The sequence below is a fragment of the Sorex araneus genome, chromosome 2, assembly GCF_027595985.1.
Source record: "Sorex araneus isolate mSorAra2 chromosome 2, mSorAra2.pri, whole genome shotgun sequence".
Classification (NCBI taxonomy): domain Eukaryota; kingdom Metazoa; phylum Chordata; class Mammalia; order Eulipotyphla; family Soricidae; genus Sorex; species Sorex araneus.
In genome coordinates this window covers 249,331,184-249,471,807 of record NC_073303.1, presented here as the reverse complement: position 1 = coordinate 249,471,807, position 140,624 = coordinate 249,331,184, and the positions used below count along the sequence as shown (strand labels likewise).

The 140,624-nt window shown below is 57.3% G+C and overlaps 1 protein-coding gene across 3 annotated transcripts; it reads left to right on the top strand.

The window, feature by feature from the left end:
* The first annotated feature begins 29,457 nt into the window (after positions 1-29,457).
* On the top strand, positions 29,458-111,249 carry CPLX2 (complexin 2). 3 transcript variants are annotated; one of them, XM_055125701.1, is made up of 6 exons: positions 29,458-29,615; positions 38,894-38,961; positions 76,046-76,112; positions 104,941-105,061; positions 105,480-105,655; positions 106,936-111,249. In XM_055125701.1, exons 4-6 carry the CDS (start codon positions 105,031-105,033, stop codon positions 107,131-107,133), a joined length of 405 nt encoding a protein of 134 aa, XP_054981676.1. In that variant the 5' UTR covers positions 29,458-29,615; positions 38,894-38,961; positions 76,046-76,112; positions 104,941-105,030; the 3' UTR covers positions 107,134-111,249. The 3 variants fall into 3 exon arrangements, with proteins under 3 accessions (XP_054981676.1, XP_054981674.1, XP_054981675.1); XM_055125699.1 differs by lacking the exon at positions 76,046-76,112; XM_055125700.1 differs by lacking the exons at positions 29,458-29,615; positions 38,894-38,961; positions 76,046-76,112 and adding an exon at positions 95,699-95,944.
* The last annotated feature ends 29,375 nt before the right edge of the window (positions 111,250-140,624 follow it).

The following is a 140,624-nucleotide window of genomic DNA, read 5'->3' as shown; positions in this document are numbered from 1 at the left end:
CCAAGCACTGCCAGGAGTAATTCCTGATTGCAGAGCCAGAGGTTGGCCTTAAGCACTGCCAGGTGTAGCCCCCAAAACGGACCAAAACCAAAACAGAAAGAATCTGACCGGGGGCCCAGGTGACAATTCAAGGCACTGGCCCTGCACAGGCCAATCTGGGTTCTGTCTTGGGCACTGCGTAGGGTCCCCCGGGCACGACTAGGAGTGATCCAGAAGCACAGAACCAGGAGTCATCCTTGAGCACATAGCCGGGTGTGACCGACCATGAAATAAAATATACAAACAACAATAGCGACAAAAAGAATGAAAGAGACAGCACCGGGGTTAAGGCGTCTGCCTTGCACACAGTCAACCCGGATTGGATCCCTGACACCCCGCAGGGTCCCCCACCCCCCGCGACCGCCTCCAGGAAAGATCCCTGAGCACAGAGCCAAGAGTCAGCCCTGAGCACTGCCGGGTGTGGCCCTCCATCCTCTCTCTCCAAACAAACAAAACTACAATCTTTTTTGGAGTGTGGTAGGGGGCGGGCACACCCAATGATGCTCAGGGGTTACTCCTGGCTCTGCACTCTGGAATCACTCCTGGCCGTACTTTGGGGGGGCCCTATGGGATGCTGGGGATCAAACCCAGGTTGGCACACGCAAGGCAAGTACTTTACTCACTGTATTCTCGCTCCAGCCAAATTAAAAAGTCCTAATAGGGGCTGGAGTGATAGCACAGCGGGTAGGGCGTTTGCCTTGCAGGCGGCTGACCCAGGTTTGATTCCCAGCATCCCATATGGTCCCCTGAGCACCGCCAGGGTAATTCCTGAGTGCAGAGCCAGGAGTAACCCCTGTGCATTGCCAGGTGTGACCCCGCCCCCCAAAAAAAGCAAAAGAAAAAAGTCCTAATAAAGAGGCCAGAGCAGTAGTACAATGGGGAGGGTGCTTGTCTTGCATGCAGCCAGTCGGGTTCGATTCCCAGCATCCCTTAGGGCCTTCTGAGCACCATCAAGAGTGATTCCTGTCTGCAGAGCCCTGAGCATCACTGGGTGTTCTCCCCCGCAAAAAAAAAAAAAAAAAAAAAAAGAAATACCAATAACGCAGAGATCCCAACGCACCAGGGATGGGAGGCCCCTTTGGGAAACTGAGGCTGCATCTGTCAAAGCTGCAACTCCCTGAGTCCAGCTGCCCCTCTAGCCCACTGAGGAGAGTCCTGGCTGATTTTCTCCTCTGTCCCCAGAAGGTTTATGAGTGGAGAAACCCACTGTCGGAGACGACCAGCCCCCTGCTCCCTGCCTGCATGGTTGTCTATTTCTGACCCGAATCCCTTAGAAGGTTCCACTGGCTTCCGGGGGTTTCTATCTCCAGGCCCCATTCACCCAGGGGTCTATTCGCTCATCAAACGTATTACGGAGGGGAGCCATGAGTTTGGGGGTGGGGGCACTGAATCTACTAGCAGCTACTCTGGGCTTATTGCCCAGCTTCCTTACTCAGGGGTCGCTCCTGGTGGTGCTTTGGGGGACGCTGATGAGGTCCCAGCCCTTTGGGCTAAGAGCATTTAAGGTTCTGTCGGGGCTGGGGGCGGGGTGGGGGGGGCGCAGGGCTCATCATCCCCAACTGCAGAAGTCCCGAGAGAGGGGTCAGGGGCTGGAGCCTTCGTGTGCAGAGAGCAGGGTGCGTGCCTCCCATACGACCAGCCCAGGGTTCATCCCCAGCACCACGTAGGGTCCTCCAAACCCGCCTGGAGTGATTCCTGAGCACAGAGCCAGGAGTTAGCCCTGAGCACTGCTGGGTGTAGACCCCCACCAGAAGAAAGGAAAGGAAAAGAGAGAGAGAGAGAGGGGCTGGAGTGATAGCACAGTGGGCAGGGTGTTTGCTTTGCATGCAGCCAACCCGGGTTCGATTCCCAGCATCCCATATGGTACCCCAAGCACCGCCAGGAGTAATTCCTGAGTGCATGAGCCAGGAATAACCCTTGTGCATCGCTGGGTGCGACCCAAAAAGAAAAGAAGAGAGAGAGAGAGAGAGAAGAGAGAGAGAGAGAGAAGAGAGAGAGAGAGAGAGAGAGAGAGAGAGAGAGAGAGAGAGAGAGAGAGAGAGAGAGAGAGAGAGAGAGGAAGCAGTACAGGGACCCGGCTGGCTAGGGCAGAGGCTGGCTTCGAACCCGCAACCTCGCTGTCTACCCCACCAAGCCCCGCGTGCGGGGATTCAGCTCCAAGCCCTGGGCCACGTGCCTGCGTGCACGCGCGCGCCTGAAAGGGGCCGGATTTCCCACCTTCCTGGCACCTGTCACGGTTTCGCGGGTTTCCATGGCATCACTCCCCAGCACCCCGGGGGCAGCGGGGACCACCATCTGTTTACGCGGCTGTCAGAGGAATTGATGTCAGGTGGAACTGCCAGCTCAGCAGGCTGTGGGGGAGGGGGGCGGGCGAGTGGGCGGCTGGGACCAGGCTCCCCTGGGATGAGGTGGGGGAGCTGGAGGGAAGGAGGGGACGGTTTAAAAGCAGGAGGATTTTTTTTAAAGGGGGGGGAAAGAATCCAAAACATTTCCCAGGAGGAGAAATACGCCAGGCCCTTGAAGACCGAGTTAGCAGGATTCTCCGTCTTGGCAGTTCCAGGACCACTGACAAGGCTCAAGTACCCCTGGCCATTGGCTCCATTTTACAGATGCTCCCAAATGCACCACTGAGGCCCACAGGGGCAAAGAGTTCCATTCTGCATGTGTCACTAAGAGGCAGGTCCTGCCTGGGGTGGGGGTTTGCTTGGGAAGGGGGCTGGTATGGATCAAGCCCGGGGCGTGAAAGAGTTAGAGTGGGGAGCCCCCCCACCCGTTGCTAATTACAGCTCCCACCCCACCCAAGCTGCCACAGGGGATGGAGGATTGGCGGGTGGTTACTCAAGACACAACTAGGAGATGAGGAATACAAACAGAGAGAGTGGAAATCTGGTACCAGCCAGAAAAAGCCTCCTCACTGTCTTTCCGGGAGATTGGGATTTTCCGTGAACCCAACGCAAAGAAAATAAAATAGGTGCCAGAGACATAGCACCGGGGAAAGGGTTTTTGCCTTGCATCCCGGCAAGGGTGTTTTTGTTTGGTTTTGGCAGGGGCGGGGTGGGGGGGAGGCGAACACACCCCCGGCTGTGATCAGATCACTCCTGGCTGGGGTTAGGGGACCATATAGGGATGCTGGGGATTGAATTCCGGCCGGGCGCCTGCAAGACAAAGGCCTTACTGGCTGTACCAGGGCTGGCTCCACACTCTGCCTGGTTTGAATCCCAAGCACTACCTAAGAGCCTGAGCACCATCAGGGGGCACTCCTGAGCGTAGAGCCCTACCCTCTCAACTCCCCCCTATACAAAAAAAAAACAAAACAACAAACCAAAATACCCACAATTGTACGTGGGGGATAGGGAAAAAAAAAAGCTAGGCTAGGAATTCTGCTTTGGGGTCACACCCGGCGATACTCAGGGTTTACTCCTGGCTCTGCACTCAGGAATGATTCCTGGCGGTGCTCTGGGGACCCTATGGGATGCCGGGGATCGAACCCACATCGGCTATGTGCAAGGCAAGCTGCCTCCCGGCTGTGCTATCGCTCCGGTCCTGTACCTGCTCTTTAGAAGCAGCATCGGCCGTGGAATTTCCCCTTCCCCTTCCTTTCTTTGTAAAATGAGGGGAGACGCCCCCCCCCCACATCCTTATGGGCAGGAAGGAGCCAGAGGGGGGGTGCCCGGTTCCCAGGAACCAGCCACGATCTCTCTCTCCTCCCCCCCACCCCCCCACCCCGCCAGGGCAGAACTGTAATTGACATGCAGTCTGCAGAGGCTCATTAAGGATTTATTTTTGCTCTTTGATTAAACGACAGCTTCAAGTTGGCTGTCTCGTTTCTCTTGGTTGGCTACACAAGAGGCCCCTGGAGCAAAGGGGGGCAGGGGAGGCCCCAGTGGAACGGACAGATGGGAAAATAGATCATCTCTGGAACCCACAGGTCCTTCTCGGGCTCACCCTCCAGGCCCAGGCCTCCGGCAGGGAAGACAGAATCTCTCCTGGCTGCACCCAGAGGACCTTCTGCAGTGCCGGGGATCGAACCCGGGTTGGCACATTTGAGGCGAGCATCCCCACCCCCTCCGCAAGGAAGGAGGCAGAAGGGGTGTGTGTCGGGGGGACGGGGGGGGGGGAGGCACATCTGAATGCCAGGCTGCACCCACTGTCCCTTGCCACAGGCTCGCCTGCCCCAAGAGTGCGGGTTTGAGTCAAATCCTTAGTCTTGCCAACACGTGGAAAGCAGAAAAGACGCCGGTAGTGCCGGAGAGGTAGAACAGGGGCGATGGCACCTGCCCTGTGTCCCACTGACCCTGCTTTGAGCCCCCCACACTGCCAAGGGTCGCCTGAGCCCCTCCAGGAGTGACCCCTGAGCACAGAGCCAGGAGCCAGCACAAACAGGAAGCATTAAAACCATCCAACATGCATTCGAACTTGACCTTTCCAGAACACGGATTTCGCCCAGGCAAGCTCAGGCTTGCGCCAGCCAAAAAACAAAAAAAAAAGCAAGCAGCACATGGGGGTGGGTGTCGCAGCACAGCAGGGAGGGGGTTTGCCTTGCACACAGCCGCCTTGGGCTCCATCCCCCTGGGTCTCGTAGCCCCTCCCCCTTCCCCGGGTCCCACCAGGAGTAAATTCCTGAGTGCAGAACTAGAAGTAAGCCCTGAGCATGGCCAGGGGTGGCTCAAAAGCACATTTCAAAAGCAGCCAATGGAAATATTAGGACTGAAACACAGAAGTGAATTCCTATGGAACTTGCAAAAATAATAATAATAATAATAAGACCAAACAGAAGCACGTGGAGAAGGAGGAAGAAAGAAAACTCAGAGGACTTGAAAACAGAGCATCGTGGCTCAGAGGGCGGGAGCACTCGACTGGCACACAGCATGCCCGGTTCAAGCCCTGGCACCACGTGGTGAGAGAGACAGAGGTGACTGACAGCCCTTGGGCCCTGTGCTTGTATATTTCCTGGGTGAGGGAGAGGAGGAGGAGGAGGAGGAGGGAGGAAGCACAGTCATTAGAAATGGTCCAGGGGCTGGAGTGATAGCACAGCGGGTAGGGCGTTTGCCTTGCACGCGGCCGACCCGGGTTTGAATCCCAGCATCCCATATGGTCCCCTGAGCACCGCCAGGAGTAATTCCTGAGTGCAGAGCCAGGAGTGACCCCTGTGCATCGCCGGGTGTGACCCAAAAACCAAAAAAAAAAAAGAAAAGAAATGGTCCAATCTGAACATCAGAGGGGAAATCGATTGAAAAAAAAAATCATTGATGGAGCCCCAGGGACATCCGAAAATAGAACAAAGACCCGACATTCACGTCATTGGACTCCCCGGTGAAATAAAATGAAGAGGCATAGGCTAAAAGATACTAGAAGAAATTATGGCTGAAGAAAGTATCCAGAATCTGGTGAGAGAGTCGGGCCGCTGGGTGCAAGAAGTGGGTGGAGGGGCGGGAGCGAGAGTACAGCAGATAAGATGCTTGCCTTGCCCGCAGCCCACCCAGGGTCAGCCCCTGGCACCCCACAAGGCCCTTTAAACGCCGCCAGGAGCAATCCCTGAGGAAGGGAGTCAGGACTGAGCCCTGAGCGACACTGGGTGTGGCCCCACCATCCCCACCCCACCCCAAAATAGTGGATCAAGGGCTTGGAGACATCGGCCAGGGATGGGGGTGGGGGGGAGGTGTCCGCCTTGCTGGTATACACCCCCGGTTCCATCCTCAGCACTGCATGGTCTCCTGAGCACGGAAGCAGAAATAGTCCCCTGAGCACTGCCAGGATTGGTGCGTGCACACGTGCTCACGCACACGCGCACACGCACACGCGTACACGCGCACACGCACACACGCACACGCGCACACGCACGCCTGCAGAAAGAAGCTGATCGTCCCCAAAGAAGTCACAGAATGGGAGACGCTGGCTGTCCCAGGTAAGCTACCCCAGGTAAGCCCAGACTCTGGCGCCGGGACCTCCGGGACCTTCTTGGGATGGGGGCGGGACGAGTCCCGGCCAGTCCCAAAGGCCCGGAGCTCCCGCCGCACGTGACTTCCGGTGGCATCTCAACGGCCCAGTTCCCCGGTTCTGCTCCCGGAGACGCCAGCTCTCGTCCCAGCTCCGCAGAGGCACCCGTGCGACCAGATTCACGGCGCAGACACCAGCCAGCTCCGGACATCCTCGGACAGCGCCTGGAGTCACGCCATGGTTAGATGTCCGGGACTTTCTGTACGGTTGGCTTTTTGGGTCACACCCGGCGGGGTTACTCCTGGCTCTGCGCTCCGGAATTACGCCTGGCGGTGCTCGAGGGGACCGGATGGAGTGCCAGGGCTCGAATCTGGGGGGGCTGTGTGCAAGGCAAGTGCCCTACCTAGTGTACCGTCACTCTGGTCCCAGACTTGTTTTTGGAAAAGGAACATAATGTCACTAATTTTGTGCCTGCTAGGGCTCGGGGTGGGGGGATTAGTGTGAAATGGGGGACATTGGTGGAGGGAAGGTCACACTGGTGGTGGGACTGGTGTGGGGACATTGAATATCTGAGACAACGGTCGCATGAACAGCTTCGTAAACAAAATTTAAATAAAGTTTCGAACATTCAAAAAAAAACCCAACAAGGGAGACAGAATGAAAGCAAGCCATGCTTCTCTCACCATTGAAGTAACGGGCAGACTGGGGCCTGAGCAGGGAAGGCGTTAGCCTTGCACGCGGCTGACCCGGGCTCGATCCCCAGCATCCCATAGGGCCCCCCAAGCATCACCGGGAGTGAATCCTGAGTGCAGAGCCAGGAGTCAGCCCTGAGCATCGCTGGATGTGGCCCCCAAAATAAACAAACAAAAATAAATAACAGTAGAATTTTCCTGACTGGCAGCAAGAAGAGAGACAGGACCAGGGCTTGGAACGGATTCCAGGCATTGCACCAGGAGTAGCCCCTGGAGCTACTAGGGGCAACAGGGGGCCCCCAGATTGCTCGTGTGTGTGTGTGTGTGTGTGTATGCAAGAGAGAGAATACAATACAAAGCAACACAAAGTGTGGCCTCTAAACAAAAACAGAAGTGGGACACCACTGGCCTCGCTTGGAGACCCTCAACACTGCTAGGGAGGCCCCCCCCCGCCAAAACTCAAACTCAAAGAGATAGCAGATAAGGTGTTGGATATTAACCCTAAGTGTTATAGGCTTATCAGTGAGTCGCCCCTTTTCCTCCCCTCCAGAGAAGCCTATAGTGCTCTTATGAGCATCCTTAGTCCCCCGAGTTTATCTTTTAATCTTGCCTTTGTTTTTTTACTTCTCATGGTCACAATTCCCCAAGTCAGTCTGTTAACTCTGGACTTTGTATTTATATATTTATATCTTTTTTTTTCTTTTTTCTTTTTTGGGTCACACCCGGCGATGCACAGGGGTCACTCCTGGCTCTGCACTCAGGAATCACCCCTGGCGGTACTCAGGGGACCGTGCTGGGAATCGAACCTGGGTCAGCCGCATGCAAGGCAAACGCCCTCCCTGCTGTGCTATCACTCCAGCCCTATTTATATTTTTTTAATTCCCCCTATAGTCTTTTCACGCTTGATGACAGAGCAGTGTCAGAAGGACCATTGATGCCGTCCTGCTAACGTTTGGGAGTGGAGTGATTCAAGTATATCTACTCCAGGGCATCCGTCATAATTACTTAACTCAGGCTGCGGCTGCCGTCATTCCTAACCATCCAAAAGGGAGGTCCTGCCATGGGGCTAACTAAAGTGGACCCAGGGCGAGCAGCGAAGCTACCCCGGCATCAAAATGGGACCGTTTAGAAAGCATAACTGCATGGTCTTGATGCAAGCAGTGATGACTTAAGAGACAGACCCCCCTGGGGAAGGACAAGCTGAGCTGGCCTGAGCACTGAGTCCGGGATTCACAGTAGAAGCCTTTCCGCCAGAGCCCAGAGAGCTAAATTTTGTAATCTGTTATCCCTAACTGTGTTTATTCAAATAACTGCAAGTATTAATAAGAAGTAAACTTAATTATCTAATATGTGCAACTAAAGGGAAAGAGAAAAGCCAATATAGATGTCCCTGGGAGACAGAGCGTCTCCTTGAGTTAATCCCCTCAGAGAATGACCTTCATCAGGAGGTTTTAACTCTGGAAATGATCAGTCACACCTACGTGCGGTCCTACACCTCGAACCCCTTCAGATGTTCTATAAGCACTCACGCTAGCAGCTCTGCAGTAATTGGGCCATTTTCACCATCAGTCTGTGGTCCCCTGTCTCTTTGTCCCCTCCCTCTTGGGGAGGCCGGGGAGGCAGCTCTCGACCGCCAAACGCAAGCACGCACGCTTTAATATCTGAAGCATTGCACCCCCACACTTTTTTCTTTTTTGCTTTTTGGGTCACACCCGGCAATACACTGGGGTTTCTCCTGACTCTGCACTCAGGAATCACTCCTGGCGGTGCTCAGGGGACCATATGGGATGCTGGGAATCGAACCTGGATTATCCGAGTGCAAGGCAAACACCCTACCTGCTGTGCTATCGCTCCAGCCCCCACCCCCACACTTTCTGAACTCACAGTAGGGCATCTGCCTTGCAGGTAGCTCACTCGGGTTCGCTCCCCATGGGGTCTCCTGAGTCCCACCTGCAGTGAACACTGAGTAAATGAAATTAAAACTTAAGGCTCAAGCCCAGTGCTCATAGAAGAAATGCAGACACTTGGGGGCTGGAGCGATAGCACGGTGGGGAGGGCGTTTGCCTTGCACTCGGCCGACCCGGGTTCAATTCCCAGCATCCCATAGGGTCCCCTGAGCACCGCCAGGAGTAATTCCTGAGTGCATGAGCCAGGAGTCACCCCTGAGCATCGCCGGGTGTAACCCAAAAAGCAAAATCAAATAAAAAAAGAAATGGAGAGCCTTGGCGAGATTTGGGCCTGAGTGCTGGGACGGCGGGAGGACCTGTGCCTCGAGTGCCACCAACCCGGTTCAGTCACCTGCACGACTGCGCGTCTTCCAGCCCCGCCAGGAGAGCAGAGCTGGGAGGAAGGCCTGAGCAGCACTGGGTGTGGCCCCCAAGTTGATCGCATCATAAATGGAATTTACGGAATCACGCTGCTTTCACGCCATACCCACGGACCACACCGGGAAGTTCCCTCCAGCCACACACACAGCCCCGGGCAGCCCTCGGGCAAAGGCCCACGCCTGCATCCTTGAAGCCCAGGGTCTGAAAAATTGTTTCTTAGGGTCTGGGGGGCGGGGCTGGAGCGATAGCACAGCGGCTGGGCTTTCGCCTTTCACTGGGCCGACCTGAGTTCGATTCCTCCGCCCCTCTGGGAGAGCCCGATACTCCCGGCAAGCTACCGAGAGTATTGAGCCCACAAGGCAGAGCCTGGCAAGCTACCCGTGGCGTATTTGATATGCCAAAAACAGTAATAATAAGTCTCTCAATGAGAGACGTTACTGGTGCCCCCTCGAACAGATCAATGAGCAACGGGGATGACAGTGACAGTGACAGTGTCTGGGGAGTAATTTTGTTTGTTAGTTTGTGTTCACTTGGGGTGTGTGTGGGTGGGGGGCACACCCAGCCGTGCTTAGGGCTGACTTCTGGCTCTGTGCTCAGGGATCCTTCCTGGAGGTGCTGGAGGGTGGTCGGGCGGGTGGGGGGCGGGGATCCTATGGGATTCGGGGGGTTAAATCTGGGTCAGCACACGTTCTCCCCGCAGGACTATTATTTTGGGCCCGAGGGAGCAATCCTGCGTTCCACCCTTGCAGATGCAGCACGGGCAGGCGGAGAGTGTCCCAACACGACATACCCAGGAGGGAGACAGGTTTCGAGGGTGGAAGCTGGCCTGGCATGGAAGAGGCCTGGGATCAATCCCTGGAACCCCCTGACACACACACACACACACACACACACACACACACACACACACACGCGGAGACTCTCCTGGGCAAGAGAATTTCGGGGCTTTTGAAAGAGCAGCCTGGGACCCCCGTATGACCCCTAGGTTCACCCTTTCCATGAAGGCACCAACTTTTGTTCTCTATTTGTTCTTTTTTTTCTTTTTTTTTCTTTTTTTTTTTTTTTGCTTTTTGGGTCACACCTGGCAATGCACAGGGGTTACCCCTGGCTCTGCACTCAGGAATTACTCCTGGTGGTGCTCAGGGGACCATATGGGATGCTGGGAATCGAACTCGGGTCGGCCGCGTGCAAGGCAAACGCCCTACCCGCTGTGCTATTGCTCCAGCCCCTCTCTGTTTATTCTTGATTTTTTTTTTTTTTGGCATTTACAGTTCACACCCAGAGGTGCTCTGGGCTGACCCTCCTGGCAGGGACTGGGGAACTCTCTCTCTCTCTCTCTTTTTTTTTTGTTGCTTTTTGGGTCACACCCGGTGATGCACAGTGGTTACTCCTGGCTCATGCACTCAGGAATTACTCCTGGCGGTGCTCAGGGGACCCTATGGGATGCTGTGGATCGAACCCGGGTCGGCCGAGTGCAAGGCAAATGCCCTCCCCGCTGTGCTGTCGCTCCAGCCCCAGACTGGGGGACTCTTACGAGGTGCCCATGATCAAACCCGGAGCAGCGCCTGCAAAGCAAGTGCCCGGCCCGCTGTGTACTATCGCTCTGGCATCAACTCCTGAAGAGGGGGTGGGGAGCCCCAGTGCTGGGGAGTGTCCCCAAGTATCTCTTGCCTCTGAGTCTCACCCCCATGCCGCTTCCAGGCTGCATATTTGGGGGCCGAGTAGAAGGAAGGAAACCGGGAGGGACAACCACAGCGCCCCTCGCTCCCTGCCTTCCTGCTGACCCCCAAATATTTCCAGGGTGCCCTGGATCTCGGCATCGCTGGAGAAAGGCACCCTGGCTGGGGGCGTGGGATCCTGCTATGGCCAAGAAGGAAGGGGACTTGGAGGAGGGGGGTCCTGGGAGTGCCCACCCCACCCAGGACCACCCTGGGCAGTCTGGCAGCCCCCCCCCCACTCCTCCCTCCCCTGCCCCCACTGCAGCCTTCAGTGAAGGCTCTTTGCCTTCATTAACTCTGCCAGGCACGGTTTTTTTTTTGGAACCAGGCCCTGGGTGATTCAAGCCCCCGGGGACAGGAAAGCAAGAGACAAGAGTGAAAACATGAGAAGGAAAACAAAACAGGGCGGGCGGGCAGGCGGGAGGCAGGAGGGAGCAAGAACTGAAACAGGGACAGGACTTCCTCCTCGCCTCACCAGAGTTTGGGGGCCACAGCCCAGGATTAATAGATTAATAGATGGGGGGGCGGGGGCGGCAACGGAGTTCTCTGCAGTGTAGGAGCATGGGAGAGTTGGGGGGCAAGCACCTGGGGCGGGGGCTGGGGAGAATCCCCTACCTGGAGCCATCCTGCGTCCTGCTTCTGGCTGTGTGACTTGCAGAGGTAGGCAAACCTCTCTGGCTACACTGGAGGTGGGGGTGAGGGGGGACTCCCAGGGCAATCGGGGAGGCTGGACTGGTGTGGGTGAAGCCAGTGAAAGCCCCCCAACGAGCTACATGTTCTGTCAGTGGGGGGACAGGACAGCAGGGAGGGCACTTGCCTTGCATGCGGCTAAGCCAGGTTTGATCCCCGGTACCTCGTCACACCCCCCCGCCCAGCCTGCTAGGAGTAAGCCTTGAGCAGCACCAGGAGTGACCCCACTCCACCCTAAATTATAAATTAAAAAAAAAAAGATTTTAAAATCTGGGGCCAGAGAGAGAGTCCAGTGGGTAGGGTGGTTCGCACCCGCTGACCTGGGTTTGATCCCCGGCATCCCAATGAGCACTGCCAGGAGTCATTCCTGAGTACAGAGCCAGGAGTAACCCCTGAGCATCGCCGGGTGTGACCCAACGAGGAAAAAAAAAATGTAAGTGTATGAGGGAAGTATAAGCACAAAAGTGTATAAATCTGTAACTGTAAAAAAAAAAAAAATGTAAGTGCTCAGGACTTAAACCTGGCTCTGCACTCGGGCATCTTTCCTGGCAGCCTCAGGGGACCCTATGGGGTGCCGGGGATCAAACTCTAGTCGACATGGGCATGGACTGTCTTTCGGCCCCTAATCATCTTTTTTTTTTTTTTTTGCTTTTTAGGTCACACCTGGCAATGCACAGGGGTTCCTCCTGGTCTGCACTCAGGAATGACTCCTGGCGCTGCTCAGGGGACCCTATGGGATGCTGGGAATTGCACCCGGGTTGGCGGCGTGCAAGGCAAACGCCCTCCCCGCTGTGCTATCGCTCCAGCCCCTAATCATCTTATTTTAACTGAAAGCAAACCAACGTGCAAGTGTCGGAAATTTAGTGGGAGGCCACGGAGGCCTTTGAGACTAGGGCTGCGGAGGGAAGGTCGCGTTCTCCTTTTCCCGCAAACCACGGCCGGCCGCTTCCTCCAGGTCAGACTTCAGACCTTCCCACCATGGGGCAACCAAGAGGAGCTTCATTTCCAAACAGTCTCTTAAGAGTTTTCTCAGCTGGACAGGATGGGAGGGAACTTTCTCCCTTTCTTCCTTTTTTTAGCAGCTGACCTTTATGAAAGCATTCAACACAGTCCTCACAGAAAATAGAACTTGACCCTCTCCGCAAAAAACAGTCAGGAGGCTGCAGAGCCATAGGACAACGGGAGGGCATTGACTTTGCACGGGGGGGGGGTGGGGGGAGGCCCACCAGGGGGTTCCATATCTGGCGTCCCATAGGACCCCCCAGCCTCGCCATGAATGCCCTCCTGGAAAGTAAGAACAGAATTCTCAGGCTGCAGCGATAGCACAGCGGGGAGGGCGCTTGCCTTGCACGTGGCTGACCTGGGTTCAATCCCCAGCATCCTTTATGGTCCCCGGAGCACCGCCAGGAGTAATTCCTGAGTGCTGAGCCAAGAGTAACCCCTATGCATAGCCGGATGTGACCCCCCTGAAAAAGAACAGAATTCCCGTAAGCCCAACCGTCCCACTTCCCGGCATTTACCCGAAACAACACGGACACATGAGTTCGGAAAAGTGTTTGTGCAGCTGGGCGCGCTACAACATCAAGCATCAGAGCCACGATGTGGAGCTCAGAGCCACGATGTGGAGACAGCCCCGATGCCACAACGACAGAGAATCAGGAAAAGACCTTGTAACCTAGGAGAGCCGGAGTGATAGTACAGCGGAGAGGGTGTATGCCTTGCATGCGGCCGACCGGGGTTCGATCCCCGGCCTCCTATAGGGTCCCCAGAGCATCGCTACAAGTAATTCCTGAGTGCAGAGAGAGGAGTAACCCTTGAGCATCGCCAGGTGTGACCCCCCCAAAGCGAAACTTGACAACTCAAGAAGCCCCTGCATCAATCTGGGGACACCTGGCCTCGGGTGAATCATTGCTGCGTCTCGGTTCCTCCCGGGGTCTCCTGCATGTTCCCAGGTCGGTGACAGGAGCTGAGGGGGGTGGGGGGGGTTAGGATAGGAGCAACCTGGCGAGTTTGCCAGGCTTCTTCGCTTCTGCACGCGGGCACGGACGCGGGCACGCATAGGTCCAGGCGAGCGCACAGGCACGGACGCGCACACACAGTCACGCACAGAGACGGCACGAGTGCTTGCGCTCAAGTCCAGGTGCGCGCACGGGCACGGACACGCGCACACAGTCACGCACAGGGACGGCACGGGTGCGCGCGCTCAAGTCCAGGTGCGCGCACGGGCACGGACGCACGCGCCGGCCCCAGGATTCCAACTCAGCTGCCTCGATGGCCCTGAGCAAAACGGACTTCGCACACTGGGACAATGAGCGCAGATTCCTGCCAAAGCCGGCCGGAGATGAGGGGATGAGGGTGCTCAGAGTCCAGTGTGGGGCATCAAACAGTCTGTGGGGTTTTTTTTTTTTGGCTTTTTTGGGTCACACCCGGCGATGCTCAGGGCTGACTACTGGCTCTGCACTCAGGAATCACTCCTAGCGGTGCTCAGGGGACCCTATGGGATGCTGGGAATCGAACCTGGGTAGACCACGTGCAAGGCAAACGCCCTCCCCTCTGTGCTATCGCTCCAGCCCCAACCAGTCTGTGTTTTTGAGGTGGGGGGAATTATGTTCACACCCGGCAGTGCTCAGGGACTTACTCCTGGCTCTGCGCTCAGGGGTCACTCCTGGCAGGGCTCGGGGGACCCGATGGGATGCCGGCGATCGAACCCGGGCCCGCCGCGTGTAAGGCCTTGCTCGCTGTGCCCTCGCTCCGGGCCCCTTCCACTGAGTCCTGAATGAGCTTTGGCTCGGCCGTGCCAGCCGTCCGCCCCCGCCTCAGGCACCTTGCCCAGGCCCAAGGCTGCCCGCCCATCTGTGTCCTTGAGGCCCCGCTGCGCTCCTGACCCTCCCTGCCGCCCGCTGCCTGGCAACTGCCCAGCCTGGAGGCTCGGGGGAGGGGGAGGGGGGCAGCGGGAGGGCATCAGAGAGCTGGGGCGGCAGGTGGAAATAGTCCAGGGCCAAGGGCAGTGACGCTCACTGGAGCCAAAGTCGCTGAAGACTTGATAATGAGCGAATTTGGCCTTGACCCGACTATGGCAAGCCCCCCCCACCACAAAACTGAGCCCAGATGGTTTGTTTGCCAAGGGGAGATGGAGGCGGAGATCCATGTGGACCTCGAGGCGTGACTGTAAGGGAGAGTGGTGAGTCACTACTGGAGATTTTGGGGGTTACGATGCCTCCACGTTATTACTGAGGGGTATGTAAGAGGCAGCTCTATTACAGAGCCTTAAAACTTTGTTTATCACTTATTTTTTTGGGGGGGAGGTGTCACACCCAGACCTCATATGGGTTTTAGTTGGGGGGGTGACGCAGAGACAAGACTGGGCTGTGGGGGGGGGCTGGAGAGATAGTCCAAGGGATAAGGCACTTGCCTTGTTTGCAGCCAATCCCCAGTACCACAGGACTGCCCCCGCAAACAAGCCCCTGAGCACTGACCCAGGAGTATAACCTGAGTATCACATGGTGTGACTCTCCTCCCCTTGGGAAAAAAAAAAAGTGTTGGCAGTGCTGGGGGTGATGAGGAGGAGGGGCTGACCAGGGTGTGGGGTAGGAATGAACCCCCGGGGGGCTGGAGAGGGCGCACAGAGGAAAAGGAGCTTGCCGGGGCCGATAGCACAGCGGGGAGGGCGTTTAGCCTTGCACACGGCCAACCCGGGTTCGATTCCCAGCATCCCATAGGGTCCCCTGAGCACCACCTGGAGTAATTCCTGAGTGCAGAGCCAGGAGTAACCCCTGAGCATCGCCAGGTGTGACCCAAAAAGCAAAAAAAAAGAAAAGAAAAGGAGCTTGCCTCCCACGAGGCTGGCCAGGGTCCGATCATCTCCAGGCTCCCATCTGGTCTACAGAGCCCTGTCAGGAGTCATTCCTAAATGCACTGTCAAGAGTGAGCCCTGAGCACAGCAGGGTGTGACCCCCCCCAAAGACCAAGTCAAGACAAAAATCCAAGGAAACAAACAAATAAGCAAACAAAGGGACCTGAGCAATAATACAGCACTTAGGACATTTTGCCTACACTCGGCAGACTTGGGTTCAATCCCCGGCATCCCATATGGCCCCTCGAGCACCACCAGGAGTAACTCCTGAGTGCAGTGCCAGGAATAACCCCTGAGCATTGCTGGGTGTGACCCCCTCCAAAAAAAATTGAAAGGTTTTGTGTCAAAGTTATATAGTACAGCGAGTTGGGCTATATGCCTTGCACACAGCCGGCCCAGACTCAATCCCTGCCACCCCATATGGTCCCCCGAGCACTGCCACAAGAAATTCCTGAGTGCAGAGCCGGGAGTAACCACTGAGCATCTCTTGTAACCCAAGAAGACAAAAAAAGAAAGAAAGAAAAAGAAAAGGAACCCCCAGTGCCTCATTTAAGGCATGTGGGTGTGTATACTGCCTTTCTGCAAAACAGTACGAATGCCTTTCCAAAAACTAGGATTTAAGAACCTAGAGAGATAGAGATAGTGGGTAAGGCGTTTGCCTTGCACACCACCAACCCGGGTTCGATTCCCAGCATCCCATATGGTCCCCTGAACACCCCCAGGAGTCATTCCTGAGTGCAATGCCAGGAGCAATCCCTGAGCAACACCAGGTGTGACCCAAAAAGAAAAAAAAAAGAAGAACCTAGAGAGATAGAGATAGGGCTGGAGCGATAGCACAGCGGGTAGGGCGTTTGCCTTGCACACGGCCGACCCAGTTTCAATTCCTCCATCCCTCTTTGTTTTTTGTTTTGTTTTGTTTTTGTTTTTTGCTTTTTGGGTCACACCTGGCGATGCTCAGGGGTTACTCCTGGCTTTGCACTCAGGAATTATTCCTGGCAGTGCTCGGGGTACCATATGGGATGCTGGGATTCGAACCCAGGTCGCCCACGTGCAAGGCAAATGCCCTCCCCGCTGTACTATCACTCCAGCCCCCCTCCATCCCTCTTGGAGAGCCCGGCAAGCTACCAAGAATGTCTCGCCCACACGACAGAGCCTGGCAAGCTCCCTGTGGCATATCTGATATGCCAAACACAGTAACAACAAATCTCACAATGGAGACGTTACTGGTGCCCGCTCAAGCAAATAGATGAGCAACGGGATGACAGTGACAGTGACAGAGAGATAGAACAGTAAGTAGGGTACTTGCTTTGCATGCGGCCAGCCTGGGTTCCCTCCCTGGCACTCCACGGAACCTACCAAGGTGTGATCCCCAAACCAATCAGTCAAAAAACCCTAGTAATTGAGCTCCCCTATGATCCAGCAACCCCACATCTTGGCATCTGTCCCAAGGGCGCAAACATCCTTACTCAGAAAAGACCTCCCCACTCCTCTGATCACTGCAGGATAGTCCAAATCTGGGGGCTGGAGCAATAGCACAGTGGGGAGGGCATTTGCCTTGCGCGCGGCTGACCCTGGTTCGATTCCCAGCATCCCATATGGTCCCCCGGGCACCACCAGGTGCAATTGCTGAGTGCATGAGCCAGGAGGAACCCCCGTGCATCGCCAGATGTGACCCAAAAACTAAAAAAAAAAAAAAAAAAAAAAGAATAGTCCAAATCTGAAATGACACAAGTGTCTAAGCACAGATTAGATGAGTAGATAAACTCTAGGCAAGGGGCCCAAGTGACAGCACAGTGGGGAGGGTCCTTGCCTTGCACGAAGCCTACACAGGTTTGATCCCCGGCATCCCACAGAGTCCCCCAAGCTACTGCTAGAAACTTCCCCCCCACCGTCGCAAAGAAAGAAAGAAAGAAAGAAAGAAAGAAAGAAAGAAAGAAAGAAAGAAAGAAAGAAAGAAAGAAAGAGAAAAGAAAAGAAAACACTAGCTGTAGTAGAGGGGCTAAGGGCCTTGCCTTGCAGGCTGTTGCTCCCCATTCAGTTTGAAGTCTTTTTTTTTTTTTTTGGTAAGGTTTCTGGGTCACACCCTGTGATGTTCAGGGGTTACTCTTGGCTCCATGCTCCAGAATTACTCCTGATGAGCTCATAAGGGGTGCCAGGAATCAAACCTGGGTCAGCCATGTCACTAGCTACTATCTTAGCTACTGTCTGAACCATGACAATATTTTTCTTTTTTCTTTCTTTTTTTTTTTTTTTGGCTTTTTGGGTCGGTCACACCTGGTGATGCACAGGGGTTACTCCTGGCTCTGTGCTCAGCAATTACTCCTGGTGGTGCTCAGGGGACCCTATGGGAGACTGGAGTTTGAACCCGGGTCGGCTGCATGCAGGGCAAACACCTTCCCCTTCCCCGCTGGACTATCGCTCCGGCCCCTCGGGAATGCTTTTTTTCCTGAGGACATTGGTCGAACTCCTCCCTCTGGGCAGGTCTACTTAATTGGAAACGTCGAGGTTCCATTTAAACCCAATCGATAACCTCTCCTCCGTCTGTCTCCAAATGCAGGTCTGTCATTTCCCATCGAAAGATCCCCAAGGGGGCTGGAGCCAGAGTCCAACGGGCAAGGACGCTGGTCCTGCACACAGCTGACCCGGGTTCCATCCCTGGCACCCCACAGGGTCCCCTGGGCACCGCCAGGAGTGATCCCTGAGCGCAGACTCCAGAATAACCCCGGAGCATCCCCCCAAAAAAATCAAAAGAAAGGAAAAAAAATATATATATATATATAACAGTGAATAAGGGGGGCTGGAGCGATAGCACAGCGGGTAGGGCGTTTGCCTTGCACGCAGCTGACCCGGGTTCGAATCCCAGCATCCCATATGGTCCCCTGAGCACCGCCAGGAGTAATTCCTGAGTGCAGAGCCAGGAGTAACCCCTGTGCATCGCCGGGTGTGACCCAAAAAGCAAAAAAAAAAAACCAAAACAAAACAGTGAATAAACAAACGAGGGGACAGGGACAGATGGTGTGGAGAGAGAAAAGTCCAGAAGCCGCCCGCCCGGGCTGGCTGCAGCAGCTGCGGCCCTGCTGTGACGTCACCCCGGGGATCTGGTTTCTTGCATCTGCTGGTTCTCTGCTTGGCGGGGCTGGTGCCCGGCCTGGCTGCTTCCCCCTGACGTCCCAGGCCAACCCCGAGTGCTTCGAGGGGCTACCTCACGGCACTTGGAAAGAGGGGTCCCGGGTCCCCGAATCGCTCGCAGCAACCCTGATGTTTCTGCTGATGGGGGGTCCCATGACTTCCGGGTGGGTTGGGGAGATCTAGGCGTGGTCAGCGGCCAGGGATCCGCTGGGGCGAAGACACGGCTTCCCGTGGGGGAGTGGAGACCCTCTCCCCGATAATGGAAAGGGGGAAGTGTCCTGGCCACTGTCTAAAACTGTCCATGGTTCGGGGCTGGAGCGATAGCACAGCGGGGAGGGCGTTTGCCTTGCACGCGGCCGACCCAGGTTCGATTCCCAGCATTCCATAGGGTCCCTTGAGCACCGCCAGGAGTAATTCCTGAGTGAAGAGCCAGGAGCAACCCCTGAGCATCGCCGGGTGTGACCCAAAAAGCAAAAAAAAACAAAAAAAAAAAAACAAAAAAACCTGTCCCTGGTTCAGGTAGAGGGAGTCCAGGGGCTTGCCGGGCATGGGGCTGGCCCAATTTGCCCCTGCCGAGGGTCCCCAGAAGCCCACCCCTGAGCGCAGAGCCAGGAGTCAGCCCTGACCACTGCCGGGTGTGACACCCCCCAAAAAACAAAGACAAATTATCACTTCTCAGGCCAGGAAGATAACACAGCGGATAAAGCTCTTGGATGCAGTGGGTGGCTGACCCCCAATTTGACACTGCAGAGGGTCCCCTGAGCCACGCCAGGCCATTGAATGTAGAGTCAGGAGTCAGCCCTAAGGGGCTGGAGCGACAGCACAGCGGGGAGGGCGTTTGCCTTGCACGCAGCCAACCCAGGTTCGATTCCCAGCATCCCATTAGGGTCCCCCGAGCAGCACCAGGAGGAACTCCTGAGTGCAGAGCCAGGAGTCACCCCTGAGCCGTGCTGGGTGTGACCCAAAAAGCTTTAAAAATTTTTTTTTAAAAGGAATCAGCCCTGGGGGCTGGAGTGATAGCACAGCGGGTAGGGTGTTTGCCTTGCACTCGACTCACCTGGGTTCGAATCCCAGCATCCCATATGGTCCCCTGAGCACCGCCAGAGGTAATTCCTGAGTGTAGAGCCAGGAGTAACCCCTGTGCATCGCCGGGTGTGACCCAAAAAGCAAAAAAAAAAAAAAAAAAAAAAAAAAAGGAGTCCGCCCTGAGAACCCCCAGTGTAGTCCAAAACAAAATAAAGGAGAAAAAAAAAAAAGACCAAAAGACTGGGTGCTTGGTCTTGAACCCAATGAGTTCTCTGTGCCTGGATTTCTGGGACACCCCAGCAGCTGTGGGTATCCCGGAAATTCTGAAGGTTCTCGGCTGGCGGCCTTTGGAGTTCTCCGCTGCGCCCCGGCTAGCTGGCGGTCCTCTCTGGCCCCCGGGGTTCCCTGCAGCAGGGGACACTGGCTCACACCCTCCCCTCGCCCCGTCTAAAACTGAGAAGACTCTCCCAGGGAATCGCACCCGAGGCTCTCCTTTATCGGGGGAGCCTCTCCTTACAGTGCTCGGGGGAACACAGGGCGCGGGGGATGGAGCCCAGGCGCCCCACATGGGTGCCGGCTCTTTAGCTCTGTGACCCAAAGTGTCACTCTCATTTTGTGGGGTGGGGGAGTGGGCCACGCCTAGTGATGCTCAGGGCTTTCTCCTGGCTCTGCACTCAGGGATCACTCCTGGCAGGCTTGGCACCCTGTGAGATGCTGGGGATCGAATTCGGGCATCTGGGCCTTCTCTGCTGGACTGTTGCTCCAGACCTCCCCCTCCCTCCCTTCTTCCCTCCCCCCTCTCTCCCTCCCTCCCTCCCTCCCTCCCTTCCTCCCTCCCTTCCTCTCTCCCTCCCTCTCTCCCTTTCTCTCTCCCTCTCTTTCTCCCTCCCTTCCTCCCTCCCTCCCTCTCTGTCTCCCTTTCTTTCTCCCTCCTTCCCTCTCTCCCTCCATCTCTTTCTCTCTCTCTCTCTCTCTCTCTTTCGGTCACACCCGACAATGCACAGGGATTACTCCTGGCTCTGCACTCAGGAATTATTCCTGGCGGTGCTCGGGGGACCCTATGGGATGCTGGGAATCAAACCCGGGTCGGCCGAGTGGAAGGCAAACGCCCTACCCGCTGTGCTATCACTCCAGCCTCTCTCTCTCTCTCTCTCTCTCTCTCTCTCTCTCTCTCTCTCTCTCTCTCTCTCTCTCTCTCTCTCTCTCTCTCTCTCTCTCTCTCTCTCTCTCTCTCTCTCTCTCTCTCTCTCTCGGTGCTCCTCTCCCCTTATGATGGTAGTGCGATGGCATGAAGCCATAGTGACCCCAAAGGAACCGTCTCTCCTTCTGTCTTTACCTTCAACATTTCGTACCCTCCGCGCTGGCCAAACTTGCTTCGGAATTCATTAGTGCCTCCTCCCGAGTGCCTGGCTGTGCCTGCGGGCGCCCGGGTTTTATTTTTGGCCTCTCTGCCCTTGGCTGACCCAGAGCTAGAACCTTTTAGCTTGTTGAAGCCATTCAACAACTCAGTTGCCTGCATGCAGGATATCCCTGAATGTCCCCCGTCGTCCCCCCCACCCCCCGCCCAGGGGCCCAACCACACTCAGCTCTGCACCTCCATTTGCAGACAGAGAAACTGAGGCAACAGAGAGTCCTTCCTCGCTAGTCTTGGAGATGGGATAAAAACTACAGAGCATAAGGCTCTTGCCTCCTGGGTTCAACTCCCCCGCACCCCTCCCTTGAGCCCCCGCCAGGAGTGATCCCTGAGTGCAGAGCCAGGAGTCAGCCCTGAGCACACCACCAGGTGTGGTCCAAAGCCAGAACCAAAAACCTAACCAAACCAAACCCTCCACAAGTGGGCTGAAATGGGCACTTGCCTTGCACACGGCCGACCTGGATTCTCTTCCCGACATCCCACACCAGGGGTGATCCCTGAGTGCAGAGCCAGGAGTCAGCCCTAGAGCCAGGAGTCAGCCCTGAGCATCACCAGGCGTGACCCCTGAACAAAGCCAAAGCCAACTCACAAATGCTGGGGCTGGAGCAATGTGTGTGTGAGGGGGGGGGGGGGGAAATGGTGCTTGCTTGCAGGTGGCCATCCTTGCTTTGATCCCCGGCACCCCATTAAAGTCCCCCCGAACCCTGCCAGGAATGATCCCTGAGTGCAGAGCCAGGAGTCAGCCCTGAGCACCACCTGGTGTGACTCAAAAAACAAAAACAAAAACAAAAATCTAAAAAAAAATCTCACAAATGCTGTTCCTCCCTTCTCCCAGCTGTGACGATGACGGTGGCCCTGGACTCCAGGGGACCCGTTGGAGACAGGGAGTCGGGGGTCTTCTCTGTGGTCATCATCCTCCCCTCCCCGCCGCCAACCCGCCCCCCCACCCAAACATCTGATCCCTGTCTGGCTGTGTCCAGAAAAGCAGCTAACCCCAGATCGCAGGCCTCCAGCTGTGCTAAGCCACCACGGGGAGATAAATGGATGTGATGATTAGCCTCAAATGAGGTTCAGGGATTATCTGCAGCCGTCTCTGTCTCTGTTGGTGCTTTGTCCTTGTGGCCATGCAACAAGAGGGGAAGGGCTAGGGTTTTGTTTTTTTTTTTTTCCCAGAACCAGGTGTCTGGGGCGGTGGAGGCTGGGGGCTGTGTCTAATGGGTATTTGCACCCAGGCGAGACAGACCAATACTTTGCTTTGGCGCCAAGCTCTGTGACCTTGAACAAGTGGCTCAGTTCTCTCCCAATCTATTTCCTTCCTTCTTGTTGTTTAATTTTTTTTTTCTTTTTTGGAGGGGAGGCACAGGCAGCGGTGCTCAGGGATCACTCCTGACTCTGGGTTCAGGGATTACTTGTAGCGTGTGAAGGGAAGGGGGTGGAATATGACTCTTAGGATGTCGGGGGTCAAATCCAGGTTGGCTGTGTGCAAGGCAGATGCCCTACCCACTGTACTGTCCCTTCTGACACCCTCCCCCACCCACACACACACATCCACAAGCTGCTTAATTTGCAGGTGGACCCAGGTGAGTTCATGCTCCAAAAACTGGGCCCCCGACCAAAGGCGAAAGCTCTGTTTTCTAGCCACCTGGCAGGGCATGGAGCCCCTGCAGGCGACGGGCAGGGAGCACCGACACGGACATGCCCAAGCAAACGATTGTGCCAGGCAAGGTCTGGCCCTGCAGGACGCCAGCACATTGGGGGCTGGCCCCCAGGTGACCAAGCCCACCGGGGACAATCTCCGGGGCCCATCGCAGATGCACCCCTGGGTGAGGTGCAGTCGGCCCGGGCCCCGCTGCCCCTCGGAAGCTGCTATTCTCCGGGTCAGCCTGTTCGAAGTCAGCTTGTCTGGGAAGAAATGAAAGAGGAAGAGGGGGCCGGAGTTGACGGTACAGAGGGCTCCGAGTGGTTGACCCCGGCGGGTTCGATCCCCGGCGTCCTATAGAGTCGCCCGAGCAACGCCAGGATGATTCTGAGAGCTGAGTCAGGAGGGACCACTGAGCATCACCAGGTGTGGCCCCCAACACAAAAAGCGAACAGACAGGGGGCTGGAGCGATAACACAGCGGGTAGGGCGTTTGCCTTGCATGCGGCTGACCCGGGTTCGATTCCCAGCATCCCATATGGTCCCCTGAGCACCGCCAGGAGTCATTCCTGAGTGCAGAGCCAGGAGTAACTCCTGTGCATCACCGGGTGTGACGCAAAAAGAAAAAAAAAAGTGAACAGACAAACAAGGAGGTACTGAGTGAGCCGGGGTGACCTGGAGCCCCCACTAAGTGGCTGCCAATGCCTGGATCCCACCCAGCTGTCAGCAGGGGAGAGAACAGGACAGAGACCAGACTTGGCCACCCCCCCACACCCCGTCTATCTTTCATTTAATTGACAGGAAACCAACGGCAAATAGGCCCATAAATACGAGTTGTCCTTCCTCAGGGACAGTGAAGCGACAGGTTCGTTTTTGTTTTTGCTTTTTTTTTTTAGGGGGGTATCACACCCAGCAATTCTCGGGGGTGACTCCTGGCTCTGCACTCAGGAATTCCTCCTGGAGGTGCTCAGGGGACCCTATGGGATGCTGGGAATCGAACCCAGGTTGGCCGCGTGCAAGACTAAACGCCCTCCCCGCTGTGCTATTGCTCCAGGTTCACATCTGCCCTTGAGCTTTCTTCTTGGGTGGGGGGCGATCCAAGCCAGCTATTGTCAGGACCCCTGCACACTTCCCAGGAGGATGGAGAGAGACCAGTGGTAGATGTTCCACCCTGGGCCCGGGCCGAGCCTCGTTTGCAAGATGATGGCTCTTGAACCCACCAAGAGGAGCGACAGCAAAGGACATTACTGCCGCAGCATTGAGACCCGGGGGACCCCCGGTCCAGAAGCCAAAAGCCATAAAGAGCAAAGAGAACAACAGGGGGAAAGCCAGGCTTGGCTGGGGCATGGCCTCCTCTCGGTGCCAGGCGAGCTGCCGGGGAGGAGGTTTGGGTGCAATTATCTGGCTCTGAAGAGCTGAATTCCCGCCACCCCCTGTGGGGTTCAGAGGCAGTTCCTGGCCAGAGTCCTAGCTGAGAGGATTTTGGGGCAGGAGCAACGGTAAGTAACTGCAGCCAGAGCGTTTGCTTTGGAAGTACCAATCTGGGTTTGATCCGGGGCACCTCATACACAGGGTTCCCCTGAGATAACCAGGAGTGACTCCCAAAAGAAAAAAGAAAAAAAGGGGGGGCAAGGGAGCTGGAGTGATAGTCCAACAGGGAGGGCGCTTGCCTTGCATGCAGTTAATCTGGGTTTGATCCCCGGCACCCCATAGGGTCCCCCCTCCCCCCGAGAGCACCACCAGGAGTAATTCCCGAGTGCAGAGCCAGGAGTCACCCCTGAGCATCGCTGGGTGCAACCCAAAAAGCACCTCACCCTCAGAATAAAAAACACCATGATGAAGAAATGAGGGGCCAGGAGGTTCAGTAGGGAGAGCATGAGTGGGGCAGAGGGTCCGAAGGCTGACAGCACCTCAGAATATGGGAGAGAAGCAAGACAGAGACCGGACTTGGCCCCCCACCCCCACATCTATCTTCCACTTAAATTGATGGGAAACCAATGGCAAAATGGGCCCATAAATAAGATCATTTCCGAGAGTGGTTGGCTGCGAGGAAAAATGAATTAGGCCATGTTATAACGTTATAGAGTCACTGCTGGCGGGGAAGCAAATTAGATCCAGGGAGGAGAGAAAAACTCTTTAGGAAGTGACATTTGAAACACAGATGATCAAAGGGACGAGGAGGATGCAGCCAGATGGAAATCACCTCCAGCAGGATCCTTTCCTATTCTGAAAAGTCAGTTTGAAAGACAGAGAGGAGAGTGCTGGCCTGGCACGCAGCCAAGCCAGGTTCGATCCCCGGCACCCCAGAGGGTCCCCCGAGCCCACCTGAAGTGACCCCCGAGTGCAGAGCCAGGAGTCAGTCCTGAGTATCACTGGGTGTGACTCAAAACAAACAAACAAAAAAATCCTTTTTGGGGGGCTGGAGCGATAGCACAGCGGGGAGGGCGTTTGCCTTGCACGCGGCCAACCTGGGTTCGATTCCCAGCATCCCATAGGATTCCCCCAAGCACTGCCAGGAGTAATTCCTGAGTGCAGAGCCAGGAGTAACCCTTGTACATCACCGGGTGTGACCCAAAAATAAAAAAGACCATTTTTTTTTTTTGGGGGGGCATCTTGCCAGCAGAGAAACGGTGCAGCGTCACATCTCCAAAAGAACACAATACCGTCAGATCTTCCCCTGTCGGCTGGTCCGGGCTGAGAACGCTGGGGCCTCCCCGCCCAATGTCACAGCAGCCCCAGCCAAACCCTGTTGGGGACTGCTCAGGACCCTGAACAAAAGAGGACCCCAAAACCTTTACCCTGGACAAACCGGAAAATTCCATTACCAGCTTTGCTTGACCTGAGGCAAAGGTGCCCTTGTGACAAAGGAAATAGCCAAACTCAAGAGGTAAAAGTAGCCCAGGGCAGTTAACTAAGGCATTCCTCCTGCCAGATGCTCCTGCCAGATAAACCCTTGCCTTCCCCTCCCCACTATTTCTCAATCTACTCTTGAAGAATGTTGTAAGCCCACCTAATACACCCCGAACCTTTCTTTATTTGGTCTGAGAAGACACTTCCCTGATGATTGACAACTTATGTACCAACCCCCTGCTAAGAAAAGTATAAAACCAGCGTGGCAGTTAATAAAGTTGCCCTTGATCGGCATGTGTCGTCTTGGGCCCCCTGTTTACTAACCTCACTAGTCTTATTTCAGATCGGGACCCTCACAGAATCCACCTAATTAGGAGCGCTTTCCACTGTTGTCTCTCCGCGGGCCGGAGAGATCTCCAGGGGAACGCGCAAAACCCAACACCCTCTGCCATAGCTGGAGCGACAGTACGGCAGCGGCGGGAGAGGGCATTTGCCTTGCACGTGGTCGACACAGGCTTAACCCCCAGGATCCCAAAGGGTTCCCTGAGCACTGCTAGGAGTAACTCCTGAGTGCAGAGCCAGGAGGAACCCCTGAGCATTGCTGGAGTCACCAAAAAAAGAAAAAAAAAATGAAAGGGGCTGTAGTGATAGCACAGCGGGTAGGGCATTTGCCTTGCATGCACCCAACTGGGGTTCGATCCCCGGCATCCCATATGGTCTCCCAAGCACAGCCAGGACTAATTCCTGAGTGCAGAGCCAGGAGTAACCTCTGAGCATCACTGGGTGTGACCCAAAGAGCAAAAAAAAAAAAGAAAGAAAAGAAAAGAAAGAAAGAAAAAAGAAAAGAATCAACCTGTTTCCTCAACAGGACCTCAGCAAACTGCCAAGGCACCGAATTGCTCCATATCCAGTGCTTCTGGACTTGCCACCCACAGCCATGTGACACCGCCCAATCTCCCAGTCCCCTTAGCCCAGTAACGCCACGACACACAGGAGAGTTGCCTAGAAGTCCTCCTAAAAAGGGACACAGCAGGCTCATCGAGCACCAACCAGGCCGGCACAGACTCAGATGACCACAAGCTCACATCTGAGGGAGGTAGAATCACACGCCGACTCTTACTGACCCAACGTGTGAGCATTCCACTGGCCCGTGTGCCGTAAGGAACGATCTGAAGTCCACGTGTCTGTGCCTGTAGGGGCGCGGGCTGGGGTGCAGGGTGGGAAAGCGGAGACACTGGTGGAGGAGAGGGGAGGGGATACCGGTGGTGGGACAGGAGCTGGAATGTTGAATGCCTGAAACATCTGTGTTATGAACAACTTGAAATCGTGGTGTTAGAGTAAAAAAAGTTTTTTTTTTAAATAGTTTTTTTTGGGGGGGGTCTGAAGCGATAGTACAGCGGGAAGGGCATTTACCTTGCACTGGGGTGACCCGGGTTTGATCCTCGGCATCCCTAAAGTCCTCCCGAGCACTGCCAGGAATAATTCCTACATGCAAAGCCAGGAGTAAGCCTTGAGCACCGCCAGGTGTGGCCCCCCCTCGAAAAATCAGTTGGAGAGTGGTTACAGACACTATGCGGCAGCTCTGGCTCTTGCGTTGCACACATCTGACCCAGCTTTAATCCCCCGTCTGATCCCCAGCACCCCATAGGGACCCCTGAGCCCTCCGGGAGTGCTCCCCGAATGCAGGGGCAAGAGTAAGTCCTGATCATAGCTAGTGTGGCCCCAAGACCAAACGGAACCAATAACAACCAAAAAAGCAGTTGGGGGGGAGGGGGCAGGAAGACAGCAAGAGCAGAGGCTTGGTGAGCACAAGGCCCGAGTTTGACCCCTGGCACTCCAAGGTCTCCCAAGCACTGCTGGGTACAGCCCTGGTCCCCCACCCCCACTGCCCCAAATGCCACTGGTGCTGCATAATACAGCAGCGCTGGCCAGAGCACTGAAGCGGTGAGGACCCACTAGCTGGAGTATCCCAGAGAACAGTCCCCAGGTCTCTGGGCATGAATAGGAAGCCCCTTATCCCCCAACATCCCCCCCAAAAAAAGCAGCTTGAGGCCGGAGCTACAGTCTAGACGGGACGGTGCTTTCCCTGCATGTGATTAACCCCGGTTTGATCCCCAGCGGCCCTGAGCACAGAGCCAGGAGTCAGCCTGGAGCCCAGACAGGCAGGTGTGTGTAGTGTGTGTGTGTGTGTGTGTGTGTGTGTGTGTGTGTGTGTGTGTGTGTGTGGCCCGCACACAAAAACGAGGCCAAACAAAACCCAAACAAGCCTGGTACTACGTGGAGATGGCGTTGGATGAAATGACTAAGGAGAAAATTGATGAGAGACGGCAGGAGGGAGGGTTAGGCCGAAAAAACTGCCACCTGCGGTTCAGCAGGCCTGTGGTTTGAAAAAAAAGGGAAAAGAAAGCCATCAAATGAGCAGGCACTCGAACAAACGAAGTCACTCTGACCCCTGCTTCCCACGCGCCCATCCGTTCGGCAGATACAATTCGGCATCTATTGTGTGCCAGTCACCATGCTAAGAGAGGGAGAATGAGAGCGAGAGATGAAAGACAGACTCGATGGAGAGTCCTGAAGAGAAGGTGACCGTTGTCATCAGAAGGCAGAATGTGAGAAGGGGCCGGAGCAATCGTACGGCGGGGTGGGCATGAGCCTTGCATGCAGCCAGCCTGGTTCGATCCCCGGCACCCCACAGGGAACCCCGAGCACTGCCAGGGATCATCCCTGAGTGCAGAGCCAGGAGTCAGCCCTGAGCATCGCTGGGTGTGGCCCCAGAATCAAAATAAGTAAGGGGGCGGGGCTGGAGCAATAGCACAATGGGTAGGGTATTTGCCTTGCACGCAGCAGACCCGGGTTCGATTCCCAGCATCCATAGGGTCCCTGAGCACCGCCGGAAGTAATTCCTGAGTGCAGAGCCAGGAATAACCCCTGTGCATTGCCAGGTGTGACGCAAAAAGCAGAAAAAAAATAAGTAAGGGGGGATGGCTCAAAGCACTGCCTGCATTGTCGCCAGAGCCCAGCACTTTGAGCCTGAGGACTGCATTGTCCCATGAGCAACCCTGCCGCCCCGCAAACTACCAGGCATAGCCAAGGAGCTCACACTCCCCACCCCACCCCCCCAAAAAAAAATCCAGTGTGATTGATGAGAAGTGTAGCAGAAGGCTGGACTCACAGAGCCTGAGGCCAGAAATTTTCATTGAGAATAACCACACTTTTTGACTTGCAAATACGGGAAAGATTTGTTTCACACATTTCCTCCCCTTGTGTGTCCTGGACTACACCGGCAGTGCTCGGGGATGCTTTGCTCCTCTACTTTATTTACTTGTTTTCTTCTCGGGCTACACCCAGTGGTGCTCCTGGCTCTGTACTCAGGAATCCATCCTGCGGGACTTGGGAGACCATATGGGATGCCAGGGATCAAACATGATTGGCCGGGTGCAGGCAAGTGCCCTCCACTCTGTACTATCAATCAGGGCCCCTATTTATTTATTTATTTATTTATTGGCGTGGTGTCAGGGACTGAACTCCGGGCATTGCATTTGCAAGGCAAATACTTAAACTCCTGAGCCACTTCCTTGATACAGTATAAATAGAAAAGGAGAAGAGTGCATCCCTTCCGGGAGTCAAAGGCTTTGCATTTGAGCAGGAACTCGGGGTTTGATCCCCAGCACTGCATGGTCCCCCCCACCCCCCACGTCCGGCCATGTGGGTGAGGGGAAGGTAAGAACGAGTTTGTCTTTCGCTCTGGACGCACTGAAAGTTCTCTGCCCAGCGCGGTCTGTGATGGACGGGAAGAGGTACCAGAAGCAATGCATCAGTCGAAACACACCCAGAGTTTGCAACCATGGGGCACGGACGTGGCGAGGTCAGAGCGATATTTCCCAGGGCTGGAGCCCCCCCACCCCCCGCCGTGTGCCCTAAGCAACAGAACCCCAAGTCCCCGGTCCTCCGCAACCGAGCTGCCTGCGGGAGTGGATGGCGCTCCTAGCTCCCAGCAGCCCTGTCAGGCATCTCTGCTGGCGCCCTCTCCTGTCCCCGCCACCCCCGCCTCTTTTCTGGGTCTCCCAGAGCTGGTCTGCCCTGGGGGCGGGAGTGCGGGGTGGGGGTAGGGGGGGGAAGGCCGCTGGGCTCCGTGCCTGCAGCTCGACTGGCATTCGGGGCGGGCCGGAGAAGGGGGCTCGACGCCCCGCGTGCACATGTGCTAGCCCCGGCAGGCGGGAGCGCCTGGCGGCGGAGTCCGGGAGGAAGAGGGGGAGGGAGAGGCGCCCCGCTCGGCCGCCAAGGAGCTGCGGCTGCCAACAGGTACGTAGGGCGCGCGCTGGCTCGCTCGCTCGCCCGCCGGGGCTGAGCCGGTCCGCGGGGGCGGGGGGTCGGGGAAGAGACCCCAGCCCTGGGCCCCGCGCCTCGGAGGCCCCCCACCCACGCTGCCGACGGCTTCCCCCCTCCCGCTCTGCCTCCGGGGCAGCGCCGGGCGCGCGCGCGCTCGCTCGCTCGTTTCAGCACCGCGGCGGGGACAGCTCCAGCGTCGGGCGAGCTCGGTTGCCCCGGGCCAGCCCCGCCGGCGTGGACAGCCCTTAGTTGGGGGTCGGGGGTCGGTGGGGGGGGCGGTTCGGTGACCTCCAGGGGCTCCGCACCACGGTCACTCGCCCCCGCGCCAGCACCGCGGCGAGTGGACAGCTCCTGCCCAGCGCCCGCTTGCAGGCGGGCAGCGAACAAAGCAAGCCCCGGGGCTGGGGCCTCCGAGGCGGCGACGGCGGGAGAGGGGCGGGGGGAGGGGGTGTTGCACGGGGTCTGGGGTTCCCGCCTCCCGCCCGCGACGTGTGCGAGGGGGCGAGCGGGGGCGAGGGGGGTGCAGCCGGTGCCCATCGCGCGCGCGTTGGGAGTGCGAAGCTCGCCAGGCCTTGGCCGGGGCAATCAATGGCGGGTTGCGGAGGGAAGTGGCAGAGAGAGGCGGGCACGGGAGGGCTCCCGTTCTAGGAAAGGGAGGGGCTGCACCTAGGCTCCGAGGAAGGGGTGCAAGGTCCCCCGTTTCCTCCAGCCTCCCCACCTTCCCCCCCCAACCCCCACTGCCCCGCCTTGCGCCCTCACTCCGGACCACGCGCGCTCGCCCTTTGCAGAACGGGCGGCTGCGGGCGCCGGCGCCGGCGTTTCCCCCGGAACATCCCTCGAAAGTGTGAGGCTGAGTTTTCTAAGGGGTGTGTGTGTCGGGGGTGGGAGTGGGGGCGAACCTGGGGGGCGGGGAAGGGGCCGAGAAACGATGGGGAAGCCCGCACCAACGGGCGGCCACACGGCTCCGCGCCTCCCTTCCAGCGCCCGAGTCCCGCCTCCACCTCCCCGCCCCGTCCCCCGCGCGCGCGCGCGCACAGCTGCGGGGCCGAAGGACGCAAGGAAGAAAGGGGCTGGGGTGTGTGTGTGTGGGGGGGGCGGGTGCACGGGGAGGGGGCGTCTCGGTCTCTGCAAAGGTGGTGTGAAGTCAGCTAGGTTCGGGGGAGGTTTGCGACTCGCGGGGTAAGACGTGGCGGCGGGGCCTGAGGACGCGGCTGGAAATCCAAAGGGGGGCGGAGAAAGCGCTTCCCGACGCGGGGCGGGCCCGGGGGCCCCGTGATCCCGCGCGGTCGGCGGGGAGGGGGCGGGAAGCGGGAGAGGCGCCCAGAGGTGAATTGCCCAAGGTCACCCGGTAGCAGAAATTGAGGCCTCCAAGCCCAGACTCTCCGCCCAGTCCCGGACCTGTTGTGTAACGCTTCGAGTCCTTGAAAATTCCCAGCGGCAGGCGCCGGAGTTGGTGGCCATTCTCGGGCACCGCACACGGCGCTGTCCCCTGCTGGCAGGTGACCTTGAGGGGGTGACCTTGAGAGGACAAGTGGGCAGCAGTCTCTGGCGGGGAAGACTGGTGATACCTCAGTGCGTGCAAGCAAACAAACCGTCAGGGGTCCGCGGGGAGGGCGCTTGCCCTGCAGGCCGCAGACCCGGGTTCCATCCAGCGGCATCTCGTCCCCCAAGCTCACCAGGAGTGATTTCTGAGTGCAGAGCCAGGAAATAACCCCTGAGTATGGCCGGCTGTGACCCAAAACATTCAAAAGAGGAATAATCAAGAAATACACAAGAAGGAAAGAAAGAAAGAAAGAAAGAAAGAAAGAAAGAAAGAAAGAAAGAAAGAAAGAAAGAAAGAAAGAAAGAAAGAAAAGAAAGAAAGATAGAAAAGAGGGGCTGGGGAAATAGCACAGCGGGTAGGGTGTTTGCCTTACACGCGGCCGACCCGGGTTCGATTCCCTGAGCACCGCCAGGAGTCATTCCTGAGTGCAGAGCCAGGAGTAACCCCTGTTCATCGCCAGGTGTGACTTAAAAAGCAAAAAAAAAAAAAAAAAAAGAAAAGAAAAGCACCATCGTGCGCTGGTCTTGCACGTGGCCAAGCTGGGTTCAGTCCCCGCATCCCTGCCGGGTCGCCCCTGCTCCACTGCGGAGGCGGAGCCAGGAATAAGTCCTGAGCACCGCCAGGTATGGAGGCAAAACAACAATAAAGGCAAAAAATGCACCATCCAGTTTAGGGCTTGTGGGATCTCAGAGGCAGGAGTGATGATCGGGTGGGGGAGGTGCCCGGACGAGGGAAGTGGGGTGTATGTGTGTGTGGGGGGGGAAGAAACATACTTTGGCCAGATGGCAGCCTGTGCAAAGGCGGGAGGTGTGAAATCACACCTTCAGGGTGAGGTCACTGGGCTGGAAGGTCCTCAGGAGGGGGCGGGAGGGGGGGTAAGAAGGGGAGGACAGGGGGGTGTCCATCTGCAGGGAGCCCTCTGGTGGGGCTGGAGGGATAGGACAGCGAGGAGGGCGCTTTTCTTGCCAGCGGCAGACTCGGGTTCCGCCCTCCGCATCCCATCTGGTCCCTTGAGCACCATCCAGAGTGACTCCTGAGCACAGAGCCAGCAGGAAACCCTGAGCATCGCCAGGTGTGGCCCCCCGCCCCCAAACAACAGCAAACAAACATGAACTGGTTCAGCCCCTGATCTGAACACCCCAGTCTTTCAGAGAGTCTTGGGAGAGGTCCCAGGCTGGGTGGGGGCGGGGGGCGCGGGTACTGAGTTCCAGAAAGGGTTTGAGACCAGAACCGGGGTACAGGTGAACCCCGAAGAACTGAACCTTGCGGCCCATTCTGGGTGGTGCTGGAGGGACTCAGGTTGCCAGGCTGACCGAGAGACAGATGAAGGGGCCGGAATGACAGCACAGCGGGGAGGGGCGTTTGCCTTGCAAAGGGGTCAAGTGGGGGGGTTCGATCCCCAGCATCCCACAGGGTCCCCCGAGAGCCCCGCCAGGGGTAATTCCTGAGCACAGAGATGAGTCAGCCCGGAGCATCACCGGGTGTGGCCCCAAAATAACAACAACAAAGAGGAATGGGGCCCAGGGGGTGGGGGGGAGGGCTCCAAGGGCTTGGCCTGTGGGAGCCCCGGGCGAGGCCTGGCCTGGTCCCCGCCGAGCACTGCACTGAGGAGTTCCCCTCAGATCTTGGCAGGACACAAGCTTCCCCTGCTCCAAGATCGGGGAGGAGGGAGGAAGGCGAGGACAGAACGTCTCGTTCCCTCCCGGCATCCTCGGGGCTGGCAGCTTGCCTGGGATATTCTGGGGAACTGTTTGTGGAAAACGTCGTGGAAACCCGCAAGGGGGAACACGCAGGAAGTCTTGGAGGACAAGTTCCCCTGAGGAGGTGCAGAGGCTGGGGTGAGCTGGGGGGATGTCTCTGGGGCCCTTCCGAGCCCCAGTGTCTCCTGACCCAAGAACGCAGCCACCTCCACTCAGTTCCCCTCCCCCCCGCACCCTAGACAAGCCCAGACAAGCCTCGGTTTCTCTGCAGAAGGTGCAGAAGTGAATCTCGTGGCGGGAGGGAGGTGGGGGGGCAGAGCGATGATAGCACGGTGGGGAGGGCGCTGGCCCTGCACTCGACTGACCCGGGTTCGATCCCCGGCATCCCATAGGGTCCCTCACCACCACCCCCCTGCCGGGAGCGATCCCTGAGCACTTAGCCCTGAGCACTGCCAGGCGTGGCTCCAAAAACAAAACTAAAAGTGGAGCCTGGGGAAGGGGCCCAGGAAGGTGAAAGCACCCGTTCACCAGACATTTCCTGCCGATCCAAGAGTGGGCAGAGAGCGGGAGAGAGCTGCCTTCTGAGGGAGGCGCAAGAGCTTTGGAGTTCCCTGTTTCTGCCAGCCTGGCGAGGTGGCCAAGGCGGGGGCCAGCGGGCCAGGCGGCAGATGGGCCCGAGAGGGCTGGGCGCCAGCGCTCACATCACTGAACGCGGGCTGGGAGCAGAGATCCGGCCTCAAGCTTCTCCCACGGCAGTCCCGGCCCCTCCGGCTGGGGACGATCTTAGAACAGAGACCCTGGTCGGAGCCATAGTAACAGCAGGAGGGCATTTGCCTTCCATGGGACTGACCCGGGTTCAATCCTGCTTCCCATAGGGTCCCTTGAGCACCGCCAGAGTAATTCCTGAGTGCAGAGCCAGGAGTAAACGCTGAGCATCACCAGGTGTGACCCAAAAAGGAGAGAGAGAGAAAGAAAGGGAGAAAGAAAGGGAGAAAGAAAGAAAGAAGAGAAAGAAAGAAAGAAAGAAAGAAGAAAGGAAAGAAAGAAAGAAGAAAGAAAGAAAGAAAGAAAGAAAGGGAGAAAGAAAGAAAGAAAGAAAGAAGAAAGAAAGAAAGAAAGAAAGAAGAAAGAAAGAAAGAAAGAAAGAGAAAGAAAGGAAGAAAGAAAGAAGAAAGAAAGAAAGAGGAGAAAGAAAGAAAGAAAGAAAGAAAGAAAGAAAGAAAGAAAGAAAGAAAAGAAAGAAAGAAAAGAAAGAAAGAAGAAAGAAAGAGAAGAGAGAAAGAAAGAAAGAAAGAAAGAAAGAAAGAAAAGAAAGAAAGAAAGAAAGAAAGAAGAAAGAAAGAAAGAAAGGGAGAAAGAAAAAGAAAGAAAGGAAAGAGAGAAAGAAGAAAGAAAGAAAGAAAGAAAGAAAGAAAGAAAGAAAGAAAGAAAGAAAGAAAGAAAGAAGAAAGAAAGAGAGAAAGAAAGAAAGGAAGGAAGGAAGGAAGGAAGGAAGGAAGGAAGGAAGGAAGGAAGGAAGGAAGGAAGGAAGGAAGGAAGGAAGGAAGGAAGGAAGGAAGAACCCGAGCACCACCAGGGGTAATTCTTGAGTGCATAAGCCAGGAGTAATCCTGTGCATTGCCGGGTGTGACAAAGAAAGAAAGAAAGAAAGAAGAGAAAGAAAGAAAGAAAGAAAGAAAGAAAGAAAGAAAGAAAGAAAGAAAGAAAGAAAGAGAGAAAGAAGACCCAGTATTTAGCTGACTCCTGGCTCTGTGTCAGGGATCACTCCTGGCAGGACTTGAGGAGTGGGTGGGCGGGGGTGGGGGTGGGGGAACGACACCCCTGTGGGATGCCGGGGATTGGAACCCTGGTCTGCTGCCTGCAGGCTGTCTCACCGCTCTGCCCGGCTCTCATTGCTTTAGATTCAACAAGAACTTGGCAGGGGTTTGACTTCCCTCCGGAAATGGGGCGGCCTCAGGAGGGAGCCGAGAGCGGGGGCAGCTCTGCAGTGGCCGCCAGGGTGTGAAGACGCGGAGAGCGGAGAGCGGAGAGGGGCGGCAAATGAAGACAGACAGGACAGAGGGGAACCCACAGCCAGGGTGCCCACGCTCCAGCGGGAAGTCAATAAAGCAGGGCGGGAACAAATCAAATCACTCTGTCCCGGCAGGCCAGGGCCCGGCATGAGGAGGGGGAGAGAGAGGCGGGCAGGGAGTGGGGCAGAACACAACCGCACCGCGGGAAGGAGCTGGCCTTGCACCAGGGTTCAAGTCCCAGAATCCATAGGGTCCCCTGAGCCCTGCCAGGAGTGACTTCTGAGCACAGAGCCAGGAGTCAGTCAGTCTTGAACACTGGAGCACTGTCACACTAGGTGTGGCCAAAAACACTAAAAAAAAGGGGGGGTTGGGCAGAGCAGAAGCATAGCGGTAGGGTACTTGCTCTGCACACAGCTGACCCGGGTTCAATCCCTGGCATCCCATAGGGTTTCCTCTCCTGAGCCCCGCCATGAGTGATCCCTGAGCACAGAACCAGGAGTTGCCTCTGAGCACTGCTGGGTGTGACCAAAAAAAGAAAGGGGGAGTGATGGGGCTGGAGCCATAGCACAGCCGGGAAGGGCGTTTGCCTTGCATGCAGCCAACCTGGGTTTGATTCCCAGCATCCCATAGGGTCCCTGAGCACCGCCAGGGGTGATTCCTGAGTGCATGAGCCAGGAGTAACCCCTGTGCATCACCGGGTGTGACCCAAAAAGCAAAAAAAAAAAAGGGGGGTGAGTGGAAAGTTGGGGAGGAGGTTCAATGGCAGAACATTTGCTTGCATGTGTGAGACCCTGGGTTCAATCCCGCCACTATGGTGGAAAGGAAGGGTCACCAAGCGGGGCGCCTAGGTGCCTCATGGTAGGGATGGGGCGGCCAGGAGCAGGGGGAGGTGAATTCAGCATCGTTCAGTGGAGCCCCGCAGCCAGGCAGGGAGCGTCCGCCCAGTTCTCGGCCATTTACAATCCACACGCTTCGCCCCACTTGAATGGGCTTAGCGAGCCTCGGGGAATATATTCATTGTATTTATTCATTTATTCTGAGCGTGGGGAAATATATTCATTTTACAGAGTGGAAAAAAAAAGGAAGAAGCAATAAATAGAATAACTGGTACAAACAGGCAAAGATAAATCCCTGGAATGAGATAGTGAAACTCAAGCTATTCACGGGGCCGAGAGATACTACACAGCAGGGAGGGCGCTTGCCTGGCACACAGCTGACCCCAGCTTGATCCCTGGCACCCCACAGGGTCCCCCCAAAGCCCCTCTCTTCTCAGGAGTGACCCCTGAGGAAGAGCCAGGAGTAACCCTGAGAACCCGCTGGGTGTATCCCGCATAAAAAAATAACTCAAGCCACTCACCAACGTATCCAAATCGACAAATATTAGGTACACTTGGGGTGGTGGGTAGGAAACTGAGCCAGAGAGCTAGTGCAGGGGCTAAGTGGCTTGTCTTGTATGTGGCTGGTCCTGGCTCCAGACCCTGCACCACACACACGGTCCCCCAACCCCTGTGAGGTGTTGGTGATTTTTAGAACAGCAAAGCTAATTGCACTGGCCAATCACTGGCTTCCTGGAGACACCCATGACCTCTAAGTCAGGAGTAAATCTTCCTTTGGGTGTAGCACCCAAACAAATTGAAGATGAAAACACACACACACACACACACACACACACACACACACACACAGACAGTGAGCTGGTTCTTCCTCTGGCACGTCTAGGTGTGGCACCCCAAAACAAAATGAAGATGAAAACACACACACACACACACACACACACACACACACAACCAGGTAGTGAGCTGTTTGTTACCCAGCGCCTGAGGTCCCAGTCGGGGAGACAGTGGCCCGCGGGAGGAAGAAACTTGCGTAAGGTCACTCACAGGGTCAGAACCACGGGCTCCCAGCCCCAAAGGTGAGGTTCCAGCCCCGCACATGACTCCCGCCTGCTCCCCGCTCGGGTCTGGGTACCAGGTGCCGGCTTTTGACCTGGGCGGGGCTAGAGAGCCCCGCCCCCTTGACCGCCCAATCAGTGCACGAGGAGAACGCGAGGCCCGCGTTGCCACGGTGATGGCGGCGCGGTTGCTAGGACACCGCCTGCGTGTGCCGGGGACGCAAAGGGATGCTGCCTCTGGGAGACAGGCGTCACCTCTCCTCCCCTCTTGCCCACCCTGGCGCCCCAGCGTGGCTCTCCCATTCCTTGGCGGGTGGCAGTGCTCAGGGGCTGCTCCTGACGCAGGGCTTGCTCCTGGGGGGCTTCAGGGGACCATGCAGGGCTCAGGAGCGAACGGGGCCCTTCCGGGTCTCTCTCTTGCTCTGGGCCCGCGGAGGGCCAGCTCAGGGGCAACACCCAACGGAGTGGGGGTGGGGAGGGGCAGGGCCACGCCCCGAGGTTCTCAGTCCCAGCAACGGGGATCTGATTCTCAGGGTGCAGGCTCGCTGCTCCCCACCCCCACCCCGCGTGCTGGGAATTGAACTCCGGGTCGTGTGGCTGTGTGCTCGCTTTATCTCTTGAGCTCTTTCTCTGACTCTCATCCTTACGTTGGCTTCCTCCCCACCCCACTTTGCAGCTGAGGAGATACTCCCCCCCCCGCCCCCGGACACACTCACACCAGTATAGTGTTTTTCAACTGCTGGTCCATGGACCAGTGCCCATTCTCAGGCATAGAGAAGGCGGCACCCGCTGGTCAGAGAACTGAGCCCTGCTGGGACTTTTCAAACCCGAGGCTGACAGTGTGGGTGTGGCACCCATGAGTCCCAACTCTTCCTTCTCCCCAAGGAGCTCACCAAGCCCAATCTCTCCAAGGCCCTGCAGAGACACATGCCCCACCCACCTTACCCCACCAGGTCTCTGCAGGTGAGACTCCTCCGGTCCACAAAAAGCCCTCCTGGTTCCACTGGCTTTTGCTGCAATCACCTCCTCCAGGAAGCCCTCTGGGTGTCTCCTAGCAGCAATATGCCTCTGACCAGTCTAACCCCCACCGCCCCAGCCCTCACATACACGCCCCTCCCACACACACATACACAAGATGGGATGAAGACACATTTTGGTTTTTAAGTATCTGCTTTCCTATCAGAGTATACACAGCGGGGTGTTTGCCTTACACACGGCTGGCCCAGGTTTGATCTCCACGAGCCCCGCCAGGAATGCAGAACCAGGAGTAAGCCCTGAGTGCAGAACCAGGAGTAAGCCCTGAGCACCTCCGGGTGTGACCCAAACCCACATATCTCACTGTAGCACTGTAGCTCTGTAGCACTGTCATCCCGTTGCTCATCGATTTGCTCGAGTGGGCACCAGTAACGTCTCCATTGTGAAACTTGTTGTTACTGTTTTTGGCTTATCAAATACGCCACGGGGAGCTTGCCAGGCTCCGCCGTGTGGGTGAGATACTCTCGGTAGCTTGCCGGGCTCTCCCAGTGGGACAGAGGAATCGAACCCGGGTCAGCCCATATCCCAAATAATAAAAAATAAATGAATGAATGAATGAATGAAAAACGTAGTTCACTGCATCCCTGCTTTCTTGCTTTGTCTTCTGGAGAATCAAGCTCTGAGCCAGACCCAGGGGAGCTGGTCCCCCCAATGCCTGCTCCCTGGTCAGCTGTATGTGCTACCCACAGACCTGTGTGTCCCTATTCTCCACCAGGCTGCTGAAAAGACAGTTACTCTGGGGGCCGGACAGGCAGCACAGTGGGTAGGACACTTGGCCTCGCACATAGCCGACCCAGATTCTATCCCCGGCATCCCATAGGGTCCCCCTGAGCCCCACCAAAGTCAGATATGACATAGGGTCCCTGAAGTATATCCAGATGAGACCCCTCCCCCAAAAAAAACAATGACCCAGAAATCCGAAGCTGAGGACGCAGGTGAGTGGGGTCCGGAGTGGGGTGAGCCAAGAGGATCAGCAGAGGCCTCGGGAGGGATGGGGGTGCCACAGGGTCTGCTCGGGAGACCAGCTCCCTACACCACCCCTCACCACCTCTCTCTGCCCCACCCCCCAGGACGCCGAGTGCCCTGCGCAGCGACCCACCGGCTGACCCCCGCCTCCCCGCGCGGCCTGGAAGCAGAGGTAAGAGACCTCTGCGCCGGGGCCGCACGCCGAGCGCCCCCCCTCGGGCAGACGGGGGGCTCACCATGTCACTCTCCATCCATGAGCCATCCCAGAGAACAAACCCGAGGGGAGAGGGTGGGCTGGACCCACAGCCAAGGGGGTTCGAGGCCGAAAATCTCCGGGTTCGGGTTTGTGAGTGGCGGCGGGGGGGAGGGGGATGTGTCAATGAGTTTTATGGCCAGTTCAGAGAGGCGGGAAAGGAACTGACTCCCCCCCCCAAAGCCAGTTTGGGCTGTTTGGGGGCTACTCTGTTAGCTTTTATGGCTGGTTCTGTTTGTTGGTTTGGTTTCAGGGGCAGCCCCGGCAGTGCTCGGGCTCTGTGCTCTGTGCTCAGGGATCACCGGGCCACAGGGACTAAAAGGAAAATAATGTCTGCTACGGAGGCAGGCGGTGTGTGGGGGGGGAGCAGGAGGGAAACTGGGGGCGCTGGTGGAGGGGAGCGGACACTGGGAGAAGGGCCAGTGCTGGAACACAGTACGACTAAACAGACTAAGCATCATGAATAACTTTGTGACTGTGTCTCTAATGGTGACTCAAAACATTTATATATGTGTGTGTGTGTGTGTGTGTGTGTGTGTGTATTGCTTTTTGGGTCACACCCGGCGATGCTCAGGGGTTACTCCTGGCTACTTCTGGTGGTGCTCGGAGGACCATATGGGATGCTGGGAATCGAACCCTTGTCGGCCACTTGCAAGGCAAACGCCCTCCCCGCTGTGCTATCGCTCCAGCCCGTCAAAACATTTTTTAAAGGAGGGGGAATCATTCTTAGCAGGGCTGGGGGGCATATGTAGTGCCTGGGATTAAACCCAGGTGGGCCCGTGCAAGGCAAGACCCTCCCCGCTGTACCAGGGCACCGGCTCCCCATGTGGTGACTTAAGTCTGACCCCACCTGTTTTCTCTCTCCTGTCCCCCCAAACCCTGCCCTGTGGCCTCTGGATACCCAGTCACCACAGGGCGCACAGAATGAATGAATGAATGCATGAATGAGGGGGTGAGTCTGTTGCCCAAGACCAAGGGAAGGACAGGGCTGAAAGCCCATCTCTCCCTAGTCACCCTATTACTGGCCGCTGAACCCCAACATTCTGTGCCTAGCTGCACCCTCACGCCGTGCTCCCCTCCTCCCCAGGGTCTTCTGGGTGGCGTCTGTCCCCTTCTCTGGGAGAGGAGGGGTGTGGCCGACTGGGGGCAGCCGAGACCCCTCAGATCTGCCTTTTTCCCTCCCCGCGACCCTCAGACTCCAGCCGGCCCGAGGCGCCCCCCGTTGTAAACTTGCTTCTTTAAATACTACGATTCGGTCCGGAGTTGCAGGCAGCAAACCGTCTTTTTTTTTTTTTTAGGAGATGGGGGTGGGGGTGGGGGGTAATATCTCCAGGCCACCTCTGAGTTAGCACGTGGGGTGCTGCCTGTCTGCAAGGGACCGAGCAAGTGGGCGCAAATACAAGACGGACTGTTTCCGAGGCGCAGTCAGTGGCTCCCCGGAGCAGGCGAGCCGTCGAGGCCGGAGCCGGGCACCCCCACACCTCCAGGCTCTCGGCCCTCACTACTGACTGAAGAGAAGGGGCGGGAAATGGGGTCCCCAATGATCGCCGTGTCAGGGGACCCGGCGGGGCGAGGGGCAGAGGGAAGGTGTGTGCCTTGCACGCGGCCGACCCGTGTTCCATCCTCGGCATCCCACAGGGTCCCCTGAGCCCCGCCAGGAGTGACCCCGAATGCAGAGCCAGGAGGAGGCCCTCAGCACTGCCAGGTGTGGCCCTAAATTCAGGGACAGACAGACAGACAGACAGAACCAGGATGGAGACCAGAAATGGGCACTGGGGCCAGAGTGACAGACAGCACAGCGGGAAGGACACCTGCCTTGCACTCATTCAACCCTGGTTCCATCCCCGGCCCCCGAGGCCCCCGGGAGTGACCCCTGAGCCAGGAGTCAGCCCTGAGCACCGCCAGGTGCTGGCCTCCCTCTCCAAACAACCAACCGAACAAGACTGATTTCAAGTCACTGTCCAGCATGCAGAATAATACCACACACCTGCCAGGGTCGCCCGTCCGGTCCCTAATCTAGACAGCGGAGGCCCAGAGAGGGAAAGACACTTGCCTGGGGTCACCTAGCAAGTCAGCAGCAGAGCAAAGTTTGAAGTTGGAGCCCCTGGGGGGCGCTGGAGAGTCTGTACAGTGAGTAAGGAGGTGCCGGCTGGAGCAAGGCTGACTCTGGCTTGATTCCCTCCTTCCCATACTGATCCCCTGAGCCCTGCCAGGTGTGACCCTGGAGCCAGGCCAAACTCCGACATCAATTCATATGGGAGCTTTGTTCGGCGCCCCTAACCCCCCTGCCTATTTTTTTTTTTTTGCTTTTTTGTTTTTTTGAGTCACACCTGGCATTGCTCAGGGGTCATTCCTGGCAGGTGACCCTACAGCTGTACACCTTTTTGTCGGGGGGGGGGGTGGTGGTGGGTGTCACACCCAGCAATGCTCAGGGCTTACTCCTGGCTTTGCATTTTAGAAATCACTCCTGGCGTGGCTGGAGCAATAGCACAGCGGGTAGGGTGTTTGCCTTGCATGCGGGCCGACCCAGGTTCGATTCCCAGCATCCCATATGGTCCCCTGAGCACCGCCAGGGGTAATTCCTGAGTGCAGAGTCAGGAGCAACCCCTGTGCATCGCCGGGTGTGACCCAAAAAGCAAAAAAAAAAAAAAAAAAAAGAAAGAAATCACTCCTGGCATTGCTCGGGGGGTCCATATGGGATGCTGGGGATCAAACCTGGGTCGGCTGCATGCAAAGCAAATGCCTCCCCCAACCCTGTACTATTGCCTCTCCCCACCCCCACCCCCCACGTCTTTGGTTTCTGGTCTCTGGTTCTCTGCAAACTGCAGGGCACGAGTGGGTGCATCCCTCTGGCCAGTGACCTGGGCTGTATCAGACGAGGATCAGCGTCCCCATTATTGGGGGGGCAGCCCTGGGGGAGGGGGAGCCCACACACCCGGGCCACTGATTGAGTGTGTGCTGGGGTGTGTGCGCTGGGGTGGTTACGGGGTTTATAGGAGGTTTCCCGTTTCCCTAAGGAACTTCCCGTCTCCCTCCCTCTCCTTGCGTGCCTTGCAGCTAGTTCCCTATCCTGGCGAAAAATAGTCTTCCTCTTCCTCTGCCTCACCGCCCACCTCCACCCAATTCTATAATGAATCAATTTTATTAATAGGCCGCAGCACGGAAACCCGGGAAAGGCTGCCGGTGCTTGGCATCCGTCGTTTATCTCGGCTATGGTCCCCTGTTCTCAAAGAATTCTAATAGAAACTGGCCAGGTGGGGGGGTTCCTCTTTATCTTGGGGGGAGGGAGCCTCAGATTCAATATTCATGAGTCCATGCTTCCCCTCCATGGAAAATGCATTGGTTTCATCCCCGGGGATGCAGGGATGTTGGGCTTTTATTCATGTCCATTCATTTCGTTATTGTTATTATTTTTTTTCTAAGCCAAAGGGGGGTGAGACGTGAGAGAGAGAGATGGAGAGAGACAGGAGAGAGCAACAGAGAAGAGAGAGGGGAGAGAGAGGAGGGAGGAAGATGGAGATTAGAGAAAAAAAGATGCAGAGAGGAGAGAGAGGGAGATGGAGAGAGAAAGATGCAGAGGGGAGAGAGAGAAAGATGAGAGAGCAGAGAGGAGAGAGAGAAAGATGCAGAGAGGAGCGAGAAAGATGGAGAGGAGAGAGAGGAGAGAAAGATGCAGAGAGGAGACAGGAAGATGGAGAGAGATTAGAGAAAAAGATTCAGAGGAGAGGGAGGAAGATGAGAGAGAGGAGATGCAGAGAGGAGAGAGAGAGGAAGGTGGAGAGGAGAGAGAGAGGGGAGAGAAAGATGCAGAGAGGAGCGAGAGAGGAAGGTGGAGAGGAGAGAGAGAGAGGGGAGAGAAAGATGCAGAGAGCAGAGAGGAAGACGGGGAGAGAGAGGAGAGAAAGATGCAGAGAGGAGAGAAAGATGGAGAGGAGAGGGAGAGGGGAGAGAAGGATGCAGAGAGGAGCGAGGAAGATGCAGAGAGGAGGAAGATGGAGAGGAGAGAGAGGAGGGAGGGTGGAAGATGGAGAGAGGAGAGAGAGGGGAGAGAGGGAGCGAGTGGCGCTGCACTGAGAGATGGTGCTGAGCTCAGTCTTAGCCAGTCTCCTCCTGGTGCCAAGTGGCTCTGGATTGCTGGGGGATTAAAAGAGTTTGTCTGCAGGGCGCCTGGCCTGCAGTCAGCCCTCCTTTCCGGGCTGGTGAATGAATGAATGAATGAATGATGACTCAGCGCCCACAAGATCTGGATCCCCAAAGTATGACTCAGCAGTTCTGCTCTTAAAGCCACACGGCCCCAGGTGGGTAGATGGAGAAGGTCCAGCATCAGGGGCCCGAGAGGTAATAGGACAGGGAGGGCGCTTGCCCTGCACATGGCCGAACCCGGTTCGATCCCCCAGCACCCTATACGGGTCCCCAAGCACCGCCAGGAGTGATTCCTGAGTGCAGAGCCAGGAGTCAGCCCTGAGCATCACCGGGTGTGGTCCCCAAAACCAAAACAAACAAAAAACAAAAAACACACACGCGGAGATGGGCTTGCCAGACGGGCTGCTGTCTCCAGGATCACAGATGAAAAACTCTGCCTGAGCCCCTGGGCATGCAACTACCTCAGCTCTAAGGAAGAGCTGAGTCTAGGAAAAGCTTCTTCCGTCTGGAATCCAGGCTCCCAACCGAAAATTCCTGGAGAGTAACAATTGCATCTCGAAGGGGCCGGAGAGATAACACGGCGGGCAGGGAGGGCACGTGCCTTGCACGCAGCCAACCGGGGTCCAATCCCAGGTGGACCCCTAGCAGACAATGAGGGTCCAATCCCAGGTGTCCCTAGGGGTCCCCTGAAAACCAAGGAGAGATGCCGGAGTGCAGAGTCAGGAGGAAGCCCGAGCATCCCCTGGCTGATTCCCCAAACCCAAATCAAACCAGAGAGAGAGAGAGAGGGAGGGGGAGAGAGAGAGAGAGGGAGGGAGGAAAGGACGGAGAGAGAGGGAGAGAGAGAGAAAGAGAGAGAGAGGGAGGGAGAGAGAGAGAAAGAGAGAGAGGGAGGGAGGGAGAGAGAGAGAAAGAGAGAAAGAGAGAGGGAGAGAGGGAGGGGGAGAGAGAGAGGAGGGAGGGAGGGGAAGAGAGAGAGAGGGAGGGAGGAAAGGACGGACAGAGAGAGAGGAGGGAAGAGAGAGGGAGAGAGAGAGAGGGAGAGAGAGGGAGAGGGGGAGGGAGAGAGAGAGGGTGAGAGAGAGAAAGAGAGAGAGAGGGAGGGGGAGAGAGAGGAGGGAGGGAGGGGAAGAGAGAGAGAGGGAGGGAGGAAAGGATGGAGAGAGAGAGGAGGGGAGAGAGAGAGGGAGAGAGAGAGGGAGAGAGAGGGAGAGGGGGGAGAGAGAGAGGGAGAGAGAGGAGGGAGAGAGAGAGGGAGAGAGAGGGAGAGAGAGAGAGGGGGGAGAGAGAGAGAGAGGGTGAGAGAGAGAAAGAGAGAGAAAGAGAGAGAGGGAGAGAGAGGGAGAGCCTGAGTCTAGCCAGACTAGCTCAGCGGCCAGCAACAAGCCGAAGATCCTTCAGGAATCTTTGAAAACTTGGGGGAATTCAGCCCAGACCTTGTGATCACTTTAGAGTGATGTTTCTCTTCCCGGGCACGAAGCGGCTGGTGGGGGTTGAGTTCAGCTTTGCTGAGCCAGCTGTATTCCACAGGAGGGGCTCGGGAGACAGACAGGCCAGCGCCCAGTGGGGCCCAGGCAGCAGCTGCAGGCACTGCTGTCCGCTGGGATAAAGGCCCAGCGCTCTGGGGGAGCCCGATGCAAAGTGACACTCATATCCGGCATGGGTGGCCAGAGGCATCACGGGGACCCAGACCTCACGGGGGTCAGAGGCGGCGGGCGAGGCCGCTTGGCTGCCACGTCCCTCTCCCACGCCACCCCTCAGCCCTCCTCGCCTTGTGTACCCCAGGACCCTGGGACCTGCCGAGACGGCTGGCTGGCCGTGTTTGCCGAGTGACCCCAGGACCCTGGGACCTGCAGAGACGGCTGGCCGTGTTTGCCGAGTGCCTCGCTGGGGCGAAGGCAGGGGCACAATGCGAGTGTGTGTGTTGTTGGGGGGGGGGGATTTCCAAGAGGTGGTCGTGCCCACAGGAAGGAAGCCCGGGAGATGCCGGGAAGGAAGGATGCCAGGGAACCAGGAGCTGCCTCTCAGGAACAGGACTTGAAGGGAGAAATGGGGGTGCCCTAAAGGGGTTCGAGAGATGCCACCGGCTCCGGTGTGGGTTTTATGTCTTATTATTGTGTCATTTTATGTTTTAAATGCCATTTAAATGCTTTTGGGCCCCCTAGTACAGCAGGGAAGGTGTCTGCCTTGCACACGTGCGGCCCATCCAGGTTCCATCCCTGGCACCCCAGAGGGTCCCCCGAGCACTGCCAGGAGTAGTTCCTGAGCGCAGAGCCCAGAGTCAGCCCTGGGCATCACCGGGTGTGACCTAACATGACTCAAACGGAAATGCTGCTGGAATGTAGATGTTATTTCAACTTTTAAATACGATTTAAAATTATTATATTAACAATTATCTTTAATATTGTTCATAAAATAATATTAAAAGGCCCTCAGGAGCTTTGACAGAGTGGCTTAGGGCCAGGGAAGACTCCCGAAGAGAGGCTCTGTGTGCTGATATTCTGCTTAATTTTTTTCTTTTTTTTTTTTTGTTTGATGCAGAGGCCGTACCCATTGGCGCTCAGGGCTTACTCTTGGCTCTTGGGGGACCCTAATGGGATGCTGGACTTTTGCTCTTGCCCTAGTTTCTACTTGATTTTTTTCGTTTGTTTTTGTTTGGGGGCTATTTCCAGAGATATTCAGGGATTATTTCTGCCCTTAGGGACCACTTCTGGCGAGGCTTGGGGAACCCTCTGGGGTGCCGGGGATCAAGTCCTGGCCCGGGTCCACTGCATGCAAGGCCAAGGCCTTCCCGCTGTGCTATGTCTTTAGCCTCCTGTTTAAGTTGCTAAAGTTTGGCTTTTGTCTGGTTCAGCGGAGAGATCTGCATCCTATTCTTTCCTTCTCTTTGATTTTCTCTCCTTCCTTCCTTCCTTCCTTCCTTCCTTCCTTCCTTCCTTCCTTCCTTTCTCCCTTCCTTCCTCCATCCCTCCCTCCTTCCCTTTCCTTTTCTGATGTTTGGCCACACCCCACAGTGCTCAGGGATGACTCCTGACTCTGTGCTCAGAGATGGCTGATGGTGGGGTTCTGGGGACCCCATGCAGTGCCAGGAATCAAACCCAGGTCAACCTTGTGTAAGTCAAGCACCCCCTTCTCTCTGCTGGACTCACCCCCTGGCCCCAGACACGTGTTTCAATTTCTCTCTAATCCCCGCCCTTCTTCAATGCTGTCACTGCTGATGATGCAACTGGCATGACCCAGTTGTGGCACAGACCTTAGGCTAGGGTGCTCACACACTTCCTTCAGTGCTCATTTCCCTGCCTTTACTTGTGCTATGTATACTTGTGGTCACGGGGGTTGGGGGGACACCCTGCCTGACCGTGGGGCTCAGACCCCTGGCAATAAAGCAGGCAGAAATCGCTTGCTGTGGGGATCACAGGCAACAGAGCTGGCCGAAACATGTTGGGCGCATGTGAGACTCCAGGGGTTTGAACCCACTACCAGATGCTTTGCAAGGCAGATGCTCTGAGTCCCATGTGCTAACCCTCTGGGCCCTGTGATCTCCTTTATAAACAATTCTTGATATTTCCCCCAAAAAGGAGAGCGCTAGGAGAGGACTCATACTGAAAGGGTCTGGACACCGGAAGTTAGACTGAATGCACCCCAATGTCATTTCTGAGTCTTTTCCATGAGAGCCCGCCTGGCTGGAACTCCTGCCGCCTCTGCGTCGTTAGTCAGAGCCCCTCCTGGCAGGGAGGGGTGAGTAGTAACCGAAGGGCTCCGGCGTTTCCCACAGTCGGGCGGGCGTGTGATGGACGATGTGTCCCATGACTTTTGGAGGTGCCAGGACGGCGAATTATTAGCCCCACGGACCTCAAGCAATGAGAGCGAAAAATATCGAAACAAGCGTGCCCGGGTTGGTGGTTTCTGGGAATACTATAGTGTTTCCAGGTGCCTTTGTCAACCAGGGAGAATCGATCGGAAGGAAATGGGAAAGTCAGTGTGCACAGGGAGGCTGGCGGTGGCGGGTGACACAGCAAAGGGCTACTTGGTGGGCATTGCCTGTCCTCCAGAAGGTGGGGGACCACCTCTCCCCATGCCCCCATCTGAACTCAGTCAGGCGGCTGGACCAAGTACCAGGCTCTTACACTGGACAGTTGGTGCCCAGACCTGGTTGGCAGGAATCAGGCGCACTCACACACACAGAGACACACACAGACACACAGACACACACACACACACACACACGCACCACAGGAAGGCAGCTCTGGCCAAGTCCAGTGACCGAGTAGAAGTCCAGGGGTCAGGCTGGGCAGAAATACCATGGGAAAGGCAATGCCTGCTCCTTTATTTTGGTTTTTGTTTGGGGGCGGGCCACAACCCAGCGACGCTCAGGGCTGACTCCTGGCTGCTCTGATTCAGGGATCACTCCTGGTGGGGCTTGGAGGACCCTCTGGGATGCGGGGGATGGAACCCAGGTTGGCCCCGTGCAGGGCAAGCGCCCTCCCTGTTGTGCTGTGGCTCCGGCCCCCAGCCATGGGCACCCTTGAACAGAGGAAATGCGTGTGTCCCCAGGCCTGAACCATAACAAGCGAAGCCACACCGAGAGGGAGCGGGAAGAGCTTGCTAAAGGGGAGCTGGGAGGAGTTTGCTCCTCCATTGACCGCCCGCAGGCCAGGCTTGGGGGAAGGGGAAAACCAAACGTCATTTATGCACTAAAAGCAAAGTAAACAGTCTTTGAATTTCTTCCGAGAAAGCAGAGAGGATGCACGCCTACAGCAAAGTTTCAAAAAAGTGCGGTGTGCTTGTGTGTGTGTGTGTGTGTGTGTGTGTGTGTGTGTGGATGGGGGGCGGGGCAGCGAGATAGTCCAAAGGAGTGGGTGCTCGAATTGCACGCATCCACCATGGGTTCGATCCCAGGCATCCCATTGGGTCCCCTGAGCCTCGCCAGGAGTGATCCCCGATTGCAGATCCAGGAGCAACCCCCAAGCACCACAGGGTGTGGTCTCCAAATAAAAACTAATAATTAAAAAAAGAGACTTATTGTTACTTCGTTTGGCATATCCAATACGCACGGGGAGCTTGCCAGGCTCTGCCGTGCGGGCGCGATACTCTCGGTAGCTTGCCGGGCTCTCCGAGAGGGGCGGAGGAACGGAACTTGGGTCTGCCGCGTGAGAGGCAAACGCCCTACCGCTGTGCTATCGCTCCAGCCAATAAATCTCACAAATGAGATCAGACGTTACTGGTGCCTGCTCGAATTAAAAAAAGAAGAAGGGGGCGGGGAGTTGTGGCCAGGGGGCGTGGGGAGGGGCCAGAACTGACCTGGAGCCAGGGAGGGGGCGGGAGAAACGCAGCCAGGTTTGCTTGCACGCGCCCCCTGCAGGATGGGCCTGGCGCCGCGTCTCTTCCTGTCTGAGTCACGATTCACCTGCATCCACCTGCCCCCTGAGGGCCACCAGCTGGCCTGCCTTGAGTCCTGGGGCCTGCTGGCCAGCAGGGACCCTGAGAATCATCGCACTGGACTCCCTCCAGGGCGGTACACTCAGGGCGGGGGAGGTTCCCCCCAGTGAAAACCAAGGGATTGTTATTCCCAGGGGAGAAACGGATTTGGTACCCAGCAAGCTAGCCAATGAGCCCCATCTGGACTGCCCAGAAGGGGCGATGCTGGCCCCCCCCTGCCACCAAGGGGCGCCAGAACGACCCAGGGGGGCATAGTGTTCCAGGGTGCACACAGTAGGCGCTTTTGGGGGTTTTATTTGTTCCATTAAAGAAGGTAAATTTGGGGGCTGGAGCAATAGCACAGCGGGGAGAGCGTTTGCCTTGCACGTGGCCGACCCGGGTTTGATTCCCAGCATCCCATATGCTCAGGGGTAATTCCTGAGTGCAGAGCCAGGAGTGACCCCTGTGCATTGCCTGGTGTGATCCAAAAAGAAAAAAAAAAGGTATATTGTCCGGGCCAGAGCCATCGGGCATGGGAAGGGTGCTTGCCTTGCACACAGCTGACCGGGGTGTGATCCCTGGCATCCCATATGACCCCCAAGCACCTCTAGGACAGATCCCTGAGTACAGAGTCCGGAGTGAGCCCCTAAGCACCGCTGGGTGAGGCACAAAAAAAAAAAATCATAAAAGAAGGTAAGCTTTCCAGAGTGGGCATGGGGTGACTATTACTTCTCCCCAAACACGAGCTCAAGGAGGACAGAACGACAGGACAGCGGGGAGGGTATTTGCCTTGCACGCAATCAACCAGGTTCGATCCCCGCATCCCGTAGGGTTACTGAGCACAGAGTCAGGAGTCAGCCCTGAGCACAGAGTTAGGAGTCAGCCCTGAGCACTGCCGGGCGTGCCCCCTGCTAAAAGAAAAGAAAGAAAAAGGTGGGGCCGGAGCGATAGCACAGTGGGTAGGGCGTTTGCCTTGCACGCGGCCGACCCGGGTTCGATCCCCGGCATCCCATATGGTCCCCCAAGCACTGCCAGGAGTAATTCCTGAGTGCAAAGCCAGGAGTAACCCCTGAGCATCGCTGGGTGTGACCCAAAAAGCAAAAAAAAAAAAAAAGAAAAAAAAAAGAAAGAAAAAGGAATAGAACTGAAAGGAACAGAAGGCGGAACTCAAAGACAGGCACGATCCCTTTCCCTTTCTCTTTTCTCCTCCTTCCTCTGTCCTTCCTGCTCTGCAAATCAGAGGTGGGCAGAGGTGGGCAGGGGTGAGTCTCCTCCTGGGAGATCCCACCCTGGGATCCAGACTGGACCAAGCGGAACTGAACCAGCACCCCTCCCTCCGCCCCAGCCACTCTCCTGTCCGACCCTCTCAGTCCACCTCAGGAACCCGCCCCGGGGCTTCCGGGTTCCGGGTCACCAGCACTGCCTTTGCAAGGACCAATCATCAACTCCCAGCACTTCCGGGACCCCTGGGGTTGGCCCTGGTGGTCCCCGACACCAAGGGCTGCCCCATGTCTGTCACCAGTGGCACTGACCCGTCTGTCCAGATTGGCTAAGTATCACCAGGCATGGCCTCAGTGTTCCCCGGGGCTGCTGAGTGCCCAGTTCCCTGGCTTCCTTCCCCCCCCCTCCGCCGCCTGACAAGCAGGGATGAAATCCTGCAGCCCCCCCACCCCAGAACCTCCAGGCTCTCCCGGTGAGCAGGTGCCAGGGGAGGGAGCCACCATCCCACCCCAGAACCTCCATTTCCCCATCGCTGCCCTCTAGCTGACAGCCACACAACCGCCCCCCCCCCAGAAAGGCCTTTCTCTTCTCAAGGGCCCTCCCTGAAGGGCAGACGCCTTTATCTGGGGAGCAGCAGGTGGGGGGTGAAGTGCTTTGTTCACATTCTCTTCCAATCCTACCACACACACACAGACACACACCAGATACACAGACACACACACAGAAACACACACTCAGATACACACACGGACACACACAGACACACACACAGCTACATACATAGATACACACAGACACACACACAGACATACTCAGATATACACAGAGAGACACACACAGACACATAGACACACACAGACATACTCAGATACACAAAGACACACACACAGATACACACAGATACATGCAGACATATACACAAACATACTCAGATACACACAGAGACACACACACACAGATACACACATAGACATACTCAGATACACACAGACACACACGGATAGACACACACAGATACACGCAGACATATACACAGACATACTCAGATACACACAGAGACACACAGACAGACACACAAACACACACACAGACATACTCAGATACACAGAGACACACACAGGGATACAGACACACACAGACATACTCAGATACACAGAGACACATACAGGGATACAGACACACACAGATACACGCAGACATATACACAGACATACTCAGATACACACAGAGACACACACACGGATACAGACAGACACAGATACACACAGACATATACACAGACACACACACAAACAAGATACACACAGACACATGCAGGCACAAACACAGACACACAGACACACACGCAGACACAGACACACCCTGCGGTCATTCTCCACTCCTGTCCCTGTCCTTCCATTCATTCATCCACTCACAGCATCCCCGAGCCTGGGCGGACCTTCTCCTGCGGGGAAAGGAAACGGGGTGTAACAGAAGGAGGGGGCAAGACCCAGGCTGGCGCAGGATGGCTGTGGCAGAGGGCCCCGGGCACGGCACAGCCAGCCGGAGGAGAGGAGAGCCGTGGGCACCAGCCTCGGTCCCACCCAGAGCAGGAAATCCCACCCACCGCGGGGAAGGAAGGCGCCTGCCTGCCTTTCCCACGGCAGACCCGGGTTCAATCCCCGGCACCCCTTCAGGTCCCCCGAGCCCCGCCAGGAGTGGTTCCCTGAGTGCAGAGCCAGGAGGATCCCCCCCTCCCCGAGCATCGCCAGGTGTGGCCCAAAGAACAAACCGAAGGCAGCCCGCAAGGTAGCGCCTGGCTGTTACCGAGCCCCAAATTCTTGGTCCCCTCCCTGACCCCCACCTGCGGCGCTTCCAGCCTGGCCTGCTCCCTTCTCCGGGAGGCCTGGGGTCCCCCGTCCCAAGGGAGGCCCTTTGATTTCTGCCCCACTGGGGCTGGAGTGATAGCACAGCGGGTAGGGCATTTGCCTTGCACGTGGCCGACCCGGGTTCAATTCCCAGCATCCCATAGGGTCCCCTGAGCACCGCCAGGAGTAATTCCTGAGTGCAGAGCCAGGAGTGACCCCTGTGCATCACCGGGTGTGACCCAAAAAAAAAAAAAAATGATTCCTGCCCCACTGCAGTGAGCCACGCCCCTCTGTGGATGGTTCTTCCCTCCCCCCTGCACGGGAAGCCCCAGGGCGGAGGTCAGCTGAGCCCAGTCAAGGCCAGCAAGACCCTCGCAGGCCTGCGGCCCTGAAACTCTCTCTGGGTCTCCTCCCCACAACTTCCGCCGTAGGAACCATCTGCTCCGTGCTGGCTGACTCATCACCGTGGCCTCATCCCGCTTCCGCTCCCTGTCATCATCACTGCCCTTACCTGGACACTCATTTCTATCAAATCCTTCTCCCCTCCCCCCCAATGCACAGGGCCCCTACTGGGTGGGAAGCAAGGGCCAAGGGGGCTTGGATCTCATCAGAGATGAGTAAGTTCCCCGAACTTCCCTGCCAGGGGGATGAGTCACGGCCTGAAATAGGGGAACCGGGCAGGCTGGAACGAACCCCCTCTTGTGAAGGAGATTTCCCCCTCCTCACCCCCGCCCCCAGAAGCAGCAGCAGCTACAAAGATGGGGGAGACGTCCAGGAGGCTTCTTGGAGGAGGTGGCATTTTTGGCTTCCCCCCACTCACCCCTCGAAAGACAGTCCTCCAATGGCACGTGAAGAGGAAGGCCCTCTTCCCTAACATGCTCCAACGGATGGAACTGGGAAGAACCGGAATGCTCTCTGGCTTCTTCCACTTCTATGGTCTTTGGGTTCCAACTCCCTCCCTCCCGCAGTGCTCCACCTGCTCCTTCCACTCTCACCCCCCCACACACACACCCCACGGCCCCCTTCACAGACCCTCAAGGCAGCACTTCTGAGCTCGGCTTCAATGTCTGCTTCCTTCCCCTCCACCCTCTCCTCTCAGACACTCCAGCGTCCTTTCCACCGCCCCCACCCCAGCAGACTACCCCCCGCCCCCCCCCCACACACACACGCCCGATTGACAGTGAACAAAGCGTGGACTGCAGGCCGTGGGCAGACCTGGGTCCCGCTGACTGGACCTTCAGAGCTTTCATTTCCGTGTCTGTAAACAGCCTCCTAGGGCTGCTGGGGAAATCAAATAAGACAAAAGATGTGAAAATCCACCCCCACTGTTAATGAATGAGACGCTTTCCAGTTAACAAGGCTTGGTGGACCGCGCGGGCAGCGGGCAGCGGGCAGGGTAGGGCGTCAGGGCACATAGGGAAATCTGACTGTGCTGGCGCTGGCCACAGCTAGGACCCTGGGGTCCCCACGAGGACCTCAAGACGTTTGCCTTGGGGCGGGAGCGACAGTGCAGCGAGGAGGGCGTTTGTTTGCCTTGCACGCAACTGACCCGGGATTGATCCTTGGCACCCGAATTGAGCATTCACCAGGAGTAATTCCTGAGTGCAGAGCCGGGAGTAACCACTGAGCATCACAACCACCGGGGGTGACCCAAGGAGCCAAAAAGGAAAAAAAAAAAAAAAGAAAAGAAAAGACACTTGTCGTGGGCTGGAGCGACAGTACAGGGGCTACAGTGCTTGCCTTGCACGTGGCCAATCCAGGTGCGACTCCGAGCGCTTCAGAGGGCGGCCCCTGAGCACCACCAGGAATGATCCCTGAGCACCGCCGGTGGAAGCCAACATACCCAACCCCCGCCCCTGCCCCGCTGCAGACTCTTGGGTTTCCACCCCTCCCTCTCTCCCTGCTCCCTGCTGCCCTGAGTGGGGCAAGGAAGCCTCCACCTTCCCAGCATCACAGAAGCACAACGTCCCCGTCTCCGTGGCCTGGTCTCAGCATCACCAGACTCCAGTCCCATGGCACCCTGGGGACTGGGGATAGGGCAGCCCCTTGTGCCAGCAGCCAGGGCCGGGAGAGAGTCACACCCTGCCAAAGGGAAGTCAAGGGCTACAGCCATCGCAGGGCGGGCGAGGCACTGGCTCTGCACATGGCCAGCCCGGGTTCAATGACTGACAGCCGCCTCCCCCCCCCCCGCCCCCAAGCCCACCAGGAGTGATCCCTGGCCACAGAGCAGCCAGGAATAAGCCCTGAGCATGGTTGGGTGATGCACCAAAGTCAAAAATGAAAATTAAGATCCAAAGGGAAGTTATTCCTATGTTCCGGAAGTCGGGAGTTGGGCTCATGGGGAAAGTTCGTCCCTCCCGTCTCCCTGTCTCTGGCCAAGGTGTGATCGCCACTAGAGTCCTCTCTAACCCCCGCAAAGGGATGCGGCGGGGTAGCCGCTTGGTGCCCCTGCAACGCCTCACGCCTCTGCTCCTGCCATTCTCATCACACTTGTTCCAGAACCCTATTCAGTTGTCTGTCGTCTTCCTCGAGTGCGGGGAGGGAAGCTGGTGCCTATCTTGCAGTTTGACAGATGCTTGATACTTGGCCAAGGGTGGGGATATGGATGGATGGACAAAAGGATGAATGGGTAGATGAGTGGGTGAATGTAGGGATTATAGGTGATAGATGGATGCAATGAATGAATGCATGAATGAATGGATGATGGGTAGATGGTGGATGCATGGATGGATGGATGGATGGATGGCTGATGTATACAGGGATGAAGGATGGATGATGGGTGGATGGATGGATGGTAGTTGCATGGATGGATGGATGATGAACGAGAGATGAATGATGGTTGGATGGGGATGGATGCGTAGATGGATGAATGGATGGATGGATGAATGGATGGGTGGATGGATGGATGGGTGGATGGATAGATGGGTGGATGGGTGGATGATGAATGGATGGATGGATAGATGGGTGGATGGATGGATAGATAGGTGGATGGATGGGTGGATGGCTGAATGAGTGGGTGGATAGATGAATGAATGGGGGATAGATGGATAGATGATAGATGGGTGGATGGATGGGTGGATGGCTGAATGAGTGGGTGGATAGATGATGAATGAATGGGGGGATAGACGGATAGATGATAGATGGGTGGATGGATGGATGAATGAGTGGGTGGATGGATGAATGAGTGGGTGGATAGATGATGAATGAATGGGGGATAGATGGATAGATGATAGATGGGTGGATGGATGGATGGGTAGATGGGTGGATGGATGGGTGGATGGATGGATATATAGGAGGATGGGTGAGAGGATGCATAGAGAGGTGACGGAGGACAGATGGGTGGTCGGGAGGAAGGTGGCAAGGAAACTGGTGAGGTCAGTTCCTGGCACACGGCTGCAGTGAACACAGGCACAGATCTGTCCCTCCAGCTCCTGACAGCCCGGACGGGCACTGGTGGGAGGAGCTGGACAGAGAGGTCGGGAGCTATTAGCCTGAAGGCTGAGGTGGCACTGCCTGGAGTGGATCCAGCCCAGCGGGGAAGAGTCCAGGGCTGGGCCAAGGTCGAGCTTCACGCAGGGACATGCGAGCCCCAGCCCTTGGTCCCGCCGTCCCCACCCACAACGGGGGGGGGGGGGGTCAAGCCACTGTGTGGGATGGGGCCGGACACAGTTAAAGCTGGTGGGGACGGGGCGGGGGGGGGAACTCCCCTCCCTCCCTCTCCCCAGACCACTCAGCCAGAAGGGAGCAGCTGCCGGGAGGACAGGGAGACAGATTATATAAACTGTGATTGCCACCCACCCAGGAGAAGAGTGAATAGGTATTGAAATGTGCTTTCAATAATGCATGTCCTCCTCCGCAGAGGCCCAGGGCTCCGTGGGGGGCGGGGGGGTGGGAGGGGAGCCTTAAAGGGACCGAGGCTGCCATCCCCAATGAGCAGCACCCCGGGGCTCCTCTGTCCACCATGAACATCCGCTCCCAGGGGTCCCCAAACTTCCACCTCCCCCGAGCATGGCCCACCCCTGCCGCCCTCCCCCCCACCCCCAGCCCCAGGACTGGGGCAACACTTTGCTGTTTCGGCATGGGGGCCACACCCAGCAGTGCTCAGGATTTACTCCTGACTCGGCCTGCATCGATCACTCCTGACTTGGGCGGGTGTGTCGGGGGGTGCCTATAGGGTGCCTTGGGGCGGGGGGTGAAATCCAAGCAACTTTCCCCGCCACTGTCTTCTCTCTGCAACCCCTCGTGTTGTTTTCAGACGCTGTTCCCCACACACACTGCATTTAAGTCATGATTAATTCATGCTCCCCCTGCCCACCCCATTTTTTATTAATCAGAGACACTTAACTGCCAGTCAGAACTTGGATCAGCCGGAGACAGACCACGGGGCCCGGGCGTCGTGCCCACAAACTCAAATAAACACGGGACAGCCTGGTGCTAGGTTGGCGGTCAAAACGCTTCCCCCCTCCCCCCCACCACACACACACCCAATCCCGCCCCCCGCCCCAGCCCACCTCTCTCCCCATCTCTGATATGGGGCTTTGGAAAATACAAGAGACAAGAGCCCCAGCTTGGGGCTCTGAGCGATGGCACAGCGGGGAGGGCGTTTGCCTTGCATGTAGCCTACCCGGTTTTGATCCCCGGCATCCCTTGGGGTCCCCTGAGCGTCACCAGAGTGATCGCTGAGCGCAGCATCAGGAGTTACCCTGAACACAGCTGGGTGTGACTCAAAAAGTCTACCCCCCCAAAAAAAAAGAGCCCCCAGTTGGGGAAGAGGGACTGACATTTCTGACATTTTCATTTCACTGGGGCAAGTGACAAGATCTGCCTGGAGATCCCCCCAGCGGAGACCACAGCCCCGGGCAGACTTCTCCAGTTTCCCGGATTTAGAGAGAACTTGATGATGATGAGGAGCTCAGTCCTGGGTAAGGGGGGCGGTGGTGGACGGGAGCCTCTGGAGGTCAAGGGCAGGGCAGGGTGCGTCTGGCAGGAGCTCCTGTCACCTTACCCTCTCCGCCAGCAGCCCTGATGTCGCTGGCACAGATACTCAGGTCCCCATCTTCGAGCCGTCACATTTTGGAAGCAGGGGATGGAAGCTGAATGGCTGAATTCAGAAAAGGAAACAAAGGAAAAGGAAAGCCTGGAAGCCCCCGGATTATGAGGGGGGGTCTCCTAAAAGCAGGATTCCCTGGGACAGACAAAAGCCCTTCCCCTTTCAGATCTTTTTTTTTTTTTTTTAAAAAGGTGGGTGGGTGAACCTTTTGTTTTTATTATTTTGCTTCAAGGATGTGGGTCATTAAAAATGGGAGATTTGGGGCTGGAGTCATAGTACAGCAGCAGGGAGGGCACTCAGTTTGCATGTAGCAGACCCAGATTCGATCCCCAGCATCCTGTAAGGGTCCCCTGCAGGGCCTGCTGGAAACCCTGAGCATTGCTGGGTATGACCCAAAAAGGAAAAAAAGGAAAAAGGAGATTTCAGGTCAGAGCAATAGTCCAACGGGAAGGGAACTTGCTTTGCATGTGCCTGACCCAGATTCAATTGCTGGCATCTCATAGGATCTCCCAAGTCCCACCAGGAGTGATCCCTGAGCACGGAGTCAGGAGAAAGCCTTGAGTACAGCTTGGTGTAGCCCCCAAACAAAACAACAACAACAAAAAAATTGGGCCAGAGCGATAGAGGCGGGAAGGTGCTGGCCTTGCATGCGACTGACTGATTTGGGTTTGACCCCTGGCGCCTCCCATAAGGTCCCCCAAGCACCACCAGGGGTGATTTCCAAATAGAGTACTCCCTGAGCACCGGCAGGTGTGGCCCAGACACAAAAACCAGAAACAAAATCTCTGTGTCTGGCAGCTGGAGTGGGGGACCCTCCCGTGACCCCACCCCTGCCTGCCACGGCTGCTTCCTTGGGAAAGAGAGAGGACGGGGAGCAGACACTCCCGTCCCCCGGCTCCTACACCCGGACATGGCACTGAAAGAACAAGTGCAGGGCTTGGTTAGCGCGACAGCACAGCGGGGAGGACGCTTGCCCTGCCTGCGGCCGGCCTGGGTTCAGTCCCCAGTACCCCATCGAGTCCCTTGAGCACCGCCAGGAGTGATTCCTGGATGCAGAGCCAGGACTAACCCTTGGTTGTGGCCCCAGGACTGACAAAACAATTGGGGAAAAAAACCCAAATAAATAAAAGAATAAGAGCAGACGTAGACGACTTGTCAACAAGGCTGGAGAACGCTCAAGAATTCTAGGGTGGCGCTGGAGCAATAGCACAGCGGGTAGGGCGTCTGCCTTGCACGCGGCCGACCCGGGTTCAATTCCCAGCATCCCATATGGTCCCCTGAGCATCGCCAGGAGTAATTCCTGAGTGCAGAGCCAGGAGGTAACCCCTGTGCATCGCCGGGTGTGACCCAAAAAGCAAAAAAAAATAAAAGAATTCTAGGGGTGTCAGTCATGTAACCCTTGAGAAGTTCCAGGGAAAGAGGGGGCTTTAGAGAGAACCAGGGCTGTCAGTGTAGGGAAGCTGAGAGAGAACGAGAGAGAGAGAGAGAGAGAGACAGACAGACAGACAGACAGACAGACAGAGATTTTTATGCCAAGACAGGTGGGCGAAGGCCATTTCAGCCAGCGGGGCAGACGGCCAAGGGCAAAGCAAGGGAGGGCATTCTAAGGAAGACTCCAAGCTGTCCTGCGGCAGGAGGATGGACAGAAGGCAAGGCCAGGGGGGTCCCATGGAAAAACTGCTCCAGGCCACTCACTGTCAAGGACACTGGGTTGGGCTTTGGCTCTGAGAAGGCTCAATACAAGAACGAGCATGACTGGGGACGCAACTCTAACAAAGGCCTCTGTCCGGAAAAGAAAAATTCGCCAGGGGCTCGAGAGAGAGAACAGCGGGTGAGACGCTTGCCTCGCACACAGCTGGGCCATATTCAGCACCGCAGAGGGTCCCAGCCCCCCACCCCAGCCCCACCAGGAGCGATCCACGGGGCCAGGTCGAAGCCCCGAGCATCTCCAGGTGTGCTCCACGCAGACATCCCGCAGCCCTGCAGGGGCAGGCAACTGTCCCCACGCAGGGGCAAAACCGTGCCTGCAAAGGTGCTTTGTTATTTTATTTTTTTTTAGAGGGATCCCAACACAAACTGGGAAGGCTGTGGAGAGTGAGGGGGTCGAATGGGAAGGCTGCTGGGGATGAAAGTCAAAGATAAGCCGCGACACACACGGGCAGCCGGCTAGGACCGCCTGGCCTGCTCGGCTGGTCTGGTCTGGTCAGGCAGGGAAGATCCTCCCGCATCTGTGGCTCACAATGCAACAGACATTGCACGCCTGACACAGCCGGCGACGCACTTAGAGTGACACAGGATAGGAACTCGATTCCCAGGGATGTTAGCAGAAGGGAAGATGGGAGGATGGGGGGGGGGGGGGTTGCTGGAGCAGGGGGAATGCCTGAGATGAGAAAGTCCAGAGACTAGGGGCCTCTCATCCCGCTCCATCTCCCAGACCAAGGGTGCGCGCTGAACTGTTTCTCTCTGGGCTGTGGATTTCCGTTTCTGGCCCCTGAAATCTCTAGACCTGGAGTCCCAGCAGCTCAGCAACCTGACACCTTGGGCGGTTTCCCCCAGACACCCAGCGGAAATCCCAGAGTTGGGCCTCATTGGCCGCTTGGGGTCATGTGGCCTCCCTCCCTCCACCAATCATAGTAGACAGAGACGGGTGCCTGCTCTGATTGGCTCAACTGTTCGTCTCATGCCCTCTAGGCAAACAGTTCTAACCAATAGGAGGCTCCCAAAAGAAAGCCAGGGAGATAGCGCAGCTGGGAGGGCGCTTGCTTGTACCTTACATGCTGGCTGAAAAGGGTTCGATCCCCGGTGCCCCCATAGGGTCCCCCGAGCCTGCCAGGAGTGACTCCTGAGTCCAGAGTCAAAAGGAGGATGTGACCCCAAAAGTAATTAAAAAAAAAAAAGGAAATGGATGCTCGGGATGCAAGCCTCCCTCAAAGGAAAGTTGAGTATCAGGAATAGAACCAAGGAACGGAAGGCGAGCACCCCACCTGCTGTACTGTATCTGCGCCCTTCACACCCCCCCCCCACGAAGTTGATTTTCTTTCCATCACAGCCAACAAGTTACTCAAAATGCCCATCCCGCATCCACGCATTTGGCATTCACATCACTGTCCCTGCTCCCCAACATTCCGGGAGGAGAGATGAATTAAACAGGGGGATGTGCCTGGCCTCAGGGGGGTATGCCTGACCTTTGGTCCATTCAAAATAACAAGCAACAGAAACGATTCATTCCTGCCCTTCCGCCTCCTTGAGCCCTGGCCAGCGCTGGCTGCTGGCGATGATGAAGACCCGGGCTTTCCCCTACGGGGTTCAGAAAGCCAGAAGCATCTATTTTAGGCATAATTCTCAGATCATTAGCAAAGTCAGACTTGCTCCTACTTCCTCCACCCCACCTCACCCTCCGCCCCCCAAAAAAAAGAATAAGAAAGAGAAAAGAGACAACACAATAAACCACTCCATTGCCTATTTTTTCCTTTCTGGCACTTGGGTGCTTTTCATTTGCTGGTAGAGGAACTGAGCCCGAGCCCGAGCAGATCCCGTGCTGTTCAAGGCTTTCCAATTCTCCCTTTCCCTTCTGAGTCAGTTTGGTCCTCACTGATAGGGCGGTCTAATTGTTGCTGCATTCATGAATGTTCCCGTGCTGGGCATGCGACCAACTTCTTGGGAGCTCTGAGAACGTACACTCGTCCTTTTCCATTCAAAGTGAGGTGCATGGGAGGGCGGCAGGGGATGTCCTGACAGACAGACACAAGGGTCTGGTGGCACGTGGTGATCTTTCTTGGCCAAGGATGTTAGTGTGCACATCAAGCCTAGTGAACGTGAGGGTTGAGGGTGGAAGGACTGGAAAAAAAGATTTTTGAGCTCGAAAGGAAAGAAAAATAGCTCCAACGGCTAAAAAAAAAATGAATGAGCCAGGCCAGGGAGAGGACTGACAGGTGATCCTTTGCAGGAAGGACCTGCAGGTTTTATACCTGGCACTTGGGGAATATCTCACACCAATGGTTTCCCCATGCCCCTCTGGCCAGTGACCCCCCCCCCCCCCCACACACACAAGCACTGCATGGTGCTTGTGTGGCCCTCTCTCCATCAAAATGACAAACTGGGGATTGGGGCGATAGCACAGCAGATAGGGCATTCGCCTTGCATGCGTATGACCCGGATTCCATCCCAAGCACCTCACCCACCAGCAGTGACCTCTGAACGCAGAGCCTGGAGTAAGCCCTGAGCACAGCCCGGTGTGGCCCCTCCCCCTGGAAAAAATTAAAAATAGAATTGAGGCGGGGGGGGGCAAGGGGCTGGGGAAATACTGCAGGAGTTAAGGCACTGGTCTTGCACAAGGCCAGCCCCAGTTTGATCCCTGGCACGGCATCTGGTTCCCCCTGAGTACTGCCAAGAGAGATTCCTGAGCACAGTACACACACATCGCCCACCCCCTGCCAAAAAATAAAAAGTTACTTATTATAATGAACAGTATTGTAAACCCCAGGACTACAATAAAAATAGTTTTAAAAACAAAGAAGATGACATTTAAGGTAGTGAGTTCCCCGACCCTGGAAGTATGTAAGCAGAAAACTGGACTGAAGGATCCCAAGACTCTTGCAACCAGGAGATTCCTGGTCCATGGCTGAGTCTTGAACTGCTGTCCTGAGGGAAGTCCTATCCCTCTAAGAGCCTCGGGGACCGAGCTAAACCTCCTTCCTCTGCTAAACACCTCAGCATTCATACCTGTGTCCCAGGCACCTCCAGAAGCTCCGGGGGTGGGAGAAGGCAAGGAGGAGGAACAAGTAAAGCAAGTGTGAGGTACCTTCTGTTCCTAGAGATAGGAGGATGATCAGTCACAGGATGCCTCCTCCATCTGACAGGTGGAGGCTAGACTAGGTCTGAGGGAGGAGGCACCCACTTATCTGAGGGGGGAGTGTCTCATTGCATCAATTCTCTGGCTCCTGATAGGCCCTTGATCCACTGGCTTTTTTGTTTTATTATTTTTTTTAATTACTGGGCCACATCTGGCAGTGCTCCGGGCTGACTCCTGGCTCTGTGCTCAGGGATCACCCCTGGCAGGGCTCCAGGGACCCGATGGGGTGCCAGAGATTGAATCCAGGTTGCCTGCTTGCAAGGTAAACACCTCACCCACTGTACTATCGCTCTGGCCCCTGTATTATTTCTTTCATTTCACTTTTTATCAAAACCATAATTAACAATGTTACTCATGATTGAATTGTATGAGTTTCTTTTTGACAAATTGCAAAAAATTTGCTGGATTTTCTTTTAAAAATATTTGGGGGGGGTGCCAGAGCGATAGCACAGCAGAGAGGGCACTGGCCTTGCACACGACTGACCCAGGTTCAATCCCCAGCATCCCATATGGTCCTGAGCACCACCAGGAATAATTCCTGAGTGCAGAGCCAGGCGTAACCCCTAAGCATCATGAGGTGTGACCCAAAAAAACAAAAAATAATAATTTTTTTGGACTAGTTGTAAAGCTTTTCTAGGAAATTGTGCCTCCCACCCATCTTTGCTCATTTATACCCATTTACTTCATAGGTTTTTTTTGAAATTTACTGCTGACATGATCCTTAGAGACTGTTCTAGGGGCTGGAGCGATAGCACAGCGGGTAGGGCATTTGCCTTGTACATGGTTCGATTCCCAGCATCCCATATGGTCCTCTGAGCGCTGCCAGGGATAATTCCTGAGTGCAGAGCCGGGAGTAACCCCTGTGCATCGCCGGGTGTGACCCCCCCCCCCCAAGAGAGAGAGAGAGAGAGAGACTGTTCTAGTAGCATCTTGGGAAAAAAACCTTTGAAAAACAGCTTTGTCTTAAAGTTATCAACCACCCACAAAATATTCAAGTATCTTCATCACCAGGTTTAGAAGACAGATTAATTTCATTGTTAACTGCTCCCAGATGGCGAATCTTGGTTTTTGGATAAAGATTTTTTTTTTTTTTACTACTAGTCCAAAAAATTTTTGCCAGAAAGAAGGGTCACTGGGGGCCAGACAGATAGCACAGTGGGGAGGATGCTTGCCTTGCACAAGGCCAACCCGGGGTTGGCCCCTGGCATCCCAGAGGGTCCCCCAAGCACCGCCAGGATAACCCCTAAACATCATCAGGTGTGATTCCTCGCCCCGGCCCACCCGCCAAAGAGAAAAAGAAAGACAGGTCAGTGAGCTTACGCACCTCTCATTTATAAACATTCAACCATCACTGGCTTATCAGTTGGGTTTTCTTTAAGTAAGACAAGAGAGTGACAAGCACAAAACCATGACACATATGTGGAAGTTGATGTTCCAGTTAGTTCCTCGAGCTGGAACGGCCCCAAGGAAGAAGTCACTAAGTGTTGGGACGTAATTGAATCAGCTCTTAACACAGGAAAGGAGCAAAACAAACCACACGCCCACCATTCCCTCCCTCCTTCCTTCCTTCCTCCCTTCTCCTCCCTCCCTCCTTTCCTTCCCTTCCTCCTTTCTCTTTCTCTCTTTCTCACTTTCTTTCTAAGTAATTATAGCATCAAAACTCTGCAACAACCTTAGTAGGGGGTTTTATCCAGCAGACAGCAGCCCTGATACAGACCCGAAACACAACCTTACCCCCAAACCAGGGCTCACTGCTGAGGCCAGCACGGGTTTTCTCAGCCAGCCGAAAGCCTGGCAGGTTGACCAGCACACAGCAATGCCTCCCGTGAGCACGGAGACAGAAAGACATTCACCAGAGCACAGCAAACAGGTCGCCAACAGCAGCTGAGCCCTTTCACGTAGCTGAGCCCGGAGCTGGGCCTGCAACCGAAATGAAAGATGGATTTGAAGAATCAGGGGCCAGAGCAATGGTACAGACTGATAAGAATCAGGGGAGGGGGCCAGAGTGATGATACAGCAGGGAGGGCATTTGCCTTGTCTGAGGCCAACCCAGGTTTGATCCCTGGCATTCCATAGGGTCCCCTGAGCACCGCCAGGAGTAATTCCTGAGTGCAGAGGAGCCAGGAGTGATCCCTGAGTATCACCACGTATAACCCAAAAGCAAAAAAAAAAAAAAAAAAACAGGGCAGGGTGCTTGCCTTGCACACAGCCAACCTGGGTTCGATCCCCGGCATTCCAAAGGGTTCCCCCAAGCATCGCTTGGGAATACTTCCTGAGTGCAGAGCCAGCAGTAACCCCTGAGCATCGCTGGGTGTGGCCCAAGCTGCTCCTCCACCCCAAAATAAAAAGGCCGAAGTGATAGCACAGTGGGTAGGGTGTTTGCCTTGCATGCAGCTGACCCGGGTTCGATCCCAGCATCCCGAAGGGTCCCCTGGGCATCAGTAGGAGTGATTCTTGGGTGCAGAGCCAGGAGGAAGTTCTGAGCATCGCCAGGGTATAGATGACCCCAAAGAACCAGAAAGAATTAAATTATTTACTCAGGCTGAGTTTAGTTTTCAAAAATTCCAAGTCGAGACCAGAGTGAGGAAGGGCACTTACCTTGCACGCGGCCGACCCAGGTTCCATTCCCAGCATCCCCTACGGTTCCCTGAGTCCACCAGGAGTGATCCCTGAGCACTGTTGGGTATGCCCCTCCCCCCAAAAAAGTCTCCAAGTAGGGGCCAGAAAGAGAGTACACAGGCTGGGCAGGTGTACCTGGCACGTGTGGGGTCCCAAGTTCAATCCCCAGCCCCGTACGGCCCTGGTGGGCCTCCCCCATCTCCTGGGCCCCAGCAAACGCTGCAGTGCTCAAACCCAGCATTGACGCATGCAACCAGTTAACTAAGCATCAGGGGGAGAGACCCCCAGGCCCAGAGCATGTCTGCCCGGGAGCTCCCACCCTCCAAAAACAAAGAATCAAAGAATCAGAGAGAGAGAGAGAGAGAGAGAGAGAGAGAGAGAGAGAGAGAGAGAGAGAGAAAACAAAGATGGTAGAGCACTGGCTTGTACAAAGCAGACTCGGGTTCGATCCCCGGCATCCCATAGGGTCCCCCCCCCCCAGGCCTGCCAGGAGTGATCCCTGAGCACAGAGCTAGGAGTCCGTCCTGAACACTGCTGGGTGTGCAAAACAAAAAACTCATGTCGTAAATTGAGAAGTCTCATTTGCTGGGGCCAGAGTCTGCCTTGCACGTGGCCCACTGGGTTTGATTCCCGGCACCCCGAGGGTCCACCCCGAGCCCCGCCAGGAGTGATCACTGAGCACAAAGCCAGGAGTCAGCCCTAAGCACCACCCAAGACCCCAAACAAATAAACAAAGGAAACAAAATGAAGAGGGACCAGAGTGACAGTCTGTTTGCCTTGCACGCGGCCGACCCTGGTTCGATTCCTGGCATCCCACCGGGTCCCCCGAGCACTACCAGGAGTAATTCCTGCTGAGCAGCGCTGGATGTGGCCCCACCATCCCTCGCCAATAATAATAATAATAATAATAATAATAATAATTAGAGCAAAAATAATAAAACAACTCCCGGAGACCTGAGCGTGCGGGAGGTCGGGAGCCACGGAGAAGGGGCGAAAGGGGTCTGTAGCATCACACTCCTGCCCCCGTGCTCCCTCTTGGGGGGCCCACTGCCACCCTCTCAGGCAGGTGATACAAAGCCGAGGAGATGGGGCTGGAGCGCTAGCACAGCGGGGAGGGCGCTTGCCTTGCTCGTGGCCAACCCGGATTCGATCCCCGGCATCCCACAGGGTCCCCCGAGCACCGCCAGGCGTGATCCCTGAGCACAGAGCCGGGAGGAAGCCCTGAGCACCGCCAGGTGCGGCCCACACACAAGCCAACAAAAGCCAACAGAGGCTGTGGGTGGAGTCGTGGCTTGGCCCAGGTCACAGCACGGTGGGCAGGGCTGGTGCCCCCAGCCGCCCTTCCGTGGCCAACTCGCAAGTGGGCACGGGACCTCATCACCGCACTGAAGGCTCGCGCGGGGCACAGAAGGCTGAGAGCGTGACGCTCCGGGTGCCCGCCCGGCCGGCCGCCGGCCCCCGCTCTCCACCTGGGGCCCCGGCCATCTGCTCTGGGTCTTTGGAGGGGAGGCCGGGGAGGGGCGGCGACTGCGTTTAAATACTAATAATCCGGAACATTTGTCTGGCAAAGCCTTCGGCGCGGTAATTGCTGAGGACGCGGCTCCAGGCCCCAGAGGCGGCCGTGCTCTTCACGTCCCCCCGCCCCCGCCCCCGGCAGATGGACGGGACCCAGCCGGGGCAGCCGGGAAGGGTGGATGCGGGGAAGGACTGGACCCGAGCCTGGCCTGTCTCCCCCAGCTCAGCGGGAAGGGGCGGGCAGACGAAACTCCTCCAGGGCTGGTGGCTGTGCCGGCTGCGCAGGCCCGAGCAGGCTGCAGGCTGGTCCCTGGCTCTCTCCGCCAAGTGCCACGTCACGGGCGGCCCCTGGGTCCCCCAGCCTCGGGGGCCGTCTCTGGGCGAGGGGAATCACAGGGTTACAGGGTCTGGTTAGTCCGACATCAACAATGAGGGCGTGCCGGGTGCCTGCTTCAGGGGAGAAGGTTCAAGGGGGCCCCCCAGAACCGTAGAGATGGGGTTCTCTCTCTCTCGAGACTCAGTCCAGGTAGGAAGGCAGCTAACAGGATGGAAATAGGCAGAGCGAGGGCTGCAGAGCTCGGAGAGTGGCAAAGGCGGTTGATCTGCACACGGCCGACCCCAGTTCAATCACCTACATGGCATAAAGTCCCCCCAGGCCCCGCCAGGAGCAACCCCTGGGCACAGGCCAGTGTGGTACAAAAGCCAGAAATATAATAAGAGTAAGTCCCTGAAAGTTTGAGCAAGAAGAAAGGAAGGAATAAAGAATGGAAGGAAGAAAGAGAAGAGAGAAAGAGAGAAAGAAAGAAAGAAAGAAAGAAAGAAAGAAAGAAAGAAAGAAAGAAAGAAAGAAAGAAAGAAAGAAAGAAAGAAAGAAAGAAAGAAAGAAAGAAAGAAAGAAAGAAAGAAAGAAAGAAAGAAAGAAAGAAAGAAAGAAAGAAAGAAAGAAAGAGAGAGAGGAGGGAGGAAGGAAGGAAGGAAGGAGGGAAGGAAGGAAGGAAGGAGGGAAGGAAGGAAGGAAGGAAGGAAGGAAGGCAGGAAGGAAGGAAGGAAGGAAGGAAGGAAGGAAGGAAGAGAGGGAGGGAGGAAGGAAGGAAGGAAGGAAGGAAGAAGAAAGAAAGGAAGGAAGGAAGGAAGGAAGGAAGGAAGAGAGGGAGGAAGGAAGAAGAAAGAAAGAAAGAAAGAAAGAAAGAAAGAAAGAAAGAAAGAAAGAAAGAAAGAAAGAAAGAAAGAAAGGGAGAGAGAGAGGGAGAGAGAGAGAGGGAGAGGGGGGTTAAGAAGGGTGGGAGAGAGAGAGGGATGGAGGGAGGAAGAGGGGAAGAAAGAGGGAGCCAGAATGATACACAGCAGGGACGGCAATTGCCTTGCATGCAGCCGACCCGGGCTCAATCCCCGGCATCCCATATGGTCCCCTGAGTACCACCAGGAGTAATTTCCGGGCACAGAGTTAGGAGTAACACCTGAGCACCACACTGGTTGTGACTCCAAAGCCAAAAAAATTACACAAAGCAGCAAGATATACTTCCGACCCCTTGTCAAAGTGAGGGAGGCCACACATGTGTCTGGTCACACATCTGTCATGGGCCCATCCCAGCAGGTAGGGTGCTTGCTAAAGCCCTACCCACTGTACTATCCCTGGGGCCAAATAAGAGAATCATTTTTTTTAATTGGGAGAATCAAACCCGGCGATATTCAGGGGTTACTCCTGGCTCTGCACTCAGGAATTCCTCCTGGCAGTGCTCAGGGGACCCTATGGGATGCTGGGAATCGAACCCGGGTCGGCCGCATACAAGGCAAATGCCCTATCCACTGTGGTATCGCTTCAGTCCAACCAATAAGAGAATCTTTATCCAAATTTGCTTAGAGAGATTCGAGTGGCAAGAAAGAGAGGGCACGTGTGCTCCCGAGAACATGAGCTTCTCCAGAGGGGAGGTAGGTGAGCAAAGCAACAGAGAGGCAAGCCAGCGAGATGCGTGTTCAAGGGAGAGCAAACCTGGATTCCCACTATCCTGTTTTTATTATTGACTTATATTTCCTGGTGCTCAGGGGACCCTATGGGATGCCAGGGTTTGAACCTGGGTCAACCAGTATTATCTATAAGAGGAGACTCTGCTATTTTATAGAAGGAATAAATTGCTTTTGTTTTTGTTCTGTTTGCTTTTGGGGGGAGGGGCCACACCCAGTGGTGCTCAGGGATTGCTCTGGCTCTGCACTCAGAAATTACTCCTGGCTGTGCATGGGGGACCTTATGGGATGCTGGGGATCGAATCTGGGCTGGCTGTGTGCAAGGCAACCTTCCTCCCTGCGGCACAATCTCTCCAGTCCCAAGACATCGCTTTTTTAAAGGAAATGCTCTGGAGTTAGGAGCTGAGCATTATTTCAATTCTGACACTTATCACTTTGTCGGGGAAGAGACTGAGACAGGAAATAGGAGTTTGCATCTGACCAGGGAAAATGAGACTACAAAAAGAAAACCATTAAACAGTGCCTAGCCTACATTGTGCACACTAAAAAAAAAAAGTAATAATAAAATAAATAAATAAATTTTTTTTTTTTTTTTTTGCTTTTTGGGTCACACCTGGCAATGCACAGGGTTTACTCCTGGCTCTGCACTCAGGAATAACCCCTGGCGGTGCTCAGGGGACCATATGGGATGCTGGGAATTGAACCCGGGTCGACCGCGTGCAAGGCAAACGCCCTACCCATTGTGCTATCGCTCCAGCCCCAAATAAATAAATTCAATATCAAGTTTTCCTGTGTCCCTGTGGAGCTGAGTTGCAATACTCAACCTCATCGACAGGTGGCGCCTGCCCAAGCAAGCCCTAAAATGTGTGTCACTGACTCAACCACTGGCTTATCCAACCAATAGCGTTAGGAGGTGTATGTATCCCATTCATGGGGAAACAGAACACAGCAGGCCTCCCTCCAACACCTCCTTGAAAAGCTTCCCCTTTGGTCCACAAGGGGGGGGGGAAGGTCAGTCAGTGCATTCCAAGTCAAGTTGCCCTCCCAAACTCCCATGGGGCCACCAGCCATGGTGTGTGTGACTGACAAAGTCCTACTTTGTCTGAGAGAGTCGAAGCCAGAGGAAAAAGATAAGAACAAGGAGAGCAAGGGGTCTGCCTGGCAGTGACGTCAGGCAAGCACCTCCAGCCCCCAGGTATGTGGTCGAGAAAGAGGGAGCATCCTTTCATATTTTTGCATTTGGGGGGCCACACCCAGTGATGCTCAGCGCCTTTTCCCGGCTCGGTGCTCAGGGATCACTCCTGGCAGGGGCTCTGGGGGGGTCCTATGGGTTGCAGGGGATGGAGCCAGGGTCAGCTGCATGCAAGGCAAGCAAGCGCCCTGCCCGCTGTCCTATCTCTCCAGCCTTCATCGAACCTTCTTTCTGCTGCGGCACTGGGCTCTCCATGAACCTCCTCGGTGCCTGGCACACGGGGGGAGAGGGGGGTTGTCATCTCCAGCCTCCAGTGCAGATCGACAGCGGAAAACGGGGCATGGGGAAAATGGGTCACACGCCCTCCCCCCACCCCCCTACCCTGTTCCCCTCCCCCCTCCCTGCCAGCAGCCGACTTCCCTATCTGCCTTGATGAAGCTGAGATGAGAATCTGCAAGCCAGGCGATGCCCAGGTCAGACACGTTGTTTGCAGGAGAGGAAGGGAACAGCAGCATTGCATTTCCGGGCACGGATGACGGAGCAGTCGGCCCGCGCCACCGCTGGAATACTGAGTGAGTCCAGAGGCAGTGACCAGCTCCAGGTTCACAGATCTTGGGGTCCAGCCGGACTCCCAAGGTCGTGAGCTTCACCTCTAATTCCCCACCCCCACCCTCTCGGTTGCCATAACAAGCGCGCATCCTTATGCCCTGTCTTCCACCCAGCGCGTCCCCCTCTCTCCCTGTTTCACCGCGAGCCACCGCATTTCAGACCCCCATCTGCAGACTTTCAGCAACCACGGGGGCTGGCCGGGGTGGGGGCCGGAGGCCCCACTTTCCACTTTCCTGGGTCTGTCCGACCGTCTGGGTGTGACTGTCTTCACTGGCAAATAAGTTTGATCCCTCTTTCGAGGTCGGCCCTCCACCTCCGACATGGGCTCCACCCGTTTCTCAGAGGAGGAAATGGAAGCCAGGAAGATCCAGGCGGGCCGGCAGAGATGGGGGAGGGGGAGCGTGAGGGAGGCGGGTCGATGGGTACTTTCTGTGACTGGAACCCGGAGTCACGCTTCCAACAGCCCGTGGCCCGGGAGCTGGGCGAGGCTAGAGCCGGGCTCTCTAGAGAAATGAGCTGGCCGGTCCCCGAGTCACCTGGCTTAGCAAGGGTCAGCCAGCTGGCGACAGGGAGGGTCAGCCGGGCAGACAGCACCCGCCAGCCCGAGCCTGGCAGGCGGTCTGGCTCCGCCAGGCAGGGTCAGCTGGACCCAGCCCCGAGTGCCGAGCCGCCTCCGGCCGCTCCCTGCCCTCTCGGCCCGGGAGGAACCCGGCCACGCTCTGTGGCATCCCTAATCCCTGCCTCTCCGCCTGACCTTCTCTCACATCCTGACGGGGCTTCGAAACAGCAGCAGGGAGGGGAGGTGCCCGAGCTGTCAGTCTGTCAGTTCAAGTTCCCCGGAGCTTGCATGGAGCACTCTCTCTCTCTCTCTCTCTCTCTCTCTCTCTCTCTCTCTCTCTCTCTCTCTCTCTCTCTCTCTCTTTCTGTCCCCCCCTCTCCTTCTTCTTTTCTCTCCTCTCTCCTGTTTCTTTGGCAAAGTATGATAGAATAGTGCAGGACGGGGGGAGGGGGAGAGGTGAGGACACACACACACACACACACACACACACACACACACCTGCATGCAGGTGCCACTGGGGTCTGTGCATGCGCCCTCCCTGCCAAGACCACTCCCCACCTCCTCATTTTGTTGTCATTAAGGTATTCCCCTGTAGGAAGCGCAACCGAGCAAAGGACCTACAGCACCCGCGCGCGCACACACACACACACACACACACACACACACACACACACTGTCCCCTGAAGGGCCCACCAAACAGGGAGGAAGAAGGTTATTATCAGCTTGTTACCCGTCAGGACAGAATTAAACCAGGGGCAGGAGGCTGACTCTGCGGGGGGGAAAAGTCTGGCCGGCTCCAGGCAGGTTTATCAGTTGTTTTGTTTTTTGGGGGGGAGGGCCACACCCGGCAATGTGCAGAGGTCCCGCCGGCGATAATCCGGGTACCCTACGGGATGCTGGGGAAGAACCCGGCACAGCCCCAGCGCCAGGCAAGTGCCCTCCCGGCTGTACTATTGCTCCGGCTCTGGCCCCTGTTTGTGTGGCTGGAGACCACACCCAGCAGTGCTCAGGGCTCTGTGCTCAGGGATCACTCCCGGCAGGGCTCAGAGGGGCTGAGGCGGGGCTGGCCAGATAGTACATCAGGTAGGGCGTTTGCCTTGCACGCGGCCGACCCAGGTTCAAATCCCAGCATCCCATATGGTCCCCTGAGCACCGCCAGGAGTAATTCCTGAGTGCAGAGCCAGGAGTAACCCCTGTGCATCGTCAGGTGTGACCCAAAAAGCCAAAAAAAAAAAAGAGGCTGAGGCAGTGCCAGGGATGGGACCATCAGCAGCCAAGTGCAAGCCTGAGCCTTAACCCCCATAAGCTCTCTCCAGACACTTTTCCGGTGCCTAGGAAGACCTGGGCACGGCTCCATTGCCCCACTTAACCCCTCCCCATGACGACGCCCCCAAGCACAAAACACATGTCCTGGTCGCGGCTGAGCTGGGCCCGGGCCTCCCTGGTGCCCCCTGCTGGCCGCTCCAAGTTCTACATCTGAAATGCCTGGCTGGGGCCCCCAAATCCTTCCAGGCAACCCGGCTGGTTTGCTACCAATTTTCAGATGCACCTGGCAGGTTCGTTTCTGCAGCCTGAGCCTCCCAAATCTCGCACCTCCCCACACGCCCCTCCAGCCCAGGGTAGTTGGGCCCATAGGTGGATCTCTTTGGGTCTCAGCTTCCTCATCCATAACCCACAGAGGCGGGCGGGGGTGGGGGGTGTCTTTCTGTTCTGAGATGAATTGATGGGGTGGTGGGGTCCTGAGCTGGAGTGATAGCACAGCAGGTAGGGCGCTCGCCATGCATGCGGCCGACCCAGGTTCAATCCCTGGCACCCCGTAAGCCCTCACCCCGAGCCCTCTCCACACCGAGCCCTGCCAGGAGTGAGCCCTGAGTGCAGAGTCAGGAGTAAGCCCGTACGTCGTCGGAGAAGTGCTGATCCCTTGACTAAAAATAACAAAGGGAGGGGGGAGGGAATCAAGGAGCTGACCCCGGAACTCGTAAATGGAGAGAGTGGGCTCCGTCGTGGGGTGAGAGGGAGGCACACTCGGGGGTGCAGTGAGGAGCCGGCCTCAACCCAGGCGCTGCGAGGGCCCCGGGAAGATTCCGCGCGGGGGGGGGGGGGGGCGGGGGGTAGATGTGATGTGAGGTATTTTAGGAAGATGCCTCTGGGAACGCGGCACAGGTTGGGCTGGAGGAGCTGAGCGTGTGGAGGAGTGTGAGCGACATTCGTGCCTCGAAAACGCTTGCAAAGGAGGCTCCCAGCCCCCGGGAGACAGGAGCGGGAGGGGCCCCCCTTCTGCCAGGCCTCCAGTGGGGACGACGGTCAGGGGGCCCCTCAGCATGTGTCCCCAACAGCAGACCGGGCGGAAATGTGTAGCCCTCCCCCCCTTGTACCTATAACCGGCTCGATTAGCCCTGGCTTTTATTTAATTTATTTTTGTTTGGAGGGGGAGAGGGGCAGGGCACACCTGGCAGTGCTCAGGGCATTTACTTCCGGCTCTGCGCTCAGGGATCACTCCTGGCGGCGCTCAAGGGACCCAATGGGGTGCCGGGGACCGACCCCGGGTGCCTTACTTGCTGGGCTCTCACTCCAGCCCCGTGGCCCTAGATTTTCAAAGAATTCTTTTATTAGGTGGGGCTCACACCCAGCGGTGTCAGGGAAGGAACCCGGACGAGCTGCGTGCCGGACACAGGCCTTTGCCTTTGCCCCGGGGACTCTTTCTCTCTCTCTCCCTCGCCTTCTCGGCACTCGCCTTTGGCCTCCCCCATCCAGGTCAGAGTGATGGCGAAGGCCAGGAAGCTGGGCCGTGGACCTGGGTCTGCAGGATACCGAGGGTCCAAGTGTCCCTTTGCAAGGGGTCACAGAACAACCCCCCGGCTTGGGACATGGAGCAGACTGTGGAACCCCATTCAAGCCTCTGTCCCCACCCCTGTCATCCTAGGGCAGAGAGAGACAGACAGACAGACAGACAATCGAACAGTCAGAGAGAGACGGGGCAGACAGCCTCTCGTTGCCCCAGGGATAAGCACAAGCAACTACAGACTTGACCCAATTCTTTTTTTTGGGGAAGGAAAGGGGTGCAAACAGCGATGCTCAGGGCTGACTCCTGACTCTGCGCTCAGGAATCACTCCTGGTGGTGCTCAGGAGACAGACCCTGTGGGGTAGCGGGGATCGAACCCAAGTCAACTGCATGCCAGGCCAGCGCCCTCCCCACTGTCCTATCGCTCTGGCCCCTGGCCCCATTCTTCTGTCACCATAGCATTCATCTGGGACCCTCAGGACCTCCTCATCAGCAGGGGGAAGAGATCACAGGCAAACACTGTGGAGGAGGGGGGTGCCGCCACCCCTGCCGAGGGGCTCCCCCAAGTCCCTGTATTTTAGCGACACCCGGCAAGGCTCCTGCCTTCTGGGCGGTCAGCAAGAAAATTGTCTTCCGTGCTCGTGAGAGGCCCCAGAGAGGTCGAGGGTGCAAGGAGCTACGCGGAGGCGGGGGATGGTCCTGCAGCCACAGGTGGGGTACCTGAGATGGCCCCCAGAATCCGCTGGGAGCAGGTAGAAAGGTGGAGAGAGGAGAGGGAGGAGACATCTTTTTCTTTTTTGCTCTTTTTTGGGTCACACCCGGCGATGCACAGGGGTTACTCCTGGCTCTGCACTCAGGAACACTCCTGGCGGTGCTCTGGGGACCATATGGGATGCTCGGGACCAAACCCAGATTGGCTGTGTGCAAGGCAAACACCCTACCCGCTGTGCTATCACTCAAGCCCCGGGAGGAAGCTTCTAGCACGCGCATGTAGAGGGTCCTGGAGTCTGGAAAAGGCGTGGGCCGCCGGGAGCTGTCCACAGCTTTGGTGGTGCTGAACTTCCCTCGGGCTGAGCCCTGTCCACTGATTCCTGGTGCTGAAACTCAGCGCTGTGCCCAGCCGGCCCCTGGAGCCTCAGTTTCCTCCCCAGTAAACCGGGCCCATCCAAGCGCCTGACAGGACCAGGGCTGGTCCCTTAAGCCCAGACAGCCTGCTACAACCACGTGCTCACTTGCCACTCACCCAGCAGGTCCTGCCCTGAGGACCAACTGGGACAGGCGGTTCAGTGCTTGGATCCTTCGGGGCTGGGGGTCCTCCCTTAACACACATGCTGCTTGATGTTCTCCCGGTTCCAGTGCTCAGTGGGTCACATGGTGCCAGGGGGTCAAACTCAGGGACAGCCCCTGCCCCAGGAACTCTTTCCTCCAGCTCCAGTAAAGAGTATATATATTCTTCATATATATATAAAGAATATATATATTTATCACTGTCACTGTCACTGTCATCCCGTTGCTCATCGATTTGCTCGAGCGGGCACCAGTAACATCTCTCATTGTGAGACTTGTTGTTACTGTTTTTGGCATATTGAATACACCACAGGTAGCTTGCCAGGCTCTGCCGTGCAGGCGAGATACTCTCAGTAGCTTGCCGGGCTCTCTGAGAGGGATGGAGGAATCGAACATGGGTTATATATATTTATATATTTTATAATTTACATATTTTATATACATAAAATATATATTTCCCTTTTAGACTCCCCAAAGATATGACATGGCTATGTCACACGCAACAAAATCAAATGTCAGGGAGCTGGAGCCATAGCACACCGGGTAGGGCGTTTGCCTTACATGCGGCCAACCCAGGTTCAATTCCCAGCATCCCATAGGGTCCCCCGAGCACCGCCAAGAGTAATTCCTGAGTGTAGAACCAGGAGTAACCCCTGTGCATCGCCGGGTGTGACCCAAAAAGAAAAAAAAAAACCCAACTGTCAGCTAGTTGTGGGACCAGGAAGGGGCGGGCAGGATGGTGGTGGGGGGTGGTGCAGGACGAGGGTCTTTATTGTGGGCGCCCTCTTCTGGTGGGGGGTGGAGGGACAGGTCTTGCCGGAAAGGCCGCCTGGAGGTCCGGGAAGCAGAGGAGCCGCATCTGCAGGGTGAGTGGGCGGCAGGCAGGCAGCGACAGCAGAGCAGGTGGGGGGCGGGGCGGCGGCGGCAGCTCGCTGGGGCTGGAAGTTTCCAGCGGCTCAGGGACAAAAAGGGGCGCTCGGGCCAGACGGGGCGGGGAGGAGCCGTGATGTGCCTCGCGGGCGGGCGGGCGGGCGCTTCTCCCTGGGCCGGCCTCCCTCTGCAGACGCCCCGCACACCTGCTCCAAGCACCTGAAGGGGAACTAAGTCCCTGCAGGAGAAGCTGGTTGGCGCCTACCCGGGTCTGTGGCCAGCGGGGGAGGCCGCCAGGTGCCCGCGACTTCGAGCGTCTCAGATCTGAGCGGCCAGAGAAGCTCCAAGTGGGTTCCACGTCCCTGCCCCAGGGGAAGGGGGCTGGAATGAATACGCAGCCAAAGCCCAGAGCGGGGGCTGGGGAGACCCGAGGATGCCCGGCCAAGGTGGACACCTCAGCTGACCAGAGCTTGGATTTCCCCCTTATTTGGGCCATACCTGGCAATGCTGAAGGTTCATTCCTGCCTCTGCGCTCGGGGATCACTCCTGGCGGGGCTCGGGGTGGGGGACCCTATGGGATGCTGGCGATCGAACCCCAGTTGACTGTGTACAAGGCAAGTGCCCTCCCCCTGTACGCTCACCCTGGCCCCTGACGAGAGCTTTGAAGTTACCCAGGAGAGGGCAGAAGTGTCTCCGGGGCCAGACTGGCAAGGGTGCTGAGAAGACCCCCTGATTTGAGGTGTCCTGGGCGGGTAGGTGGCCGGGCCCCACTGCAGACACGAGCCCGTTTTCTCGCCATCCTGAAGCCATGCTGTCAGAGGCTGGATGGCAGTACAGCGGGGAGGGCGTTTGCCTTGCATGTGGCCAACCCAGGTTCAATCCCCCGCGTCCCATAGGGTCCTCTGAGCACTGTCAGGAGTAATTCCTGAGTGCAGAGCCAGGAGTCAGCCCTGAGCATCGCTGGGTGTGACCCAAAAAGCAAAAAAAAAAAAAAAAAAAAACCAAGAATACAGCCTCTAGAGCACTGGCCTTGCACACAGCCAAGCAAACCAGGTTCAAACCCCGGTATCCCACAGGGTCTCCGGAGCACCACTAGGAGTGATCCCTGAGCGCACACAAGGAGTAAATGCTGAGCAGTACCAGGTATGACCCCCCTCCAAAAAAAAAAAAAAAAAACAAAGAAAAGCAAAAGCCCTCATCTGGCCCCTGGCATCCGAGTCCCGGGGAGAGGAAGTTCTCTCTGGAATCAGGCTGGCTCCCCTGGGCTCTGGGGGGGGAGGGGGGGGGCGCCTCCTTCCAGATGTGTGCATCTGGCAGCCCCGCTCTGGGTCTGGCGAGGGAACGAAGATCCGTGGGCCGCGCAGGAAGACGCAGATGTATTTTGACACGGGCTGCCACAGCCTTGGCAGCATCCGGAGTCAAAATAAGCCCTTCTCCTGGGCAGCCCCTGGGACGGGCTATTTCTGCTCCAGTTCCTCCCCACCCCCACCCCCCACCCCGGCCCCCACCGCCAGGGGGCTGAGCTGCAGGCACCCGGGCTAGAAGCAGCTGCGCGGCTGCCGGAACTTACAACACTGAGTGCCCCTCCGTGGCGGGGCCCTGAGCCCGCAGCCCTCCACGAACCCTCGGAGTCTCTCCTCTTCCTGTGTGTGGGAGCCCCACATCACCTCGAGCCCAGAGTGCGCTGGGGTCTGGCTGGCCCCAGCGACGTGCCTGACTGTCTTCCCATCCCAGATGGGTTTTTTTTTGTGTGTGTGTGGGGGGGCACACCCAGAGGTGCTCAGGGCTTCCTCTCCGCAGGGATCAAACCCAGGACAGGCCCAGGCAAGGCAAGCGCCCTCCCCGCTGTGCTGTCTCTCCAGCCCCATGAACCCCACTCCTGAGTGTTTGCTAGGCCCCAGCCCTGTGGCCCTGGCTTGGGAGGACAGAATCTGGTTTGGCCAGAAGCAGCTGACTGCTTTTTTTTTTTTTCTTTTTGGGTCATACCCGGCAATGCTCAGGGGTTACTCCTGGCTCTGCACTCAGGAATTACTCCTGGCGGTGCTCAGGGGACCATGTGGGATGCTGGGAATCGAACCCGGGTCGGTCGCGTGCAAGGCAAATGCCCTACCTGCTGTGCTATCGCTCCAGCTTCAGCTCACTGCTTTTTTAATTATTCCTATAATTCCTCTTCAGACCTGTGAACCCCAAAACTCCAACACCCCCCCCCCCCACACACACACACACGCTGAATTTTTTCTGGTTGGTTTTTGTTCAGGGACCACACCCAGTGATGCTCAGGGCTGAGTCCTGACTCTGCACTCAGGAATTACTCCTGGGGACTGGGGGTGCCAGGGATGGAACTCGGGCTGGCCGCGTGCAAGGCAAGCGCCCTACAATTGCTCTAGCCCTTCTCAGAATTTTGGAAAATGCCCTTTCCAGGAAGGTCCCTTTCTCCGCAACCACGTATATTTCTGCCCACGCCACATCTAGTTCAGACATAATTACCGCCCCCTCCTTTTTTGGGTGGGGTGTGGAATAATGAATGGGAGTCTCCCAAACAGTGCTCAAGAGATCTAGCGTTTGATCCCTGGACTGCTTAGGATCCCCCAAGCCCCACCAGGAGTGATCTCTGAGTGCAGAGCAAGGAGGAAGCCCTGAGCACCGCTGAGCATGACCCGACCTTCCCCCAAAGATAATAAACAAATGAGAAAGAGGGAATCTCAGGACCAGGGAGAAAGCTGAAAGGATCTGGGGTGATACAACAGGAACGGAAAGGGCTGTGTGGTCAGGAGTGATTCTCCTGAGCTCCGAGAGTGATGCCGGACCCTCGGGCAGAGCCAGGAGTAACACCTGAGCAGGACCTGGTGTGCCCGCCCCCCCATTCCAACCAAAAAAAAAAAATAGAAAGAAAGAAAGCAAAAAGCTGACAGGACTAGAGCAAATGCCTTGTGTGTGCAGCCCTGGGCTTGCGAAACCTTCCCCTCCTAAAGAGAGACGTCAGAGAGTCTGCTCAACCCCGCAAATACCCAAATATCGAACCCCCAAAACAGGCGGGCAGGGAACAGGACCACTAAGATGAAAGATAGAAGGAAAAGAGAGGAGAACTTTTTGTCAGTTTGTTTTTTTTTTAAAGGGCGGTGTGGGATCCAGGGTGCTCAAGACTTACTCCTGGCTCTGCACTGAGAGATCCTTCCTGGTGGTACTTGGGGGTCCCTATAGGGTGCCAGGGATCAAAGGCGGGTCTGCCACGGGCAAGGAGACGTCCCTCCCCACTGTACCATCGTCCCACCACTAAAAGCAGGAGATCTCTCTCTCTCTCCCCCCTCTCTCTCTGTCCCTCTCTCTCTCCCTCTCTCTCTCCCTCTCTCTATCCCTCTGTCCCCCTCTCTCTGTCCCTCTCTCTCTCCCCCTCTCTCTGTCCCTCTCTCTCTTCTCTCTTCTCTTTCTCCCTCCCTCTCTCCCTCTCTCCCCCCTCTCTCCCTCTCTCTCTCCCTCCCTCTCTCCCTCTCCCTCTCTCCCTCTCTCTGCCCCTCTCTCCCTCTCCCTCTCTGTCCCCTCTCTCTCTGTGTCCCACCCCCTCTCTCTCCCTCTCTCTGTGTGAGCCCCAAGCCTCCCTGTCTTGGCGCCCCGTGGACATGAGTCCCTGAGCCCTGTGGTTCCAGAGCGTAGAGGACACAGTTCAGAGAGGGTTAGCTACCTGCCCAGGGCAGCCCAGCCGGGGCGGGCAGGCGGGCGCAGGGAGCTCCCAGCATGCTCCGCTCCACTGGGAGCCGAGCTGGGGAATCTCAGAGCCCCGCAGGCAGGGCTCAGCGAAGCGAGCAGGTTTCCAAGGAGAGGGAGGGGAGGTGTTGGGAACATTTATTTACAGGAGGACGTGTGGGCTGTGCCTGAGAGGGGGAGCGGCCGAGGTGAGCGGGGAGTGGGGGCCGCGGGGTCCCCAGTTTCTGTATCAGCACAGCGGGGACGAGGGCGCCAGCCTCTCTGGGAGACAGAGGCGAGGAAGCAGCACAGCTTGGGAGGGGGGTGGTAGAGGGGCGGCGGGGAGATCATACAGGGGGTACGGCACTTGCTGGGCTCGATGGCCAGCACCTCAAAGTGCCCCCTGAGCCCCGCCAAGAGTGCTCCCTGAGCACCGCGGGTGTGGCCCCCCAGACAAACACTTCCTGGCGTCAGGAGACAGCTCCAGAGCCTGGGGTGTAAGCCTGGCATGCATAAGACCCCAAGTTTTTATCTCCAGCACCACACGCCCCCCCACACCACTGTTGGGGTGGCCCAGCCTCAGGAAGGCCCACCAGAACCCCATGGCTAGGCCAGAGTACTGACTCAGCTAGATGGTTCAGCCGAGTACCAGGGAGTAGTCCTGGGCACCCACCCCCCTCTACTGCTTGGGAGGCCCCCTCCCCCCAAAAAAAGAAATAGAAAAAAAAAAGTGGGTGCCAGTGAGATAAGGCAGTGGGGGAGGGGGCTTGCCTTGCACATGGCTGTGCCGGGGTCTAATCACCAGAACAAAAGCAATCAATCCCTCAAGGCCCACCAGGGGTGATTCCTGAGTGCCGCTGGGGGTGTGGCCCTAAAAACAATCAAGAGAAACAGCACAGGGACTGAGCAACAGTACCGTGGGGAGGAGCACTGCCCGAGCGCCATCTGTGAGACCCCAAGCGGAATCAATCCATCGAAATCAAACGGGAATACAGGCTGGAGGGAGAGAACAGCGGGAAGGGCATTCATCTTACACGTGATGGACCCGGGCTTGATCCCCGGCATCCCAGAGGGTCCCCCGAACCCCCCAGCACAGAGCCAGGAGTAAGCCCTGAGCATTGCCAGGTGTGACCTCCTCCCCACTCCCACCCACCTACTCCCCCCGCAAAAAAAAAAAAGAGGGGCCGGAGCGATAGCACAGCGGGTAGGGCGTTTGCCTTGCACGCGGCCGACCCGGGTTCGATCCCCGGCATCCCATATGGTCCCCCAAGCACTGCCAGGAGTAATTCCTGAGTGCAAAGCCAGGAGTAACCCCTGAGCATCGCTGGGTGTGACCCAAAAAGCAAAAAAAAAAAAAAGAGTCTATAGAGATCTCTGTATGGCCGACACGTAGAAAAGTGGCTGGTCCATCACCTGGGAAGAAGGCGGCTGGAGGTCTGACTATTAGGGCACCAGCAAAGAACTCCAATGAAAACAAGCAGGGGTGAGAGTGAAGGCAGCCTTAGCCTTTGATGGAGGGAGACCCAGAAGCGGGGGAAATTGCCGCTTCCAAATTGTCTCTTGTAAGCCGGGGGGCACCAAAGGCACTCGCGCTGGCAGGCGAAGGTTCCAACTCTGGCTGACAAACGAGATGCAGACAAATCACCAGGAACAGGATGGCACCCGCCCAGGGACGCTGATGGCACTCAAGGGTGAAATTGCAGCGCCGTGGGCCAAAAATATGTGCACTTTTGAGGGGATGTGGGTCTAGGAACTGAGATCCGGAGACGACAGCGGCAGCACTGGCAAAGGCTTGTTGCCTGGACCCAGTGCCCAAGAGCCTTGGCTCAAATGTGAAACCAACAAGGCAATGGACACACGCTCCCTCAGATCCGGGACCAGGATTAGCAGTTTGCCTTGAAATGTGAGAATAGTAAACAGAGATCCTTCCTGGGGCAGGGTCCCGTGGGTGGACAAGTTTTCTGAAGCAGAGGACACACAGTCCCCAGATGACGAGGAGCACGGGGCTCCCTCCCCGCAACGGAGGCAAAAAAAAAAAAAAAAACCAACCTCCTCATCCAAAGCAGCATTAAGCAGAGAGGTGGCAATTACTGGTCGCATAATGGAAAAGTACATGAGCAGATGAGGGCTGGAAGGCACATCGGGATCTGGGCTCGCCAATACTGTCATCGAGAATTTGTCTTCGGCTTGGCTCAGCCTGGCTCTGGGTTGGCTCTCCCTGGGTGATGCCAAGTTGCAGGCTGATGGTTCTTCGGCCAGTGCTGCAAACCCTCAACCCCCTCAAAAGTAGCGAGCCTCTTGGGGGGGGGGGGCCCGGGGGAAGCGAAAGATCTCAGGACTAATTCTTATTGGCTTAGCCTGCATTGCTTGCCTGGCGCGAGCCAATCAGGGGGGCCGGGGGAAAAATACCGCTCCTGCCCTCAATTGGCTGGCTGGGACGTAGTGCCCACCCACTCGGAGATGGGGCGGGGCAGCTGGCCCTTCCCAGGCCATAAAACCCCAGAATGGGGGCAGCCAGGGATGCCACAGAGAAATAAACATGTATTACCCCCCCCACCCCAAATAAAAGGGAGTTGGACTGACGGGCCGGTGCTTGTTGACATGGTCTATGACAAAGTGGTCCAGGCGCTCCTGGCCCTTAGGAGTGGGAGGAGTCGGGAGGACAGAGAAGCAGAGCAGGTTGGGACAGATGAAGGAACAGGAGCAGGTGTCCTGGGGCGGGTGGTGGCGGAGCTGGGAGGGCTGTGGGGGCGCAGGTCTGCACAAAGGCGGCAGAAGTCAGATTGGGGGAGCGGATTGGGGGGGGAGGGGGGGAGGCGCCTTCTGTAGGTCTGGACAGGAAGCCCCAGGCAAGAGTGAGTCAGCCAAAAGGGTTTGAAGCTTGGGAGTGACAGACGCTGGATGAGGCTTCTACCTCTTAATGGAAACAGATAAAGCTCAACAGAGAGGCACAGAGATGATCAAAGGGCGGCCAGGGGCAGGTGGGGGCGTGGGGGGGGGAGAAACGGAAGAGGAAGGACTGGGGAGATGAAGGCCAGGGGGACCCCTGATCAAAGTCAGGCAGCTGAGCACCGTTCTGCTCCCCCCCCACCCACAGGCCCAAATAGTGCATGTGTGTATGTGCTTGTGCCCCAAAGCAGAAGAAGTTATTTTTCTGTCCCCACGTGGGTTCAATCCCTGGCATCCCCTAGGGTCCCTTGAGCACCACCAGGCGTGATCCTAGAATACAGAGCCAGGAATAACCCCTGAGCACTGCCGGGTATGGCCCAAAAATTGAAGGAAAAAAAAAAAGAAAAGAGGGTGCTGGCAGAGTCCCAAATGATGGTGATAAAACAATCCCCCCCCAACCTGGCCCATCAATAGACTGAGGCCACAAGGTAGGAATTACCTACCCCCCACCCACCCCCACATCTGGGCATTATCACCTTCCAAAATGACCAACCCCTGTGTGCTGGGGGGTGGGGGAAGGGCGCAGCTGGCCCTAGGAGACAACATTTGGGGGGGGGGGGTTGTCTTTCCTCTGATTTAGCCCAGCATCAAAAAGACAACCAAGGCCCCTGCCCCTCCCCCAAATAAGTGCAGGTTCAGGGCTCGTCCCCAGAGGAGAGGGATGAAGCCCTCGTCTGCCAGTCTTTCTCCACCGCCAAAATAGCTCAGAAGCCGGGAGGGACTCAGACCAGAAATCCCACATTAAGACCCGCGGCTGCTTCGACGGGTGGCGGCAACCGGTGCACTTGGTAGCACAGCGAAAATCCGGGTTCCGCCCTGCAGCCCAGGAGGGATTTCGTGAGGCTTTAGCTGAGCCGGGATGGTCAAAGGTGGAGCTGGTGCAGTGAATTGAGTGGATACGGGGCAAACAACCAGGTCAAAGGCCGGGTGGGGCACAGGGGTCTGCTGTGGAACTGGAAGTGGGGGGTGTGGGGAGGGCCCCGGGGTTGGGTCCCCCCCCTCCCCGAACGGCTTTGTCTCTTAATGGAAAGACTCTGAGAAAGATGTTGGTTTGGGTTTGGATCCTTTAGGGGTGCAAACAAAAGAGAAAAACCCGTTAAGTGACTTTAGCCCGAAACAAAAGGGAAGGCGGGATTACTGGCTCCTCAAACAGCCGGGATCCTGGGAGAGCGGAAGAAAATTGGATCCAAGGTACCCACGGTGCCATCAGGCTGGGGGACCGGACTCTCTCCTTCTCTGGGTTCCTCAGAGCCGGGTTCAATCCTCAGCATTCCGTAGGGTCCCCCAACACCACCAGGAGTGATCCCTGAGTGCAGTAAGAGTAAAGCCCTGCAGGTCCCATTCTGGGAACCCCCCCCCCATATGTAACCCCTTAGAAGTAGCGCCCTTACAGCTAAACTCAACTTGAAACCCCGCCCCCTACCCCCAGGGATCAGGACACGCGACTGGTCTCTGCGTGGGGACCAGTGTGTGATTGGCTGGGCGCAGGTCAGGTGACCCTCCCCGCCTTGAAATTCACAGGAAGGCGGTTCCGGGATGCCACCCCACGTGAGGGCGGCTTGGGTGCAAGTTGGCAAAAGAAGCTACAGGGGCACCATGGGCTCGAACTGGTGTTTCTTTTTTTTTTTTACTCCTGGCTTTGCACTCAGGAATTATTCCTGGCGGTGCTTGGGGGACCATATGGGATGCCAGGGATCGAACCCGGGTCGGCCGCGTGCAAGGCAAACGCCCTACCCGCTGTGCTATCGCTCCGGCCCCTCGAACTGGTGTTTCTGACACCACGATTCTCCGGCAGATCTGAGTGGACTGGGAGGCGAGGAACAGGGCCAGTGCCACGATCTGAAATCAGCTCCATCCTTCAAAGCCTTCAAAGCCTAGCTTCTGGGGCCCTGCCTGTTAAGTACTTCTCTTTCTTGTTTCTGTCTGGGGCCACATCCGGGCGGTGCTTCAGGGCTTCCTCCTAGCTCTGCACTCAGGAATTACTCCTGGTAGAGTCCGGGGGACCCTGTGGGGTGCCAGGGGTTGCCTCTGGGTCCACTGCAGGCAAGGCAGGCAATCGACCCCTTATACCATCGCTCCAGCCCCAGCCTTTCTCACTGTGGATCGGGAAACCCCAGCCCGGTAAAGAGAAGCAGATCCTCTAGCAGGCGCTACCAGAGTTGAGGACCGGGGGCCCTGAAGCTGGGCTCACTTCTCCTGGAGAGACCCACCCGGCTCCAAGGCAGGGAGATGCCGGGTGAGCCCCCACGGGGAGCTGTGCTGCTCTGAGTCTGAACATTCCCCTTCTCTGCATTTAAAGTGGAGGTGATGACATTTAAGGTAACGGGGGAGGCGCTGGTGGGGATTATATCAGATCAAGATTATGAATCACCTACCACAGCGAGAAGCTCAGTAAATGAAAATTCCTTCCTCTTTAGCCCGTTCAGCCTCAAACTCCGACTCCCCTCCCTCCCCAACCCTCTCTAACCCCTTGTTTGTTTGCCAAATAAGGTGGTTTGATTGTAATTTGCTTTTCTGCCAGAGAGAAACCACTGGAGGTTGGGGAGCAAAGACAGCCATTTTTAGACTTGGGGGTGGTGAACATCTCTTGTTCTTAGACCTGAAATCCAGCCCGCCCGCCTGCTCCCCCAACTTTGGTGTTTCGTGCGCACGCACACGCACACACACACACACAATCCTGCCCGAGCCCCTATGTGCTGAAGAGGTAAGGGGAAGCCCAAAGGAGCAGTGAAGATGCAGAAGAAACAGCACCCTACCCACCCACCCCCAATTTTCTCTTTTCTATTCTGATCTCTCTCACTCCAACTTGATAGTACTGCAGGTAGGGCACTCGTCTTGCGCACAACTGACCCGGGTTCAATCCCTCACACCCCGTCTGGTCCCCAGAACCCTCCAGGAGTGATTCCTGAGGACAGAGCCAGCAGTAAGCCCTGATCAAGTCGGATACGAGCCCAACTCCCCTCCCCCCCCAAAAAAAAAAGAACCAAACTGATCAACCTCTGGGAACTGTTCTGTCAAAGAAGGCCTGGAGGATTTTTGTAGGAGGGTCACACTGCCCCCCTGTCCCCAAAACTCAAGAAGAAAACCCCCATGGCTTGGGGCTCAGAAGAAACATGTCCTTGCTTCGGAAGCTTTTCTGCCTTATTTGATTCTGTTTGGGGGCCACACCTGACAGTGTTGTGGGTGAGAATGAGGGGAGGAATTGAATGCGGAAAAAAAAGAAAAAATCCAGCCTGCAAAGCCGGAACTCCAGCCCAAGGCGTCGATCTCTAGAGCCCAGCATGGTTTTGTTTGTTTCTTGATTTTTGGGTCACACCCAGTAATGCTCAAGGGTTACTCCTGGCTCCACACTTAGGAATCACTCCTGGCGGTGCTTGGGGGACCCTATGGGATGCCGGGGATTGAACCCGGGTCGGCTGGTGCAAGGCAAACGCCTTCCCCGCTGTGCTATGGCTCTGGCCCCCAAGCCCGGTATTTTTTTTTTCTTTTCGGGTCACACCTGGCGATGCACAGAGGACCATATGGGATGCTGGGAATCGAACCCGGGTCAGCCGCGTGCAAGGCAAACGCCCTCCCCGCTGTGCTATCGCTCCAGCCCCAAGCCCGGTATGGTTTGATCTGTGCCTCCGTCATGATCCTGGGCCCTTGCCACGCTTCTCCCATTTCACCCCTGAAGGAAACTGAGTCTCTGCACGACATCATGAGGGTGTGGAAGAGGTGGGGCGGTGGGAGGGCTGCTGAGACTGAATCCGCACCCTGCTGTGGCCAGAGGAGCTTCTTTCTTTGGGGGAAGTCGCCCCTCCCCCAAAACGAAAGCACCCCACCCCACCACTTTTCCTGGCTCCAGGCTCCCGATGCCATCTGGTGGACCAGCTGTGTGGACTGGAGTCACCTCCTCGGCGCCGCCTCCTCGCGAGGACCCCACGGAGCCTGTTGTATCACTGTCGCCTGTTTGCCAGCCTCTCCCCATCTCCGTTTGGGGTGTTTCTCATCAATCTCCCCTGGGAAACGACCCAGTGCAGGGCGGGGGCACTGACTGGTGGTGGTCTTATTCTTCGGCGAAGGAGCTACTCTCACGGGGCATGGTGGGACACAGGGAAACTCCAAAATCTCACACAGCTTCCTTGGCCCCAGCAGAGCATCTGGCTCTGACGCCAGATTGATCAGCCAATCACTGAGGTAAAGGAGAGCCACGCCCTTATGGAAGGTAGCCACGCCCCCAAGGAGGGCAACCCCACCCCTGTGGTGGATAGCCACACTCTATGGGTAGCCACGCCCCTCTGGAGGGTAACCACACCCCTGTGATGAACAGCCACGCCCCTATGACAGATAACCACGCCCACAGTGGGTAACCACGGCCCCGAGGAGGGCAACCCATTCGTAGTGGATAACCACACCCTATGGGGTAGCCATGCCCCTATGGAGGGTAACCACACCCCTATGACGAATAGCCACGCCCCTACAGCAGATAATCACGCCCACTGAGGGTAAACACGACCCATATGGAGGGCAACCCCGCCCCTGTGGCTGATAGCCACACCCTACGGAGGGTAGCCACTTTGTACTTGTTGCTCCAGCACATGGAACCCAAAGATGACAGGCAGAGGGGCTGGAGTGATAGCACAGCGGGTAGGGCGTTTGCCTTGCACGCGGCCAACCCGGGTTCGATTCCCAGCATCCCACATGGTCCTCTGAACACCGCCAGGGGTGGTTCCTGAATGCAGAGCCAGGAGTAACCCCGGTGCATCGCCAGGTGTGACCCCCCCCCCCAAAAAAAAAGATGACAGGCAGAATGGAGAGGCTGAAGGATTCAGGGAGAAAGTAGGGTGGGAGAAGGTGCGAGGAACCATCTTGTCACGCTGATAGTCTTTTCAGAAGCAGGGAGCTGCAAGCTATTTTCAGGGGGACAGAGTCTTTACTGGTGGGCTTAGGAGCTGGAGCGACAGGAGCGCCGCCGGGAAGGCACTTGCCCTGCATGCAGCTGACTCAGGTTCGATCCCCAGAACCCCTGAGCCCAGCCGCTGAGAATCAGGAATTCAACCTGAACACCACTGGCTGTGGCCCCAAAAACAAACAGAAAGTCTGACCCCAGAGCTGAGGCTCACATACCACTCCCAGCGGCTGTGTGGCACTGGGCCAGTCCATTCCCCTTTCAGAGCCTGCGTTTCCCCGTCTGTAAATGGCCGTCCCTGGCCTCGGTGACTGGACAGGCATCTCTCCAGTCTCGGGCTTGGAGGGTTAAGGTTTGTTTGTTTTCTGGGAGGTGTGAGGCTCCTGGTTCTGCTCCCAGGCACGTGCTCGCTCTAGCTGAGCCGCCACCCCAGCCTCCTTTGATGACTTTGGTTTACTGCTTCTGTCCGGAAGTCACACTGTACTGTTGGTGCACAGGGATCCTTCCTGGTGCTGTTTGGGATCCTACATGCAAAGCCTGGGCTCCGGCCTTGGAGTTCTCTCCCCACACCTACCTGCCCACTCTTCCGTTGTGAGGCTGGGCAGAGAGGCACACCCAGCTGGGCTCAGGGCTGACTCCTGGCTCTGTGCTCAGGGATCACTCCTGGTAGTGTTCAGGGAGCCCTATGGGGGGCTGGGGATCAAACCTAGGTAGGGCAGTGGCATGAAAGGCAAGCGCCTAATCATTATCCTATCCTCCCCAACACACTTTTTTAAGATCTTTTTTTTTTTTCTTTTTGGGTCACACCTGGCGATGCACAGGGGTTACTCCTGGCTCTGCACTCAGGAATTACTCCTGGCGGTGCTCAGGGGACCATATGGGATGCTGGGGATCGAACCTGGGTCAGCCACATGCAAGGCAAACACCCTACCCGCTATGCTATCGCTCCAGCCCCCAACACACTTTTTTAAATGCACATTTCACTTCTTCCCTTACCCCAAACACACACGCACACACTCACGCACGCGCACACACACAGACACACACACACACACACACACATGCGCGCGCACACGCAGGCCTTCATCAATCTCCGAAACAGCCTTCTGCTGTGCTTGTCTCTCTCTGTCTCTCTTCCTTTCATTTCCTCGACCCAAAGCTCTGTGCGCTTATTAAACCCTGTGGTCCACGCACCCGCCTGAGATAAGCCTGCTTTAGTAAAACAGCAATAATGTTCCCTGAGATTCATTTTATCAGAGAGCAAGATCTGGCTTGCGGGCAGGGGTGCTCGCTCTGGTCCTGAGCGGGAAAGAGAAGTCTCCGCCTGCCGCTCCCTCGCTCCGCAGAAGCAGGGGGCCCTGCCCAGCCAGCCGCCAGGCACCCCAATGTAAGGAGCACTTCTCTCTTTTCCAAGGGAGGGGAGGAGCAAGGGGAGAGTAAGGGGGGACAGACAGAGCATGCAGACAAAGATCAGGCAAGAAAGGAAACTTCCTCCCAGCACAGAGACAGAAAACCACCCTTCACAAGCCCGCCCTCCTCTTGTCACCATCTTAAATGTTAAGATACTGAGAATTTCAGACGCGAAAGTTGAGAAGTGGATGTGGGGTAACTGCATGGGGCGGGGGCAGATGGAGGGGGCTAAGTTTCTAGGAATGTTCAAAGGTTTTCGAGTGCTCTGGTTGGTTTTTTGGGTTTTTTTTCTGCCAAGACGGGACGGCTCCAAGATCATAGGGGATCCTTAGATTCTGTGGTATTGGGGCTGAAGATCCACCCAAATCTCCCAGCTCTGGGGCCAGAGTGAGAGCACAGTGTGGGAGATGTCTGTCCTACACGCTGCCAGCGCGGGTTTGATCCCCGGCAACCCATACGGTACCCCGAGCTCGTCAGGAGTGATCACTGAGCACAGAGCCTGGAGGAATCCCTGAGTATCACCGGCTGTGGCCTCAAAACAAAACAAATAAATAAATCTCGGAAGGAGCTGAGAGGATCTCAGCAGCTGCAGAATTTCCCTGGATTTACACCACCACCACCACCACCTCGCACGCTCTGAGCGGGAGGCGCCCCTTCTTGGACGGGCAGGTCCTGTGATTCTAGCTGTGCTTCTAAAACGGTCTTCGGCTTCCTTGCAGAACATTCTAGAACTCTGCTCTCCCGTGCCTGGGTGCTTTAGGGGGAGGATCCCCGGGTGGAAGGGCTGCCGGTTGAGTAAGCTGGAACAGGTACACAGCAGAGTCGGAGAGACAGTTCGGGGAGGTCAGCCAGGGAGACTTGCATGGAGACTGTGGCCTTGCTGACCAGTCTCACCGTGTCTATTCCCCGGGGCACCACCAAGGGTCCCTCCTGAGCACCCCTGCCCAGCAGCCACCCCTGAGCGCAGAGCCAGGGCTAAGTAAGCCCTGAGAACCACTGGGAACCGAACCCCGAGCCAGAAGTAAGGAAGCAGAGGCTGGAGTGCTAGTACAGTGGGAAGGGCGTTTGCCTTGCACACGCCCAACCCGGGGTTCAATCGACATATGGTGCCCTGAGCACTGCCAGAAGAAATTCCTGAATGCAGAGCCAGGAGTAACCCTTGAGCATCACCCGGTGTGACCCCCCCAAAAAAAAACAAACAAACCGACAAAAATTAAATTAGCAGCTAACTCGATCCTGGGGAGCTCAGAGGCTTGAAACCTGGGGGTCGGGTGTGTGTGGGGGTTCCGAGCCAAGATAGGAGCGAGGGGCTGCCACCACCAAAACTGCCTCCTGGAGTGGCCAGGAGAGGGGTGAGGGGAGGGGAGCGGCAAACTGGTGCGCAGACAGGAAAATGGAAGGCTTGGGGAGAGGAGAGACGCGTGGGGATACCCCGGGGCACGGTGTGTGGGCAGACAGAGGGCTGCGCTGACACTCTAATGAGGGCCTGGAACGGGCGGCAGGGGGAGGAGGGAGGGGACATGCACGTGGGAACAAGATCGCGATGACAGAGGCGCCGGCCGGGGCTGGCAGCAGAGTCGGGATGGGGCATGGGGCTCACCGGCGCCCCCTGAGTCGTGTCATTCGATGAATCAAGGGCTCAGCGGGGGAAACGGAGCAGGGCACGGGGACACAGAGGCCCTGCCACCTGGGCAGCGGGAGGGGAAGAGGCGTTCCCTCGGGGATCCGTCCCGCCTGTCTGCTTCCACTGCCCACACGCCCACAGCAATGCCCGACACGGGGCCGCCACACACCTCCGACAGCAGTCACAGTCATCGGTGTCTCCTCCCGCTGACAGAGAGCCCTAGAAGTGGACTCTCACCGGGACCCGGGTGCAGAATCTCTGAAGCCTGGGGTGGGGGCGGAGGGGGGGTTCCCGGCGATGGCAATAGAAGTGGTGCCCCCTAGGGGGCTGGAGTGATAGCACAGCGGGTACACAGCCTTGCACGTGGCAGACCCAGATTTGATCCCTGGCATCCCAGAGGGTAACCTTCTGAGCACCACCGGGAGGGATCCTTGAGCACCACCGGGAGTGGCCTCAAAACCAAAAAGGAAAAGAGGCTCATCCCCTAACATTACACGGCCTCCGACCCAACACCTATATGGCTCAAAGAAGGCTCCCCTGGACTCCATCACCCCAGAACAGGTTGGAGGGGCCTCGCTGGACAAGACCACCTGAGGGGCCAGAGAGAGAGAAAGAGAGAGAGAGAGAAAGAGAGGGGGGGCGCACAGCAGGGAAGGAGCGTGTCTTGCACACGGCATCTTGCAGGCTCCCCTTAATCCCTGCCAGGAGTCATCCCCAAGTTTAGAGTCAGGAGTAAGCCCTGAGCACCGCTGGATGTAGACCAGAAATGAGAGGAGAGAAGAGGAGAGCAGAGGAGAGGGGAGGGGAGGGAGGGGAGGGGAAAGGAGAGGAGAGGGGAGGGAAGGGGAGGGGAAGGAGAGCAGAGGAGAGGAGAGGAGAGGAGAGGAGAGGAGAGGAGAGGAGAGAAGAGGAGAGGAGAGGAGAGGAGAGGAGAGGAGAGGAGAGGAGAGGAGAGGAGAGGAGAGGAGAGGAGAGGAGAGGAGAGGAGAGGAGAGGAGAGGAGAGGAGAAGGGAGGGGAGGGGAGGGGAGGGGAGGGGAGGGGAGGGGAGGGGAGGGGAGAGGAGAGGAGAGGAGAGGAGAGGAGAGGAGAGGGGAGGGGAGGGGAGAGGAGAGGAGAGGAGAGGAGAGGAGAGGAGGGGAGGGGAGGGGAGAGGAGAGGAGAGGAGGGGAGGGGAGGGGAGGGGAGGGGAGAGGAGGGGAGGGGAGAGGAGAGGAGAGGGATGGGAGGGGAGGGGAGGGGAGAGGAGAGGAGGGGAGAGGAGAGGGATGGGAGGGGGAGGGGAGAAAGTAGGAGGGGGGAGGGGAAATAGGGAGGGGAGAAGAGGGAGCAGGGACAGAAGAAGAGGAGGGGAAAGGAGAGGGGAAGGGAGAGAGAGAGTCGCTGAGACCCCTGACAGCAGGAGGGGAGGGCCAGCATGTGGAAGGAGTGAGCCGACAGTCCCACACGGCCCCACCTGCAGCCAAGCTGCACCCCTTCCAGCTGACCTGCGCCCCCCATCAGGGGCGCCTTGTCATGGCTCTCTTCTTGGCTCAAGACACGCCAGGTGGGGGCCGGAGCAATAGCGCAGTGGGGAGGGCGTTTGCCTTGCACACAGCCACCCTGGGTTTAATCCCCGGCATCCCATAGGGTCCCCCGAGCACTGCCGGGAGTAATTCCTGAGTGCAGAGCCAGGAGTCACACCTGAGCATTGCTGGGTGTGACCCAAAAAGAAAAAAAAAAGAAGACAGCCCAGGTGCCCCCCCCACACACAGAGACCAGACCGGGGCGAGTGCAAGCGCCCGCCCCATGCGCCCCCGTGCAAGCCCCACTCCAGGCACAAGCTACACTCCCCGCCCCTGCAGCCAGTGAGCCTGGCCAGGCCTCCCCCTGGCACCCTGGGCCCCCTGAGTGGGGAGGAGCCTTGTGGGGGGGGCCCACACAGAGCTCAACACTCTGCCTCTCAGCAAAGAGCAGACCCAGGCCCTGCCCACCAGGGCCACACGCCCAAGCAGAGGGGCAGGGTGAGCTTCTTGCATGCAGCCGACCCCCCCCCGCTTTGATTCTCTGCACCCCACAGTGTCCCCCAAGCCCCCGCCTGAGTGATCCCTGAGCACGGGGCCAGGAGCCAGCTCTGAGCACTGCTGGGTGTTACCGCCCTCCCCCCAAAAGAAATCACTAAGAAATGTGTCTGCGGGGACACCGCTCAAGGAGCTGGAACGCGAGCTTAGCTTTCTGGAGGCTCCAGTTCTATTCCAGGCACTGCTGTGTGTGTAATCCCTACACACACACACACACACATACTCACACACACACACTCACACACACACTCACTCACACACTCACACACACATACACACTCATGCTACAAATTAAGTAAATAGATTTAGGGGCCTGAGAGAGTCTGGGGGTTATAAGGTCTTCCATCCCTCCAAGCCCCTTTGAATCCTGGGCAGCACTGAGGGTTCCGCAAGCAGGGCCAGGGGTCACCCCTAAGGACAGAACAGCCCCTGCACTGATGGGTGTGGCCCCAAGGGGGCAGGGGTACGGGAGTTGGGGGAACAGCAAAAGCTGCTGGGCGGAGCAATAGCACAGCGGGGAGGGCGCTTACTTTGCACACGGCCAAGCTGGGTTCAATCCCTGGCACCCCATATTCCCCCCAAGCCAGGCCAGGAGTGGTCCCCGAGCACAGAGCCAGAAGTATGCCCTGAGCACAGCTGGGTGTGGCCCCCAAATCAACACCGCCCCCCCCCCGCCAAAAAAAAAAAAAAGAAATGCTTCTAGTATCTGCATGAGTTTGCTGCCCTTGGTACCAGGACCGCCAGACTCTGAGAAGCCACATGCAGGCTGGCCAGGCGGCCGAGGAGCCTGTGTCCCCCTGCCCCGTCTCCCCCTCTGCCCTGCCTCCCTCCCGGCTCCATCTCCTTCCCCGCGCAGCCTGCGTGGCTTCAGCACCATGACGGACCCCTCATCACTCAACGGGAGGAAGCCGCCGAAACATAATTGAGCTGTCCTTTGCATCCCCAGACATGATTCATAGAGCAGCTCGTGTGGGATTTTTATAGACTCGCCAGAGCTCGGGTTCAAAGGGGGCTTCGGCTAGCCCTGGCCGTCCAGCTGCTTGACTTCCGGAGATGGGAAACTGGCCAGGCCAAGCGGTCCAGGGTCCAGCACCGGCGGCCGCTGGACAGCGCCAACCCCCCCCCCCCACGAGGTTCTTTTTTATAGTTTAGATTTTGGGGGGAGGTGGGGGGCGCCACACCCGGCATTAGTGCTCAGGACTTCCTCCTGGTCTGTGCTCAGGGATCACGCCTGGCTCGGAGGACCCTGAGGGGTGTCATCGCTCAGGCTTCTTTCTCTTCGTGCTTCTTCTGTCTGCTCCCCGCAAATTCCGCTGACCCCACTCCCCGTCTCCCCCAACCCCCATCCCCTTTGCCTGGTGTTGCCTTCACTCATTCTACCTTCAGCTCCTTTAAAAAGAGTGATTAGGGGGTGCTGGAGCGATAGCACAGCGGGTAGGACATTTGCCTTGCACGCGGCTGACCCAGGTTCGATTCCCAGCATCCCATAGGGTCCCCCGAGCACCGCCAGGAATAATTCCTGAGTGTAGAGCCAGGAGTAATCCCTGTGCATTGCTGGGTATGACTCAAAAAGAAAAAAAAAAGAGTAATTAGGGCCCGGAGCTATAGCATAGTGGGGAGGGCGTTTGCCTTGCACGCGGTTGGCCAGGGTTTAATCCATGGAACCCTATCGGGTCCCCCAAGTCCTGCCAGGCGTGACCTCTGAGCACAGAGCCAGTAATCAACCCTGAGCACGCCCAGGTATGGCCTAAAGAACAGGAAAAATTATAAAGAGTAGTTAGTACCTTCTCTTGCACGGACTCCGTAGCCACCCACCAATCATTTCTTGGCCAGACCCCAAGGAGAACGGCCAAGTCTTCCAAGGCGCAAAGCCCTCCCATGCTCTCTCCTTCCGGTGGGGTTCCCTCAACACCCCCTTTTCCCTCCACCTTCCCTCACCTGAAAGCATGTCCAGGGGCCCCTCTCCCTGCCCTTCGAACCACATTCAAGCCAATCTACACTCTCCTCATCCTACACACACACACACACACACACACACACACACACACACACACACACACACGGAACTCAGTCCCGGGGCTCCTGGAGACTGGATTGGATTCTGCAGCCCGGCTTGGTCAACGTCCACACCCCAGGCAATGCCGGCTGTGGAAAAACCCCAGCTGTACCGAGAGTGTTGCCAGCCAGGCGCCATTCACGGCACCGTGGTTCTAGAAGAAGCCCCAGCAGAAAGGAGGAAGAAGGGGACAGAGGAGATGGCCTTTCCCTGGGTCTCAGGATGACGGGGACAATGGCCCGTTCATCTTCCAGTCCAGAAACACACCCTGCCCCTGACCACCACCTCCACTGGGCAGAAAGGAGCCCGGCTGAGTTGTTCTAGTCAATCCACCCCGCCATCCCCACCTCGCACCCCCACCCCCACCCCCACGAGCGTCCTGGTTGGAAAAGGAAGGACAATGCCAAAGGAAGAGTCAGCGAGGGCTCCCGTGTAGGCCAGGAAGGGGCTTCCTCGCCCGAGCCCCTCAGTCCAGAGATGGGCTTCCCCAAGCAACTCCAATCTAGGAGGCGTGGCCACCCATGACCTTCAATGACACCCCCCTCTCCTGTCGGAGGCCTCAGCTGTGGAGCTACATGAGAAAAGAAAAAGTCTCTCCCCGCCTTTCCCCAACACACGCATCACTGCCTCCTTAGAGCAAAACCGCTCTTTTCTCTCGTGGCTCCCGGCCTGGGAAACCCCCACAGCTCTCCCTGGCAGCTCCTAGATGGGGAGGAGACTAACCCCATCCAAAGCCGCAGCCCTCTCCCTCTCCGCCCTGGCTGGGCTGGGCACGCCCGAGCCACCACCAGGCCATGGGGCTGCCCATGGTCCCCGGGGCAAGGCCTCTCTCCTCCGAAGTCTTTTGAGCTAGAGGGGAGAAAGCCTTCTGGAACCCAAAGGTGGGTGGGATTTGGGGTGGGGGCACAGCCGGTGGGGCTCAGGGCTTCCTCCTGGCTCTGCGCTCAGGGATTTATTCCCGGTGGGGTAGGGGGTACCCTGCGGGATGACGGGGATCAAACCAGGGCCGGCCCCTGCCCGCTGGGGCTATCCCTCCAGTTCCTGGAACCCAAAGATGGCAGGGAGAACGAAGAGGATGGTGAAAAGAGAAGGATGGGGGGAGGAAGGAGGATGGGAGGAGGAGGAGGAGGAGGAGGAGGAGGAGGAGGAGGAGGAAAGGGCCGGGGGTGGGAGCAGAGAGGCCCCCAGTGGGGTTCCTCTTTCTTCCCTCCCCGTCCCGAGAAAGAAATGTCTTTCCAGAATCAAGTTGGCTGATTTTCATAAGAGCTGGAGGGGCTCGAGGAAGCAGAGGGACCACCCGTGTCTGTCCCCACTATGGGGGGGGGGGTCCGTCCTGCACTTGGGAGATTTCCCAGGGAGAGGCACAGGGCCGCAGAAGAGCTCCCAGAGACAAGGACCTGAAGAAAGGAGAACTCACCCTGGGCTGGGGGAGGAGAGGGGGCACAGGAGGGGGGCAAGGAAGAGAACCGAGACCCACTGAGTCCAGAGGGAATTCTCAAAAGGGGACTTTTGCGGTGCTCAGGGCTGACTCCTGGCTCTGTGCTCACTCCTGGCGGGGCTCGGGGAACCCGAAGGGATGCCAGGGACTGCACCGCCCTCCTCCCCCCCCATCCTGTCTCTCCAGCCAGAAGGAGCTCTTCTGAACTGGTGAGCTTGGAACCTTGGGTTGGGGGTGTGGAGGGGATGGTCAAAGCTGTCAAGGACCCCCTCAGGCTTCTCCCTGCTTTGCCCAGCACTTCCCCACCCTACCCTGCCCTGCCCTGTCCTGCCCCAGGGGCACTTCTGCAGAAGCTGCAATTTGGGATTCTTGTGAGCTGCAAAATGCAGCTGGGAGAAAGGGCTGGAGGGGTGGGAGAAAGAGAGAGAAAAGAAAGAGGGGAGAAGGAGAATTAGGGAGAAGAGATAGGGGGAAGGAGGCTGGGGAGAGGCGGGCAGGGGAGAAGGGAAAGGGAGGAAGGGGGAGAGGTGGGCAGAAGGGGAAGGAGGAAGAGAGAAGGGGAGAGAGGGGAGGGAAAAGAGGGAGAGAGAGGGAGAGAGAGAGAGAGAGAGAGAGAGAGAGAGAGAGAGAGAGAGAGAGAGAGAGAGAGAGTGAGAGAGAGAGATTTGAATTTCCCATCTGGAAGGGGAGCAGGAGCGCGTCAGGGCCTGGCAGAGGGGCGGGATTGGAGGGCGCCTCCCGCACAGCCGGGGCCCCAGCTCGCCCCGCGGAGTTGCACGCGGCGCTGGCGGCAGCAGCGAGCTCAGAGCCCGGGCGCCGCCTTGCCAGCCGCGCGGAGCCTGCAGCGAGCCGGACCCGGAGCGCCAGGTCGGTGCTGGCCGCGGGCCGGGAGGGCGGGGCCGAGCCGCGGGCAACAGGGTCCCGGCTCCGGCCCTGAGGCCGCGGGGCGGTCCCGGGAAGCTGGGCGGGGGGTGCACGGCTGGAAGCTGCGGGTGGGGGGGTTGCTGTGGGGTGCAGGGGACGGGGGTGCAGTGCCCCAGCCGCGGCGGGGCGGGCGGGCGCGCTCGCCGTGGTGCTGAAAGGACAGCTCCCCGCTGGGTGGGGGGAACCGCCGCGCGCGCCGGAGCTGGGGGTGGGGGGGCCGCCTTTCGGCCCGGAGGGGGGGTCCCCCGTTCCCCTCTCCGGCCCCCGGCCAGGAGCCCGCGACTAGCCCAGCTCCCCCGGAGCAGGACGAGGGGCCCGCGGAGGACGGGCAGCGGGAGACTCAAGACTCAATTCAGAGAACAACTTGCAGCTTGCAGGGGGCAGAGGGCGGCCGGGCTAAGCTGGGGGTGGGGGTGGGGGTGGGGGGCGCTTCTGGCCAGGAGTGGGTAGGAGAGAGCCGCCTCCGAGGAGGGGTACAGTTTGTGCTCCCCGAGTGATTCCGCGGGAGGCGGCGGGAGGAGGAGGAGGAGGGCCGACAGACCCAAGGTGGAGGGAAGAACCCCAAATGTCGACTGTTGGGGTGCGCGCGTGCAACGGGACGATCTGTTCTCACACGGCCCCGGTGGCCCAGGCCTGTCTCCCGGACCCCCCTCCCCAGCAAAGTTTGAGATGGGGCTCTGGCTGGAGGGATGCGTGTTGGGGTTCGGGGTGCTGCTGGGGGGACCCAGACTGGGAAGTCCAGGGCCGCACTGCCTGGGGACACGGGGGGAGGGCAAGGGCGCCCGCTCTGCTGAAAGAGGAAGTGAGAAGCCCCCCCTTTCCCTTTTTTTTTTTTTTGTGGTTCTGCAAATCTGATTCCCTTCCCTCTCCCCATAAGCTCTGGCCCTTCATCTCCCCTCCCAAAACCTCCCTTCTCCGGGGTGGGGGGTGAGGGGCAGGGAGCCAAGGCCATGAGCAAAAATAAAAAAGAAAGAAAGAAAGAAAAAGAAAGAAAGAGCAAGTAGATGATCAGGAGTTGGGGAGGTGAGGGGAGCAGGAGGAGAAGAAAAAAAGAAAAAGCCAGAGTGGGAGCCAGAAGGGGAAAACACACACACACACACACACAAGGACAAATACTGCAGGTGCCCGAATTGGCATGTCAGATGGCGGCCCGGGCCCGAAAACCTCCCCGGGGTTCAGACAACCAAGCCGGAGAAGATGCTTCCTCGGTAGCTTCCTGGCAAGAAGGGGTGAGGGAAGGGGGGGGGGCCCTAAACGGCACAATGGGGTCCCGGGCTCGCTGGATGCACGGTAACCGGACGCAGGAACAACGCCCTTCCCCCATCCTACTCGGCTCCCCTCCTCTGTTCCAGACCCTCCCCCTCCCCTGGCCCCCCACCACCTCCCAACATCAAGACCACCAACCCCAACCCCATCCTTCATGCCTAGGGACACAGGCTGAGGCTTCCCGCGGCAGCGCGAGGAGCGCCCCCTGGTGGCCCGGCCGCATCCCTCCAGGGTCCGCAAAGCTGCAGGACCTCCGCGCTCCTACCGGCAGAGCGGGCCAAAGGGCCCCGCACACAGCTCACACACACACTCACACACACACACACATACACGCACACACACGCACACGCACACGCGCTCGCGCAGCCTCACTCCCGGCCCGGCGAGGCGTGCCGGATCACACTTTGGACGGCTCCCCTCTCCCCTACCCGGGCGGGCGGACGCCTGGGCAACATTCAAATGCCGCAGGGACCCCGGGAGCCGCACACACGCCGCCGGACTCAGAGAGAAATGAGTCCGAGGGGCCTCTGCAGCGTCCCGAGGAACCCAGAGGGGCCGCAGTTGGCCAGAGAACAGGCGCTGCGGGGCCCAGAACAGGGCTATGGGGAGGGGGAGGGGGCTGGAGATTCAAAAGAAACGCATCGCGTTTCCTGGGAGAAATTTCCCGGCGGGGTTAATGCTAGAACAGAGCCTTTGACAACCAAAGACGGGACAGACACCCGCTCTGCGACTCAGCAAGGACCACACACAGCCAATGAGCCCCAAACACACAGTCCCGTCCAAACCTTGGGACGCGCACTTCGAGCGCTCATTGATTTATTTGTGGGTTTCCCCCCCCACCTTTGGGGACTAGAGGCAGCAGGGCTCAGAGCTAACTCCTGGCTCTGTGCTCAGGGATGACTCCGGGTGGGGCTGGAAGGAACTCTATATAGGATGCCGGGGATTGAACTGCAGTCTCCGGGTGCGAGGCAATCAACCCTCCCTGCCGCTCTGTTGCTTTGGGCCCCTTTTCAGTTCTGTTTGGGGGTGGGTCTGCCGTCAGCCAGCAGGGCTCAGGAGGACCCTGCGAGGCTGGGGATGGAATCTCAGGGTCTGGGGTCTAGCAGATGTGCATGCCAGCCTTGGGAGGCATCTCTGCCCCGTCCTGCAGGAGTTTAGTGGAATATCCACCACATCCCCCGGGCGGCGCTGTGCGGTGCCTCTGTTTCCCAGATGAGGCCCAAACTGGGAGAAAAAAGAAAAAAAACCACCATAAAGTCATAGGCTGAGCCCCCCCCCCCCCCGCCCAGGTAGGAGGGCTGGCCACCGCCTGCCTCCAACCCGCACCCGCAGTGGTGCTGAGGCTCCCACCCAGACCCGGCTCCCCGCCCGCCCCGGGCGCAGGGCTGTGCTGGGGGCACGAAGGTCGTCTGGAGGACTTGTGTGTTGAACAAGGCCGTGGGGAGCTGTTCCTGGCTCTGTACACGGGAGCAAATCGTCTCTCTGGGAGATTAACCAGCCGGCCCCGTGGAGGAGGGAGGTGCAGGTGTGGGTGCGGGTGTGGGTGCGGGTGGGGGTGCAGTGCGGGGAGCCAGGGGGATGCACCAGCCCAGCACCTCGCAGCCTGCAGCAGCTGCAGGAGCAGAGACACCGGGAGGAGGGTGGCGTCTGCTCCCCAGCTTCTCCCTCAATACCCCCTTCCCCAAACTGGGCCCAGCCAGAGTCCTGGCTCTGAGGACAGCTCCCTCTAGGGACAGTGACCAGGACCGGAGGGGGAGGTGCCGGGGGAACATTCTAGATTTTTAGGCAGGAGTGGGAGGGGGGGTGGGTGAGGCGGCTGCGTGCTGTGGAGGTTTCCACGCAGGGGCCCTGGCCCGCACCTGACCCGCCGTACTCTCGCTCCTTCCCGAAATGACTGAAATTGAGATTAATCTTGGGGCAGTTTCGGGACAGAGGATTACAGTGTGCCGACCTGGGTGGGAGCAGCGAGACAGGGTACTATGCCACGGGGTGGGGGTGGTCGATGTGATCCCAAGGCGGGTGGGGAAAGGAAGGGGCGGAAGCAAGGGGCAGGGGGAGATTGCTCAGATAGGCATGAAGAGAGCCTGGGCAGAGACAGACACAGTCAGAGACACAGAGAGAGAGAGAGAGAGAGAGAGAGAGAGAGAGAGAGAGAGAGAGAGAGAGAGAGAGATGACCCATGTGGATGGTTGAAGCAGCTTGGGGCTGGGGGGCTGCGGGGGGGAGGGGTGCAAGCACAAGAGAGCTGTGTCATGGAATTCAGGAGAAGATTCCAGAAGATTCCAGAAAAGAGGGGGAAATCCTGGGGGGCTGATGTGGAGGTGTCGTGCTGCAGTGCAGTAAAAAATATCCTGGGCTGAGCAGAGAGGGCTCATCTCAGCTCTCCCAGGAAGCCCGAGGATTGGAGAGTTAGTGAGGGGTAGGAGGGATGGGAACCGAGTGTGTGTATGCATGCGTACATGTGAGCGTGTGTGCGTGTGTACGTGTGCATGTGTGTGTGGTCTCCTGGAGAAGGAGCTGGGGAGGGAGAAGCTCAGAGAGGGGAGGACAGGCGTGAGGAAGGGGGTTCAGGGATGGGGGGGGAGGTGCTGCAGAGCGGCCTGGGGCAGGAAGGAGGGGAAGGCACTGGGGGGCGCCATTCCAGGAGCTCACACTAGCTGGCATCGGTCACAGCCCCCTACAATCTGAGCACACTGCAGGGGCCATCTCTCATGCATCCGGCTGCTCGCCTGCCCAAGACCTGGGGGTCAGTACCACCTAGCTCCCCAATGTCCCTCCTCCTTTCAGGTCAGCTCCCAGAGCTCCACAGCCTTCCTCTGCACCCCAGGAAGGCATGGGGGTGCCGCTGGGTTGAAGGGAAGGCAAGGAACACTGGGGCTGCCTCGAGACCTGAGTGAAGAGGTTCTAGTGACCCAGAAATCACTGATCTGTGTGTGAGTGACAGGACAACAGGGAGGGTGCCTGTCGTACATATGCCTGACCCAGGTTTGATCCCCAGCACCCCACAGGGTCCCTTGAACCCCACCAGGAGTGATCCCTGAGTGCAGAGCCAGGAGGAAGCCCTGAGAACCACTGGGTATGGTCCAAAATCAAAAACCTTTTTTTAGGAAGGAAGGAAGGAAGGAAGGAAGGAAGGAAGGAAGGAAGGAAGGAAGGAAGGAAGGAAGGAAGGAAGGAAGGAAGGAAGGAAGGAAGGAAGGAAGGAAGGAAGGGCCTAGATAGTACAGCGAGAATCACTTTGCCTTGCATGAGATCAACCCATGTTTGATCCCTGGCACCACCATAAGGTTCCCCGATCCCTGTTGGGCCACCAGGAGTGATCCCTGAGCACAGAGCCAGGAGTAAGCCCTAAATACCACCCACACAGATAGATGTTCTGGTGAGGGAGCTGACACGTGGGGCTAGAGTGAGCCTTTCAGGACATCTGAGAGAGGGGAGCAAGAGGGAAGTCGGACCATTTCCCTTTTAGTTTTGTGGGGGTGGTGATGGGGGGTTACCTCCTAAGCAGTTCTCAGGAGTCTTGGAAGGTACTTTTGGCCCACTGAGCTGACAGGTTCAATACTACGACACAGGAGAGAGACAGAGACAGAGACAGAGAGACAAAGAGACAGAGAGAGGGGCTGGAGCGATAGTACAGTGGGTAGGGTGTTTGCCTTGCACACAGCCAACCCGGGTTCAATTTCCAGCATCCCATATGGTCCCATGGGCACTGCCAGGGGTAATTCCTGAGTGCATGAGCCAGGAGTGACCCCTGTGCATTGCTGGGTGTGACCTAAAAAAAAAAAGTAAAAACAAAACAAAACAGAGAGAGAGAGAGAGAGAGAGAGAGAGAGAGAGAGAGAGAGAGAGAGAGAGAGAGAGAGAGAATGTGTGCGTGTGTGTATCCATGAAGTGCTGGGGAGAAAACTCAGGGCCTCATGTGCTCTGGACCTTTGAAGACTCTCCCAAGTAGGTCCCTGAGTATTTCTTGGCTTATTCATTGCTTCTTTACACACACACACACACACACACACACACACACACACACACACACACACACACACACACACACACACTCTTACTCCCAATTCAAAATCAGTTATCAGTCCCCTGGCCCCTCTCCACACCGTTGCAGAATACAATCTGGAGAACCCCATTTCGTCTGTCTAGTCAGCAGTGCCTAGCATACTGCCTGGGATACAGTCGGGGGGGACGTTCAATTTATGTTAGAACGGGGAGGGGATAGGGTAGGGGCAGCACAGGGTATTCCTGAAGCCCAGCTAAGATGTATTCAGTGACGGGCCAAGTGCTAGTCAGTGGGGAGGGCGCTTGCCTTGCTCACGGATGACCCAGGTTCAATCCCTGGCATCCACTAGGGTCCCCCGAGTACTTCCAGGAGTAACTGCTGAGTGCAGAGCCAGGAGTAACCCCTGTGCATCGCTTGGTGTGACCCAAAAAAGAAAAAAAAAAAACAGCAAAAAAGAAAGAAAGGTCAGAGGGGACGGGCCACCAGGAGCTGGGGTCTGAGTTGTTCCGATTTTTGGTTTTGGAGACCACACCTAGCAGTGCTCAAGGCTGGCGTGTGGCTCCGCTCGCAGGGGTCACTCCTGGTGGTCTCTGGGGATCCTCTGGGCTGCCGAGGAGGATCGAACCCGGGTTGACCATGTGCAAAGCAAGCGCCCTGTCCGCTGTACTCACCTCTCTGACCCCCGGGGTCCAAGCTGTGGGGAGCAAGTTGCTGCTGGAAGGAAAAAGAAGTGGGGGGCAGGGTGGGGTGGGACAGTGAGAGGCGCAGCCTTGATGGGGAGACGGAAGAAGTGAGTGATGGAAGCAGGAGGGAGGTGGGGACACACACAAAGGGACAAAGAAGCCTCAGGGGCCAGGGAGGAGGGGGCAGGAGGTGAAAGGCCAGTCGAGGTGCCCTGGGGACCAAACTGTGTGGTCGGGAGCCAATTCCCCTCCACGACCACCTGCCAGTTATGGGGGCCCCCAGGAACCAAAGGGGGAGACTCAGGCCCCTGTTTTGTTACTTGGGGAGGGGTGCATACCCTGGCGTGCAGGAATTACTCCTGGTGGTGTTTGGGGGACCCTAGGGGATGCTAAGGCTCAAACCAAAGGGGGGCCATGTACAAGTGCCCTCCCTGCTGGACTATAGCTCCGGCCCCCAGGAGTCCATTCTGGAAACCGGCGGCTTTATTACACTTCCTGTCCCAAGGGCAACCACTTCCCCCCATGCTCGGGGTCCCAGGAGGGGTCTGGAGGGGCTGGGGAAGGGAGCTGCCTTCCGACTTCATCAGAGCAGGGACCCTTGCCCCCCCTGCCTTACCCCATGGCCTGAATATCCTGTCCCTTGGGGGCACCTTCTTCCTAAACAAAACTACCCACGATGTTAGACATTAGTCAGCTAAAGGGGTGGCACCAGCTCGACCTGACCATGTGCCGGGGTCACCTTCCCCACACGCGGGTTGTGCAAGGAAACGAATGCCAGCAGCCTTCCCAGGCTGGCCCCGTCGCTAAATGTTAAGAGTCAGGATTTCAGCCCGAGTGTGTCTAATGCTAAGTCGCTGGGGAGGCATTTCTCCCGGCCCTGCTCTCTCCCCCTCTCGCAAACAGCCAATCGACTGCTCTGGAAGTGCTCGAGTAAACGTCGAGGCCAGTACCTTGCCCCCGTCCTGTCTCTCTGGCCCCACAAACAGCACTTGGGCTTCCCAGAGAGAATGGAGGGGTGGAAAGAGGGAGGGGAAAGGAGGAGAGAGAACAACAAGAAAGTTGCTTGATTTGCCTGTGGCTGACCTGGGTTGCTGATCTCTGGTGTCCCGAACCCCCCACTCCCACCCCAGCACCCCCAGGAGTAATCCCCGAGCACAGAATCAAGAGTCAGCCCTGCGTATGGCCAGGCTTGGCCCCCAAACAAATAAACCGACCCAAATCCCCAGACACCCATGAACATTTCCACTTTCATCTACTCTCTATATTGACGTGGCCGTGAAGGTTGGATCTGGGGAACATCTCGGGAGGCCAAAGAAGAAATACAATAAAAGTGGGTGGGGGGAAGAGAGGGGAAGGCATTGGGGGGGGGGGAAAGAGGAGAGCTGGTGATTTAGGGAGAGGGAAAGGAGAGTTAGCTGATGGCCGGCAGGGCCTCAAGGTGGGGACTCGAGAGACCCCAGCCGAGAATGATGGCGCCAACCTCGGCGCGGCCTGCAATGGGAAATCAATAGGAAGCTATAAAAGGCGCAACTTACACGCACGCCACACTGACAGGGCTCATCTCTCCCCTGCGGCGCATTTCATATGTCTGGGTCTGTTTATGCTCTGCTCACTGACCACACCCCCTACTCACAGGCACACGGGGGTGGGGGGGGCAGCTGGCACCTCCAGGGCCTGGGGCATTGTCCTCTCAGCTGCAAAGGGGGAAAGGCAGGGGCCGACCTACCAGCCAGTAGCACAGTGGGGAGGGAGTTCGCCTTGCACACAGCCAACCCAGGTTCAAAACCCCATGGTGTCCTGAGCCCCACCAGGAGTGATCCCTAACACCACTGGGTGTGGGTGTGGGTGTGACCCCCAAAAAAGGGAGGTGAAGGCCTCACAGCCCCGTGGCAGTGGCTCATTGGTGTAGCCCTTGGATTACCGTGGGCTCAATTCTCACCTCCACCCCACCTGCACCCCTTGACTCCAACTTCCTGCTTCTTTGCTTCTCTGGAACATTCCAGCATCTGTTCTGATCAAGGTTAGGGGTTCCGCCCTTCTCTCTCTCTCCCTCCCTCCCCACCCTTCTGTCTCCCTTCTCTCTCTCTCTCTCTCTCTCTCTCTCTCTCTCTCTCTCTCTCTCTCTCTCTCTCTCTCTCTCTCTCTCGCTCTCTCGCTCTCTCGCTCTCGCTCTCTCCTTCTCAGCTCTTTGGGTCACACCCAGCGATACTCAGGGCTTCCTCCTGGCTCTGCACTCAGGAATTACTCCTGGCAGTGCTCGGGGGACCCTATGGGATGCCCGGGATTGAACTTAGCTTGGCCGCATGCAAGGCAAGCACCCTACCCGCTGTACTATTACTTCAGCCCCCTAACCCCTCTTCTTCTCTTCCTCCCAGATGAGGATTTACTTTCTTTTACTTTTTTTCTTACTCGTTTTTGGTTTGGGGGGAAGGCAGTAACAATGCTGGTACCTGGGATGGGCCCCTGGTCTCCTGCACGAGCAGTCTTGAGCTGTCTCTCCCGCCTAAGATGAGACATTTTTGTTTGGTTTTGGTTTTAGGGGCGGGCTGGGGCTCTGCACCCAGGGATGCTCAGTGAGCAAGTCCTTAGCTCTGTGCTCAGAAGAGCCTCTCGCAGTGGCCCAAGGTATCTGAACCAGGATGGCAGCCACGGCTGCCACCTGCAAGGCAAGCAGGGTTTTGGTCACAACCAGTGGTGCTCAGGGGTTACTCCTGGTCTTGCACTCAGGAATCACTCCTGGAGGTGCTTGGGGGGCCCTATGGGGTGCTGGGGATTGAACTTGGGTCTGCCACGTGCAAGACAAGCGCCCTGGACGCTACAGTATCACTCGGGCCCTCGATGAGCATTTTTCCATCGGCACTGGATGTCCACTTGCCAGCACAGAGGTGGCTGACACAGTACAGCAGGGGCCAGAGGGGGTCTGTGCCACAGCGGTTGCCATCACCCCCACCCCCCATCTGAACCCTGCCCCTTCCTCTGTTCAGATTGCCACGTGGCCCTGAAGCAAACCTGCCCAGAGCACTGCACGCCAATCCAGCTGCGGGTGAGGCCACACTGCTAACCGAGCCGGAATCATGGACTTCGTCATGAAGCAGGCCCTGGGAGGTGAGAGCCCTGCTGGAGCCAAGGCCCCGCCCAACGCCCCCGGCCCCGCCCACAATGCAATAAATCTGCCCACCACTCACTGAACTCTGCCCTGTATACCCTGGCCCCACCCATCACACATGCGGCTCCACCCATCACACACGCGGCTCCACCCATCACACACTATACTCCGCTCACTACACCAAGCCCCGCCCACCACACACGAGACCCCACCCATCACACTATGCTCCGCCCACTACACAAAGCACCGCCTACTACACATGAGGCTCCGCCCATCACACATTAGACTCCACCCACGACGCATTACTCCGCCCACCACACAAGGCTCCGCCCAGCACACCCTTGACTCCGCCCCTGGGTCAGCGTGGAGGCGGGGCTAGGGCCCTGATCCCGCCCACCCCTCCTTTCACCTCCGCAGGGGCCACCAAGGACATGGGCAAGATGCTGGGGGGCGAGGAGGAGAAGGACCCTGACGCGCAGAAGAAGGAGGAGGAGCGGCAGGAGGCGCTGCGGCAGCAGGAGGAGGAGCGCAAGGCCAAGCACGCCCGCATGGAGGCTGAGCGCGAGAAGGTCCGGCAGCAAATCCGAGACAAGGTGAGACCACCATGAGACCACCACGCCCACGCCCCCCTCACCTCCCCCAAAGGTCGTTGTGGGTTGCAGGGCCTACTTTGCAAGCTGGAGGTTCTCGTTACTGGAAATCTATTTATTTGGTTTTTTTGGGGGGGAGCTACACCCGGGAGGTGTTCAGGGCTTACTCTTGGCTCTGCACTCAGGAATCACCCTGGCAGTGCTCGAGGGAGCCATGAGGGATGCAGGGGATCAAACCTGGGTCGCCCTGTGCCAGGCAGGTGCTCTGTACCTGCTGTACTATGGCTCCCTCCTTGCATTCCCCCCCTCACCAGACATCGTCCCCAAACACCAAACACCAACCCTCCCCAAACCAAACAAAATCGAGACACCCCCCCCCAGTGGGGCCCTCCCAGTGCAAAGAGCTAAGACCATGGCTACAAATCCAGGCCCCGAGGCTCCCCTGAATCCCAGCACACCCCCTTGGGCTCACACCCACTCTGAGCCTCAATTTCGTCAGAAAAATGGGTGTCACCAGATAAGAACTGTGGTTTCTGGGAATTAATTCAGCGAATCCACCTGGCCGCGCCCCCTGTGCTGGCTGCTGTAGCTCCGAGACCTCCCACCCCAAAGCCTGGGGACCCGCAGCTGGAACAGAGCTGGGAAAGCACCCCAGTGCCCTAAGCGCCTGGCACTGCCCCCTGCCACTCCCAGTGACGGTCCCGCTGCCGTCCAACGGGATTCCTCCAGGGTGATCAGTCCCGGTTCTCTGCTGTTGAAGTCTGGGTTTGTCACAAAAATTGGGCTCCATGGGGCCGGAAGGCAGGGGGACACTGGCCTCACACACGGTCTACCCAGGTTCGACCCCCGGCATCCCACAGCACTGTCAGGAGTGGTCCCTGAGTGGAGAGCCAGGAGTCGGCCTTCAGCATGGCTGAGCATGCCCACCCCCCACAAAAAATAAACGGGGCTTTAAACATGGTGGGGTAGTGTATGCTCCCGGAGGGCCGTGGGAGGGGTCTGAAAGGGGCAGAGAAGTGACCCCGAGCCGGCATTCATGACATGCTCAGGGTTCTGTGCTAGTGGGGGCTTGGGAGACCCCAGGGGATGCCAGGGATCGAACCCGGGGTGGCCACGTGCAAGGCCAGTGCCCTCCCCACTGGGCTGTCGCTCGGTCCCCAGAAGGCGGACTCTCACAGAGTCTCCGACTGCGAGCAGTGTGCCTCCCAAGGAAGGGGGCTGGGCGGGCCCTGCCCCCCCCACATGCCAGTGACCCCCCCTTCTCTCTCCGCCCCCCCCCCCAGTACGGGCTGAAGAAGAAGGAGGAGAAGGAGGCGGAGGAGAAGGCGGCCCTGGAGCAGCCTTGCGAGGGAAGCTTGACCCGGCCCAAGAAGGCCATCCCGGCCGGCTGCGGGGACGAGGAGGAGGAGGAGGACGAGAGCATCCTGGACACGGTCCTCAAGTACCTGCCCGGCCCGCTGCAGGACATGTTCAAGAAGTAACGCGCCGCCAGGCCCCAGCCCTGCGCCACTTCATTATATTTTTTTTTGGTGGGGGGGCGGGGGGAGGGGTGTTTCTTTTCTTTCTTTCTTCAGTTCCGTCTCAATTCTGAAGGGGGGAAACATCAGTTGGCCTCTGCCCCCCCCAACCCCTTCCCAGGGGCTCCTCCTCCTCAGCGCCCCCTCCCCTGCACCCCCGGGGGTCTGCGGCCCCCACCTCTTTTTCCGAGTAGCCCGAAAAAGAAGGGAAGTTTGCTTTCCCCCCTGGCAGGGGTGCTGGTGGCGTGGATGGGGGAGAAGCCGGTGTCCCGGACACCGACCGCCCCCCCGCCCCCCACTCCAAGAAGCCTAAGGTGTTAAGGTGACATGGTGACCCCCATACATTCCTTCATGCACCCCACTGCCAGGAGGGACCACTGTCCCCCGCCAGCCAAAGCGACGGCACGTTCCGGCCCTGCCCAGCTTGCTGACCTCTGGCCTCGCCCCCAGGTCAGGGCGGGGTGCTGGCGGCCTGGCCTGGGCAGGAGCCTGGGGCTCTCCTCCCCTCTCCCCCTCCGGCACCCAGCCCAGGAGCACCTTGTGCCCCGAACACCCCCCCGCGCCCCCTCCTCCCCCCACCAAAGAGGCATAACTCCTGCCAAGCCAGTCCCTCCACACGGATCCTCTTTGGACTTTATCTGGGGAGGGTGGGTGGGGGACCCAGGGGAGGGCAGCCCCGAGTCTCCCTCCGCTCCCCTCCCAACTTAGGCCTAGGGGCCCCACTGCCAGGCTAGGCCCTGCTTGCCCAGCCAAGGGGCTTCCCAAGCCCACCTCCACCGCCCCCCCCAAGAAACTTGGAGCCATTGGGCAGTGAAGGCCTGTGCCATGGGACCCTCCCCCCATCGGCGCAGCCAGACTGCCCCCATCCCTCCCCGCCCCCGCCCCCCTCTCCCTGCCCTGTCCATGTGCTTCCAAGGCCCCGTGGTCCCAGGGGGACCCTTCCTGGCCACAGCCCCAAGCCTTTGGGGGAGAAGCCGATTCCCACTGGACAGAGGGCGTCTGTCTACTCATCACACTGGCCAAGGACAAACTCTCCTCGGGGATGTGTGTGTGTGGGGGGGGGGGGCGGGTATTCCCCTGACCCCCAGATCCTCAGAAGGGCTGTGGGGTCGGCAGGGGGGAGGAGTGTGGGGGAGCCCAGAGCAGATGAAAGTGTGTGGTTGGTACAGGCTGTGACGGCAGCAGGCAGGGGGGACAGAGAAGTGTGTGGTGGTGGCGTATGTGCCACAGGATCCTGTCCTGGGAGTGTGTGTGTGTGTGTGTGTGTGTGTGTGTGTGTGTGTGTGTGTCTGAGTGTCTGTGTCTGTGTCCGTATCTGTGTGTATGAGCATAATTCTGTCCTGGAGTGTGTGGGTGTGTGCATGAGTGCATGTGGGTGTGTATGTGTGAGCCTAACCCTGTCCCGAGATTACATGTGTGTTAGTCATCGTAATCCTGTTTTGAGACTGTGTGTTTAGTCAACATAATTCTGTCCTGAGATTGTATGTGTGTGTGTGTGTGTGTGTGCGCGCGCGCCCGCGCATGCATGTGTTGGTCATGAAATCCTGTCTTGAGATTTAACATGAGGCTGCGTGTACGGGTGCACATGTGTGTGTGCATGTGTCAGTCATCGCCCCGTGCTGGAGACTGGATTGTGAGGTCAGGCAGCCCTCCAGGCTTGCCAGTGGGGGTCTGTTGGCTTTCTGGGGTGGGGAATCTGCTTCTGGAAGGGGTTTCTGTGGGGTCTGCCTAAGTGGACGGCGGGTGTGCTTGCCGGTGGGGGTCTGTCTGCCCGACTGAAGGCTGAGTCCGAGGTGTGTGACCCCATGTCATCGTGGACAGGGCTTGTCCCGTGTCGGCCTGTCTGTGTGAGTGTGTTTGGGTCCACCTGCAGGTCAGGAGCGAAGTGTGTGCCCAGGAGAACCTTCGGGCGGCACCGTGTGTGTGTGTGTGTGTGTGTGTGTGTGTGTGTGTGAGTGCACACACACACACACTCAGCGGCCCTGCGTGTGAGAAAGAACACAGGTGAGATGCCCCGGTGGGCCCGGGACCCTTGGCCGCCGGTGGCCGCATCCCACAGGAGACCTTGTTCTTGGCCTCTCGTCCTCCCCGCCCCTGGGGGGCTCCTGCCTGAAGCCCACAAAACCCCCTGGGCCAGACCCAGGCAGTGCCCCAAGAAGCCATGCTGGGCCCGCCCCCGGGCCTGCCCCCAAACGCAGGGGCCAGGGAAGGGGGCGCCTTGCCCACCCCTGGAACCCCTGCCCTAGAGACCCCCTCTCAGCCCCGCCCCCCTGGTTGCATTCTGCAGGTTTTTCCATTTTAGTGGATTTATGCTTTTCTTTCAGAGACAGACGCGTGTCTGCTCTGTCCGTTTCCAATAGTCAAAGCCATATCAGTTAGACTGCAATACTTTCCAGACGAGACAAACCACCCGAGTGTGCAGGGAACCAGAAAGAGTTCCTGGTCTGTCCCTTCTCCGGCCCCCGTGCCCTGAGCTTCCCCGTCCCCCTGCTCTGCCCCCTCCCCAGTGCCCCCGTGTTCTGCCCCCACTAGGGGACCCCGTGTCTGTGACGGGGGGGGACCACGCGCATCCCCCCAATGTCTGCTCGTCTGTGTCTATTCTCCCGGGTAGGATGGTCGTTCTCGGGAGCCCTGGGGCGTCACATCCGAGAAAGGCGGGGCCTGCTCCGGGGTCCCTAGACCCCGCGTGAGCTCCCCCCGCACCGAGGCCCAAGTGTTCGGAACCCTCTTGGTCTGGGGCTCAAGGAGCCCAGAGCAGATGCTGGCGTGGAGAGTGCGGGAGGGGCAGTGGGGCCGAGGGCCTGGGGAGCTTCTGGCGTATTAGATCTCCCTAGCAGGCCTGAGGGGCTCTGGACCCTCAGAAGGCAGGCCTGGTGCTCTCTGAGGACCCCTGTGTCCCAGGGGCAGACCCGATGCCTCCAGACTCCGGCCGGCACCCCAGCAGCAGGCCTGGAGGTCTTCCTGGAGGAGGCAGCAGGGGCAGGATGCCAGCGGGGAAGACTCCTGGACCATTCTCTCTGGGATCAGGGAGGATGTGAGAACCGTCACTCCTCACTGTGGAGAGACTCTAGCGTGGGAGCGTGTGTGCGCCACAGGCGTGGAGAGGGACAGGACGTAGCGGGGGTGGGAAGCCTGTGGGCCCACTGGCTGGGAGGGGGCTGAGCGGCAAACTGCGAGCCTGTGGCTACGGCGCCCCGAAAGGAAACGTGTAGCGCCGTCCCGGTCCAGGGGTGAGAACAGGAGGCCGGGGTGGGGACAGGGGTGTCCCCAAGACACACACACACACACACACACACACACACGCACACACACACGCACACACACACGCACATGCACACACGCATTACCCCCACACTCGAGCGCCGGGGCCTGGCCTGGGGGGTCGTCCCCCCTTCCGGCTACACCCTGACACTGGCCAGGTGGGCCCCGCCAAGCTAGGGAGGTGGGTGAGGTCTCTCCTGCACACAGGGGGGGCGCCCAGCTCCTCCAGGCTGAGGGTGCCAGCGAGAAGTGAGCCCGAGTCCAGGGGAGGAGGCGCCAGCGGGGGTCGGAATCCCGCCCAGCTGCCCCGGAGCTGGACCACACGGCTACCTGCCGCCCCCCGCCCCCCGAGCCTGGAGCCTGGGGGCAGGACCGGGCACGCCCTCACCTCCAGAACCCTGGCACCCCATAATGGGTGCGGCTGTCCACGCCTCCTGCCAACCGGCCGGGTCACCCTCTTCCGGGACAGACTGACCGGATGTGGGGGACAGGAGGCCCCTCCCTCTCCTCCCCCCGGGCTCCCGATGCCACCCCCCAACTCCACTGGGAAGAACCTGGCAGGGGGGTGGAAGAGAACCCGCGGGAGAGACCCTCGGCCGTGGCGGAGGACGACCATCCTGCTCCCCCGACCCCTGTGCTGTGTCCGTGTGTCCTGCTGCTTCCTTTACATGTGTCAGTGCCTGGGGGGAGGGGAGGGACCCCCCCTCCACGCCCCCCCGAACCTGACCAAAAGCCATGGCTGTCGCTCCCCCACTCTGTATGACACAGATGCTAAAGATGTACCAAACCATGACAACAAAGAAAAGGCCGTGTACAGCAGCGCGGGGGTGTCTCGCCTCTTCTGTTCCCCCCCCCAAAGCCCACCACCCTGGGGATGGGGGCGGGGGGGTGAGCGCCCCGAGGGGACCCACCTCACCTGAACCCGACCCCCTTCCTGATGGTCCTCACTGCTGGCTTTACGATCACCGGCTTCCATGCTATTGACCAGGGCCGATTCCAGGGCGGACAGGTCACTGAATCTGCCCTCCCAGGTCAACTAGGCAGACCCCCTCCCCTCTCCGCAAGAGATTTGAGCCTGGGGGGCTGGAGCGATAGCACAGCGAGGAGGGCATTTGCCTTGCGTGCGGCCGATCCGGGTTCGATTCCCAGCATCCCACAGGGTCCGCCGAGTACTGCCAGGAGTCATTCCTGAGTGCATGAGCCAGGGGTAACCCCTGTGCATCGCCGGGTGTGACCCAAAAAGCAAAAAGAAAACAAAAAGAGAGAATTGAGCCTCGTGGCCAAACCCAGGCCCACAGGGGCCTCTTCACACAGGGTCCCTGGGATGGGGGTTCCCCTGCTGGAGGGTAGCCGAACACGCAGAGAGCGGAGGCCCGGCGGGCTGCTCGGGCACTGGCCCTTCTGCGGCGTGCAGGAGGACGGGCTGAACGCCCCCATTGCCCGGCCTTAAGACACCAGCCTCTTCTCCCGGCCTGGCTGATGCCTTCTGGTGCCACATTCTGGCCGGCTCTCCTGCCCTTCACACTCCGTCCCCGGGGACTCATCTCAAATGACATGAACCCCCATCGGTCTGCAGTTTCCTTCACTAGCTTATGGGATCCCATCCACACTCGTGTGTGTGTGTGTGTGTGTGTGTGCGTGTGCGTGTGTGTGTGTGTGTGTGTTTGTGTGTGTGTGTGTGTGTAGCACATCCCAAGCTACCGGCTCAGCCCCGCACATAAGCCTGTGGGCTGAGCACCCAGGGGCCCAGCAGGCACCCCGCCGACCTGTGCTTCTGCGTGAAATGAATGAAGGTGCCCTTCGTCTGGCCCCCACCGACCCCCCACGATTCAGCCCAAAGCACCGTGAAGCCGCCCCAGCTAATGGCAGAGCCTGCGACTTCCCCCCGGCTCCACAGAGCAGTGATCCGGAACAAGCCACTTAACCCCAGCCCCGGCCCGGCCCGCGGGCCCACTAGGCTAATTCCCACGGCCCCGACCACAGCTGCTGCAACTGCCAGGTGCAAATGGGATGTGGACGGACCCTCTCGGCCTGCGGCCCACCTCTTCGCTCGAGACCGGGCACTGGGCCACTAGCCCTGTAATCTATCGCCCGCACAAGGCTCCAGCGACTTGGGAGGTCAAGATCGGTTGAGGTCCCAGCTCCTCACATCTGTCCCTCTCGTGCCTCGGGGGTCCCAGGGCTCAGTCGGGGGGGGGGGGCGGGCCCAGCCACCCAGGCCTATTCCTCCTCCATGTGGCAAGCATTGCCCACTACTGCCCCCTTCCCAAGGGTCCCTGCACCCAGACGGGGCGGGGGCGATGTGTTCTGGTCTGGGGGCCACACCCGGCTGAGCTCAAATCAAGGATCGCTCCTGGAGATGCTCCGGGGAATCATACATGGAGCCGGGGGTCGAACCCTGGCTGGCAGTGTGCAAGGCAAACGCCCTACTGCGGCACTGTTGCTCCGCCACCATATACCTTTCGTTTGTTCGTTTTTGTTTGGGGGAGGGGAGCACATCCAACGGTGCTCAGGGCTCACTACTGGCTCTGCACTCAGGGAGCACTCCTGGTGGTCCTGAGGGTCTCTACTGGGTGCCAGGAATGGAAGCCGGTCGGCCCCACACAAGGGAAGCACCGACCTGCGGTACACTAGTGCCAGCCCGCAATGCACCTTCTTGAAGCAAAACCAATAGCCTTACAGGTTGCTACAGGGCTCCCCAGAAGGGGTGGAAACACGAGGTTGAGTCGGGACCCCCCTGTCCACCCAGGTGGGCTCCCTCCGCCAGGTCTAGGCCGGTGGGCAGGAGAGAGGTTTGGAGGGACAGAACCAGTGAAGTTTGGGGTGTCCAATCCAGAGTGCTGCCTGCTCTCCTCAAGGGGTCGGGACAAACGTGCACCCCAAAAGGCCCGTTCACTTGGGGGGTGGCAGTGGGCTGCCCCCGCCCAGAGGAAGTGTGGTTTCGATAGGCTCGTCCGCCACACGGATCAAAACACAGGGAACCCCAGAATCCGGGAGGGGAAGAGAATTAAGGTCCAATCTCACTCGGGAGACCTTCCGGGGTCGCCTGGGGGAGAGCGGCTCATTACTGCCCGGCGGGGTGTGTGTGTGTGTGTGTGTGTGTGTGTGTGTGTGTGTGTGTGTGTGTGTGTGTAAGGGGGGCCCCCTTTTTACTTCTGCCGTGCCAGCTGCCCCGCCGGGAGGCAGGGGTTAATGAAGCAGCTCAGCGAGCCCCGGTAATTGACTGCAAACCCAGCTTCCAGACCACTCACTTAGCGCCAGTAATTAATTGGGGCTTTGCCAGGCCGATCTAAGAGAGGCGTCGATGCCCCTGAGGAGAGTGCTCTCTCTGCGGGATCCTCCCTCTGGCGGCGCCCGAGCAGCTGAGGGAGAAAGGGGCAGGGAATGCGGGCGGCGGTGCTCCTCGGCACGAGCACAGAGCCCAGAGCCGAAACAGGCTGGGCCCCGCGTGGGCAAGATGGCAGGGAGGGCGCCGGCCTTGCACGCAACCTAGCCGGGTTCAATCCCCGGCACCCCGGTGCGGCCGACCCGGGTTCAATTCCCAGCATCCTATAGGGGCCCCTGAGCACCGCCAGGAGTGATTCCTGAGTGCAGAGCCAGGAGTAAGCCCTGTGCATTGCCGGGTGTGACCCAAAATTAAAAGAAAGAAAGAAAATAGGAGTAGAGGGGCCCAAGCGATAGGATAGCAGGGAGGGCGTTTGCCTTGCACACGGCTGACCCAGGTTTGATCCCCGGCATCCCACAGGGTCCCTCAAGCACCGCCAGGAGTCATTTCTGAGTATAGAGCCAGGAATAATGCCTGAGCATCACCGACTGTGCCCCCGCAAAAAAAAAAAAAAAAGGAATAGGACTTCCATAAAACCCAAAATATGTCTGGTGGCACCTGTCCCCCCCTCCCAGAAACATTCCTTGGAAAGACTAGAGGTCCGCTTACGTTCATTCCGTACTTAGTACTACAGGCAACGTATGGAAACAACCCCATGCGCAATGGCAGGTCAGTGGATGGAGAAGTTACATGATCTAGGGGCCAGAGAGACAGGACAGTGGGGAGGGCGTTTGCCTTGTATGCGGCTGACCTGGGGTTCCATCCCCGGCCTCCCAGAGAATCCCCTGAGCTCAGAGCCCGGAGCAACCCCTGATCACTGCCAGGTGTGGCCCCAAAACTAAAAAAGAAACAAGAAAGACAAGAAAATGGCTTCTTGTCCATTCTAAGGTCGTTCTGGTCCTGCACTGTCCACGGTCAACTGGGTTCTGAGAGTCACACAGCCCCGAACACTCTAGGTGGGTCTCCCACACGGCAGGGTTCCCGGGAAGAGCATCGTGGGGGCCACCTCCCTCCTGCAAGGACCCGGCGGCCCTGAAGCAGCGTTGCTAGCCCCGAGCCTTCAGCCGCCACGCCTGTCCGTCCCGGACTGCCGGAAGCCTACTCTGCGGGGAGGGATGCGGGGGCTCTCTGTGGCCAAACACCCCCTCTCTGGGGCTGAAGCTGACAAGGGGGTGGGAACGGAGCGTGCAGACAAGCCCGGCAACGGAGAGCGAGCAGCAGGAGGGCCCATCTGGACGTTCCCGGGCCGGAGAGAGAGTCCAGCGGAGGGAGCGAGCCTCTGGGGAAGTCTTGCTCCAGAGAGGGGACGGAGCGGGTCTCGGCTGATTTCGGTTTCCCGGTCAGACAATTCCTGATCAGGGCTGTGTGTGGCTCAAAAACAAAACCTAAGGGGCCGGAGCAATAGCACAGCGGGGAGGGTGTTTGCCTTGCACGCGGCCGACCCGGGTTTGATCCCCAGCATCCCATATGGTCCCCCGAGCACCGCCAGGAGTAATTCCTGAGTGCAGAGCCAGGAGTGACCCCTGAGCATCGCTGGATGTGACCCAAAAAGAAAAAAAAAAAAAAAAAAAAAAAAAAAAAAAAAAAAAACCCTAAGTAAATTAAAAAAAAAGTGGGGACAGAGTCATAGCACAGAGGGGAAGGCATTTGCCTTGCACATGGCTGACCTGGGTTCGATCCCCGGCACCCCATAGGGTCCCCTTGAGCACCACCAGGAGTGATTCCTGAGTGCACAGCCAGGTGGTCATCTCTGAGCTGAGCATTGCCAGGTGTGACCCCAAAAAGCAAAAAAAAAAAAAAAAGAAAAGTCTCCTCTGTCCTCCACTGTGACCAGGCAGGCCCTGGGCAGCCACCCTCCCTGCCCCTTCCTGGGGACAACCCCACCTCGTGAGAAGGGGGAGGGAGGGCTGAGTTCTGTGGGAGATGCAAATGAGACATCAGAAACCAAGATATGGGGCTGGAGCAATAACAACAGCGGGGAGGGTGTTTGCCTTACAAGTGGCTGACCTGGGTTCGATTCCCAGCATCCCATGTGGTCCCCAGAGCACTGTCAGGAGTAATTCCTGAGTGCAGAGCCAGAAGTAACCCCTGAGCATTCTGGGTGTGACCCAAAAAGAAAAACAAAAAATGAAAAACAACAGAAACCAAGATGCTCTCAACTTAACGGAGCAATAGTCCAGCGGGGAGGGCGCTTGCCTTGCACTCAGCTGACCAGGGTTCGATCCCCGGGCATCCCACATGTCCCCCCGACCACCGCCCGGAGTGATCTCTGAGTGCAGGACCAGGAGTAACCCCAGGGAATTGCCAGATGTGAGCCCACCCCCACCCCCAAAAAGACACTCTCAACTTGTCCCCTGGAGTGCTTTGTGCTGGCATCTGCCCCAGACCCTCTCCCGGGCCTGGTTCATCTCTGCATCCCCGTCCACTCGTTCGTGAGGACCTGAGACACTCAGAAAGCCACTCAACCTGCCCCCCACCCGCCCTCTTCCCCTACACGGGAGCTTTTGCTCAGTGTCCCCAGGAGAGAAGGTGCAGAAGGTCAGATGTCCCTTCCCTAGGAGCCCATTCCTTGGTCAGGCCCCAAACGAAAGCTACCAGCTTTGGGGGCTGGAGCAATAGCACAGCGGGTAGGGTGTTTGCCTTGCACGCAGCTGACCCGGGTTCAATTCCCAGTATCCCATAAGGTCCCCTGAGCACTGCCAGGAGTCATTCCTGAGCTCAGAGCTAGGAGTAACCCCTGTGCATCGCCGGGAGTGACCGGAAAAGAAAAAAAAAAAAAGCAACCAGCTTTCTAGGGGGACATCCTGAACAGGGGGAGCCCGGGAGCCCGGACCCCTGTACGTGACCGCCTCTCTGCAGGCCCAGAAATATCTCCCAGACTCCTCACGGAGTGATCAAAGCACAGGCAGAAGCTTTCATCAGAGCGGGGAGTTAAGAGCCTGTGTCTTCACGTCTGTTTGCATCTGCATAAAAAGAACCAGAGAACCGGAAGGACACGCAGGCTGGGGCACGGGGGAGGGTGGAGACAGGTGTGGGACGCCAAAGCCTCCGCTCCTGTTTTCTGTCTATTGATTTTCCAGCCCGAAGGCTTGCATTCTCTCTTCAAAACAAACAAACAGACTGGCGGGCTTTTCCAAGCCCGAGTTTCTCCCGGATTCTCTCTCTTGCTCTCCTCCGCTTTTTCCACCCCGGGAGGAAGCCACGTTCTCTCCTGGACGATTGCTGCACTCTTCCTCTCCCCTCACATCTAAGTAAATTCATTTTTCTTTCTTTCTCGTGTGTGTATGTGTGTGTGTGTGTGTGTGTGTGTGTGTGTGTGTGTGTGTTTAGGCCACTCCTGGTTTTGTGCTCCGGGATCACCCTTAGTGGACTCATGGTGCTAGGCGGGAAGCGGGGAATTGAACTGGGAACAGGCGAGGCAAGTGCTCAACCCACTGTGCTACCATTCTGGCCCGTATGTAAATTTCTTTCAATAAAAACGTTTTTTTTTTTTTTTGATCCCAGGTGGGTGGGGGAATACCCTGCCACGCTTGGGGCTTACTCCGGGCTCTGTGCTCGGGAGTCCTCCTGGCGGTGTTTAGAGGGCCACATGGGATGCCGGGGATTGAACCCCGTCTGCCACAGGCAAAGCAAGGGTCTTACCCGGTATGCTATCTCTACTGCCCCACTACATACGATTTTGCTTCACTATAAATGAAATAAATATGCAGGAAATCAGAGTGGTAGTCCAGCAGGGAGGGTGTTTGCCTTCCACGCGGCCCACCTGGGTTCGACCCCTGGCATCCCATATCGCCCCCTGAGCAGCGCCAGGAGGGATTCCTGAGTGCAGAGCCAGGAGTGAGCCCTGAGCATGGCTGGGTGTGACCCCAAAAGCTTATATATACATACAGACATACAAAGGAGCCAGGGAGCGGGGGCTGAGGGTGGGGGTGAATGGTTGGCAAGGCACAAAGGCCCAGAGTAGGCCCAAAAGATAGTTCCGGGGGGGCAGAACACATGCCTTATGCATGCCAACTGGGCTCAATCACCAGCACCCCAGAAGACCCCCCAAGGCTCCCTGAGCAAAGAACCCAGAGTAAGTCCTGAGCACCGCAAGGTGTGCCCCCCCCCCAAGCTCAACTGAGACCCTTGTCCAGTCCAGAACCCCTGCACCTTCCCCCAGGACAGTCCCCACCTGCTGGGGGAGGAGGTGTGGGGGGGGGCTAGGAAGGGGGGGAAGCAAGGATTTTCTGCAGCCAGCCACAGTAAGGACGGAAGGACAGCCGGCGGATGGAACAGTGACCTTCCCAGAATCAAAGACCACCCTGTCCCCAGCGCAGGAGACAGGGCTGATGGCCCACTCTGACAGGAAACCCCCAGGCTGCGTTCCCATGCTTCCTCACATCGGTCCCCTGCAGGTAACCGGCCAGACCCAGCACAGCAGGCCGCTGGTCTCCGTCCCCTTCTCTCCCGCCCACGACAACTTAAAAGCCCCCTTCGGCTCTCCCAGGGTGCGGCTCTGCCCCAGCCTCACCCAAGGCTTGAGGTTCCAGAGCCCGTTTGGGAGCGCACCCCAAAAATGACTTCCTATTTCCTTCCCTTTATTTGTCTCTGTCTCTCGGTCTGAGCCAGACAGGGTTCCCAGATTTATCACCCCTTAATTTAACTCTTACCCCCTAACTCCCTGCTGACCAGAGACAGGGTGCTGTCCAGCCCCGGGGGCAGGGGGGGAGAGAGGCCAGCAGTCGGCCTGAGTGTTCCCCCCATATCCCGGGCCAGGCAGCCCATTATCATTCAAGAAACAGCCGCTGTGCTAATTAGCAGAGCTGAGGGTGCCAGCGGCCCTGGCAGGCTGGAACCCCTCCTTCTGACAAATAGCCTTTGTTTACCCAAGGCTGGCGAGCCGTGCCGCTAATCACCCCCCAAAGAACAGCGCTGAAGGCCAGGAGGAGGGACTCGGTGCCCGAGAGCACAGCGGCAGTGGGGGACGCAGTGGGGGACGAAGTGGGGGGCGGGTCTGTGCCCAGGCCCGCAGCCCTGAGAGCCACCCAGAGGCGCAGGTGGCCCATCTGTCTTCCTGGGGCTCTTCCTGCCCCCCGCTGCCGAGTGCCCCCCCCCGCTGACCCCAGGCCCTCTCCTGGGTGGACGGGGGCCGCTACCCTGCTTTAAACCCCGGGTGGAGCCCCCATGGCACCTCAGGGCCCTCCCCTCTGTGCTCGGTGCCCACAGAGACATTCCCAACCACAGCTATGCCTCAGGCACCCCCTGTTTTGGCGCCCTTGGGGCTCCCCAAGGTCACTGGGGCCAGAGTTAGAGTATGGCGGGGAGAGGTCGCCTGCCTTGCGCAGGGTTGATCCCTGGCACCCCATGGGGTGTCCCAGCACTGCCAGGAGTGATGCCTAAGCACATAGTCAGGAATAACCTCTGAGCATCACTGGGTGTGCCCCCCCGCCCCCCACCCCTGCACCAAAAAAAGAACGAACAAGGTGAAGGCTACACCACCCATGTTTGGCTACACCACCCTGACTCTCTCACTGGCAGCCGCTCCACGTGGCCTCAGCCGGGAGCAAATCACGGATAACTTCTGCGCTAGAGAGGAATAGGGGGTGTTCCCCTAGGACCCCGACACCTGTGTGGGGTGAGGGTCCCCCTCATATCAGCTTCTGCCTGTCCCACGCCTCTCAACAGAGCGTCCAAGACCAGGTGCACACATGGGCGTGTGTGCACACACACACACACACACACAAACACACACACGTGTGTGTGTGCACATTGCAGACACCTATATCAAAAACATGCATGCTCGTTCATACATGCACATGAACTCAAGCAAGCCCACCCCCCGTTCATATATGCACACAGGTCCATCCATGCATGCTCACACACACAAACAGATCCATCCGTGCACAAGCACGCACACAAACATGCACACCTGTTCATATATGCAAACAGACACACATGCTGACACATTCTCAAGCTCGCCCACTCCTCCGTGCCCACAAGACCATGCATGCACGCAAACATTCACAAACACATGCACATGGATTCCAAGCACACACGTCTGCACATCGCCTGCACACATGCACGCACACACACACACACACACACACACACACACTCAGGTACGATCTCTCCTGGGCTTATTTCGGTCGTTTCTGGTGCCTGGGCAGGAAGCAGGAGATGCCTTATGGGCGTCTGCTCTGGTATCCAAAAGGCTTGCCCGGTCACACCCCCGCCACCCCCAATGGGAACTCTGGGTGCTCCGCTCAGGACCCCGACAGCCGCTGACAGGAGAACCTTTAACTCAGACCCAGCAGGCAAGGAAGATGCTTGCTCGCTCTGGCTCAGATCCTGGCACCCGCCAAGAGCCCCCGAGCCAGGAGTGACCCCTGAGCACCGCTGGGTATGGCCCCAGGCCCAAAAATCAAATAATATCAATAATCAAATAAAAGCAGTTCCAAACCAAGTGACAGAAAGTTTGGGATGCTAAGCGCGCCACGAGTACAGGGACTAAAAGGGCAGGAGTCAGGGCTGGTGGGGCTGGGGAGAGCACGGCACCCAGAGGGAGGGGCTGCACAGCGCGGAGGGGGCTGGGGGCTCACGCAACTGACCCAGGTTCGATCCCCAGCACCCCGTGCGACCCACCAGCCCCACCTCGAGGATTCCCCGAGCACCGCTGGTGTGGTCATGGGCGGCAGGACAGCAGGGAGGGCACTTGCCAGGCACGCGGCTGACCAGGGTTCGGTCCCCGACACCCCATGGGGTCCCCGAGTACCACCAGGAGTGATCCCTGGGCGTAGGGCCAGGAGTCAGCCCTGAGCATCATGGAGCTTGGTTAGGGGGGTTGGGGGGCGACAGAGTAGTAAATAAATAAAATAACAGAAGTTAGCAACGGGAATGGGAATAAACTAACCAATGAACAAACAGCCTGAATGAAACCAGCCCCGCCCTGGCACTTGGGGCCTCAACCCCCCTGCCCTTCCCTAGGAGACGCAGCCGAGAAGCTCCCAGAGAGGCGCATTTGACAAAGAGGGCTGGCAGGCCCCGGAAGGTAAGAAAGAGCGGCTTCACCACGGGTGGGGGGTGCAGTGGGATCTGCACCCTGCCCCCCACACACACACCTTATGCCTTGGCCCAGCCTGGCTTCGAGCCAGGCGGACACAGGCACCGGCCCTGAATCAGCGCATTTGTCTCTAATATTTTTTTTTTATTAATGCCATTCAGCACTAATGAGTCAGGCCCACTGGGTCCCAGCTGGAGCCCTGGGTGTCTGCTGATTAATTGGTACATAAGAGCAGGGGGGGAGGGAGCAGGGGTGGGGCGGGCCGGGCGGGGCGCCGCTGCCTGTGCTGCTAGCCATCTGCCAGGACCTTCAGCCTCCAGCTGCTTTGGGGGCAGAAACTCAGCACCCCACCCCGACCCTGTCCCTCCCCAGCCACTTCCTGCCCCCACCCCCCCCCAGCAGTTCAGGAGCGAGACACGGGGACCCAGGTCTGGGCAGCTTGGGGGAGTGGAGAGAGGGCAGGGCAGGAATGGAAGGTCCTCCTGACCTGCCCACATTGGCTTCCGTGCCTCAGTTTCCTCATCCACCAAATGGGAACAAAACAGCAAGGTTGAGCCTTGTTTCCCAAAGGGTGAGGAGAGCCATAAAGGAGCTCCCTCCCTCCCTCTCTCCCTCCCTCCCTCCCCTCCTTCCCTCCCTCCTTCCTTCCTTCCTTCCTTCCTTCCTTCCTTCCTTCCTTCCTTCCTTCCTTCCTTCCTTCCTTCCTTCCTTCCCTCCTTCCTTCTTTTCCTCCCTCCTCCCTCCCCTCCCCTCCCCTCCCTCCTTTATGTCTTCTCTCCCTCCTCTCCTTCCTATTACACCCAGTGGTGCTCAGGGGTGACTCCTGGCGGGGCTCCTGGGGACCCTCTGTAGGGTCAGGACTGAACCCGGCCTGCCCCGCCCACAGCTGATTCCCTTAAGGAAGGTCAGTCAGGGACAGAGCGACAGTCCAGCGAGGAAGACACTTGCTGGTTCGAGCCCCCGTATCCCATAGGGTTCCCCACGCCCTACTAGGAGTGACCCCTGAGTGCAGAGCCAGGAGTAATCCCCTAGTACCTGTCGGCGTGATCCAAAAAAACAAAATAATAAAATGAAAATAAGAGGTAGGTACGGCGAGCGAGGCACTGACTGTCCCTGGGTCTCTGGGGCAGAGGCAGCATTTTTTTTTTTTTTTGGCTTTTTGGGTCACACCTGGCGATGCACAGGGGCTACTCCTGGCTCTGCACTCAGGAATTACCCCTGGTGGTGCTCAGGGGACCCTATGGGATGCTGGGAATCGAACCCGGGTCGGCGCGTGCAAGGCAAACGCCCTCCCCGCTGTGCTATGGCTCCAGCTCCCAGGAGCAGCATTTTGATGGGAGTTTCTGCCAGGGTGTGTGCGTGGGGGGGTGGGGGGAGCCCTGGGGGGCTGGGAGAGAACCTGAGCCAATCCGCCCGGCCCTGGAGGGCAGAGTTTAGCCCCAGACTTGCCTCAGGGCTATGCTGGGAGGCGCCCCTCCCCCTTGGCTCTGCACCTGGCACCCCCTCTCGGCTTCCGCCCAGGCCCTGAGCTGAGCAAACAAACTGGCAGGCGCCTCGCCCGACTGGCAGGTGGGTAAACAGGGCTGCCTGTGCCTCCCGCCTGCCAGCCCCTGCCCAGGGACAAATATTTGCCTAGAGACTTGCCATCTTATGGGTGTCTGGGCGGCCGCCAGGCGGGGTCTGGCTTGGGAGGTCCAGCCCGGCCTGACCCCACCACCCTGGGGCCCTCCCCTCGCCTGTATCAGGGCCACCCCCCCTCCCCATGTGCACCAGCACTGCCTGGGGTCTGGGGGAGCCGGGTGCTGGGAGGCCACAGGCAGACAGACCCCAAGGAGGAGGCGCTAACCCCTCCTCTACCCAGCCACTGGATAAGCACAGACAGTAGCCCCAGCCTCCTCCCTTCTCCCCACCTCCTCCCTGCCTCCTCCCCTCTTCCTCTTCCCCCCCTCACCCTCCCTCTTTCCCTCCCTGCTCATCCTTCTCTTTTATTAATTTTTTTTGAAGTAAATAGATTTTATTCAGAGGTTTCTGAGGGAGGGAGGAAGGGATAAGTGGGAGAGAGAATAGTAAGAATAACGCGCTCAAGGGAGAACGCGGGCTTCTCCAAGGGTGGAGGAAGCTCTACACACATCCTAGCACTGGACACGAAAGCATGAAAGTACACATCTCAAGGGGGGAGATGCGGGCGACACATGTGCTCGGGCACCACATGTGCTCGGCCACGTGGGCACAAGCAGCACATGGGCTCAGGCAGCATATGCGCCTCTTTTATTAATTTTTTGGGGCAAGGGTACCCCCAACCATGCTCAGGGCTGACTCCTGTGCTCAGGAATCACTCCTGACGGCATTCAAGGGACCCTGTGGGATGCCGGGAATCAAATCTGGGTGTTCATCCGTGTGCAAGGCAAATGCCCTCCCCAGCCCCATAAGCCCCGTTTTAGTGTCAGCACAGACACAGCACACGACAGCCTGTCCCCTGTGGCCCCGAGGGAGTCAAGACGGTCCCCACCTTGGGCTGAGCAAGTTGATGCTCCCCTCTCCACCAAAAAAGAAGAGAGAAACCACAGGCTCAGCCAGAGACACAAACATTTGTGACTCAGTCGCCCACTCACCCCAGTTGACCCGAGAGAACACTGGAAAACAGGCCAAGTACGGGGCTCTGCAGACAGGAGCTCAGCACGTCCGTCCCAGAACAACTATGGGGGCGACCCCCATGCCAGGAGGAGCCCCTGAACACTGCCAGGCGTGACCTCCCCCCCAGCCCTGAGAAACAAAGAAACCCCCAAAGACCAAATATAAGCCAAATATAATCCACATATATAAGAGGACTGGGCCTCTTCCACCCAGATCCTCCATTTTCCAATAGCTAGGCGGTCACACCCAGAAGCTGCCCCCAGCACCCGTATAATCCCATCAACAGCCACCATCCAGAGACTATAAAACCAAGCTCCTGGACATCTTATAGCCTAGTTCTCCCTCTCGGAGAACCTGGCAAGCTACGGAGAGTTTTCCTGTCCTCATGGAAGAGCCTGGCAAGCTCCCCGTGGTGTATTCATATGCCAAAATCAGTAACAATGATGGGTCTCATTCCCCTGACCCTGAAAGAGCCTCCAATGCAGCACCATTGGGAAGGACGAGTAGAGAGAGGCTGCTAAAATCTCTCTACTAAATCTCTCTGCTAAAATCATCTATAGGACAAATGGAGACGTTACTGAGACCTCTCAAGAAATTCGACGATCAACAGGATGATGATGATGATAAGGCACATGAATGAACAACTGCAAGGCCACAGGATGCTCTTCACACTGTCTTGAGAACATGTTGGGAAAAAGCTTTTGAGGTCGGGAGGGAGGGAACCCAGGGATCTTGGTGTAGGGTAGTGGGCATGGTGAGGGGACTGACATTGGAACATTGCACGCCTGCGACTCCGTCACAAAATATCTTTGTAACTTTGTCATTCACAGTGATTCCATTAAAAATAAACTCATTTCCCAAAAAGCAATAAATAAATAAATAAATAAAAGTTAAAACATAATCATATAAATATCTGGGCTGGAGTGATAGCACAGCGAAGAGGGCATTTGCCTTGCATGCAGCAGACCCCGGTTCGATTCCCAGCATCCCATATGGTACCCCGAGCACTGCCAGGAGTAATTCCTGAATGCAGAGCCAGGAGTAACCCCTGAGCATCGCCAGGTGTGACTCAAAAAGCAATAAATAAATAAATAAATAAAAATTAAAACAATCATATAAAAATAAGCTAATTTAAGAAAAGAAGATTTTGCAATCATGTGTTAGGCTAGTCGTGCCATGAAGGATAAATCTGAGATGGAAGAAAATGCTCATCAAATGGGAAGTCAGCAAAATGAAGAATTTCTTGGGGCCAGAGTGAGCAGGGAGGGTGTTTGTCTTACATGTAGCCAACCCAGGTTTGATCCCCAGCACCCCATATGGTTCCCCGAGCACCTCAAGGAGTAATTCCTGAGTGCAGAGCCAGGAGTAACCTCTGTGCACTGCCAGGTGTGAGCCAAAAAACCAAAAAAAAAAAAAAAAAAAAACAACTCACACTCTCAAAAGAAAGAGAGAGTCCAGTGGGTAAGGTGCTTGCTGTGCGTGCAGCCAACCTGGGGTCTATCCCCAGCATCCCATAGGGCCCACCAAGTCCCACAAGGAGTATCCCTCAGTGCAGAACCAGGAGCCAGTCCTGAGCACTGTCGGGTGTGGATCCGAAAAAAGTCCATTGTGAGAAAAAAAAAAAAAAGCACACTAGTGGGTTACAGAGCCTTAGTGAGGGGAGAGGGAGGGACCGGGGGTGGGGGGTGTGATTGCTCAAGTGTTCCAGAGCTGCTCTGGAGGTGCCAGAAATATCTGAGGGGGGACCGTGGGTGCAGGTTTTGCAACTCTTGGAACAGGCTAAAAAAACGGCTGAGCTGAACACTTTGCCGGAGTGGCCTGATAGCGTACCATCTATAATTCATCACCACCGCTACCCAAAGACATAAAATAAACCCTTCGAACGCCATACCCCATCACCCCACCCACTCCGATAAAGGAAAAAAAAAAACCAGTCCAGGGAAAAATGTGAACAGACACTTCACCAAGGAGATGAGACAGACGGTCAGCCAGCTCGGGGAAAGATGTTCTGTGTAATGTGTAATGAGGCATGAGGAAATGCAAATGAACCCCCATACTATACTCCCATATGAATGGCCTTTCCAAAAAAAAAAAAAAAAAAAAAGAACACTCAGTGCCCAAGAAAGGTTCCCCTCTGAAAAAGAAATACTCGGGCCAGAACCATAGTACAAGAAAAATAAGAATTTCTTGGGGCCAGAGCAATAGTACGTATGGCATATAGGACTTTTGTTTTGTTTTTTAATACATAGGACTTTTTTGCCTTACATGAGGCCAAGCTCACACACTTGGTGTCCAGAGTCGGGAATGATCCCTGAGCACAGAGCCAGGAGTCCTGAGAACACAGCTAGTAGGATTACCCGCCTCAAGAAACCCAAAAGATGTTTAAAAAAAAGGAGGGGGGGAAGTGTTTAAGGGGCTCTGATCAATAAACACTGCAAGAGCCTAGAACCGCTGCCTCACAAAAGGAAGGCTGAGTTTGAACCTCTGGCATTTCCCCCTGCACCGAGGGTGGGCACAAGCATTTTTATCTACTTATTTGTTTTTGCTTTTTTGGGGTCACTCCCAGCGATGCACAGGGGTTACTCCTGGTTCTGCACTCAGGAATTACTCCTGGCTGTGTTTGGGGGACCGGACCCTATGGGATGCTGGGAATCGAACCTGGGTCAGCCGCGTGCAAGGCAAACGCCCTAATTGCTATGCTATCGCTCCGGCCCCGGGCACAAGCATCTCCAGGCCACTTCACAGCCGGGTGTGTGAGTACTACCAGAAAGGACCAGAAAGGGGTGCCACCTGGGCCGAGCACTACTCAACTTCTGTGCAAGCCCCACAGCCAGGAACAGATCCCACCCCTCTACTCCCCCCCCCCCCCAAAAAAAAAAAACGCCTTAGCTCATCAACCAACTGCAGAGCGCCCCCGGGTGGGCGTGGGTGGAAGCACCGCAACTAGACAAAGACCAGCCTTGATGCGCACCCCAGCCAGGGGGCAGGGGGCAGGGGAGCCCCGGGCATCCTGTACACAACAACATAGAGACCAGGCAGATGTGGGGGCGGGGAGGGTCGCAGAAAGACGCCCTTCCAGGTGGGATCCAATGGAGCGGGCCTCTAGACCACTGGGGTTGGCTTCACCGCCCGCGGCTGAGGCTGCCGGCTGCCTGCCCATTCTGGAAGCATCGATTTCTGAGGCTCTGCTGCCCACTGCCAAGGCTCTGCGCTGAGAGATGGCACAGACGTGGCGGCCCGGTGGGGGTGGGGGGGTGGGGTGGGGAAGTGCTCGCTTTGCACTGCAGGAGACCTGGGTCCCATCCCCAGCACCAGGGGAGCTGAACTCAGCGCAAGGAAGACTTCAAGGTAGTGAAGGGAGCCAGGGTTGGACCCTGGCTCCAACCCCCCATCCCCACTCTGCACAACTGGCTGTGCTGGGCAGGGGCGCGCGGGGGGGGGGGGGGGAGATTGAACCCGGGTCGGCTGTGTGTAGTAAGGCAAGTAAGTAACCCCCTCCTCCTGCTGCATTATCTCAGCACAGATCCAACATTTTTTTTTTTTTTTGTTTTTTGGGTCACACCCGGCGATGCACAGGGGTTACTCCTGGCTCATGCACTCAGGAATTACCCCTGGCGGTGCTCGGGGGACCCTATGGAATGCTGGGAATCGAACCCGGGTCGGCCGCGTGCAAGGCAAACGCCTGACCCGCTGTGCTATCGCTCCAGCCGCCAGATGCCAACATTTAAAAGCTGAGGGATCAGGGGCTGGGAGCACAGCAAAGCGGGAAGGGCGCGGGCCTTACATGCTGCCAATCCAAGTTCCATACCCAGCATCCCAAAGGGTCCCCCGAGCACTACCAGGAGTGATCCGGGAACACAGTCAGTAGTCAGCCCTGAGCACCACCGGGTGTGGCCCCCCAAAAACAAACAACTGCAACTGCAATGGGTCAACGAGGGTTTTTATAGTCAAGGCTTCTTTCTCGGCCCCATTGACCACGCCCCCAGGCCCTTGGCCACGCCCTCCCAAAGGCCATCGCGCTGTGCCTTCCAGGGGCGCTAGTCCCCCAGCTTCCCATCCCAACTGGGCCTTGTCCGGCCAGAATCTGCAGAACCAGGGAGTCGGCTCCCAGACTGCCTTGCACACAGTCAGGGCTCTTGCCCCTAGCACACGGCTGACCTGGGTTCGATCCTCGGCATCCCCACCTCCAGCACCGACAGGAGTGATCCCTGAGAACCACTTCGTGTGGCCCCAAAACCAAAAAAAAAAAAAAATTGTTGAACGTTGCATGATGAAACCACAGTTTCATCCGTGACACCACACAGGGTCCTCCGAGCCCTCAGAGCCAGAAGGAAGACCTGGGCACCCCCAAGTGATGCGTGAAAAACCAAACTCAATTCCAGACTGCAATGAAGGAATCCTAGAGCAATCATTCAGCCACAAAACAGAGCTAATCACACGGGCTAGAATGAGATCATTTTTTAAAAAAATTTCATACCAAAAAAAGTCCAATTAGTCGGAGCAACAGTACAGAGGGTAGGGAGTTTGTCTTACATGTGGCCGACCTGGGTTCGATTCCTGGTATCCCCTACGGTCCCCTCAGACCACCAGGAGTAATTCCTGAGTGCTGAGCCAGAAGTAACCCCTGAGCATCACTGGGTGTGACTGGAAAAGTCAAAAAGAAAAAAAAAAAGTCCTGGGGCTGGAGAGAGAGCACAGCAGGTGCCTTGCACACGGCCCACCCAAGTTCGATTCCCAGCACCCCATAGGGTCCCCTGAGCACCGCCAGGAGTAATCCCTGAGTGCAGAGCCAGGAGTAACCCCTGTACCCTGTGCATCGCCGGGTGTGACCCAAAAAGAAAAAAAAAGAAAAATAAACTCCAATTAGGGGGCAGAGAGACTTTCCATCGGAAAGGGCTCTTGCCTTGTCTAAGACCCACTGGGGCTTGATCCCAGGCACCCCATAGGGTCTCCCAAGCCCCGCCAGGAATGATCCCTGAGCACAGAACCAGGAGGAAGCCCTGAGCATCACCAGATATGGCCCCAAAACTTAAAAAATAAAAGTTCAAAGGGAAAGCAGAACAATCAAGTCACCTGCTAAAGAGTTAAAGCCTGGACCAGTTTGGAATAATCAATTTTCATTTCTAACTTCTTTGGAGAAAACAGAACCTTTAATCTATTCAATAAAGAAGAAAGGAGAGGGGAGAGGGAAGAAAGAACAGATGGGAGATAGAACGGCAAGAGCAAAATGCTGGCCTCGAAGTAAACACGTTGATGATCTAAACATTCCCCAGCCAAAGTACAGCGATTACCAAGCTCCAGGGAGGTCAAACGGCAGGACCAGTCTTCACGCTGTCAGGAAATAAACCAGCTTTGCCGGCGAAGGCAACAACAGTTCAGAGAAAGAGAGACAGAGCAGCAGGGAAAGTGCTGGCCTTGCACATAGGGGACCCAGATTCAATCCCTGACACCACATAGGGCCCCAGAGCCCCACCAAGAGTGATACCTGAGCACAGAACCAGGAGTAAGCCCTGAGCACCGCCAGGAGAGGACCACCACCCCCACAAAAAAAAAAAAAGGACTATAAAAGCAGGGGGGTAACTAACACAGGTCAAATACTGCCAGGCATGGCTGCACCGGCTGCATCGGCAGGAGACAAGAATTTCAAGGTGAGAACTTTCCAACAGAGGGGGCCGGTGGGATAGCACAGCAGCAAGGCACTTGCCTAGAACCCACCGGGAAGAATTCCTGAGCACAGAGCCGGAAGTGCTGAGCACCGTCAGGTGTGCCTCTCCCCACCAGAAAATGAGAACTTGGGGGAAAAAATGCTCATTTTATAATCAAGGGGTCAATTCATCAAAAAGGTGAGGGTTGTCCAAAATGCTTCCTTAGCTAACACCAGACTTTTAAACATCACCAGAACTTTGCAGGAAAAACAGAAAATTTGAGTCAGGAATTACACAGCCCCAGGGCTGGAGCAATAGCATAGCGGGTAGGGCGCTTGCTTTGCACTCGGCCGACCCGGGTTCGATTCCCAGCATCCCATAGGTCCCCTGAGCACCGCCAGGGGTAATTCCTGAGTGCAGAGCCAGGAGTAACCCCTGAGCATCGCCAGGTGTGGCCCAAAAAGAAATAAAAAAGAAATAAAAGAAAAAGAAATTACACAGCCCCACAGTAAGTAATGGAACAACTTTAAAATCATCAAGATGAGGCCAGAGACACAAGACCCGGCCATATTCCCAGGACCCCCTAGGACTCCCTCAACCCCTCCAGGAGTGATCCCTGAGCTGGGAGTCTGGGAAAGCAGCAGGGCAGCGCCAGGTGGGACCCCAAGCCACCAATCTCCACCCAACCCCCAAAAGAAATAAAAGGATCCAGAACGGAGACTCCACACCGTCCATCGATCAACTTAAACCTGCTGATCGCCCCAGCACCTCCCCCCGCAACCCCCAAAGAGCAGAACACAGAACATTTCAGAAGAGGGACCACCTCCAGGGCCACGATATGCATCTCAACGGAAAGGACTCAAGCCATCAAAAGTGCATTTTTCTGAGCAAATTAGAATGAAATTAAGTAACAAAAACATCCTGAGATCACACACACACACACACACACACACACACACACACACATATTTAGAAACTAGGAGACATGAGAGATAGTACTACAAAAATTGGTGGGGGTCACACCCTGTAGTGCTCAGGTCTTACTCCCATTTATGTGGCAGAAATGACTCCTGGCAGTGCTGAGGGGACCCAAAGGGATGCTGGGGATCAAACCTGGGTCAGCCTAGAACTTGTCCAGCTCACTGTACTATTGCTCCAGCACCACACACACACAAAAAAATTTTTTTCTTTTTGGGTCACACCCGGTATTGCACAAGGGTTACTCCTGGCTCATGCACTTAGGAATTACTCCTGGCGGTGCTCAGGGGACCCTATGGGATGCTGGGAATCGAACCCAGGTCAGCCACATGCAAGGCAAACACCCTCCCCGCTGTGCTATTGCTCCAGCCCAGAAAAAAAAAAATTAATCAAAGAAACAAAAACTAAATATCCAAAGGGGTGCATAATACAGTGGGTGAGCATTTGCTGACACGAGTTTGATCCTGGCACCCCGTTTGGCCCCCTGAGTCCGGCCAGCAGTGATCGCTGAGTGGTGAGTAAGCCCTGAGTACTGCCAGGTGTAGAACCAAAAAAGAAATGAGGGAAAAAAAAAAAAAAAGAATGACCAAAACCTATAATAAAAGGAATTCAAGTCAAATAAGCAAAAATAAAAGAATGAAAAATCAATGGGCCACAAAATGGGGGGGAGAGATCGAAAAAAAAATCAATAAAAGAAAAAGCTGTTTGAAACCATCGATAAAGACTGTTCATTTCGAGCCAGATGGATTGGGGTGGGTGGAGGGGAGAAGAGAAAAACATTATCAAAATAGACCAGGGACGAGGAAAGAAAAACTATATACAATAATGCTCCTGAACACAGATTTGTGTGTTCACTCGGGGGCAGCACTCGGGGCTCTGTTTTCAGGGGTCGCTCCTTAGCGGAGCTGGGGGAGCCCACGGGAGGGAAGAAACCAAGATCGGTCGCGTACAAGACAACTGTCCCCGTCCCTGTTCCATCTTTCCAGCCCTATGGACAGATTCCTAAGGGTCAACACCACAACCTGGATGGTGGGGCAGACACACTGTGCGCGTGTGGCCTTGGGCTGGGCACCCGGCCGGGACCACCCTTCGAAATTAGGATCAAGAAGGGCCAAGGCGATAGTCTAGTGGGAAGGGCGTTGGCCTTGCACGCTGCTGACCTGGGTTTGATCCCCGGCATCCTGCAGGGTCCCAGGAGCACAACCAGGAGTGACCCCTGAGTGCAGAACTAGGAGTAACCCCAGGTGTGGCCCCCCAAAGAAATAAAAGGAAAGGAGAAGGAGGGGCCAGAGCAAAAGCATTAGGGGGGGACGGCGTTTGCCTTACGGTGGCAATGTTGGCCACTTCCCAGGTTTGACCCCTGGCACCAGATAGTCCCCAAGCACCACCAGAGGTGACCCCTGAGTACAGAACCAGATATTATTTTTTCCCCCCTTGGGACACAGAGGAAACTCTAAGAGAGCAAAATCAGGGGCCTGAGCAACAGTACAGCAGGGAGGGCGCTTGCCTTTCACGCAGTCAACACTGGCTCAGTCCCCAGCACACCCAAAGGTTCCCTCCCGAGCACGGCCAGGAATGATCCCCGAGCACTGCTGGTGCGATCCATCCCACGACCACCACCCCCCCCCCAAAAAAAATAGAAAATTGGAAACCTTTTGTAAAAATCAAGCAAATAAATCCCACAATTGACAGGGAAATGTGGAGGAGCTAGGTCACACCAACACTCTGAAAAGGGGGCAGCAGACGGGAGCCTGGAGATGCCCAACCAGGTGCGAGAATCACTCTGGAATCCGGTTTGTCCAGACGGGGAGCTGGTGGCCTTGTGTAGCCCCAGCAACCGATGCTACGGAAAAGAGCATCAGGAACACGGCTCATACATAGATGGATTTTTTTGGGGGGAAAGGTGCAAAGGCAGGGAAAGGAAGCTAAAAAAAAAAACAAATAAATGCTGGCCAACCACTCTCCAGGAGGAAGAAACAAGCCCAGTGCGGCCCTTGTTACTGTCTTTTAAAAAGAAGCTTGCAATGATGCAATTTCTGGCAGGTATTTCTCTGGACTTAGTTACTAAAATACTAAAATACAGAAATCCAAAACCGTGTGGCTGCTAGTGTGGCCGCTTGACCTCATATCGCTTCATTCTCAGCAATGGAAAACAAATTATCAAATGCTTCCTTTTCAGCAGGTCCGACTTTAGGGGGGAGAAACTCCAAACAATAATAGCGAGGTTTTTTTGTTGAAATATTGAATGTAATAAAAGTAAAGTGAAAGTAAAGTGAAATTTACCAGTTACACAGGCAGGGTAGGGGGCTGGGGAGGTGGGGGGGTGGGGGGGAGGTATGCTGTGATTCTTGGTGGTGGAATATGTGCACTGGTGAAGGGATGGGTGTTCGAGCATTGTATAACTGAGACTTAAAACTGAAAGCTTTGTAACTTTCCACATGGTGATTCAATAAAAGAATAAATTTATAATTAATTAATTAATTAATTAAATAAATAAAAAGAATCTACTCCTGGGGCTGGAGCGATAGCACAGCGGGTAGGGCGTTTGCCTTGCACTCGGCCGACCCAGGTTCAATTCCCAGCATCCCACATGTTCCCCCGAGCACTGCCAGGAGTGATTCCTGAGTGCAGAGCCAGAAGTAACCCCTGTGCATCACTGGGTGTGACCCAGAAAGAAAAAAAAATCCACTCCCATGAGCCGGAGCCATAGCACAGCAAGGAGGGCACTCCTCCAGCACCAAGGCAGCCGCCCAGGTTCAATCCATCCCGTCGGGTCCCCCGAGCACCATCAGGGTGATTCCTGAGCACAGAGCCAGGAGTCAGCCCTGAGTGTGTGGCCAGGGGTGGCCCCCAAACCAAAAAGAAGAGAAGATCAAAAATGGATCATGACTCTCAAATGTAAAACCTCAAACTGAGAGATAATACAGCGGGGAAGGCATCTGCCTTACATGTGTCAACCCAGGTTCGATTCCCGGCATCCCATAGGGGTCCCCTGAGCACCACCAGGAGTCAGCCCTGAGTGCGAAGCCAGGAGTCAGCCCTGCACACCACGTGGTGTGCCCAAACTGCCCATCCTCCAGAAAAATTTTAAAAGCAGCAAAGGTGGCTGAAGGGGTCACCATGTCTCTAAGACTCCAATGCCTCACCTGTTGAAACAGTCCTTCCCTCGGGAGGGAGCCAGGGGCTGGAGCAATAGCACAGCGGGGAGGGCATTTGCCTTGCATGCAGCCGACCCGGGTTCGATTCCCAGCATCCCATATGGTCCCCCGAGCACCGCCAGGAGTAATTCCTGAGTGCATGAGCCAGGAGTAACCCTTGTGCATCGCCGGGTATGACCCAAAAACAGAAAAAAAAAAAAGAAAAAGAAAAAGGAGAGAGCCAGGAGGGAAGCTGAGGCAGGAGACCAGTGTTCTCAGTAAATTGGGGAGGGGCATGGAGAAACGAGACCCTGAACGCACCCTCCGGCTCGGCTCTGTCCTCTGGGGACTGTGCCTGAGGTTTCTGTGGCAGCTGCGGAGACGTGAGCTCAGGGGATATACGGCGCTTGCTTTGGGGGGGGGGCGAACTTGGCTGGGGTCCCCAACACCACAGACGGTCCCCACGGACCTCGGCACAGCCAGGAGCAGCCCCTAGCACAGCTAAGGGTGGTCCCCCCTCCCGAAAAACAGATAAGGGCGGCGCTTGCCCTGCACATGGCCAACCCAGGTTCGATCCCCAGCACTGAGCAGGATCCCCCGAGCCCCCCCAGGAGTGATCCCAGAGAGCAGAGCCAGGAGTCTGAGTACTGCAGAGCCAGTCTGAGTACTGCTGGGTGTGGGCCAAAGAACAAAAAAAATTTTTTTAATTTATTTTTTTTGTGAATTATTATTATTGTTTTTTGGAATGGGGCATAGGGCTCACGCCCAGTGGTGATGTCCGGGGGACGCTATGGGATTCGGGGAGATCAGAGATTAGATTCAGCCCGGCCCTGTGCAAGGCCAATGCCCAGTCCACTCTAGTCTCTAACTCCACCCCCAAATTTACATAATAAATCAGGTGCTCAGAGCACACCTGGAAGGTGCTTATCCCTGGGGTCTGGCTCCCACCACCCCTCACAGCTGCAGCCACGGGGACTCGGTCCCCTCCCCTGGTGCGTGGGCTGGAATCTGGGCTAGCCTGCATCCCCTCCCGCCCCCCAGACATCTGTGCGGCCTACCGGGGCCAGCTGTCTCCCTAACACCTCAGCCGTTCAAGGCTCCGCTCTGGAGCCCCCCTTTTCCTGGGAGGAGCGGGAGGCGGGAGGCAGGGGCGGGGGTGGGGAGGTTTGCACAGAGGGGGCCGGAACTTGGCCCCTATCTCCTTGGGTGCCCCGCCCTGAGTCACCCAAGGCTCTTCTTCCTGCCCACCCACCCCCCCAGCCCCTGGTGGAGCACCTGTCCCGGCCTGCACCCCCCTCCCCGTCACTCCCATCCTCCTTCCCCAGTGGCCCTGATGATGGGTGAAGGTCAAGGCCCCTCCCACCCGGAACCAGAGCTCAGACAAAAAAACAGGGAGGGGGGAGGGGGCGTGCAAGAATCTGGAAGCAGACCCCCAAGTCTGGGGGCACCACCGGTGGTGGTGCTGGGGAGTGTGGTTGGGTGCAGGGGCCGGGGCACCAGGGATGCACTCCCGGGCCCCCGCAGGGACTCGGAAATCCTTTCCGAGGTTCTCCTATTCCAGCTCCCACCCTGGCCGGCCGCAAAAGTGACTTTTATTTATTTATGTTGGTTTTGGGGTCACACCCGGCGATGCTCAGGGGTTACTCCTGGCTCTGCTCTCAGGAATCACTCCTGGTGGGGCTCAGGGGGGACCCTATGGGAAGAATTGAACCCAAGCCGCCCGTGAGCAAGGCAAACACGCTCCCTGCTGGACTACTGCTCCGGTCCCAGCAAAAGTATGAGGTGCTGGGCGTGATCTCCAGTACTTCCAGACGCGGCCTTCGAAGCTGCGGGACCCCAGCAGGGTGTCTGGGGGTCTAGGTGGTTTGCGGGGGCGGGGAGGGGCTTTCCTGAGCCTCCTAAACACTGCTTGGGAGATGGGGGGGTGGGCAATGTCCCCACTCCCCACCAGCTCTAGCTCTGCAGCTCTGGGCATGAACAGCACGCCACGCCCCAGAGACCCCCCCATGTCCACCCCAGGCCCCTGCTCCTCAGACCCAGACCCCGCAGCTGACCGTCCCCTCGCCCTGCAGGCCCCCACACCTGCCCCTCAGTGTGTCTCAGCGTGTTTCTCTTCCTGCCTGACCCGTCTCCCCTCCTGAAACCTTCTTTTCTTCTTTTTCTTTTATTTTTGATGGGGTGGGAAGCCCACACGTGGCAGTGCTCAGGGCTCACTGCAGGGGACTCTTTGCTTTTGCTTTTTCTTTGGGGGGGAGGAGGGTGCATTTGTTGGTTCTTCTCTGTTTTGTTTTGAGGTTCACACCCAGTCAATACTCAGGTTTACTTCTGGCTCTGCACTCAGAAATGAGCCCTGGAGGTGCGCTGGGGACGCTATGGGGTGCCGGGGATCGAACCCGGGTCAGCAACGTGCAAGGCAAGCACCCTATCGGTTGTCCTAGAACTCCAGTCCCTGTTTGGTTTTTTGTTTTATTTATTTATTTATTTATTTATTTATTTATTTTCTTTTTGGGTCACACCCAGCGATGCTCAGGGGTTACTCCTGGCTTTACACTCAAGAATTGCTCCTGGCAGTGCTTGGGGGACCATATGGGATGCCGGGGATCGAACCCGGGTCGGCCTCGTGCGAGGCAAACGCCCTACCCACTGTGCTATTGCTCCGGCCCCCCTGTTTGGTTTTTTTGGACGGTTTTTTTGGGGGAAATGGTCCCACCTGGAGGTGCTCAGAGGGCTGATGAGTCCTGCCCGGCTTGACGCTCACTCAGGGCTCACTCCTGGCCGAGCGAGCCCTCAGAGGGCCACATGGGATGCTGGGGATCAAACCCAGGTCAGCCACCTGCAAGGAAAGCGCCTCATCCGCTGTCCCATCTGTCTGCCTGTCTCCTCTGCGTGTAAGGGGACAGCATCCGCACCCCGGCCTCCAGCTGCACCCCAGGGTGTGGGGCCCAGGGAGGTGGCCTGGTGTCCAGGCAGGCCTGACCCCACAGGACACTCCCGGCTTGAGGCCCACTGGTGACATCCTGCAAAGCAAACACGCCACCATCCGCCACGCCGTGCTGCACTGTGCCACACGCCTTGGCTGCGTCCCCGAGTGAGGAAAGCAGGCGGCTTATTTTTAGAAGGATTAAAATAGGAGGCAGCCGACTTAGGTACGACGACGCACCGTGTCTGCATCCAGTTGGGGATGAATAGGCACTCACGGAGAGGGGGGTGGGAAGAAAAAGGGAGGGGGCGGGTGGGTGGGTGGGTGGGGAAGGCAGGAAAATATCCCCAGAATGAGAAGAATCCATCCCAAAGGCAAACAGAAGCGTTGGGATATTAGGGCAAGCCAGGAGGAGGGGAAGTCATAATATATTTAAGAAGCAGCAGGGTAATATTAAATATTCAAACTCAATATAGCTTTCGGTTCCCCCCCACGTTATTAAAAAAAAAAAAAAGAATGAAAGTATGATCAGGGAGAGAGATATTTCAAGTCCTGAGTTTTCGGGACGAAAATGACAACGGCTGAAATGACAAGTATCCGGGCAGGGATGAATCGCAGAGGAGTCACTGCAGGAGAAAACAGATACGAACGCAAAGACACAGCCGGAGGAACGTCCACAGGGAACCACAGAGCACGGAAGAGAGGAAAATCAGGAGGCGGCAGAGTGACTGCGCAGCAGGGAGGGCGCTCGCCTGGCACACGGCCGACCCGAATTCAATCCTCGGCATCCCCGAGGGTCCCCCAGGCCGGCCAGGAGCGACCCTGGAGCATGTGTGAGCATCACTGGGTGTGACCCCCCCCCAAAAAAAAACAACAACAGGAAAATCAAAGATTATTAAAAAAAAAAAATCTTTAGGGCTGGAGTGATAGCACAGCGGGTAGGGCATTTGCCTTGCACGCGGCCGACCCGGATTCGAATCCCAGCATCCCATATGGTCCCCTGAGCACCACCAGGGTTGATTCCTGAGTGCATGAGCCAGGAGTGACCCCTGTGCATCGCCAGGTGTGACCCAAAAAGTAAAAAAAAAAAAAAAAATCTTCAATTCGGGGGCAGGAGAGAGAGGACAGTGGGGAGGGCACTTGCTGTCACCTAGCTACTGAGGGCCCATCCCCAGCACCCCGTGGGGTCCCCCGAGCCCCACCAAGAGTGATCCCTGAGAGCTGAGTTAGGAGTCAGCCCTAAGCACCGCTGGGTCTGGCCCTGAAACAGGACACACACACACACACACACACACACACACACACACACACACACACACACACACACACACACACACACACACACACACACACACACACACACTTCGTTTTGTAAATGTCAGCGAGCTCTAAGCGCAGGGTGTGTGGCCGGAGAGAAACGCAGGCCGAGTTCCCTGAGGAGAGGGGGCAGGCAGAGGCAATATTTGAGGAGCCGGCTAACGAATGTTTCTATAAACACAAGAACCATAAACCCCCAGATTCGAGCAATATACGAAACTGCAAGAAAAAGATCCAAGAAGAAAAAAAAAAAAAACCCTACAACAAAAACTAGGACGCAGCCTATGGAAACTGCTCAGAACCAGTCCTCAGAGGGGCCGGAGGGAGCAGACAGTGGGAGGGGCACGGCCTCCAACACGGGTGACCAGGAGTGACCCATGAGCACAGAGACAGGACGAAGCCTGTGGAAACTGCTAAAAAAACAAAAACAGGGCTGGAGTGCACCACCAAGGGTGATTCCTAATTGCATGAGCCAGGAGTGACCCCTGTGCATCGCGGGGTGTGACCCCCCCAAAAAAAAACAAAACAGTCCAGTCCTCATAGTGGGAAATGGTCACTCTGGACAAGAACTGAGTGGTAAAGGGAGGAAAAATGGACAAACGTAATAATCACCTTTCAGTATCTGTATTACAAACCAGAATGCCCAAAGGATGGGGGAAGAGGGAGGGAGAGAGAGAGAGAGAGAGGGAAGAAGAGAGAGAGGGAGAGAGAGAGGAGGGGAGGGAGAGGGAGAGAGGGAGGGAGGGAAAGAAGGGGGAGGGGGAGGAGGGAGAGAGGGAGAGAAGGAGAGAGAGGGAGGGAGGGAGAGAGGGAGAGAGGAAGAGAGAGGGAGAGAGAGGGAGGGAGAGAGGAAGAGAGGGAGGGAGGGAGAGAGAGAGGGAGGGAAGCAGGGAGGGAGAGAGGGAGAGGGAGGGAGGTAGAGAGAGAAAGAGGGAAGAAGGGAGAGAGAGGGAAGGAGGGAGGGAGAGGGAGGGAGAGAGAGAGGGAGAGAGAAGGAGGGAAGGAGGGAGAGAGAGGGAAGGAGGGAGGGAGAGGGAGGGAGAGAGAGAGGGAGAGAGAAGGAGGGAAGGAGGGAGAGAGGGAGAGGGAGGGAGGGAGGAAGAAGGAGGGAAGGAGGGAGAGAGGGAGAGAGAGGGAGGGAGGGAGGGAGGGAAAGAGAGGGAGAGAGGGAGAGAGAAGGAGGGAGGGAGAGATAGGGAGCAAGGGAGAGAGAGGGAGAGAGGGAGGGAGGAAGAGAGGGAGGGAGAGAGAGGAAGAGAGAGGGAGGGAGGGAAGGAGGGAGAGAGAGGGAGAGAGGAAGGGAAGAAAGGAGGAGAGAGAGAGAGGGAGAGAGGGGGGGGAAGCGCCTGCTGTAGAGGTAGGCTGGGAGGAGGTGGGGGGGACGGGAGGGAAGCCGAGGACAACAGTGGTGGGAACTGTGTGAAGGGACGGGTGTTGGAACATTGTATGACTAACACCCAATCATCAACAACTTCGTAATTGTGTATCTCATAGTGATTTAATTAAAAAAATTTTTTTAATTAAAAAGAAGTCTTAGAGGGACCAGAGGGAGAGGACGGCGGGGAGGGTGCTGGCCTTGCACACGGATGACCCGGGGCTGAATCCCCAGCACTGTACAGGCACCCCCCCACCTCCAAGAGTGATCCCCGAGCACTGCACCAGGAGTCAGCCCTGAGCACTGCTGGGTGCCCCCACCAAAAAAAGAAAATGAAAAGAGGCCACCACTGAAAACCCTTCCCCGGGCTCTCGGCGATGCTGGTGATGTCACTCTGGCCCTGCTCTCCTGGTCCTGGCTGGACGCAGGTCAGCAGAAAGAGCCTGGGAGATAGGCAGGGAGTGTCCTATGTCCCCACCCCGCCCCCCGCACTGTGTCTGCGGCTCTGGGCATGAGCAGCTACACCCAGAGACCCCCATGTCCACCCCAGCCCCTTTGGCGACTCTCACAGAGGCCCCCGAGGCTGTTTCTCTTCCTGCCTGACCCTTCTACCCTCCGGAGACCTTTTACTTTTGTGGGAGGGTGGGGGGGTGCTCACTCCGCTCTGCACTCAGGGATTCCTCCTGGCGGTGTTCAGGGGACCCTAGGGGATGCCAGGGATCGAACCCGGGTTGGCTGCGTGCAAGGCCTCCCCTCTGGACTATCTCTCCGGCCCCAACTTCGGTGATTTTTGAGTCCGTTTCTTTGCCAGCTCCCGGTCGTTCCCCAGGCTGGGAAGTGCTCGAACCTTCCAGCAGGCCTTGCGAGTAGGAGCGGGTGCCCTGGAGCCAGTGTCTGTTGACTTGACAGCTGGTCCCAGGGGGCCTGAACTGTCCCCAGCCTTCTGCCAGCCCTGCGGGAGAGGAGGGGGCACTGCCCAGGCAAAGCTGTCTGGCGGGCCGGATGCCAGCCTGCCAGTGGGCATGAAAGACAGCTGATGGGAGCGCCTGAGGGGGAACAAAGAGAAACCAGGAAATGCACCCCCTGCCCCCCCCCACCTCCCCACAAACCAGCCAGGCTTCAGCAGAGCCTGCCAGGGCCCTGGGTGGCAGGCCAAACGCTTCACTCCCCGTGCCTGAGAGGAAATTGATCTGTCCAGTCCCTCCTGCTGAGGACTGAAATCGGGGTCCGCTGAAGACAACTGTTTGGTTTTTCTTTGTTTTGGGGCCACAACTGGCAGTGCTCACAGCTACTTCCTGGCTCTGAGCTCAGGGATCGTGGTTTTGTTTTTTTTTTTTTTTTTGGGGGGGTGCTCAGGGGACCATATGGAGAACTGAGGATTGAACCAAAGTCAGCGAGGTGCCAAGGCAAATGCCCTACCTGCTGTGCTATCTCTCTGCTCCCATTATTCGATTGGATCGGACTGGAGTTCTGTGGCTGTTGTTTAGGTTTCGGGGGCCACACCCAGCAGTGCTCAGGGGCTAACTCCTGGCTCTGAGCTCAGGGATCGCTCGGGGGACGCTTTGGGGTGCCGAAAACCAAATCTGGGTTGACACTGTGGTTGTCAAGGTGCAAGGCCAATGCTCCATCTGCCATCACTTGGGGCCCCTACTTTTTTTTTTAATGGCCGCTCCCTACAGTGCTCAGTGCTTACTCCTGGCTCTGAGCTCAGGGATCACTCCAGGTGGGGCTTGGGGCAACCCTTCGGGGTGCCAGGGATTGAACACCGGTCCTCTGAGTGCAAGGCCAGCAGTATCCTGCCCCCAGAAACAACAGGACAGA

Excerpts from the sequence above, each read along its gene's own strand:
- CPLX2 (XM_055125699.1), top strand. The coding sequence starts at position 105,031 with ATGGACTTCGTCATGAAGCAGGCCCTGGGAG. Across the intron at positions 105,062-105,479 it reads CATGAAGCAGGCCCTGGGAG|GGGCCACCAAGGACATGGGC; the intron begins GTGAGAGCCCTG and ends TCACCTCCGCAG. Across the intron at positions 105,656-106,935 it reads GGCAGCAAATCCGAGACAAG|TACGGGCTGAAGAAGAAGGA; the intron begins GTGAGACCACCA and ends CCCCCCCCCCAG.